The sequence below is a fragment of the Schistocerca americana genome, chromosome 1, assembly GCF_021461395.2.
Source record: "Schistocerca americana isolate TAMUIC-IGC-003095 chromosome 1, iqSchAmer2.1, whole genome shotgun sequence".
NCBI classification, from domain to species: domain Eukaryota; kingdom Metazoa; phylum Arthropoda; class Insecta; order Orthoptera; family Acrididae; genus Schistocerca; species Schistocerca americana.
This window is the reverse complement of record NC_060119.1, coordinates 384,103,196-384,247,374: the sequence shown is the minus strand read 5'-3', so window position 1 is coordinate 384,247,374 and position 144,179 is coordinate 384,103,196.

Sequence of the window (144,179 nt, the reverse complement as noted above, 5' to 3'; positions counted from 1 at the left end):
TGTAGAGATGCGATAGGAGGGCAAACAGAAGCTATCCTGTTTGGGTGTGACCACGACCATGCCGTTAATGAAGTTGCCTGATTTGATTTATCAACATGGGCCGTCCAGCGTGTCTACAAGGGATGATGTACGACCAGAAACCATGTAACACGGCGTGAGAACTGTCGTCATAAAAAGATCCCAACCGATTGCGACCGGAGACGCGTGTCACCACTTATCAAACAAAGTTGGCTTGAAATTTGACGAAAACTATTATTCTCAGTTAATGCAGAGACATCTCATGTTTGTAAGCTAACATTGCTAGGGTAACAGTACAATGGACATTTGGATTCGGTTACTTCGCAGAAGGCCATAGGTCACAACGACACATTAACTGAGCGTCTTCAATAAGTCAAATAGCACGGCAGATGGACAATAGCTAAGTGGAGGCGTTGGATGTGGTCCGCCAACTCAAAATTTTACCTGTTTTCAAATGATGCAAGGTGTCGAGGGCATCAAGGTGTTTGACCCGTAGCGTGTGTAGTTCTGGCCGGAGGTGGTTCTGTGGGCCCACTTATTCGCGTTACCGTGAACATGGGCCAGGATATTTGTCTCATCTTCTCTGTGAGCAAGAACTGCCGTTTCTTCAACATCTTGATGACGTCTTCCTAGGCGACAACAGCCATGTTCAGAAGACGGAATGCATACGTTCCTAGTTTGAAGAACATTCTGTTCCACATCGACTAAGGTGCTAAATCACTCGAACTTAAACACCTAGTATACTAGCTTATTGATATTCCCTTAGCCGATGCCTCGACGAGCTGCGCTTTGAAAACCGTCACCAATGAAGAACCTCCAAGCCACCGATCATTGAAGTCCACCGAGACAGTGTTACAATTGGCGGACACCTGAGCACCAGTCTGCTAGTCGAGATAATTCCTTGTCACTACTTGCTGTCGAATGTTACACTAAGTTGTTGACCGCTAGCTCTACCGGCAAACATTCAGTGTGCTTATACCCATGCCAGTGTCGGGATTCTGCTTATAGCACGACACGGCTGCCAAAAGTTGTCAATAGTGTAGCAGTTCTTTCACACAAGTTATATAAATTACATTTGTTTAAAATGCCCTTGTGTCAACTAATCTTTCGCTTTCCTTTCTAGACGCCCACGGCGACATTTGCTTTAGCCACCTTCCGCTCATTTATCATTAGCAGTGAAGGCGTAACATTTGGACCCTCGTAATATAACTGCTCCCGACTCGCATGATAACAAAACCAACAGAAAATGTCTGGATGTGTGTAGAACAGCGAGTGAAACATGGCTGCCGACATCACCGAAGTTCGGTAGTTCTGTGGGATCTAATCATCAGTGAGTGATTTAGGCTGGACGTGATACACTTATACAAACTTGTATACACTCTACTTCGTCGAGAAGAAGCCGTTATCAAGACTAGAGGTTTTTATAAACTCTACTTGCTGAGGTGATGTTGAGGATGATGATGTTGGTTGGTGGGGCGCTCAACATCGTGGTCATCAGAGCCTGTACAAGTTCCAATCTTTGCATTTCCAGTCTCACCACTACCCGAATGATCATGAGTTGATGATGAGATGATGCGGACATCTCAAACACCCAGACCCTTGGCGCAAAAAATCCCCGACCCGGGTGGGAATCGAACCCGGTACCCCGGGACCCAGAGGCAGCAACGCTATCCACTTTTTTTCTTTCATTTTGTTCGGTATTGTTCATTGCATTTGGTCTGGGCGGACGTAACAAGACATCCGTTCAAGTTGATCGTTGATTCCTTTACTCAGTTTCTTTTTTATTACAGAGGGCGAACAGCCCTCTGACCGAACACGCTGAGCTACCGTGTCGGCCGCCACTAGAACACGAGCTGCAGATACTTCGCCGCGGTGAAGCAGTTATCAGGGCTAGAGGCGGTGTTACATCAGCCTAATGTCTATTGTAATGACTAATTTTTTTAGGACTGTTTATCAAAGTATGTTTGATATCCGGTACACATACGAGCTTACTGATTTTAGGTTGCTATCATCACGACGCTACATAAAGCATCACGGTACCATGTTTACAGGAAAACAACAGGTATTCTTTGGGTAGGAGAACAACAGTTAGGTAATACATACCGGTAAAGTTGTCATGTATGTTTTAAATAACGAAAAACTGTACCAGTTACTTATTTTTTCATATTAGCACAATGCGTTTCAAATATTTATTCTTATTTTCAGGTGCATTGGTCTACATAAATGTTCTTCTGATCTTTGCATGCGTGATTATCTTCCTCTCTTGCACTACAGTTGTCTTTTTTGAGGTTATACTGCAATAGGAAAATGAGCAATTGAATCAGATGTTTTTTTTTATATGTGAAAGTTAGAGATAGTATTTTTGTTTTTCTACTTACAAGTATTGTGAAGCCATATTGTCGTAGTATCGCTGTAGCATGTTATGATTACAAAAACAAACAGTGCAAGTGATGATTCGTGTATAAGTGTGATTGGTACTCTTTGCAATGTATGAGGCACAATACTATACAAAGATTCATTTGTCCGATTTCTCGGTTGCAGTATAATCTCAAAAAGGCATCTACAATGCAAGAGAAGCCGAAGATCATACATATATACAACAAAAAAATATTTACGCCAGAAATGCATTTGAAAATGCGAATAATTCATCATAAATAACAAAATTGCAGACTTTTTGAAAATATACATTATGGTTCACAAAATTATGTCATGTAACGATTATTTCCAAGAATTCGACAGTGCGTGGAGATCTCAAATATGTAATCCGTGTGTGCCGGCCGCTGTGGTCGAGCGGTTCTAGGCGCTTCAGTCCGCGCGGCTGTTGCGGTCGCAGTTTCGAATCCTGACACGGGCATGGATGTGTGTGACGTTCTTAGGTTAGTTAGGTTTAAGTAGTTATAAATTCTAGGCGACTGATGACCTTAGAAGTTAAGTCCCATAGTGCTCAGAGCCATTTGAACCATTTTTTTAGTTATTATTGAAGGAATATATTACGTAACATTAACATTAAAGGTAGTTCTGTTGAACTTTTCCAGAGATTCTACATAAAGCACCCAAAAACAAAAGCAATCATTTGGTTTTTTCATGAATGGGCTCCAACATATTTTAGTCACATTGTATGAGGCGCAGCCCAACGTCTAGCACAGCAAACAGCGAGAGAAAAGATAGATCCACGGCCTAAACATTATCCCTGCAGAAGTTCTTTGGCCTTCTGTCTGAGTGCCCTATAAGAATACCTCATTCAATGGTAAATCTACACTCAGAAAATTTTTCATAGTGGAAACTTGCAAATTCTTCCGACACTGTTTAGAAATCTCTGAGCACCCGTGATCCGACGGGTTCATGAGTACGAAAGAGAGGTGGACATACTGAACACTGTTTATAAGATAATTTGTTTTAATGGCTCTGTAAATGATTCTTAAGAGCTAAGGATTGCAAAGCAGATAGCTTGCATCTTCTTTCCAGTACTAACTTAGAGGCGAATGATGTTCGATGTCATGTTTACATGACTTTTCCGTGTTTTGAGAACATTAGTCAGTGCGCACAATGTATCCCAATATTTTTGATGAAATATTTGAAAAGTGTCTATTATGTTGTAATAAATCAAACGCCCACCAGCTGCGACGTAACTCTTTCAGTTTAGTTATGATATGTTGATAATTTTTATTTTTGGACCATATAACTACAACTGAATAAAACACAATTTTCGTGCCAATCTCATTTTGCTTTTATTCTTTCCAAGGCATCTCCAGTGTACTGGAATATGTACATATTTTTCGTATTTAATTTACATTTTGGGACGATGTATATAAAGGTTACAAACAGTTCTGATGGCTGGCTTTTTTATTGCATAGTAATATTTTAAATTCTACTTACAGATTCCGTGGATGATGTTCTGCGTCACAGAAAAACCAACCACCAGAACTGTTTGTAACATATCAACTGTTTATAACATACATGGTCCCAAAATTTAAATTTAATAGTCATATTATGTGCATCTTCCATACTGTTTATAACATAACACCTCTTCACTAACGATCCCAAAATGTAAATTAAATACTAAAAGTATGTACATATTCCAGGTCACTGAAGATGTCTTGCAAAGAATGAAGGCGAAATGCGTGTGACACGAAAATTGTTTGATTCAGTTGTAGTTAGACGGTCCAAAAGTAAAAATTAACACCGTACCGTAATATTACAGGCAAATGAAGTCGACAGAACTACAAATGTTGAAGATGTTAATACAAGTATCCTTAATTATGGATTAGGCACTTTCTCGAACGATTTTCTCTTTGCTGCCGCCTCATTTTCAGCTGTATTGAAATAAGTGAAAACGGTAGGTGCGGATATAACTTCTTGTTTTGATGACAGTCGAACTGAGCGGACGCAATGAGAGGTGCGCTTACGTTTTAGCAACGTATTTGCACAAAAAACGCTGAGATTCAAACTGCCATTGTGTGCACTACGTTAATTACTAATCATTCAATGATTTTATCTTTGTGTGTTAGGAGAAGGACGCAGAAAGAGAGTTATTATAAAAGGAAAGAACAGATTTCTTCAGCCTGTCACTTTATGTTATATGGGCTGTGGAGCAGTTTTCGCACAGACATGGAGCTGTGTTTCATAGCTATCTCTAAATCTGTCTAGTGAGTTTCCAACAGTATTTTTGACGCCGTAGTGGGTAATACTCTTCGATGTAAAGAATAGACGTTTGTAGCCAGTCCCGAAGTGCTCCCGTTATCAAACACTGGATGAGTACGGTCTGGGTGACTTCCGCTTTGTTGTAAGCGAAAGTTAGTTTTCGAACGTCTCAATCATAATGACGCCTTATCTCCTGAACTATGTGTAGTACAAAGATATAATTTTGCTGGTACATTGAGTGGAATATGTGGTTACGGTTTGCAAAATGTCTTGCGAATAAAGAGTAAAGGAGTAATAAATTAGAACACAATACCAGCTGCTGAAGTTTTTCTGTTGTGTATAATGAACATGCAGTAAATGATAAGTATTTTTTTCCTCTCATTTTCTGGGATGAGGGGGGGGGGGGGTCAGCGTGAAAAAGCTTCGAAAAAAATTTTTTGCAGGTCGGGAACTGCTTCATTTTTCACACAAAAATGGTTCAAATGGCTCTGAGCACTATGCGACTTGACTTCTGAGGTCATCAGTCGCCTAGAACTTAGAACTAATAAAACCTAACTAACCTAAGGACGTCACACACATCCATGCCCGAGGCAGGATTCGAACCTGCGACCGTAGCGGTCGCTCGGTTCCAGACTGGAGCGCCTAGAACCGCACGGCCAATACGGCGGGCTTTTTCACATACTGGGTGAATATAGTGTTGATAATTTCGGCGCCGTGAGCTGCGCTCCACCACGACACATACAATATGATGCAGCTGCCCCCTACTGATGTTGTTTTATGCAGTCCTCAGCGTTATATCTGGCCTTCAAAAACCACGTGTGGGATTTTCATATACTCTCGCTCACTAAGCGCGTATTTTCAGTCCTATAGAAAAAATTAACTTGACCTATTTTGTAGGAATTTTAATGTGGTTGAATTTGGTGCTGGGATAGGTTTTACTAGAAGCCGTAGAGTTATTCGAGAACAGCATACAAAACTTACCTCCAAAGGCACCTCTACCCCGATATTCAACCCTCACTGATCAGTATTTCTGGTACGTCGTTCATGGCACTCCCTCCAACCACTATACAAAAATTTGCGACTGCACAAATTATTAACCATTGACTGGGCTTATTACGCCACCGGCATAGGCGATCAATTAAAAATTGTAAAATTGCCATTTGTGTAAATTTTAGCTAGCAATATTGTGGATTTTAGCAGCGTAAAATAAGTAATTACATCGTTGTATTCATCAGCTCTTCTGACTGTGAAACTACTGTGCTTGGAAAGGTTAAGATTTGATCTAATTGACGCAGTAATTAGTTTCAGTGCAACGTTTACGAAAGGCGTTTTACTTTCATTACTGTTACAGGCACGTTTATACCTCGAACGTTAACGAAATAGCCGAATATGCTGGTGGCGTATTAGCGGAATGAATAGAGGCGAAAAAAGGTCGAATATCGGAAATAGTGCGCGTAGACGGAAATTTTTGTTCAGTGGCAGGAGGGAGTGCCACAAACGACAAACTGGAAATTCTGTCTGGTGAGGGATGAGTGTGGAGGTGTGTCTGAAATCATTTTTGTACGTTTTTCTCGAATAACTAGAAAACAGTGGCTTCCAGTGAAAACATGTCCTAGCACAAAATTTTACTGCATTAGATTTCCTACGAAAAGGTCGTGTTCATTTTTTCTGTAAGACGAATAGTTAGCGAGTAGTGAGCGAGAGAATACGAAAACCTTGTGCGTGGTTTTTGAAGGCCGAATATAATATTGCACGTTGTAAAATGCAAACATTCATGGCCGGAAATGTCACAAATAATAAAATATTAATGTTGGTATGTCGTGGTTAGATGGATTTTTCATTAACGTTTCGTCCCCGCCTCCAGAGGACATTTTCAAGTGGGGTCGTAGCTTCTTTGGATGTCCAATTCACACCGTGGTTCGCTACTGACTGCACAGAAATTCCGTTTACGCTTGTTCCCTCGCAGTGGCATGACGTCATTGCGGGCTCAATTAAGCGACATCGATAGGGGCAGCTGAATCACTTTGTGTACTTGTTTCACTGTGTTAACCCATTAACATAAGATTACACCTTTTAATGAGTAGATTATTTCAGCATTTTAAAGTTGTAAATTCGTTCTCTCATTGAAATACTGAAAATCAAACTTCAGTTACCCTAGAAAGCCGTTAGATAACAGTCTGGAGCTGGAACTGCGCCCAAGTTAGTAACACAGATTCGTGACGCAATAGAATGTCATGGATCCCACATTAACCCAGCGAGGAAAATTGCGAGAGTTGTGTCGTCAAGTTAGTGCTTACAGATCGGTAATTAATGCAGTAATACGAGATTAATACAAAAGATATCATTACCGCTTTATCAGAAATTCACGGGCAGTCAGTAGCATGCCGTTCGGATTAAGGGCACAAAAGTATTTAGTGCAGGCTATGCGACGTAACGAGAGTATTTCGTGGGACGGGCGTTATAACAGCATGATTGGCTAGTGCTCCGTGCCATGACGCGAATTAAACCGTGCGAAATTATGTCGTTAATATCCATTAAGCTGCAGCGGACAGTTAAAAAGCGGATCAACCCGCTCTCCCACACACGCAGGTGGGCGGGACACGAGTGCTGGGCCCGCCTACACTGCACAGCGCGAAGCATAACGCCCTGCGCTGCCCTGCCCCGCTCTCCGCAACAGAATGTGTGCGCTCGCCGTTTAGATGCGTTGCCCTCACAGCACATCTCTGCCTCTCTCCGTCTCTTCTCTACCTCTTGCTTTTTCGCGGCCATTAGCAGTGGATATTAAAAAAAAAAATTAAAAAAAAAAAACAAATAAAAGTAAATTCGCTTTATTTTTATTAATCTCTCTAACATTTTTGATGTCCGGTATTTTTTGGACGATTCTTTATTTTTCTACTGAGTTCCTGGGAAATATGAACCGTACGGCCAGGAAGTCAAATATTTGGTCGCTGTTCGTTTGCCCTCGCACCGAATACTGTCCCCTGGCGGGCTTTAATGTATTTCAGCGTCCGCCAGGCGTTGCGAGGCAGGCGCCGTGGTCTGCTATCTGCAACGTCACGGGAAAATTCCCGCTCAGTGACCGATTCACCGACTGCACACTCTGAAAGTATGTATAACCGTAAAACCACAACAAAAACGCTTTTCTCAGGAGGCAAATGTAAAGCAAAGTCAGGAAAATGACGAAGAGGGTAAGACGAGGAATTGTACCTTGACAGTCCAAAAAGATTCGAGACTCGATTAATGAAAGATACTGAAACTCAAAATAATGGTTTAATGCTTCTGATGTTCTGCAGGGTCTCCGCACTTGAGTGCAGCGCACAGAACGTTCACACAACAGTGTTAAATTTGGAAATTCGTCGTAAGGTCTTATGGGACCAAGCTGCTGAGATCATCGGTCCCTAAGCTTATGAACTATTTAATCTAACTTAAACTAACTTACATTAAGGCCAACACACACACGGCCGGCCGGTGTGGCCGATCGCTTCTAGGCGCTTCAGTCTCGAACTGCACGACCTCTACGGTCGCAGGTTCTAATCCTGCCTCGGGCATGGATGTATGTGATGCCCTTACGTTAGTTAGGTTTAAGTAGTTCTAAGTTCTAGCGGACTGATGACCTCAGATGTTAAGTTCCATAGTGCTCAGAGCCATTTTGAACAACACACATACACCCATGCCCGGGGGAGGACTCGAACCTCCGACGGGGGAAGCCGCGCTGACAGTAACAAGGCGTCTGAGACCGCGCGGCTACCCCGCGTGGCAAACCGTGTTAAACAGTCGGCAAAATATTTCTTTGGGACAAAAAAAGTAAAACCAATCAGTCGCAAATCCAATATCTATCTTTTTATTGCAGATCTAGATTTCAGGTATTGAACATTAAGGTCTTTGAAATCGAGTCATACACACTGACGACTGGCAACATGTTATTATACGACCTTAGGACGTACATGGCCAGATTCTAAGATCGGAATCTATGTACGTCATAAGGTCGTGTAATAACATGTTGTCATATATGACTCGATTTAAATGGACTGAAGATAGCTATTTAATAGCTGAAATCTAGATGTGCAATACGAAGGATACAGATTGGATTTACGACTGATTGCTGAATCCCTTTCTCCTTGTTTAAAACGTAGTGTAGTGTCACCGTTCACAACGGTTCCAATGGAATCAAATTTACTTCTTTGGGAGGTTTTTCAACTCGGACATCACATTCAATTGAATGTCGGTTATGTCATCTAAACGTTGACCCTTCGTGCGAATTTCTGCACTTTTTTGTGTTCTGGCAGCTTCGAATTGATAACGCCAAATGTTGTCAACTGTGATGGTTTTTTCCAGTAAACACATATGCTCTTTCTGTAGTTGAATCAAGTCGCTGCAGGCGTCCACGGGCTTTTTCTTGTTCGGGAGCCAAGGTGTCAGGGACAAACTTCACACACACTTTTCTTTTCTTCAGAATATTTTGGAGAAGGTCTAGAACATTTAGCTTAGAGATGTTGCTCATTTGCGATTTGTGGCAACAACGGTGACGCAGTGCGATCGCACGCCCTCTACTTAACGCCGCCTGCTCACAACTGACTGGTTAACAGCACATCTGTTGTTTACGATTGTTAGTTCAAGCTGCCACCGTAGTTACTGTTCTGACGTCACTTGTACTCCAGGAATGCAGTCAGACTCGGATCTTGTGTATAGTACTCCAAATTAAGGATAGATGTGCGTATGCCAACATCATCTGGCAGCTATCTACGTATGTTAGGCGCGGATCTAATGGGAACCACAGCTGTATCTTTTCCCCACTGCCTCCCCATCCCTCAAACAATATTCTACTGAAAGCATTTTCACTTTTACATGTATTAATTTCCAAACTTTCCAAGTAACTTTCGGAGAGTACAGTATCGTGACAGCTAAGGGTTTTCAAAATAGCACGAAATCCTAAAAAAATACCAGCTTGACTCCACACAATTTTGAGTTGCATTCCTTGAGGGTAAGCCAACGTAGAGTGATTTGCGGCCTGATTGTTTGTTGTTAATATTCCATAAAGATAAAGGAGCACGAGTGCAACATCATCTTACCAGCTGAAAACAACAACTCTGGCACTCTTCGTGAGTCCACAGGTATAAGGTGAGGGGAGGCAAAGGAGGAGCGTACATATGCTCCACTCAGAAAAAATAAGAGGTATTCTGGCTTTCCCGAATTTAGGTGGGGACGACACAACGATACAGCATACGACTCATCAAGATGCTCGCATAGCTACAGTACGCGTACTTGTGTTCTTCGTACCTAGCAGAATGCTGATAATGATTAGCACATTGCTATTTTATACTGTACAGATTGTGACGCTGTCATACTTTGAAAGCGTGTTACTATTATAGTACTTAAAGAAAATGCGTAATGCAAATACTGTTCAATTGTTTGGACAAATGCTTTTCAGATGATATATTGATCTCAAATGCAACTTCTTGGATGTTATGCTTTAAACTATGTGGTAAACAATGATTTAAACCAATTATTAAGTTTATTTTATACAGTAATAATATATTTATGTTGTATTTAAAATCTTAGTCATCTGTGGTTCTTTGAAAGAGAGAATGAACGTCAGTTACACTTGGAGAAAGGCTGAATCAGTAGGAACCTGTGATCCCCCCCAGAAACTTTAAGCATAATATAATTATGCGCAGACATCCATCATTCTGATATCGCATTATTTGACACATTATAAGAGGTGAACCGGTTCAAGTAAGGTACACCTTAGGATGGGACCTTTAGGAGTGCCATCAATGAAATATAGGCTAGTGATGTGTTGTCATACAGTACCACACCATACACTAACACTTCACTGACGTAGTACGTCACTCACATCACGATTACCGGCAGCATGAGGTGCACGCTTGAGTCTCAGGGCGTGAGCTAACTGTGCGCTTCATTTATTTCAAGCGTCAACTTCGCTTCGCAATTTCTCGGGAAGTAATAGACGTATTGCGATGCAGCCAACCCCATTATTTTTGTGATTTTTCATGCTATTGATTGCATATGAAATAATAGCTGGTGTCCATTTAAAAATACACAAGTTTGTGTTGAAAATAGTATTTGTTTACGTTTTAAAATTTCGCATAGTATTTGGTTTCCTAAGCTCCTGCCGTACGTTCATGCTCGTGAAAACCGTTTTTGAATATCTATTGCAGGCCGCTGTGGCTGAGCGGTTCTAGGCGCTTCAGTCTGGAACCACGCGACCGCTACAGTCGCAGGTTCGAATCCTGCCCCGGGCATGGATGTGTGTGATGTCCTTAGGTTGGTTAGGTTTAAGTGGTTCTAGGTTCCCATAGTGCTTAGAGCCATTTTTGTTCCTGCTAATATATGCGGATGAAACAAATATAAGTAATCTAAGCTGGGTATGTAAAATTCCGGTTTAAAAATCTTATTCTTCGTAAAGGGAATCAAACCGACGCTTTCCGTCGACACTGGACAACGCATGAAAAACGTGACGAGCACTGTTTGTGTGGGCTGCCTCCAGCTACACAGTGCAAAAACGAACTTGAATTTATTCGCTGAAACACCAGAGAAGATGAGCCTGTATAATGCTTTGTTGCGGAATTTAAAAATTTTAGAAAAGAATGCCACTAAAGAAATACTATCAGCAGTTATCCCTATCTGGAAACTACAATATGAACAAAATAAATCGGTATTTCGCGTGACACGTAACCCCACAGCAATGGGCGAGAGTACGTGTCTGACGATGTGACCTCGTCAAGGCCCCAGAAGATAGATAAAGAAACGCTTCGCTGATCCCATCAGCCGCCGCCGAAAAGATGGCCCGCAAGATTACTAGCATGACCTGCATCTCAAATAAATTAGTACGTCCGACAAATCATAAACAATGAGCATAGTGTAATATGCTGGTACTGTTACGTAACATTTTTATAATGCTGTTTGTTTACATTTTGTGCCGAGATTGAAACTCTGTTATTACAAGTATGTCTTGTTTTCACAAATTTCGTTATTCGTAACAACCACGGAGAATAACTGATGCTCGCACGGATGGAAATTGAAATATATCACAAGAGGGAAAGTTATATTAGTAAGGGAGGCTTTATACGCTGAGAAATACCGAGACACAGTGCAACAGAATTAATACCATAGAGCTAATGTTTGTGACTGAATGGACATATATTTATGATATACGTAGCAAATAAATTCAGTAGTGAGTGATAGTGGTGCCAGGGGATCCTTCGAATTACATTTCGAGCGGTGATGACCTACTGTTTGAATAATGTGCTCCAGGTTCTACAAATACTCGTATCGAAGAATGAAGATTACGATATATTTTAAAAACGTAGTGGGAATTCTATCACTTTTCGTATTGTAGTATATTGGTAGATTCGTGCAAGTTTTTCGTTGTTTTGTTAGTAAAAATACCTGAAACATATATGTATAGTGTTTTTCATATCGGATATCTAATCTGTTCTCAACTGTCAAAAGGATTCGGTGTGTTTTGACAGTACCGGCGATTTTGTAACATTTGAAAATCCACTAATTTACGGAATAATGTAGGCAGAGAAGTAAATCTTGACACACGAGCCTGAAATGACATAGGGGTTTTATGGAAACCAAAAAAGAGTGCAAAAACCGACCAAAAGATTACACTAGACAGCAACACGTCTGTGACGCCGCTTAAGAATCGTGTATAAAATGAGGTGTGAGAGCGAGTCAATGCGCCAGCAATCGCGGCATTTTGACTTTATCAGAAAAGGTACTGTTAGTGAAACTCTTCTGTCAGAACGGAGAAGCTGTTAATGCAGCTTTACGATGCTATTGCCGTAAGAAGGGTTTCCAAATGGGTAAAGCACCCATGAAAAGTGCCGTTGTGACGAAAAAAGTCACGAGGTTCGAAGCTATGGATTGTTTAGACGATCGACCCCGTAATGGGCGACCAGACGCAATTGCTACTGCTGCTCGGGCAATTCAGGAAGAAAAGGAAACTTTAGCGGGTTCATCTCCGCATGATGAAGCCAGTACTCGTGAAGTCTCACGTGGAACCCGCCTTCCACGCACTGCTGTTTGGAGAGCACTAAGACCTTCCCTCCACTAATATCCCTACAAAATCCGGTGTCATCATGGACTGTTAGCCACCGATGTTGTGACACTAAGAGCGTTAGTGGTGTGAGTACTTCAGAAAATGGGGGAAGGCGACAACTGCTTGACTAACGTCTTAGTGCACCGACGAAGCCCATTTCAAACTCTGAGGGTCAATTAACACCCACAACTACAAAATTCGGCCTACCGAAAATCCTAGAACTGTCATGGAAACCTGACAACATGTTGGGAAAATCATGGTGTAGTATGGATTTACCACATCAAACGTGATCAGACCCTTTTTCTTCGAGGTAATATGGGGCATGCACTAGTCTTTATTTAAATCTGAGCCACTACCGCCATCCGCTGTGTTCGCCATGAGGTCCCGAGCCCAACTGACCTAGTACACAGTACTACCACCAGAGGGCACTGTCGTCCAAGATGATGGACATGACATCAGCTGATGACGCAAGTAATGTTATCCAAGATCGTGGGAAACAGTGTGTTCGCCATGAGGTATGGGCCTAGTACACAATACTGTCACCAGAGGGCGCTGTCATCCATTATGTGACATAACCCAAGATGACTGTCTGGAGGGAAAAATGACTCAGCCTGTGCTGGGCTGCTAGAGAGAGGAAGGAATGTACTTTATTTATTTTCGAACAATTTATTTAAGGATGGAGTACATTTACCACACTGAGACAAAACACTCACCCTGATGTGCTTGGGGTCACAATACACAGTCTGCAGACCTGCAAACTACTCGTAAATAACGCAACAGACACGCTTGCTAATTTAGACTGTCGAAGTAATGCATTCCACAGCCTACACATACGAAAACTACTACACTGAAATAATTTCAGTATAGACCTATAAACTGCTCATAAATAGTGCATCACACTGATGTGTAGACGCGCTCAGTACTGGTAAACTGTACAAATAGCGCATATAATGCAACAGATATGCAAACTACGTACGCAGACGCGGCACCGCCCCCCCCCTCCCCCCCAATCCACTGGACTGCAGAAGAGGCTAAAGGCAACCCTTGCGAAGTGATGCGGCCATCAACTGCCAAGCCACGCAGAGGTGCATGTTCGGGTCCTTCAACCATGAGGTGGTGGCATCCCCATCATACTTGACACATCTGAGAAATTCAAAAAATTGGTTCAAATGGCTCTGAGCACTATGGGACTTAACATCTGAGGTCATAAGTCATGTACACTTAGCACTACTTAAACCTAACTAACCTAAATACATCACACACATCGATGCCTGAGGCAGGAATCAAACCTGTGACTGTAGCAGCAGTGCGGTTCCGGACTGAAGCGCCTAGAACTGCTCAACCACAGCGGCCGGCCCTGAGAAATTCCTCTCGAAATACGTGATCACCTAGGCGCCGTTGATGATGCGATCGGATGGGAGCAAAGACCTATTTTCAAAGCGCAGATGCTCCAAGGTGGGCCACGCTCGCATGTGTGTTAGACACTGCTGCCATCAACCCTCCCCCTATCTGCAGTCTGGCAAAGAGCTAGTTGCCGAGCGATGCTGCAGAAATCCGTTCCAGAATAGCACAAGCTGCTTTCTCCCTAGCAAATCTAACGGATCATGTGTGACATGTCCAGCCACGCCTGCATACCCAGCGTGGCACACCTCTCAGAAACGTCAAACGTTCACACAGCTAAAAGCCTGCGCACGCTTGCGAAAACACCCTTAATCATAAGATCATTCTCCTTGTTCACTGCCTAAGCACAGACGGGGGCATTTCAGAACAATTACGCAAACAGAATTCGAAGCACTGCCATAAAGAACAGAAAAAAAGTTATGAATTTTCGGTATCCTAATGCCACAGTGGCGGATGAGTGACGGCATCCCCACCAGAGATGGGTGGTATGTTTCAACTTGTCTTTGAAAACCTGCTTTCTCAGAACTTTCTGTTCATACCTTGCCTCAAATCAGTTCGTAGACGCTCCTATGTCCTGGCACAAAGGCTGTCTTCTGAATGGATCTAGCGCTATGATTGGCTCTTATCGAATTTACCCGCCAAATGACTGATGCCGCTGGTGTCGAAGCACCGTCAGCCTTTTCTTCTTTCTGGAGACGCTTTCAGTGGCAAAAACTATTTTACACAGTCCACCATATTGCACCAACAATTAAACCCTGCAACGTGCCCTACATATCGTCAAATACGGAAAGACTCTTACTCAATTACAATGCTCGCCCTCTGAGGACAAGAGCTTGAATATTAGAATGTGAAATCGACCTGTGACCCATCAAATATCACCGCATATCCTATATATCATCAAATACTCCTACTCAATTACACTGCTCTCCCACCAAGGACAGAAGCTTGAATATTAGAACGTGAAACTGATCTCTGACCCAGCAATATATCACCACATACAGTGTTGATGTTGTGAGCATGCAATTTGTATCCTCCGCCATACAAAGTCAACCCTTTAAAAAAAATGGCTCTGAGCACTATGGGACTTAACATCTATGGTCATCAGTCAAAATCCCTGACCCCGCTGGGAATCGAACCCGGGAACCCGGGCGTGGGAAGCGAGAACCAACCCTTTTACATCATTTGTACATATACTGCGAAGACAGACAGCACAGTACATAAACTAGCAGCACTAGATATATACCGCGAGATCGGGCGGGCATCCACCCCAACATGTGACCACAGCACTTTCAGTGGGTCAAAGCCACGCCCAGAACTGTTCTGCAAATTCCGACTCGCTTCCACTCGTCACAAACGATTTACTGTTTCTGGTCCAGACCTGATTGCTTCCTAGCTTTTCTAAATCCATTTCCAGATCTGGGATTACTAGAACACATGTATTTCTGCATGGTTCGCCATAATATTTTACTATTTTCGCGGTGCTTCTCGATATCAAGCACACAGCAGTAGCCTACCGACCACTTACGCAACATAATTCCGAAGATGTAGACTGGAAATTATTTCTCTACAAACCCGAAACTTTTGCGCTTATCCCGTCTGCTGCGACCTTTACGTGAGAACTCGACACAAATAGACGAAACTGATATTTCCACTCTCGAATACTGATGTCGGTGATGTAACAGATTCCAAATCATCCCTATAATTTACAAGGTCAACTAAGGTGTTTCTCATGTCTAGAGAACCGGCAAACGAGTCTTCCACATGCTAAATGCAAACAACAGAATTGATGTTCTCTCAACTAAATAAAGACGCAACACGAAGATCCTGTTCGACAGTGTTGCCACACGGTACCTTAGCCCGGCCAGCCTCCGTATTGCCGGTGCACACCACCAACCGTTTTTCAGCATTGGACTCCAAGGACGGACAGCACAAGCAAGCCAGTGCTTCTGCGGACACCATGGAGCAGGATCCTCCTGCTTCTGTGCCCTGTAGTAGCCACTCTACATCGGCTGTCACTCGGCAGCCGCCGAGTTGACACCCCTACATCTCTTCCTGATCATGACTCTCCTCCAATGGAACATTTGTGGCCTTCAGTCCCACAAACAGGATTTACAGCTGCCTTTAGCATCGTAGCATCCCGTTACACCGTCTCAACACTATCCACCGTCTTGGCAACCGTTTCGTCATGGGCGTCTTTTACACTAGCCTGGTTGAGAGTCTGATTGCTGAAGCTGCTGAACTACCACTGTCCTACCGCGGTGACTTTCTCCTCAGCAGGTATGCATGCCATTTGTCTGCCACGCGTGGCCACACGCTCTACGCCTCCTTCTTTGATGATTCCTTTGGTCGTCAGTATGGGCCTTGTCGCTCTTCTCTGTTACCTCCTGGAATCCGCTTTCGGCACTTGCTACAGCGGCTTAACTTCACACTACCTGCATCTTTCCCAGTGGATGTGAACCCTTCACAACCTGGGCCTTCATTCGCTTCCTAAGGACACTACGCCAGCCTCGGTCTACCGCCTTCAGTTTCGCGACCTTGGCACTGAACGTCGCGATAGTACCTTTGTAGACACTGATGGCTCTCGGACTGATTGTGGGGTCGGGTGTGCCTTTGTCATTGGGACCCGCGTCTTTCGATATCGGCTTCCGGCACACTGCTCAGTATTTACAGCCGAGCTCTTTGCCTTGTGTCAGGCCACGGAGTACATACGGCGATGCTGCCTTTTCAGTTGTGTCCTCTGCTCAGACTCACTCAGCGCCCTTCAAAGTCTATGTGCGCTGTACACCGCCCATCCCTTATTACAGCTGGTCCAGGAAACTGTCACTTGCTCATGTTGGTGGAGTCAGTGTGATGCTTCTGTGGGTTCCTGGTCATGTCGGTCTGCCAGGAAACGAGGTTGCTAACGCTGCTGCCAGGGCTGCAGTCCTCGTACCTCCGCCAGCGAGTACCTATGTTCCCTCCGATGATCTCTGTGTTACCATGTGCCAGGAGGTGGTGTCCCTTTGGCATCTCCGATGGTTCTCCCTTCGCGGGAATGAGCTCTGGCTTATTAAGCCTCTCCCAGCGACTTGGACGACCCCCCTTCGGTCCTTCCGTATTGGGCACTGCCTTTTTAGCCACCGTCATTTGATAAGTGGCTCTACCCCACCACTTTGTACACACTGAGCCCAAGTTTTAGTTGTTCGCCACATCCTGATGGAATGCCAATTTTTGTAACCGTTTACTTTCCCGCTAGGGTGTTGTCTGAGTTGTCGGCCGTTTCAGCAAATGACGGTCGAGCTGACGACCGCGTTTTCCTTTTTGCCGCCAAAGCAATATGGGGATGGCCATTTATTTTTAGTTTTGGACCTCCGTTTCTGTATGGTGTCTTTTTTAGCCCTTTCTGCACGTGCGCCATCCGCTGTGGCCAAGCGCTTCTAGGCGCTTCAGTCCGGAACCACGCTGCTGCTACGGTCGCAGGTTCGAATCCTGCCCTGGGCATGGATGTGTGTAATGTCCTTAGGTTAGTTAGGTTGAAAGGTCTCTGTTGGATTCCTTTCATGTTAATTTCTTAAATCTGTTGTCATTTACGGCATAAATTCCTCTTCTAAATTTACTGTGGCGTTTCTGACTACCTAGGAGGAGACTGAGTAGTGGAACGTGTTACTTTTACACATAAACAAGAACGATCTGTCACGCTACTACACTTTAAAACACAGTTTATATGTAATTCATGTCACACAGTCTCATTCGGAACCTACATCCGCTTTCTTTTATATACTGTATATGATAAGATACTGTCATCCCCCTTCCCTTCTGTGTGAGAGGATGAATGAGCAAGTGTATTTCTAGTTGCATGCTTGAGGGTAGCAGACAAGCCTGTCTGCTAGAGAACAGTAGGACCAACGTCGGAACAGGTAGCTACGCTTTCTAAAAGCAGAGAGGTTTCTATTCTTAGTATGGTCCTGTCCGGCCCTTGTCATGTTGGTATAGGAAGCTGCCTCTCTGGCCAATTCCGTTTGTATTTGTGAGCCACCCTCACGAAGGGACCACGGCAGTCTGTCCGCGTCGAGCGTCTGAAGTGGTAAGATCTCTGGCTAAGCGCGTGTCTGCTAAGTCCGTAGGACAATGGATTTCTTAAGTTCAGCCTAACTGAAAATTTAATCACTTTTATTTCAGGTTTAGCTCTAAAATATCTAATGTTATCTTAAATTGCAGTGCAGTGTAATTCTCGTGTGAAGTTCAGAATATATTCCGGTAGTTGCTTTGTCACTACTTTGTGAGTAAAGTGGAACCACGTCTTGATCAGTAACTCTAACTAAGATCATCAATCTTAAATGCGAATGTGCGTGAGATTATAACGTCTCGTCTTGACAATATTTTTCAATATAGCAACTTTTCTTTATGTTCAACCCACGTGGGGTGTACTTTGTGAGACCAGTACCACGTGCTTACACAATTGTTTGACCCATCAGGTTAATAGTAAGACGATAGTAACCAGTTCGAGGTTTTTCTTTTGTAAATTGCTTTTCGGTTTAATTTATTTTAATTATCAAAATTATTGTGGAGTTACACTCTTTGTGTAAACCAAGTTGACCACGTGAAGCATGTGGTGTAATCATCAAAGTAGCCCTCAGCTACTCTTTTCGGGAAGATTTCACAGGGAGTTAGTATGAATTTAGTATACCAGTGTGTGGTAATTACATGACGGACAGGATTGTGCTACGAACGTAACTTCTTTGGGTGAAAGTTGAATCGGTTGGTTGTGGTTAATTTCTTCTTGCATATGTTTCAACGTTCTTCGTGTGCTATTTTATGAATGCAGTGTTGTATGCAGTCTCCCAATCTTGGCTCCATATTTGATGTGTTCCGTAAGATTACAATCTCACATTTTCACAATCCTAAATAAGGCACCAGCTTAGTTATGAATCGAGTTTAATATGCTGAAATTTCAATGATCAATGTTAAAATAAATTTCCAAATATAAACTGATTTATTTCTTTTCATTTAAATTCCCTTTTATATATATATATATATATCACCGGTTGTCGTATGACTATTAAAAGATTATAATTAATGTTATTCTGGTTGGGAATTTGGTAAGCTAGACTGGTTACCTAGTGAAACAGTTGCGCAGTAATGCAAGGTTAACTTCCCCAGACAGCTCACAGCTTTTAACCCGCTTTTATTGGCTATCAGCACCGTAATCAGAACAAATCAATGCAAGAACGTTACAAGATTTAAGTAGTTCTAAGTCTAGGGGACTGATGACCCCAGATGTTAAGTCCCATAGTGCTTAGAGCCATTCGAACCTTTTTTTTTTCACGTGCCTGTTTTTAGCTGTCTTCTATTATGTTAATTGGGACTGACATATAGTCGTTTTTTAACTCCCCTCTGTCGTCGTGTTCTATAGTTTTGACTTTGACATGTGTGGCCCCAGTTGTTTTTTGCCTAAAGCAAAACAAAACCAAACCCCAGATATCAATATGGGACGAACGAGGAACGTATTCATCAGGAGAGTGCTGTGAAATCTGCCGCTACTGGGTTAGACCAGGAGACGACCGACGCGAATGACTTTGCTAACATCACGACATCGCTTGTAGCGCCTCTCCTGGGCTCGTGACCATATAGGTTGGATCTTAGCCGACTCTAAAGCTGAGGCCTGGTGAGATGAATCCCGATTTCAGTTGGTAAGAGACGACAGTAGTGTTCGAGTGTTGCAGAGACCCCACGAAGCCACAGACCCAGGTTGTCAGCAAGGCACTGTGCAAAATAGTGGAAGCACTGTGACGGTGTGGGCTGTGTTTACACGGAATGGACTGGGTTCTCCGGTAAAAATGCAAATGGTTATGTTCGGTTACTATGGGATCATTTGTACCAAACAACGATAGTATTTTCATGGATTGACATGTGCCATGTTACTGGACAAAAATTGTCCGTGATTGGTTCGAAAAATATTCTGGACAATTCGAGTGAACTATTTGGCCACCGAGGTCGCTTGACGTGACTCCCATCGAACATTTATGGGAGATAATCGAGAGGACAGGTTGTGCACAATATCCCGCACCGGAAACATTTTCGTAATTATGGACTGCTCTAGAGGTAGCGTGGCTCAATATTTCTGTTGGGGGCTTCCAACGACTTGTTGAGTTCATGCAAAGGAGTGTTGTTGCACTATGCCGGGCAAAAGGAGCTACGACACGCTATTTGGATGTATCCCATGACTTTTGTCACCTCATTGTATTTACCGCATAGCTTGGCGAGGAGGAATCAAGTAAACAGTACATGCATACTGCGGAGATGTGGGGTACGATTAAAAACAGAGTAGATTCCTTTCAGTTCAGGAGCCGCCTCTCTCCATCGTCCAGAAGGCGGATGTGTTTAACAAGATGACGACGTGCTAAGCGGGCGAGCGAGGATGCAGCCGGCGGATGACCGCCGCCGCGTGGGTGCGCGCTGCCGGGTATCGATCACGGCAGCGACCAGCGCCGGCGGGCGGCGTCGACGTCGGCGTCGGCCGGGAAGACGCGCGCGGCGCAGCGCGGCCCGTACGTCATTATAGTAATTGGCCGACGTTCATTACGTCCGGCATTAGGCCTGCTTTTAACCGGATTACTGTCCGGCCGTTGTTCTAGCCGGATCCATTATGAAAGTAATCAATTTCATTATATGCACTGTGTTCGTATTAATTAAACGCGGGCTGTACGTATATTTTTTTTTTTTTTGTCGTACGGGTTCGCAGCATGAAATGGAAACTCGAATATGGTCCTCGCGTAAATTACACTGTTTTACTTTTATGATGCAATTTCAATTAACTCTAATGTCGGCATTATTAATATACTGTATTCGCTAATTAGACAGGGATTGAATGAAATAACATTTTTGTCGCGGTAAGCACACTATATATCGACGCCCTTGTGTAAAGCTCACCCCGAAAACGCTTGTATCGACCTGTGTCGCTCTTGTCACTAATCACTGTAATGACGGCGGTAGTGAACGTTTTCCTTTCTCATTACGATTATCTGTACTCTCTGAGAATATAGAATAACTTTGTAAATCTCGGACGAGGTACATCACGTTAGATTCGTTTCGGAAACACAGTTTGAACGTAAGTATTGACGAGAAGGAAGGATTGGAATAAATTACTGTTAGATCAATCTTTGCAGTTAAAGAGGTGAGCCTCATGAACTGATAAGAAGCTAACATCGCAGAAACTAACCTGCCTTGCTTTCTGATTTAGTAGTGTGCTGGCAGAAAATCTTGGCCTGAACTGCTTATTCACTGACTAATGATATTTGTCAGTTGTAGTCGGGTGTTGATTGAAACGTCCGTTTGTGAAATGTTAATCTCATGAAAAATTGCAATTCAAGCTCGTATCTCTGGTAGAGCTTAAACGAAGGGCCATTGTATGCGAGCATCAGATTCGGACTCCTTTCTCTGTTCAACACGTCAATAAACATCCTACAGACGTACTGAACTTATCTTACAAAATAATATGGAAGTAAATCTTAGAAAATATTCTGGAAGTAAACCTTTCATCACTCCAGAAAACTGTCTCAAGCTAGTGTAAAATTAGTTGTTTACTTAACGCATTGCCGGCCGAAGTGGCCGTGCGGTTAAAGGCGCTGCAGTCTGGAACCGCGACACCGCTACGGTCGCAGGTTCGAATCCTGCCTCGGGCATGGATGTTTGTGATGTCCTTAGGTTAGTTAGGTTTAACTAGTTCTAAGTTCTAGGGGACTAATGACCTCAGCAGTTGAGTCCCATAGTGCTCAGAGCCATTTTTTTGAACTTAACGCATTACGTATTACACGTAAACAACACTGTAGTAATTCTGTTGGATGTAATGCCACCGGCAAATAATTTATTAAATTATTCCATTCTACTTGAAATACACATATCGTGCTGTGATACATCATTCGTTACGTCAAACGAACAACATTTTGTTGTATCTACTACTGTTACAACAATATTCAATGTTGCAATGAACATTTTGTAAGTTTCTGGCACAAGAACGAGTAGAACAGCCAGATTTTTGCTAACGAACATTTTTCATGTGATGATTTTCGCCGTTAGCCTGTAAAAATTAAAATTATGCCTTTAATGCATTACACTGTCAGACTAACAAGTAATTTACATATACCCTGTTTTCAGTATTCTCATTCACTTTCATTCTTCATCTCTGGTAGAGGTTTGTTAATGTGAAAATTTTGATTTGCGTCTTGTGAGACATGTACGTGGTAATACATCCAATTTACAGACCCCATCTTTTTCATTTAAGGTCTGAATTTTTTTAATAATTCTTGTTTATTTACAATCAGAGGGCTGTACGTATATATATATATATATATATATATATATATATATATATATATATATTTGTCGTACGGGTTCGCAGCATGAAATGGAAACTCGAATATGGTCCTCGCGTAAATTACACATCCTAATAGCGTGTCGTAGCTCCTTTTGCCCGGCATAGTGCAACAACACTCCTTTGCATAAACTCAACAAGTCGTTGGAAGCCCCCTACAGAAATATTGAGCCACGCTACGTCTAGAGCAGTCCATAATTACGAAAATGTTTCCGGTGCGGGATATTGTGCGCAACAAATTATTGGTTACAGAAAATCAGTGGTTACGAATATACATCAGACAATGCGTATTTTGCTAGTGTATACGACTTCAGCTAGCGTATACGACTTCAGCTAGTAATAGCGAATACTCTGTTCAAGAATCAGAAGAGGAGGAGGTATACTTAGAAAAGGTCGGGTGATACTGGAAGATTTCAGTTAGATAACATCATGGTCAGACGGAGATTCCGAAATGAGATACTGGATTGTAAGGCATACCCAGGAGCCGATATAGACTCCGGTCACAATATAGTAGTGATGAAGAGTAGGCTGAAGTTTAAGACATTAGTCAGGAAGGCCGGCCGTTGTGGCAGAGCGGTTCTAGGCGCTTCAGTCCGGAACAGCGTGACTGCTACGGTTGCAGGTTCGAATCCTGCCTCGGGCATGGATGTGTAATATACATAAACAACACTGTAGTATTTCTGTTGGATGTAATGCCACCGGCAAATAATTTACTAAATTATTCCTTTCTACTTGAAGTACACATATCGTGCTGTGATATATCATGCCACGGGCATGGATGTGTGTGATGTCCTTAGGTTAGTTAGGTTTAAGTAGTTCTAAGTTCTAGGGGACTGATGACCTCAGAAGTTAAGTCCCATAGTGTTTAGAGCCATTTGAACCATTTGGTAGATTCTCATTATTAAAGATTTTCAGAAATAATTTCAACCAATAGCTTTTTAAATGATTAAATTTTTATTATATCATAATCGGCCTCAAGTCGCCCTGTGACTTATCGTCGTATGATTCAAACTTTTAGCGTTTGTTTGTAGTGTCGGGGGGATCGTTGTGTAGCTGTCGCAAGATATAAAACCTGTAACAAGTAAGCAGTGAACTTGGCGACGTACCAGGAAGCATTTACGTTATAAAGTTGACTTGAAGGCGTTATTTAAAGTTAGTAGTGTCCATAGAACTAATCCTGGTCTACATTGAAGTTTGAAGAACGTAACTTATTTTTTCCAGTTATGTTTTCACAGTAATGCACAAGCAGTGCCACAAGCAAGAAGTACGACGTGGTTTACGGTATGTAGACAAACCAAAGAGGCTGACTAAAGTCAATGTTCAAAAATGTTGTGTTGGAGTAGATATTTTCTTTGGTAACACTCACATTTTCGAAAGCTGCAGATTGATGACGAAAAATTTACAGTCTATATGGATTTAAATTATATTCGTTAGTACTGAAAAATGGATGTTAATAACTGTGTTTCGTTCAAGTCATCCTTGTGGTATGCATAATGCCTGATACATCGTCACATTCAGCGCATACCTGTACAGTTTTTTTCCATCTTTCCGAAGCTACACTATGATTTCCACAATACTACCATCACTAAAAGTGTGTACCACCTAATGATGAGTCACTAGGCAGCTTGAAACTGTTCTTGGCATAATAAAAATTGATCCGTCACGAAAGACAACTGATTGCAGCTATTTCTGAAACCGTTTGCTCATCACAGTCTCAGTGCTTCACACCCATAATGGATAAAAGTTTTATTCTCATTATTTGTAGAATGTTAAGAAAAGTGTGATTAATGGCTCATATTTCACTATCACTGGCGTTTGTTTGACGTATTTACTGCTTCAAAATAGGGCTGGCAGCTATCGCTGAAACAATCGGTTTTCTGTTAGCCCACTTCTTTTTGTCTCCTGTTAACTGTTAAAACCGCTCGGAATAACCAGTTCCTCAAATGATCAATTTTCGGTTTTGTATTGATATTACTTCTAGTTGTAAAAATAGATTTCTGCCAAAGAGTAAAAAATTGTAATGAAGGTGAAGCAGTAGGTCACGATCGTAATGGGGTTAAGGCTGTGGCAGGAATCGGTCTCGTTGTCCCCAGCAAAGATAGAGAAGTTTGAAGGTAGTGGATGGACTCAGAGGTGGCAAGATCGAAAGATCACAAGTTGATGACTTCCCCGCATCATCATTTTTTGCTGGTATCAATTTTTCACTCTGAAACAACCACAAAATTAAAGATCCTTTGTAGTTGCAAGTTTCTAGCGCCTTAATGAAGTTGTAGGAACATCAGTCAAATTTACCTTATTTTACAAAGAACATTGGGGATGTTGTCTCCTTATATGATGTCGTTCATTTGTTGTGCCTCCTCCCGTTTTTAATCTTTTAAAGCAAAAGCGGCATTGTACTTCATTGCTACCGCGATTTCCAAAATACTTCCAAACTAGGTACTGTGCCGTTCTGTAATACAGCCGAAGCCTGAAGACGACACCGAGAAACTGCGGTATGGGGTGACGGCAGGTCTTGCGCGTTTCACGTACACGAATAACAGCTAATAGACCACGTGACACAGCAACAGGCATATCATTATCCCTGCAATGTCTTGTGTTTGTTGCTAGTCTCTGACTTTAGTTTGAATTAAAATGTTTCTGATCGTTTTTCCCTACTTCTACAATAACGCAATATTTCAAGTCAATAAAAATTTGACAAAAAAAAAAGAAATTACTCGTTTAAAAAGAAGTTTGACTTAAAAACCAAAAATTGTAACACTGCCGCTATGGGGAATCGATATGCCGGTTTTTATCCGGTTAAAAGTAAAAATTGAAAAAAAATTATTAAAACTGAAACCAAACAAATACCGAAAAATAGTGGTTAATCATAACTAAACTACAGGTATCGGTTTTAGCTGGTCGGTTGTTCTCATCCTTGCTTCAGGACAGACTGCCCCGTATACTTAACATTTGATTTATAGCCGTACAGGAAAAATACCCGTTTTAGCCACATATCAAATGACAAGGAAGAAGTGCTGCTTTGTTCTCACTTGTGATACTTGTGAGATCGATGTCTTTTTATCGCCGTCAAGTGAGTTCAGTTTACATTGCGACGCTGCCTAGTAGAACATGTCGCGCACAGCCTGGGAAAAACATGGCGACCGCTTGAGGATTGGCCACTGTGTCTACATGGCACTAAACCTCAGGATGTGAACACCCAGCAGAGACTGTTATTGTTATTGCTATAAAGTTGTACAAGTCATGTGCTGTAGCGAGCAATGGCCGAGAGTAGCGAGAGATGCCGCGCAATCCAAACTACATCTACATCTACATGGATACTCAGAAAGTCACTTTTAAGTGCCTGGGAGAGGGTTCATCGAACCACCTTCACAAGTCTCTGTTATTCCAATCTCGTATAGCGTGCGGAAAGAACGAACACCTATATCTTTCCGTACGAGCTCTGATTTCCCTTAGTCTATTTTATAGTGGTGATCGTTCCTCCCTATGTAGGTCGGTGCCAACAAAATATTTTCGCATTTTGAGGAGAAAGTTGGTGACTGGAATTTCATGAGAAGATTCCGTCGCAACGAAAAACGCCTTTCTTTTAATTATTTCCAGCCCAAATCCTGTATCATTTCCGTGATACTCTCCCCCATATTTCGCGATAATACAAAACGTGCTGCCTTTCTTTCAAGTTTTTCGATGTACTCCGTCAGCCCTGCCTGGTAAGGGTACACAGCAGTATTCCAAAAGAGGACGGACAACCGTAGTGTAGGCAGTCTCCTTAGTAGGTCTATTACAATTTCAAAGTGTCCTACCAATAAAACATGGTCTTTGTTTAGCATTACCCACAACAATTTCTGTGTTGCTTCCAATGTAAGTTGTTCGTAATTGTAATACCTAGGTATTTAGTTGAATTTACGGCTTTTAGATTAGACTGATTTATCGTGTAACCGAAGTTTAACGAATTCCTTTTAGCACTCATGTGGATGACCTCACACTTTTCGCTATTTAGGGTCAAATGCCACTTTTCGCACTATTGAAATATCTTTTCTAAATCGTTTTGCAGTTTGTTTTGACCTTCTGATGACTTTATTAGTCGATAAACGACAGTGTCATCTGCAAACAACCGAAGACGGCTGCTCAGATTGTCTCTCAAATCGTTTATATAGATAAGGAACAGCAAAGAGCCTATAACACTACCTTGGGGATCGCCAGAAATCACTTCTGTTTTACTCGATGACGTTCCGTCAATTACTAGGAAGTGTGACCTCTCTGACAGGAAATCGCAAATCCAGTCACATAAATAAGACCATATTCCATAAGCACGCAATTTCACAACGAGCCGCTTGTGTGGAACAGTGTCAAAAGGCTTCCGGAAACCCAGAAATACGGAATCGATCTGAAATCCCTTGTCAATAGCACTCAACACTTCATGTGAATAAAGAGTTGGTTGTGTTGCACAGGAACGATGTTTTCTAAACCCATGTTGACCGTGTGTCAATAGATTGTTTCGTTCGAGGTAATTCATAAAGTTCGAACAAAATCGTTCCAAAATGCTGTTGCATATCGACGTTAACGATGTGGGCATGTAATTTAGTGGATTACTCCTACTACCTTTCCTGAATATTGGTGTGACCAATGCAACTTTCCAGTATTTGAGTACTGATCTTTCGTCGAGTGTGCGGTTGTATATGATTGTTAAGTATGGAGCTAATGCATCAGCTTACTCCGAAAGGAACCTAACTGGTATACGGTCTGGACCAGAAGACTTGCTTTTATTAAGTGATTTACTTCGAAGATATTTACTTCGAAGATATTTACTTCGACGTTACTCATGTTGGCAGCTGTTCTCGACTCGAATTCTGGAATATTTACTTCGTCTTCTTTTGTGAAGGCATTTCGGAAGGCTGTGTTTAATAACTCTGCTGTGGTAACACTGTCTTCGATAGTATATCCGTTGCTATCGCGCAGAGAAGGAACTGATTATTTCTTGCGGCCAACATACTTCACGTACGACTAGATAGCCAATCTTGAGGATTTCGCGTCTATTTAAATTTGGCATGTTTGTTTCGTTGTTTCTGCAAAGTGGGGTAGTTTAGGCAGGACAGGCACCCTACGTCTATTGTAGTTCTGAAGTTTGAGCTCGTGGCTGTGGATCAACGCTTGTCGAAATATTTGGTTTCCCAAATCTAGCTATCTGTAGAAATGTGTACTGAGTGGGTCGTGTTCAGAAAACAAAAGATGGCCGTGGAGCGCTGAGCCTGTGGGCTGTGCGGTGTCCACAGGCGGTCCACGTGCGCCCCGCGCGGCTGGTCGGCCAACGAAGCGCGTCCACCTGCCTGCCCTCTTATCGACGACCGCTGACAGCCTGGAGAGCCCCTCGTCCCTGTCCACCGGTCTTGCTGACAGCTCTTCGCCGTACACTTGTTCCCTACCTAGCGCCTCTCATCTCAAACTTCAACGATGACGCATGGAGTTTGCACGCAATTTCGGAACCTAGAGCGCATATTTCGAATGCTGAAGATGGTGACGAAATATCTAACACGCACTCGACTGGCAGCTTTAATTTTTTTCTTTTTTTCAAAACTACTGAAATCTTCAGTAGTAAATCACAATTTGGATGTCTTAAGGATTTCTTAAACGTGAATGGTGAGCTGGTGCGTTGCTGGCGCCAGTTTTCATCGATTGCCTTTTGATCGTTGAGTCGACTTCGATGCTTATTTGTCTTCTTCACATCTTTGGCGGCGGGGGATTTTAACTGCAGTGCACCCTCTCTGCTGGGGGCTGGTGTGCGGGTATCCGCGGTGTGAGGTGGAGTGACGTGGGACCGTGTTTGTATGCAGCACGGCGAGAAGCCGAGTCGGTACGACGAAGGAGAGTGGCCAGCCGCCATTGCGAGTTTAACCGTTACATAGAAATCTTCTGCCCATGGTGATTGGGATTTGCTCGAGGTTGGAAGGACAAGTTCCGTCGAGTTGGTTACAAGTTACACAGGCCGAATGAATTGGAGTCGTCGAGTTGCTTCGGTGGGTTAACTAAATATTCCAGTATACTAAAACCTATTTGGAATTGTTCCAGTTGCTTATCACTGAATCTGGTGTCGTCACTTGATACCTTGACGGCAATGAAGGAAGTGTAACGACGCCCACCTAATAGACACGAAGCATGGCTAAACACGCAGCTAGAAGTGTAAGTAAGTAGTGCGTAAGTCTGTGTTTGGTGTTCCAAGCTACTCTGAAATATTATTCCCATTATATCTGTTATCTCATTACTTTAATCTGGCCTTTAAATGTGCGTCGAGATTATTCTTGCTATTCTAACTTTTATGCCATTATTTTAGTGACTGTTTTAAGGGATTGGCTAACCAAATTTTAAGAGCCGTGACTGCCCAATTAAGTCACGGAGGTTAATTCTGTTTGTCTCATTTGTGGGGCATGCCACTGAAAGATATTGATAGCTAGTGATGCAGTTAGGATTGTGAATCTCATGCCTCAGAATACTGTCTGCCGCTGATGTGTTTTATGTTTCAGATAATTGACTGTGGTTGACGGGAGCAAACTGGGATCGGACTACCACGGTGACAAAGTGGTATTTAAGGCCATACCCCCCCCCCCCTCCCCCACGTCACAGGTTATGTCGTTACTGCACTGTAATGCCATCCTTTCGGTGGAGAGTCATAGTTTCTGAAGCTCAATCGCAGTTCAAAGTTGAGTACCTTTTATTTCATATCCTGTCCCGTGGATTTCTTGTATTGGTTAAAATCTTTTGGTGTCCTTGCGTCCATCACTAATTCTCATGTAGAGTGGAAGCGACCTGTGTTAAGTTTTTCTTGGGAATATCTTCTCGTTATAGTCAGGTAATGAAATCATACGAACATGGTATATGCAAATGATATTGTTCTTGGCCGAGTAAACTTTTGGGGCTTGTTGAACTCAGAACTTTGATGAGAGTTAGTCATGTTAGTGTTATTTTATGAATCAGGATTTTATGAACATTGTATTACTTAATGAGAAGTTGACCCAGTAAACTTAAAATTTTGGTTTTTGTAGAACTCAGAACTTTTATCTGAGATAGTTATGTTAACCATATTTTACGAGTATGCTTTTATGAATATTTTGTTTGAATTATGAAATGTTGGCCAAGGAAGCCTTAAAACATTAGTGTCTGTTGAGTACTGGGTTGGTTATGTCAACCATATTTATTTTAATAACGGTTTTATGAATAATGTTTCATTTAATGAAAAGTTGCTCGAGTAAAAATTAAAAATATTGGTGTTTTTTGAACTCAGAACTTTTATCTGAGCTAGTTAAGTCAGTCATATTTTACGAGGGATGCTTTTATGAATATTGTCTTTAAATTATGAGAAGTTGGCCAAAGAAGTCTTAAAACATTACTGTCTGTTGAACTCCGAACTTGGGTGTGATGAAAAGATAGATAAAAGGATTTCCATGTAAGTGATGAAATACTGATTTATTTGTCAGTCATACTGAATTAATTATGGGTCCTTGGACATGGTTTTAAATTGATGTAAGAAGTTGGAAGACATAAATATGTGCAAGATATCTTAAAAGATTTTTGTGTTCTATACGACAAGCTTTGTTGTAGTTATGGTTACTGTGTTTTTACGCATATTTAGAAATTTTTATCTTGAAAGGACACTGAGTTGCTTCTGGAATGCTGATGTTCAGTTCAGTGCCTGAGTTTTCAAACTAGATACGTATGCAGGGGCGGAAATAATCAGTGGTAGCGCCTGGGAATCTCGATCATAAATTGTGAGAACGGAGTCACTAGCAACATGTAACTGTGCTGCAGGGTGTGCGTGCCCGGTGTTGTAACAACGCGAACGTAGTGGGAAAAGCGCTAAGCGAAACGCGTAAGCTTTTTAAAAATTGTTTGAAACCTACGCCACGTGTGAAACAACTCTACCAGCTCCCTATAAACAACTGACTGATGCAATAGCAGCTAATGAAAGAAACTTCCCGAGGTCATAAAAACTAGGGAAAATGGCAAAAAAGGCAGACATCAAAGTCAAGAAATTCGGCTGAAGTCGACAGCAATTCAGAGGATGAGAATAATCGAGATGCCTCATAAATTTGCTGCAATGACTTGTTCTCTGACACAAAACCTCTGGAAGGACAGATAACTGCCTAAGTGTGACAGCTGGGCTCTTGAAGCTTCCAGTGGTGATGATCCAGGTGACTGAGAAGAAGTGGAATGTAATTTTTGTGACTGACGAGGTTGAATGTGGTTTTTGTTAATAGCTGCATATTATTGTATTATGTATGGCTTCACGTATCATGATTTCAAAGTTGCATGCTGCAGAAATCCATCACATCGAAAGATGAATCAAAAGAAAATTTCCAGGTTTCCTGTTTTATCCGACTAATCTGACAAAATGGTATACTTAACCACTTTACAGCAAGTTCCTATTAGGTTCATTACTACATCGCTTACTGCAACTTATTTTAATGCGAAATAGAATTTCGTGATAAGCATCTCGTGTTGCTCAATCCTCCCCTACGTTGAGTAGCACATTTCAAAGAATTATATTCTCTTCTATTGGCCACAGTGAAAACAAATACTTTCAACAAAGAAGTCATACCACTTAAAATTTAGAGTCGAACATATTTCTCTTTTTCAGGAAAGCATTCCTTCCTATTGTCAGTCTAAGTTTCATATCCTCTTCACTTCTGTCGTCGTCAGTTATTTTGCATTCCAAAATATTTTATAGCCTCTTTTCAAGACACTAATACTACGTTGATCTGATCTTTCAAGTCCTATGGCATATTGACAGAATTATGACGCTACTGGGAAATCTTAAAGTTTTATCTTCTCCCTAAAATTTAATTCAGTTTCCTTTACTCTTTAAACAATATCCTGATAACTTGGGGATAGTAAACCGTGACCGTTACGCATCGCTGGTTCTCTGGAACTTTCGAAGCTGAGCATTTTCTGTCGATTGGAAGGGCAACTATCTTAATTTTTAGTCCGTAGCATCCTTTGGCGAGGCATGTTATTCGAACAGTTATAACACATATAAGGGCTACTGTGTACTAGCATAGCGTGAAAGATTAATGTGGAAAAGTAATACAGCAACGACAAACATCTGTGTGAAAGAGGTGTACATTTAGTTACAAGGGTTGTCCAGAAAGTAAGTTCCAATCGGTCGCCAAATGGAAACCACAGTGAAAACCCGATGAATCGTTGCACAGATGTGTTGGTTAGTGTCTCTAGTATGACCATGTATCGCATCAAGATGCTCTTTTCAGTTGTGAGGGCACTGTGAACGAGTAGAGCTGCCTAGAACAACGATGTCTCCCGCCAAGTAGGAGGGCCCGCTGAGAGGCTTCGCCTTAATGAATGCAGCCCACCTAACACAACTGCCACGCACTTCCTTCTTCGTGGCAATTCTCAGACGCACTCTGCAGGGGCAGTGAAAACGCTCCTGCAGGCTTTTCGATAGGAATTGTTTGATCACCCACAACAGAGCCCCAATTGGCTCGTCCTGAGTATCATCTCTGTTCACACGAAACACTGGATACGGAGACAACACTTGGGCGCAGGCTACGCGCTATATACCAGCGTAGAGAATTATCGGAAAGCACAGGTGGCTGCCTTCTATGACGATGGTGTTGGAAATTTGGTATAACGCTCCGACAACTGTCTAAGTCGGAGCGGCGACTATGTAGAGAAGTATCTGGAAGGTGTAGCTAACTCTTGCAAATAAAATGTTTCTGATTTTAATTGTGGTTCCCACTTAGCTACCAATCGGAACTTACTTTCTAGACAACCCTCGTATTAATCCGCGCATGGTTGGAGTTAGACTTTGTTAGAAAGTGTGTTACTTACAAAAGCAATAACGGAAATAAAATGGTATGTACTATTATCCTTGAAAAGCAATGTTTTTCCACATAAATTTGAGGTACTTTGATATTCGCAAAGTAAAGTGACACTTTGTGGTACGGGCGATGCAACGAATCGTTTTCTGTCTTTTAAGCATCCCTTACCTATCACCGCAAATTAAACTGTGAGAATTTAGCAAGGAAAAATATATGGAAGGAAGGTTCCTGTTCCATTACTGCCTCCCTTTTATGTCATCGACTGTTAAAACTGCAATGTCGTCCATTTACAATCAGCAGGTAGTCTTCCGCTCCTTGCATGGTCATTAGCAAAAATTTTTCCAGAGCGGGGGGGAGAAGGGGAGCACAAGACTATAAAATTTCTGGTTTTTACGTAAATGATTCGGTGAGCTTAAATACGTGTCTGCCGCAAGAACGAAATTTGACGAATACATAAAACTCGTATCTTCAACAGTTGATATCCAGTTAGTATTTCAACGTAGATTACTTTGATATCTAAACAGTAAGAATATTTTACTACTATATACAAACTATTTTTCTTTGTGCTAATATTACATGATTATGGATGGCACCGTGCGTTTTGAAACCTACATTTTCTGGGTGGGTTAGGTGAAGCGTAACCTAGGGTCAGATCGGTATACGGCCAAATGAATGTGGAAAACTATCAAAATTACCCTCAGCTTGGTAGCTAGAATCGTTTTTCAAGAGCCTGCATCAGAGGCAAGGCATTTTTTGTCTCTCTATTTTGCCACATTAATTGGCAGCAAACTGGACTGCTAAATTTATGGCTCTGTGACCGCATGTAGCGTTGTTACACTCAATCGATTCCAATTCCTGTAGAGGACACCTATTCGCCCTTTTTTTCTCTCTTTTAGCGCAAAAAAGATTTTCTCTATTCTTTTATTGACTGGTGCATTTGTGCCGATAGATACACACACCAACAATGCCCGTCTTCGCAGAGTCTACAGTAGTTTTACCTTGCAAAACTGTGTGTAAAATTAGGAAATCATAGTCGATCTTCGTTATCCAGAGACAAATGATAAACCGTTGTTGTGGTTCCGTTCTGCAGTAGGGCGGGGGAGGGGGGGGGGGGGGGTGTGCTCGATGGAAGTAGAAACAGATGGCGAACAGGTACCTTTGCTGGCACGTTTGTAATGTGCTGGAAATCCGCGCGCACGCGCGTTGGATCTCTCCCTTTTGGGAGGTCGGTAAGAACTGTACGAGGTAATGACAGAGAAAATATCTGGGACTCTCTGCATCAGTCCTGAAGAAGATCTCCAAACCGCCGTCACACCAAGGAATCGGAAAAATTTGCCGTGGAATATCCGTGGACAGCTTGGGGGAAGAAAAGCCAAAGTCAGATTATTTCCCGTCGAAGACGACAATGGTAAAACTGCAATTTTTTAGAGTCGCAGACGATTATTGCCAGACGTCCGTAAGTATTTTGTAATGAGCAAAAATCAGCACAGGCGATTGATCCTTATTGGCTAGAGTTGTGCTCAACCAGACCTATGGTTCGGTAGTTAGGTACACTACATAAATGATGTAGTAAATGGTAGGCTTCCCGGTAGTATTACTAGCATTGACAGGAATTGGGAGCCGACAACTTTTCTTAGTTTTTCTATTTGTTTGTTTGTTTTGCGCTTAGTTAGAAACGTGCTTAATTAAGTGTTAGTCCATTGAGTATTATACATCCTTACAGAATATAAATGCATTTTTAAGTAACAGAAATTTGTTGATCGCGTGATTTCTGCACTTTTATGCGACCAAAGCAATTACTTTTGATGCAAGCACAGATTATACACAAAACATACGAAACATATATATTTATTTTTATTTTATAGTCAACAGAACGTTCTTCATCGTTATCAAAGGCATGAGTTTCCTATCATTATTTGTTGTTGTTGTGGTCTTCAGACCTGAGACTGGTTTGATGTAGCTCTCCATGCTACTCTATCATGTGCGAGCTTCTTCATCTCCCAGTACCTACTGCAACCTACATCCTTCTGAATCTGCTTAGTGTATTCATCTTTTGGTCTCCCTCTACGATTTTTACCCTCCACGCTGCCCTCCAATGCTAAATTGGTGATCCCCTGATGCCTCAGACCATGTCCTACCAACCGATCCCTTCTAGTCAAGTTGGGCCACAAACTCCTCTTTTCACCAGTTCTATTCAATACCTCATCATTAGTTATGTGATCTACCCATCTAATTTTCAGCATTCTTCTGTAGCACCACATTTCGAAAGCTTCTATTCTCTTCTTCTCCAAACTATTTTTCATCCATGTTTCACTTCCATACCTGGTTACACTCCATACAAATACTCGATGTTAACAAATTTCTCTTTTGAGAAACGCTTACCTTGCCTTTGCCAGTCTACATTTTATATCTTCTCTACTTCGATCATCATTAGTTATTTTGCTCCCCAAATAGCAAAACCCCTTTACTACTTTAAGTGCCTCATTTCCTAATCTAATTCCCTCAGCATCCCCCGACTTATTTCGACTACATTCCATTATCTTCATTTTGCTTTTGTTGATGTTCATCTTATATCCTCCTTTCAAGACACTGTCCATTCCGTTCAGCTGCTCTTCCAAGTCCTTTGCTATCTCTGACAGAATTACAATGTCATCGCCGAACCTCAAAGTTTTTATTTCTTCTCCATGGATTTTAATATCTACTCCGAATTTTTCTTTTGTTTCCTTTACTGCTTGCTCAATATACAGACTGAATAATATCGCGGATAGGCTACAAACCTGTCTCACTCCCTTCCCAACCACTGCTTCCCTTTCATGTCCCTCGACTCATCTAACTGCCATCTGGTTTCTGTACAAATTATAAATAGCCTTTCGCTCCCTGTATTTTACCCCTGCCACTTTCAGAATTTGAAAGAGAGTATTCCAGTCAACATTGTCAAAAGCTTTCTCTGAGTCTAAAAACGCTAGAAACGTAGGTTTGCCTTTCCTTAATCTGTTTTCTAAGATAAGTCGTAGGGTCAGTATTGCCTCCCGTGCTCCAGCATTTCTACGGAATCAAAACTGATCTTCCTCGAGGTCTGATTCTACCAGTTTTTCCATTTGTCTCTAAAGAATTCGCGTTAGTATTTTGCAGCTGTGACTTATTCAACTGATAGTTCGTTAATTTTCACATCTGTCAACATCTGTTTCTTTGGAATTCGAATTATTATATTCTTCTTGAAGTCTGAGGGTATTTCGCCTGTCTCAAACATCTTGCTCACCAGATGGTAGAGTTTCGTCAGGACTGGCTCTCCCAAGGCTATCAGTAGTTCTAATGGAATGTTGTCTACTCCCGGGGCCTTGTTTCGAGCCAGGTCTTTCAGTGCTCTATCAAACTCTTCACGCAGTATCATATCTCTCATTTCATCTTCACCTACATCCTCTTCCACTTGCACAATATTGTTCAAAAGTGGTTCAGATGGCTCTGAGCACTATGGGACTTAACTTCTGAGGTCATCAGTCCCCTAGAACTTAGAACTACTCAAACCTAACTACACACATCCATGCCCGAGGCAGGATTCGAACCTGCGACCGTAGCGGTCGCGCTGTTCTAGATTGTAGTGCCTAGAACAGCTCGGCCACCGCGGCCGGCTCACAATATTGTCCTCAAGTACATCGCACTTGTATAGACTCTCTATATACTCCTTCCACCTTTCTGCTTTCCCTTCTTTGCTTACAACTGGGTTTCCATCTGAGCTCCTGATATTCATACAAGTGGTTCTCTTTTCTCCAAAGGTCTCTTTAATTTTCCTGTAGGCAGTATCTATCTTACCCCCAGTGAGATAAGCCTCTACATCCTTACATTTGTCCTCAAGCCACCCCTGCTTAGCCATTTGGTACTTCCTGTCGATGTCATTTTTGAGATGTTTGTATTTCTTTTTGTCTGCTTCATTTACTGCATTTTTATATTTTCTCATTTCATTAATTAAATTCAATATTTCTTATGTTACGCAACGATTTCTACTAGCCCTCGTCTTTTTACCTACTTGAGCCTTTGCTGCCTTCACTTTTTCATCCCTCAAAGCTACCTATTCTTCTTCTACTGTATTTCTTTCCCCCATTCCTGTCAATTGTTCTCTTATGCTCTCCGTGAAACTCTGTACAACCTCTGGTTTAGTCAGATTATGCAGGTCCCATCTCCTTAAATTCCCACCTTTTCGCAGTTTCTTCAGTTTTAATCTACAGTTCATAACCAGTTCAGAGTCCATATCTGCCCTTGGAAATGTCTTGCAATTTAAAACCTGGTTCCTAAATGTCTGTCTTATCATTATATGATCTATCTGAATCCTGTCACTATCTCCAGGCTTCTTCCATGTATACAACTTTCTTTTATGATTCTTGAACCAAGTGTTAGCTATGATTAAGTTGTGCTCTGTGCAAAATTCTATCAGGCGGCTTCCTCTTTCATTTCTTAGCCCCAATCCATATTAACCTACTATGTTCCCTTCTCTCCCTTTTCCTACTCTCGAATTACAGTCACCCACGACTACTAAATTTTCGTCTCCCTTCACTACCTGAATAATTTCTTTTATCTCATCATACATTTCTTCAATTTCTTCATCGTCTGCAGAGCTGTTGGCATATAAACTTGTACCACTGTAGTAGGCGTGGGCTTCGTGTCTATCTTGGCCACAATAATACGTTCACTATGCTGTTTGTAGTAGCTTACCCGCACTACTATTTTTTTATTCATTATTAAACCTACTCCTGCATTACCGCTATTTGATTTTGTATTTATAACCCTGTATTCACCTGACCAAAGCACTTGTTTCTCCTGCCATCGAACTTCACTAACTTTAACCTATCTGTTTCGCTTTTTAAATTTTCTAACCTACTTGCCCAATTAAGGAATCTGACATTCCATGCTCCGATCCGTAGAACGCCAATTTTCTTTCTGCCCCCGCCCGGAGATCCGATTGGGGGACTATGCTTCCTCCGGAATATTTTACCCAAGAGGACGCCATCATGATACAGTAAAGCTGCATTCCATCGGGTAAAATTACGGCTGTAGTTTATTTATAAATTCGAAAGTCTTTATGAATAACAGAAACATGCTTTATAGAAGCTCGATTTTTTTAAATTGCGTTATCAAGTGCTATACTATAAATACGCAATTTTTAAATAATACATTTACTACTATGTGTCTCTGTTTCCCGTTACAAATGAACAGTTTTCGACTAAAACCTGAATTATACACTGACAATTTCAATTTTTATGTAAGTACTGTTTATTTTAGAGTAACAGATGAAAGGATAACTGTGTAGGACATAGATGTTCCGTACGCTACACAGCCCTTTATATATTTTCTCTCTCAGTTTCTAAACAGGTCACCACTTCCGATGTCTAGGGAATCTAGAAGACACTGATCGGATACGTAAACAAAGCGCTCGATACATGGTAAAGCCCAATAGGTATGCAACACACCTAACGTACACGTAGCGTGGGTACGATATTAGTTGACCAAGACTACTGGGAATTACCGTAGTCTACGCTTACTTATGTTAGTCTACCGTAGCCTGTAGTAGATTTACACTTCTACTCTTGGCCGCTTCCCCTCTCCTCTAGCTCCTGTTAATTCCAGAACGCTCCTAATGAAGCTGCTATGACAGCAGCAGTGACATGTTTCGTCGCCGGCCGGACTGACCGAACGGTTCAAGGCGCTACAGTCTAGAACCGCGCGGCCGCTACTGTCGCAGGTTCGAATCCTGCCTCGGGCATAGATATGTGTGATGTCCCTCGGTTATTCAGGCTTAAGTAGTTCTAAGTTCTAGGGGACTGATGACCTCAACAGTTAAGTCCCATAGTGCTCAGAGCCATTTGAACCATTTTGAACCATGTTTCGTCTGTAAGGAACTGACCATGCAAAGATCACTATCGATAGCATTTGCCTTGTACAGCCTCAGTTTTTCTTCCATTCCTACAGTGAGATCATTTTTAGGTGATGACGGCAGCTGTCTACCAGCAGGAGCGCCGACTTTAGCCCGGAGGAAGTCACCCACACACAACTGGGAGACAGACGCCAGCACACCTGCCCGGCGGTCCTCTCGGCCGGATACCACCAACGAAGGTGTGCGCAACCGGATACCTGCACAAATATTGTCTCTGGCCGGCGTTATTTGGGTCACGGCCCCGGAATAAAAGCCGCCAGCGAGTCTGGAAAACACTCGAGGCCGCACCTGCGGCCACTCGGCGAGACAAAGGCAGGCTGGGCGCGCCCAGTCCGCACTGCACGCTAATTGTCTCGCATCGCCTTACACACCCTCACCCTTCCCAGGTAGGCACTTCCGCTCGCGCACCTTAATCCAGCATACTGCAACACTTTCGTGTACGTGAAAACCTTTTTCAGCTGAACAAATACTCTGAAATTATAAACGAAGTGTCTCCCTATACGGCGCGGTGGGCTTTGTGATCCACCGCTGTCCCCCTCCCGATCGACGGGTAAAAAATATTATAAATCTTCAAAAATGGCTCTGAGCACTGTGGGACTTAACATCTATGGTCATCAGTCCCCTAGAACTACTTAAACCTAACTAACCTAAGGACATCACGCAACACCCAGTCATCACGAGGCAGAGAAAATCCCTGACCCCGCCGGGAATCGAACCCGGGAACCCGGGAGCGGGAAGCGAGAACGCTACCGCACGACCACGAGCTGCGGACTATAAATCTTCTAACACATACACTACTGGCCATTAAAATTGCTACACCAAGAAGAAATACAGATGATAAACGTGTATTCATGGGACAAATATATTATACTAGAACTGACATGTGATTACATTTCCACGCAATTTGGGTGCATAGATCCTGGAAATCAGTACCCAGGTCAACCACCCCTGGCCGTAATAACGGCATTGATAGGCCTAGTCAAACAGAGCTTGGATGACATGTGCAGGTACAGCTGCCCATGCAGCTTCATCACGATACCACAGTTCATCAAGAGTAGTGACTGGCGTATCGACGAGCCAGTTGCTTGGCCACCATTGACCAGACGTTTTCAGTTGGTGAGAAATCTGTAGAATGTGCTGGCCAGGGCAGCAGTCGAACATTTTCTATATCCAGAAAGGCCCGTACAGGACCTGCAACATGCGGTCGTGCATTATCCTGCTGAAATGTAGGGTTTCGCAGGGATGGAATGAAGGGTAGAGCCACGGGTCGAATCACATCTGAAATGTAACGTCCACTGTTCAAAGTGCCGTCAATGCGAACAAGAGGTGACCGAGACATGTAACCAGTGGCACCCCATACCATCACGCCGGGTGATACGCCAGTATGGCGATGACGAATACACGCTTCCAATGTGCGTTCATCGCGATGTCGCCAAACACGGATGCGACCATCATGATGCTGTAAACAGAACCTGGATTCATCCGAAAAAATGACGTTTTCCCATTCGTGCACCCAGGTTCGTTGTTGAGTACACCATCGCAGGCGCCCCTGCCTGTGATGCAGCGTCAAGGGTAACCGCAGCGATGGTCTCCGAGTTGATAGTCCATGCTGCTGCAAACGTCGTCGAACTGTTCACGCAGATAGTTGTTGTCTTGCAAACGTCCCCATCTGTTGACTCAAGGATCGAGACGTGGCTGCACGATCCGTTACAGCCATGCGGATAAGACGCCTGTCATCTCGACTGCTAGTGATACGAGGCCGTTGGGATCCAGCACGGCCTTCCGTATTACCCTCCTGTACCCACCGATTCCATATTCTGCTAACAGTCATTGGATCTCGACCAACGCGAGCAGCAATGTCGCGATACGATAAACCGCAATAGCGATAGGCTGCAATCCGACCTTTATTGAAGTCGGAAACGTGATGGTACGCATTTCTCCTCTTTACACGAGGCATCACAACAACGTTTCACCAGGCAACGCCGGTCAACTGCTGTTTGTGTATGAGAAATCGGTTGGAAACTTTCCTCGTGTCAGCACGTTGTAGGTGTCGCCACCAGCGTCAAACTTGTGTGATTGCTCTGAAAAGCTAATAATTTGCATATCACAGCATCTCCTACCTGTCGGTTAAATTTCGCGTCTGTAGCACGTCATCTTCGTGGTGTAGTATTTTAATGGCCAGTAGTGTATATACTGACGGGAAAAATCACAACACCATAAGATAATTAATGTAGACTAATGATACTTCGGCAATACATTTGTCTCGGTAAAACATTTAAGTGGTTAACATTGCAAGATCGCAGGTTAACGCAAGTGCGGGATAAGCAATTGCAAATTACAGATGTTGGTGCATTAACAACCGGTATAACCACCAGAATATTGAATGCAAGCATGTAAACGTGCTCACATTATGTTGAACAAGTGCCGGATGTCAGTTTGTGGAACGTCGGTCAATAAAGGGACGGTTAACACTGTTCTTGGATGACGCTGGATATGACATCCGATGAAGTCCGATGTATGAGCGACTGGAGACAGGTCTGCTGATCGAGCGGACGAAGGCAACATGCCGACACCCTGTAGAGCATGTCGATTTACGACAGTGGAAAGTGGGCGATGTTCGAAAATATCCCCTGGAATACTGTTTAGGAATGGCCGCGCAACAGTTCGAACCACCGACTGACGTAGAAATTTCTAGGCAGGGTGCGTAAGATAACGATAAGAAATCACACCCTAGGCAATAACTCCAGGTGCAGGTCCAGTACGTCTAGCTCAGAGACAGATGCGATGGCCGCGCGGGGTAGCCGTGCGGTCAGAGGCATCTTGACACGGTTCGCGCGGCTACCCCCGTCGGAGGTTCGAGTCCTCCCTCGGGCACGGGTGTGTGTGTTGTCCTTAGCCTAAGTTAGTTTAAGTTAGATTAAGTAATGTGTAAGCCTAGGGATCGATGACCTTAGCACTTTGGACCCATATGAAATTGCTACAAATTTCCAATTTCCAGGTGGGTTGCAGGCCCTCAACTGGTCTTCTTCTAACCAATATCGGCCATCACTGGCACCGAGGCAGAACCAGCTATGATCGGAAAACATAACAAACCTCCACCCTGTCTCCAATGAACTCTAGCTGACACCACTGAAGTCACATATGGTACTCGGTTTGAGTCAATGGAATTCACGCTAAGGGACGTCTGGCTCGGAACTGTCCTTGAAGTAACCGATTTGTCACAGTTATCTGTGTCATTGTGCCGCAACTAGCGCAACTCTTACCCGAATGGCGTGAAATTTTAATAGACACCAATTTTCAAATGTAGAAACACGCCCATCAACTCCCGTTTACTCCTTCGTGCTGCGACTCATTTTCCATCAGTGTAATTACCGTCGCATTAAGATTGCTCTCAATATCGGCAACTGTTTCAACCAATCTAGTTTACGTGATCCGTTGTTCATTCAGTTGCCGACTTCTGTTGTCACCACTGTACCAAAAAAACTCTTTCATTCTTCTCATGCTCATGAGTTACTGAGCTAGCTGCTAGCATTATGCTTTAACATACAGCAATGAATGATAAGTGATACTTGAATCCCTCTACTAATGCAGGCGTTTCTAAGCTGAATTCTGCTCGATACTTCTGCTATTTAACGAAGAAGAAAAGACTTTTGGTATATTTTCAGTTTTCGTCGATGGCAAATGAAAGCGACTCGGCGGAGAGATACGTCTGTTCAAGTGACTCACGTCGAAGCCAGGAGAGGTGTGACATAACTATTCCAAGATTTGTTAAGACTTATGCAGCATTTGATGGTGTACACAAGTAAAATTTCAATTATGTTAAAAATAGCCGGCCGATGTGTCCGAGCGGTTCTAGGCGCTTCAGTCTGGAATCGCGCGACCGCTACGGTCGCAGGTTCGAATCCTGGCTCGGGCATGGGTCTATGTGATGTCCTTAGGTTAGTTAGGTTTAAGTAGTTCTAAGTTCTAGGGGACTGATGACCTCAGATGTTAAGTCCCATAGTACTTACAGCCATTTGAACAATTTTTTAAAAAAATATATGTTTTGATAGAAGGCAGGAAAAACTGTGTGGTTGTGAAACTGTCGCGTTCATTTGTTGCAGCTCGTGTGACGAACTATTATGTCTTCATCATTTCTTTGTGAGTGATCACATTCACATTCATACGAACCCCTAAACTGGACAAGAAGGCATATTTCATCACTCACCAGGTGTACAACTTAGCTGCATCGATAAGAGATTCTTATCATATGACACACATATTGCCACTAATGTCGTATATGACTCACCAGGCGTGTTTTCCGGTGGAAGATTCGGTTGACTTGACTCCTCTTCATCAAACGTTCGCGGTTCCCATTGTGGAGCCACTTCCTTCCAGCTGCCGACAGAGTAGTTGTGCGGAATCAAATTTCATTACAGGTCTCTTCCGTACACCTCGCTGTTGCAAAGGGACGTTACACCACGACACAGACGCAAATTTGGATACAGCGAACAGACACATCAATGACCAGACGGGCAGTTCAAATTTTGTGAAAAGAAAAAATGGGGCACGGGAGAGGTTTGAAGACATACCTCTGGCTTTGCACTCCACATGGTGACCACTTACCACGATGCCGCGGCTCTGCCACTTCCCTCGATTTGCACATCTTGGGCTTGTACCGCATATTTTGCTTCTTTTTTCACAGTTCAATACACCTTCTCCGTGTTTTCGTGCTTGATCTGTGATCAGTTTTTTACGGGCTACAAACTGAGCCATCTTACCACTAAATCTGAGAATGGTGTGATGGTGAGTTTCCTGTGTTAGAACAGTTTCTGGGAACCTAAGTCGTTGCTGCTGCGGGATGTAAATTTTTCGAGGTATATATAAAGCCACCTCCATGCTCTAAAGAAGTGCTTTTATTTATATTGTCAATTGCGTTCGCTAAACAGCGTCAGATGATAAGTATCTTAGACCACAATGAGCGCAATTCTGCACAAGGAAAGAGTTTCAGCAGACTGGCAGGAAACCACATGCTATTAGAACTATTTTCATTAAGAGCAAAGTTCTTGATGAAGTCCGAGTACCTGATACTGTACAGCAAATGTACTTGGTAGTGTAAATAGCAGCTACAGTGGCGTGTTGCACATACTCTGAAGTGTACGTATATATAATTACTGTAACTTCTTTGTGTGACTAAAAACCTAAATATTAATTCCGAACCGTTAGGTTTCCAAAATCTTCAGTTTACGATCGTCTACACTCTGTATAATTTTGATCCTAAAGTTCTGGAATACATCGTGTAATTTCATTATAATCCTTCGGGTTGTAGAACGTTCCTCTTGAATAGCTTCGTTCAGATTTTTATTTATACATAACGCCTAGCTCTTCCTTTTCTGAGTTTCCTACATTGTATGTGTTCGTTCCACATTGCACCGCTTTGTACGCATAGTGCCAGATTATTTCATAGATGTGACGGCTTTCAGCGACATTTGTATGTGTTTAGTGCCAACAGCCAATTTCTGCACCAAGCGTCGATCCTCTTCAGATCTACTTACATTTCGCTACAGTTGTCCATCGTTACAACTTCTCTATAGGCATCATCACCCGCGAACTGATTCGTGGAGTTTCTGACGTTATTTAGTGCGTTATTTCGATGTATCGTGAACCGTAATGGTGCTAGAAGGTTTCTTTGGAGTGTGGATTAAGTTACTCCACTGTTGAAGACTTCTTTATGTTCAGAATGACAGTCGGTGTACTATTTGCAATCACAAATCTGCTGTTTTGTTCTGTATGCACGAATTTCGCTCACTGAACTATATCACGGAACTGTACGGAATGCTTTCTGGAAATGAAGGAACACGTCATCAACCTGCCCTCCAGTAGCTACTGCCTTCGGAGCACACTGAGTTTCAGACCACTGTTGTTTGGAGAATCTATGTTTATTCCAACAGAGGAGATTTTCGATCACCAGAAAGGTACGTAAGACGTGTTCCAAAATTCTCCAGCGGACTGACACAGTCGATGTTGGCTTTGTCCGCTGAGATGAAAAGCCAATGGGAGAGCAGGGACCAGCTGTACAGTATCTGCTCGTGTGACGAAGATAATGGACACTATTGGCGGCCACGTTATCACAGGCAGTGGCGGCGGCAGACATTTCGGGAACAAAGCGGCCGGCAGCCCGTGCGCCTGCGCTTACTGACGCCAAGCGCGGCCTTGGCCGTATTTGCGGCGCCGGCGTACAGCTCTTTATCTCATACCACTTCTCTCCCTCCTTTAGCGTGCACATACCCAGAACCGTGTACAGGAGATACTGCGCCTCTGGTAAAACTACCAAAACGGAGCCCCTTCCACTTTTTCCCTGTCCTTTATAAAACTAGCTTTCTTCAAACCTTTCCTACGCAGTACGCACTGTGGAGCAAAGCCGGACGGAACACGCTATCTGGAGAAATCGGCCGTTGCACAACACGCGTTATACGTCGAAATGTCTGTCGTTATGAGGACGAAAGGATTTTGGGTAGCGTTATAAAAGAAACCATGGAAATAATATCTGAATACGTAATCAATAAGGACAGTGGTTTGCAGCTGAGTACAGCCTGGGACCCGGCCATTGCGAGGCTGAAGCTGACGCTACGGTCGTGGGACAAAAACATTGCTACACTTGGTGAGGAAGAGCGCACCAGTGACGTCACAGTCACTAGCGCGGCTATGTAACTGCGAGGCCACGGCGGAGAGGCAGTCATTGACAATGGCCGAGCAGAACTCTGTGGAAAGTTGGTGGGATTTTAACAACGCGAAGCGGCTGGAAGCCTGAGAAGATTTTATTACCTCATATCGCTGCGAGACAATACGTTCATACATTTACTACGGGAATTTAGCAACTTTCATGACTTTATGACTTTTTAAGTGGGGTTGATTTACATAAAGCACAGTGAAACCGACAGTCAAGTGAGATTTGATACCAGAAGTACATGGATTAAACATTTAGCACAGTGATTAGCAAAGCAACGTAGGAGTTTCGATGCGTAACTATGGAGCAACGGAAGTAGTGGTTGGAGGGGCAACTAATCACGCATTCCCTTCATCTGTTTTGCTTGCTTCCTCCGCCGTCACCTCTCGCTCCAGTCCACAGTTGGACAAACCGGAATTCTTTGGTCAAATGGCATAAGTATTCGTTTCAGCACCGTACCGTAGCGAAGTACCGGCAACTCCATTGTTGAAGATTAGCACGCTGTGTAGATCATGTTAGTGATGCCTGTTCGGTCGTAGCCGTTTCTTTATCATGTTATTTGGACGAAATGACACTGTATAAATGACTCTGAGAACCACGTGGGTTTACAGTTTCGGAGCGAGGTTAACGCTTCTTCTCGCAAGCAGAACGCAGGAACTTGAGGGGTACCTCTCCCTGTTAATTCTTAAACTATAATTCTTTCTTGTTTTTCTCGGTTACAGATTTTTATTTTGTGGACATCCACAACTGTTTCAAAACATGTTCATGATAAAAAAGTACACCTGAGTTGTAAATTCTTTACTGACCGAAGTCTTGTTTGACAGAAGTCGCTATTCAGTACCACGGTTTCGCGGTCTTAGCTCCATCATCCGGTCTGCCTGAAATCTAGCAGTAGTAGTAATACGATAGATGCTTGCCCACCAGCAATTTGAGTATGTTGTTCTACTAATGCTAGATATCAAATATACTAGATACTCAGAAATCCTGGTAGTGTATAACGTCTTGCTCCTTGCTTCGTCCGCTCTGTGTTATTTTGCTTCCAAAGTACCAGACCTCTTTACTTCATGGTCACCAATTTTGATGTTAAATCAGTCTATTCGTGCTATTCGTCATTAGTTAAGTGTTCTCGTTTTCTCCTTAATTAGCATTCTGTACTCATTAGACTGTCCGTCGTTCAAGAGGCCCTGTAATTCTTCTTCTGTTTCACTGAGGATAGCAATGTTATCAACAAATGATATCATTCATATAATTCCACTCCTAATAGTAATCCCAGTCTTCAACTATTCTTTAAGTTTGGTAATTCCTTCTTGGAATATAGATTCAACAGTAGGAGCTAAAGAGTACATCCCTGTCTTCAATCGTTTCAATCAGAGCACTTAGAACTTGGTCTTCTATTGACATTATTTCCTCTTAATTTTCGAATATATATACTAGGAACTACGTAACAGGAATAAAAAAACATGGCTCTGAGCACTATGGGACTTAACTTCTGAGGTCATCAGCCCCCTAGAACTTAGAACTACTTAAACCTAGCTAACCTAAGGAAATCACACACATCCATGCCCGAGGCAGGATTCGAACCTGCGTTCGTAGCGGTAGCGCGGTTCCAGACTGTAGCGCCTAGAACCACTCGGACACACCGCCTGGCAGCAGGAAAATATGTGTCACAAGAATTGCCGTGCGGAAAACAAAATTCGGTAATTTGATGATGAGACCCACTGTGATTAGTCAACGTCAGAATGGGCCGACTTTTAACCACTGGTAGGAGATAGTGAATGCATAGGCTTGACTGGACTTTCATACAGCAGCGCGAGCCTATAGTGACAAAGTGACGTTGAAGGCGTTTTATCGCAATGCTAGGTCATGAGATACCAGTACTAACATATGGTGAAATTCCTGTCTTACGGAACTAGCAGCAAACGTAACACAACTTCACTCCTCCTCACAGCCCGCTTCCAACTTGTAGTTCGTTGTTTCCGTATGTAAAAACTTACGTAGCCGACATCCAAAAATGGTTCAAATGGCTCTGAGCACTATGGGACTCAACTGCTGTGGTCATAAGTCCCCTAGAACTTAGAACTACTTAAACCTAACTAACCTAAGGACATCACACACATCCATGCGCGAGGCAGGATTCGAACCTGCGACCGTAGCGGTCGTGCGGTTCCAGACTGAGCCGACATCCGCCGAACAATTTTTCATGATGTCATTGAATGAAATTCTAAGCAAATGGTACATATTTTTGTTATCTGAGTAGCATGAGAGCCAGTGGATAATACAGTATCCTGAGGATCGCAACAAAATGTGGCATTGTATAGTTATGAGAGTAATTATTAAGTTGTTTAAAGATAGCATTTCGGTTGAAAATACTGGTACATGAAACTAGCTAAATATACTGAGGAGTGCTGGTCGAGATGGTGTAGTAACATAAAAAGTCGACGAAAATTGGCGTATGCATTGAGATGTTTCTTACTAACGTTCAAAAACTTTCGAAGCGATGTAGATGACGCTGAGACATGCAACTTAATATAAGACACATGGAGTCGGAAAAGTCGAGAAATACCCCAAAAGTGATAGCAAATGTTGAACATTTGACGTCACTAGATGACGTAAGTACCTCGCCGCACGAAGCCCACGAGAAAGACAGGCCGAGGCACCTACGTCACAGCACGTCTTACGAATGTCAGCAATCGTCTACGGCGGGGAGCGAGTAACTGTTTCAGGCGAGTTTAATAATTCTTGATCGCGCGTTTATAGGCTGCAAGCTCTTGACAGCATACGAAAAAGTGAAGATATTTAGTGGGTACCTTTCCATTTACATATTGATTTCCCATGGGTCCTGCGCGGACAAGCCGACTAGAGCGACAAGTTCGTTGCAGGGCCCGTATTTCTCGTGGGCCACGCTAGCAGCACGTGCAGCGATTGAGCGCATCGGTCTGTCGCGCCTGATCGTCCCAAACCAAGTCAGGTATTCAGTCGGTGTGCGCGATTTTAGCGCGTGGGGCTCAGGATTCGAGTCTTGCGTCTGGCAGGCAGTGTGTTTTTTTTCATTGCCTTAGACAATTAGGTGTTTACATTGAGGTAAGATTTATTATTTTATTTCCGGTCTCACAGTCGCAACTGGTTTATTGTAAACTACAGTACAACAGAATCCTACTGTATTGCGCTAACAACTAAATCCGTATAAGCTTCCGAACTGCGTCGCTGCCAGTAAATGACCAATGTTTTCTTTACTCAATATTGTCTGTAAATTAAAGAAAAGAAGGGAGAAAAGGAAAGAAACACAAAATAAGAAGAGGTTTCATCTGATTACAGTGAGGACAATACTTTTGTAACTTCTACGTTTATAACAGGCCGCATTTACAAAAGGTGTTCGAAATTTGCACGGTTTGGTCGAAAGCAAGTATTTCATCACTCTATGGTTTCTTTGCGCCCAAGTTCAACAGCTACTTGTGCGGCGAGATATTCATCTGATGACGTCACATGTTCAATATTTGTCATCCACTTTTTGAGTATTTCCTGATATTTGCGACCCCTGCCTTACGTTTAACTACTTGTCTCACACTCATCTACCATTAATAAGAATCTCCCTGTATAATACAGCATAATAAAGCTGTTGTAAGTCAGTAGCCTTTACATGAGTTTGTGTCATCTTAAGGATAAATCAGGGAATTTGAACTGACAACCTAAATGTGCTACTGAACTCAAAGCCGCACCACTTACATGAAACTGAAAATAATGCTTTGTGTTTGAAAACCGATCTCATTCATAAGCAAATAACTAAGCAAATAAATAATTTCACGCTTGGTCAGTGCGAATTGTTTGAAAAACGTAACTGTATAAAAAGATTAAATGAAACAACAAGTTACGACTGTGAAAGGAACCTGTGACCACTGGAGGTACTTTAATTTACTTATTTTATGTTTACCGTTAGATACATGTTTAATTTTTTGTCAAAAGAACCCAAAACCATGTTATGAAATAGTGTTTTGTTTCTCCACTAGGCAGTGCCACAAGTTCCTCCAAAAAATCGTAACACAACAAACAGACAAATGTCATATTAACTAATGTAAATCCACCTAATGATGGAGGTTCAAACCTTTGAGACGCGTCGTAGAGATAAATAAACAGTGACGTAACAAGAAACTTGTTGTTTCATTTAATGTCAATACCAGTCACGGTATAGCCTAACCTAAAATTTTCGCATTTCAAGACTTTTATATCAACCTGTATAAAAAATTACCTGAAACACATGAAAATTTCTGCACTGACATATTACCCTGGTAAAATAAAGAAACTGACAGAACGTACACGACGCAAAGGAAACGAAACAGTCACGTATTGTGAATATCACCTGCAAAATGAAGTCTGGCAGAAACAGCAACACAGTAAGACTCCGCAACAACTAAAAAATACTGCTAAAACGTAACTACAGGTGGTCCAGGGAACTTGGGTTAAATAATATTGAATCAGAATGCCAATAAACGCAAAAGTTCCGAAAGTTCACTTAAGAAGGAACTTATAAAAGAAAACAATTATAGAGCTAACATTAAAAATTAATTTAATCTAATAACTTCCATACTAAAGTAAATTAACTCAGAAGATAAATCAATGGAATGATTATCAAAAGCTCCACTGTGACGAGGATAAGTGAACCAACAATAAAAGTCGACAAAAATAAACTTTTTACCTCATCAAATAATGCCTTGGTCTTCATTTCAAAACCTTTTTTATGTCCATATGCTATCCAAAAATTGTTCTGAGTCATCATTCCACCTCGTAATAATCAACTCACATAGTTCCAAAAATGCGTCCGTGCGTTACACTGTACACTAAACGGATAAATCCGAATGCTGCCCACCACAGCTATCCACTACTGGCTGTCAAAGATTCTACGACTTCCCAGTGCTCCCATCGCAGACACAGATACTGTTGTCCAACAACTGTTTCTCTGACCACAATTTTTCAAATGTATCATTTTCGTTTACGAATATTAACACATCTAGTAAAATCATCAAAAAATAGCCATCTTACATTGTTATCAATGCGCACTGATTTGAAAATGACAGTGTTTCAAGGGGCATGGTCCAAATGAATGCAGTATGCTGTCGCCTTCCTCAGAACTTCGAAATGACGTAACCATCCGAGAGGGTCCTACGGTGCAATGTGGACAGCAGATCACGGCGTAGTTTTGTACTGCAGACATGTACAAATCATTCCCAGATGAGAAAGATGCGCCAAGTGACAGAAAAATTACAAGGACTGATTGATGATCGAACCCATATGGTTTTGTTTGAGGTGGTCGATACTTGCAGTTCTTATTTTTTTTTCAATATGCCTGTATTATTTGCTTAACAACATCGACACGCAAAAAGTAGCGATTTAATCAGGAGCTTAATGTCACTGAGTACACACAATGAGAAATATCCATTATGACCAGAATTTACACGTAAGTGATCACCAGTTTTCCAGGAAGCTCGTTTAAGCTAGTCCCGTGACATTGCGGCTTAAGGAGAGGGCAGAGAGGTGCTCCAGCACAGGCCGCGCGCCTTCCGCCGCGTCACCTCTTATCGTGGCTGGGGCTGTGGGAAGATAAAGGCGGGCGGGCGGACGCCTTGTGTAAACACCTGCGGCCACGTGCCTCTCTCGGGCGTCTCGCATGTGTCCCAGGAAAACATCTTTACCCGCCTCATTTACGAACTCCAGGTGATACTCGAGATGCCTCCTCACTGCAGTATAAAGCTTCCATAAGTTAATGAAAAGTCATGAAAACAAGTCAAAACAATCAGTGAAACCCATGACAGAAAATGTGAATGCAGTATGTCAAAAGCACATATAGAAGACAAACCAGAGGACACTAAAGAATTTGGTCACTGCTCCAGATGGAAGGAAGGCAAAAGATTAATCCAGTTTCATAAAACTATACCTCCTTCATGAATGAAGTTAGAAACGATGGGCGAATTTCAAGTTACTATAATATAATAAAATAATGGAATAAATGATAAAGAAATGTTGAAAGGCGTGGCTTATTAAAATGTATTGAATTAATGGGAAATAAGTTCGTATTAGTTCATATTATTTTGCAGGGGGGAAGTGGTTTCTTCCTCCACTGTAGATTTGTGCTTACCCTTCTTTATTATGCTACGTTTGGTCGCCGTGTTCACCTTCGTAGTCTTGATCATGTTCCCTTTGAGCGTATCGGATCTTCGTAATTTTCCAAAGTACACAGGTGGGCTTCAGTTCTTGTAATTATTGTACTATTTGAAATAACAACTCACACGACCTTTCTATTAATAAAACAATACTCTTTTTTTCTAAACGATGCACGTATGAAATACATACTCCTCACTTATTCGTAGCGACCCCAAAATGACGGTGTACAATTACTCGCTAAAAAATGGCGTGCTTTCACTCGTTCACTAGCTGAGCGCGAATCATTCCTGCCTACTACTGGTACAGGAAAAACTCCTCTGTTTTTTAACAACTGAAAATCAAAAATACCTGACGGTAGGCATTAGCTCTACGCTGGGATACAGCTTCATCTTTTCTCTTTGCCTTCAAAGAAGACGAAAACATAAAAGAAATGCAAAAGGTTTATCACGTTACTTATTGGAGCTAAATGTGTACCTCGAGAGCAGTATTAAAATGTCGGTTCATGTGGTTGCCGTCAGAGGCCTGGCGCACACAGCTCGTTCATTAACCAGTGCCTGTCGAATAGAGGTGGTAAAAACACACCAACGAATGGTGTTTTGCGTTCTCCGTTTCAGCAGGGGACACTCAGTTACAATTACGCGACGTGATTTTGGTCCCGAGTACAGTGCTCCACCTCCTCCAGCGTACGAATCTCATATTGCACCATTGGCTTCCAGGATCACATGATCGCAAGGTATGTGATTTTGTTTATTGTGGAGGTTTGTAAAAAACTTCATCTATGAACCTTCCCTTACAGGAAATTTGGGTGAACTGCGAAACAACGTAGCGGCATCGGTGAGTTTAGCAACTCCATACAAGCTCGGAAATACGTGGGACGAGTTTGACTACAGTGTGGACGTTTGCCGTGTATCTGGTGCACGGCACATTGAACATTAGTGGAAGGTACATGAAAACCGGCTCTAAACGTAGTTGTAAAGAGCAACTCGACGTTCTGTGTACACGCATGTAAAATATACGGGGTGAGACAGCTGCCCCTACTGATGTCGTTAAATGCAACCCGCAATGTTATATCTGGCCCTCATAAACAACGAGTATGATTTTTCATATTCTTTCCCTCGTCATGCGCAAGCTATTAGTATTACATAAAAAATTAACAGCAGCTTATTAGAATAAATTTAATGTAGTTAAATTTTTTACTGTTATACGTTTCCACTAGAGGCCGTAGTTCTCGATTTATTCAAGAAAGCCGTACAAAAGTGATCTTCAATCGCACCGCCACCCAAACACTCAGCTCCCACCGGTCAGGATTTCTAGTATGCTGTTCACTGCTCTCCCTCCTACCACTGTATAAACGTTTGCGACTGCACGATTTATTTCCTACATTCCACCTTTTTTGGTCTTTATTGACTGAGCTTATTACGCCACCGGCTTAGTCGAGCACTTACAAATGGTAGAACTGACATTTGTGTAAATTGTACCCAACAATTTGGTGAATTTTAAAAGCATAAAATAAACAGTTACATCGTTGTACTCGTCGGGCCTTCTGACAGCGAAACTACTGTGCTTGTAAAGGTCAAATGAGGACAGAATTGTCTATGTAATTAGTTATTGTTAACCTTTACAAACTTCGTTTCTTTTCATTGCCCTTATGGGCACGTTTAAATTAATTATGTTAACGAAGCAGCAGACTATGATGGTGACGTAATATGAAATCAACAGACACCAAAAAATATTGAATATCGGGAATAGTTCGTGTAGCCGACAATTTTTGTTCAGTGGTAAGAGGGAATGCCACGGAAGAATGCCACGAACGACGTTATAGACATCCTCACTGGTGAGGGGTGAGCATGGGATAGAGGTGAATTTGAAAGTAATTTTTATACTTCTTTCTTGAGTAACTCGAAAAACATGACCTCCAGCGAAAACATATGACAGTACAAAATTTAACAACATTAAATGTCCTACAAAAAGGTTCTACTTATTTTTTTCCTGTAGGAATAATAGTTAGCGCCTAGCGAGCGAGAGAATTTGAAAATTTCACACGTGTTTTATGAATGCCATCTATAACATTTCGGGGTACATAAAACAGCTAAATCACCCTGTACTCTCTCGTAAATTCTGATGATTCTACATAAAATTAAAAAAAGTGCGCTCCAACACATAGGTGAAATTGTACGCCTAGTTTCTCTCTACGTTCATGTAGAAGATCTACGCGTTTGAAATGTCATGAAACGTTTTGAAAATTCTGAGATCAATCGGTCAGGACAAAATTGAGGCAATAAACCAGTTCACGCGTCTACGGTCCTTAGTCAAGAAGACCTCATGTATTCAAGAAAAAAAAAAAAACAAAAAAAACCACTTTTGCATTGTACGCAAACCTTTGACAGGAAGATACGACTAATATGTACGAATTTGAATCTTCAACTGAGAAAAGAATAGAATGAATTGAAAAATGTTATAGAAGAATTGAAGGTAGAGAGAAAAGACGGCAAGGACATCAGTACATCAGGGGGAATAACACACGGTGGTATAGTGAAAAATGATTATGTACTGATAAAAAAGTAATAACAAACGACAGAAGAAAATTTGAGAACCAGTATTATGTAGGGGCCTGTTTAAGCGATGGCAAAATGACTAATAATGTTGAAACGAGGTACGGAATGAGTAATACAAAGATACGAAAAATTATCTAATTAGTAGCTGTGGCACACCAACGTATCTCAGTTGACCGCACGCTATTTGCTGTTTGAGATTTCATTCATCGTCGTTATTCTATCTTCCACACTTCTCTTATCAAACGACAAACAAATCATCACAAAATGTGGAATTATCTTTTCCTCAATTTTCTGATACTGGATTCCTTGTCAGGGACAATGAGATAGAGGTATCTATATTGATTCACGTATGTGGTGGGAGTCGCCGATAAAAATCAAAAGTCATAGAAAAGTGAGTAGTAATTATCTGTGAAATCATGCAGTGAAGGCCAGTAACACTACTTGCTTGAGAATGAAAAAGGGAAAATCGGGTAGGAAACCCTACTCCGTAAACGAATGCTTCGAAATTTATAAGGGAAAATAAAATTTATAATTTGTTGCTATTTTGATGCTGATGATAAAAATGTTAAGTAGAAACATTTTTTGTGATGATTTTACTTATCTGCACAACTGAAACAAGTCTCTATATTCGCGACAGTTGTTCATAGAGGCGTCCCCAATTTTCTACGCAGGCATGACTTTGTCGCAGAACGTTACGTGTTTCGCGTCTGAACAGCTCAAGTGTGCGTGGAACAGTGTCAGAGGCGGCGAGAATTCTTGACAGGATATCCTTATCAGTCTCGGTATCTGTCCTGCGCGAAAGAATCTTCACACTGGCTGTATCGTCATACAGGGGAAAAATTTTTTTCACCTGATCCCATAAGCAAGAATTATATGAAGTTAGCTCAAGTAAACGAGCTAGGTTGGGAAAAGTAGAGCTCAGGCGATCGAATCTTCAGGGAACGTCTAACACACTTGAACGCGAGCAAGATGTGGAAGATGGGATGGAACTCTATTCTCACAGATCTATATAGGTGCACGAAGATGGTGTATGAGTACTGTAAATCCCTCTCTCCCTTATCTAGTTCTGTGGATGATTAAAGTTTACGGCAGTTGGACGATTGAAAGAGGTTTGTTACGTCAGATACAGATGCGTATTAAACTGAACCGCATGTCGAAAACAACCTGCACACTGTCTCCTATTTTTATAAGGAACTATTTTTAATGACTGTTATGAAATGATAAGAATCACTCAAATTAATCACAATGTATTTATTCACATGTATCAAGCTTACGGTCCCCCAACAGTCTCTGTCAGACCAACATCACTCCGCCCACTTACCCACATAAATCAGTTTATTTCAATTTATTTACGGTACAAACATTACAGTTCTTTAGACAAAGGGTTTTTGCTCAGACTAGTATAGGGTAATACAAATAGTAGCAGAAAATGGTGTAATGGGAGTAGGATTCGTTATGAATAGGTAGGTAGGGCAAAGAATAAGTTACTGCTGTTGTCGGAACCGACAGCAAACCATCACCGACATCGATAGTTCATGTATACATGCCGACGTTGCAAGCCGATAGATGAAGAGACAGAGAAAGTGTATGAGGATACTGAACGGGTAATTCAATACGTAAAAGATGATGAAAATCTAATAGTCACGAGGAACTGGAATGTGGTTGTAGGGGAAGGAGTAGAAGAAAGTGTTAGTACTTGGTACTAGGAATGAGAGAGGAGAAGGACAAATTGAGTTCTCCAATAAATTTCAGATATTAATAGCGAATGCTCTGATCAATAATCACAAGAGGAGGACGAATACAGGGAAAATGCCGGGAGATACGGGAAGATTTCAGTTAGATTACATCATGGTCAGTCAGAGATTCTAAAATCGGATAATGGATTTTAAGGCATACCCAGTAGCAGATATAGGCTCAGATCACAATTTAGTAGTGGTGAGGAGTACGCTGAAGTTTAAGAGATTAGTCAGGAAGAATCAGTGCGCAAAGAAGCGGGAGACGGAAGTAATAAGGAAAGAAGGTACACGCTTTAAGTTCTCTGAGACAACAGATACCGCGATAAGGAATAGCTCAGTAGGCAGTTCAGTTGAAAAGGAACGGATATGTCTCAAAAGGGCACTCACAGAAGCAGAAGGAAAAATATAGATACAAAGAAGGGAACTGCGAAGAAACTAGGGTAACAGAATAAATAATTCAATTGATTGACGAAAGAAAGAAGTGCAAAAGCGTTCAGGGAAATTCAGGAACACTTAGGAACGAATTAAATCGGAAGTGCAGGGAAATTAGGGTGAAATAGCTGCATGAAATATTTGAAGAAATCGAAAAGCAAACGATTGTCGGAAGGATGACTCAGCACGTAGAAAAGTTAAAGCAACCTTGGGTGAGCTTAAAAAGCAAGGGTTTAATATGACGAATGCAATGGGAATTACATTGTTGAATGCAGAGGAGAGAGTCGATAGGTGGTAAGAATACATCGAAGGCCTCACTAAGGGAAAAGACTTATCTGAGGGTGCGATTGAAGGAGAAACATGAGTCGATATAGAAGAGATAGGAGATCTAGTATTAGAATCAGAATTTAAAAGAGCTTTTGAAGACTTATGAGTTAATAAGGTAGAAGTGATAGATAACATTCCAATAGAATTTTTAAAATCAGTAGGGGAAGTGTAAACAAAATGAGGATTCACGTTGGTGTGTGGAATATATGAGACTGGCGAAACGCCACCAGACTTTGGGAAAAAACATCACTTTTACAATTCCGAAGATTGCAGGAGCCGATAATTGGGAGAATTATCGCGCAATCAGCTTAAGGGATCATGCACCCAAGTTGTTGACAAGAATAATATACAGAAGGACGGAAAAGAAAATTGAGCATGTCTTACAGGATGATCAGTTTGGCTTCAGGAAAGGTAATGTCAACAGAGAGGCGACTCTGACATGGCGGTTGATAATGGAAGAAAGACGAAAAGTCAAAACACGTTCATAGGATTCATCGACCTGAAAAAAGCGTTCGACAATGTCAAATGATGCGAGATGTTTGAAATTACTAGAAAAATAGGGGTAAGCTAAAGAGAAAAACGGGTGACATAAAAATTTGAACAAGAGCCAAGAAGGAACGATAAAGGTGGAAGACCAAGAACGAAGTACTAGGATTCAAAAGGATGTAAGTCGCGGATGTAGTCTTTCGCCCCTACTGTTCAATCTGTGCATCGAAGGAGCAATGAAGGAAATAAAAGAAAGGTTCAAGAGTGGAATTAAAATTCAAGGTGAAAGGATGTCACTGATAAGATTCGCTGATATTGCTATTCTCAGTAACAGTGAAGAAGAAATACATTATATGTTGAACGGAGTGGGCAGTCTAATGAGGACAGGATATGAATTGAGAGTAAATCAAAGAACAACGAAAGTAATTAGAAGCACCAGAAATGAGAACAGCGAGAAACATAACATCAGGATTGATGGTCACGAAGTAGACGTAGTTAAGAAATTCTGCTACCTAGGCAGCAAAATAAACTATGATGGATGGAGCAAGGAGAACATCAAAAGCAGACTAGCACTGGAAAAAAGGGCATTCGTAGCCAAGAGAAGTCTACTAATATGAAACATAGGCTTTAATTTGAGGAAGAAATTTCTGAGAATATCCGGTGGACTACTACATTTTATCGTAGTAAAACGTGGACTGTAGGAGAACCGGAAAAGAAGAAAATAGAAGTATTTGTGATGTCGTGCTGCATAAGAATGCTCAAAATTTGGTGGACTGATAAGGTACTGAATGAGGAGGTTCTGCGAGAATTGGCGAGGAAACGAATATACGGAAAACACTGACCAGAAGAAGGGACAGGATGTGGTAGGACATCTGTTAGGCATCACGGAATAATTTCTAGTGTACTAGAAGGAGCTGCAGAGAGTAAAACCTGTACATAAAAAAATTTAGGACATACGTTGCAAGTGCTGCTCTGAGATGAAGGAATTTGTGGTTGGCCGCATCAAACCAGTCAGAAGACTGATGAATAAAAGAGAAAAGGTTCTCTTATTCCCCTCAGAGAGAAATTCGACTTCATAGATTTAGACTCTCACGTTGTCGGCTCAGATCTGATTTCTAACTGATACTACTGCTCCGCTCCATCATCCTTGGAAGCTTGTACGATTGCTCACGCAAAATAACGTGGCACCGGCACAGAAAAGCCGAAGGGGCGGCCGCCTAACTATCGCCTCCTGCCGACTTGCGAGCATCGAACATTCTCGTCGAGCTCTTTACCAAATAACGTGGCACTGGAGTCGTCACACATCATTGGTGCGGGAAAAGTTCTTCATTATTAGGTATGTGTCACTGTATGGAACGCCATAAAATTTTGGTCAGAAGAACCAAACGAGGAAGCAAAATCTCATTACAACCTACGCACGAGAGGGTTGCAGAACCCGCTGGCTATTCCAATCGGTCAGTAAAGAAGACGGAGAAAAAAACATAGCTACAAGTGCTACCCGAGGTTTCACTACTTCAGAATATTGCGGAAGAAGGAGGAAAATTCATTTTTTGGTGATACTGTCGGACTGACAGAATTTCCCTGTGACACATTTTCTTTATTTTGCATTGCGTACTAGTAAGCGATGTAGTCCGCTATGCTACATTTATTTTTGTTGTCATTGTTTTTGTTTTGTTTCATGAGATTTCCTTCTGACAGCGTGCGGTTGATCTTGTTTTACTCACTGGTCCTTTGTTTACGCTACTACCTCTTTTTCAGCAATATGGTGAGAAATAATTGATTTTGGACGTCTGTATTTGTCGAACTATATAAAATATTAATAAGATCGTTTGCAGGTATGCAAGATACATGTTTGTGCATAGGCTCCTGCTGTCAAACTGTACTTCTTTTATCACATAGTGATTATTTACAATGGAGCTCCTATCACTACTTTTGTCCTCTTCTACACAGGTATCTCTGAGCAGTCGTGGGACAAGTTATTTTGTGCGAATTCTACTCTGTATATCAAAACTGAGTTTGTAATAAAGGTTTTAGAAATTACTGTACCACTGAACTAGCTGCTATATTTGCCGGGGAGTGTTGACCGCCGAGGTGACGGGAAGTGCTGCAGTAGGAATCAACGAAGCTTTAAGCGTTAATTAAAGTTAATTATGCGAATGAATAGAATTACAAAAACTAGAACAAAAGTTCGAAGTATCCTGTCGTTTTCTTTTTTAAAATGTGCAATGGAAATGGAAGTACCGTGTGGCTAGGGCCTCCCGTCGGATAGACAGTTCACCTGGTGCAAGTCTTTCGAGTTGAAGCCACTTCGGCGACTTGCGTGTCGATGGGGATAAAATGAGAATGATAAGGACAACACAACACCCGGTTCCTGAGCGGAGAAAACCTCCGACCCAGCAGGGAATCGAACCGGAGCCGTTAGCTACGACATTCCGTCGCGCTGAGAACTCAGCTACCAGGGGCGGAAAAAAGGTGCAATCGTAAGTATGGACGACATTACTATTGTTCACGTATCGTTCTTATTGCACGACGTTCTCATTTAATATTTGTCAATATGGGACAGGTCTTAAAAACTTTACCTGCAAGATAGAAAACTTGACATCTTCGTGTAGGCTGCTCATTCGCCAAATTTAAGGTTAGCGATGGCGAGATTGCAAGTTGGTGGTAATCTCGTAAAATGCCGACCGCAACTTAGACGTACCGTTACACCTCACTCGCTTCTTTCCGTAAGTCAAGTATCTGACGTGACGGGCGCTGGCGTCACATTTCTTCTAGAGGTTGCGATAAAGTCTGCCTTGCTTGTGTGGAGATAAGCGCCAGCCAGTAGTCTGAGGAGGCTTCTAATGGAACTTATCTCATAGCCGTACGATGGAGCGTGCCCACGAAACAACAGCGTTCTATAATACGGGCAAGTGGAACTTCCTGACTAGCTAATCGCACCTAATTCCATCACTTCTTTCTCCTAAACTGTTAGTGAGCTCGCAGTCGTGACATACGACTTTCAGTGTAACAGAAAAAACACACGCGTAACAAATGACTTGTATCAACCCGATATGTCGTGCAGGTGTGTTGCTATTGTGACTGTTCCAGTACCGATCGAAACACCCCTCGCGTTGTTTGCACTGTTACCTTCAGCGCTACCTATGGGTAGAACGCCTCACTCGAATGGAATTCAGTTGAACATAGAGCGCAAGTAGGTACGCATTCGAAACGTCTGTGGAACAGTAGAGCGAACGTCAATCATGCCACAAAGGATTCTCGCGACCACTGGTCGTGTCCCCATCATCACGTTACGCACAGAAGGCTTGTCAACCAGGGAAGTTGCTCGACGTGCGCACTGGAGTCAAAGTGATGTGGTGGGGGCATGGAATCTATTCCAATTGGCAATTAGGGTTGAGGACTTACACCGCAAAGGCCGTCCACGTTCGACAGGATGATCGATGACTCACAGGAATCATGGGCTGAGAGCTACGAAACTGAATTCGACATCAGAAGAGGCTACAGGACCTAACATCAAACTGTTAGGAGACGATTGCACGATGCGAACCTCCATTCCCAACGACCATGACGACAGTCATGGCGTACACCACAACACCTTGGACTCCGTTACAAACGGGCAAGAAATCAAGCAGAATGGACGTCCCAGGATCAGCGTCGGGTGATGTTTACAGATGAAAGTCAGACGTCTTTGACTCTAATAATAGCAGTTTGGAGATAACCCGCCAATATCGAACTCCACCAGCACTCTGTCTCACACTTGCAACATGGTGGTGGTGATTTGCGGGGGGCATTACACGTAGCCACCGTACATCTCTCCTAGTTGTTGAGGACAGCCACCGCTCTACAGTACAGCGACGAGATTCTGCAAGAAAACTGGGACTGTGCTGCCAAAACATTTATTACAGTTTCATCTTGAGGGATGGGAACTCACGTGTTCACTGTGCTGATCCCTTGAACCGGTTCCTTCAACACTGTGGGATCACCAGAAGTGATGTGCTTGTTCTCCGGTCCTAAATGCAAATGAACATGTGTGGGGCCGATTGAAACTAGCTGTCTGTGGAAGTCGGCAGCGGCCACGTAGTCTGCGTGACACGCGGAATCGCCATCGAAGAGCTGGACAATTTGAACGAGGTTTGACGATCTCATTAATGGTATGCCAAGACGAATTCGGGTGAAAAAGGGAACGAATGATATTTAATTGAAACCCTCAGCTGCCGCCAGATGTTGAAGATATACCGCAATGGCGACAGCTGAAAATGTGTGCCCGACCGGGACTCGAACCTAGGATCTCCTGCTTACAAGGCAGACGCTCTATCCATCTGAGCCGCCGAGGACGCAGATGAATATCGCGACTGCAGGGACTTATCCCTTGCACGCTTCCCGTGAGACCGACATTCCAAATTGTCCACAATCTACGTTTGTAATGCTCCGAATATTTGCCCATCCTGTCGGCAGCTGAGGGTTTCAATTAATTGTCATTTATTCTAGAGAAGCTGCACGGCCATCAATGGTATCTGTTCTTTCGAGAACAGTTACTATCTTCAGAAAAAGGGAACGTTCTGCGACGAATTGAAGTTGCTAAGGAGAGGTGTGAACCCCCCCACCCCCCTCCAAATACCGCCATGGGAAATAAACGATTTTGTCGGTACTAAAATATTTGTTTCATGAATTTGGTGAGCTAGACGCGTTGTAAAAGAATATATACTCAAGCCCCAGAGCCAGTTTTGTTTTCTGCACCATAGGTTTCGAAATCAAGGGGTGACGCAAAACTTTTGTTGATGTGCGTGCAAAAATCCGAAAGAAATAACTAGATTTGCGTTAATTGTTTCGGAGTTCTGCTTCGCAAATAAATTTTAAAATAGTAATTTCCTGCAACCAAGTGGCGTGGTTCCAGTAAGTGAAACTGATTAACACACACTTAATACATTACTCTTCTGTATAATGAGAGCTTCACATGTGATCAAAAAGTGTTGCTCTTTACGTTTTCTCTTTGCTTCAACAGCTCCGCAAGACGTCGCCCAGTTTCGACAAACGTTTATAATTTATCTGTTGGTCTGAAATTTTAGTTCAATATTACATCGCTCAGGCTAAAAATGATTAAGAAGTTCTTTCTGCCATCAGGGTTATTAAACGGGTGTTTCATGTGCCTTCCAGCGAGTAAGGTACAGTGCTGGTCAATATTGGCGCTTAACGAAATTTACGAGACAAAATGCAAAGTCTGTTCCTCATGAAATAACACAGCCGAATATTACCCGTACCCATGTCTTAAGAGAGGTTGTGCCATGGCTCTAACAGTGGTGACATTACGCTGTACACTTATTTGGACCTTGAAGAGCTAGAAAGAGTGCCAGACGCCAGGGTGAGGAAGCACTTGAAGCGATTTTCCAACTGTGGCAGGCTGCTCCATCGCTGTTGCAAACCGAGGCAGCGCACTAGAGAAAGACCGTTCTAATCCCTGTCCGGCAACCCGCATTTAGCTTTTCCGTGTCTTTTCTTAATTGATTAACGCCAACGAGATGACGGTCCGCTTGAAAAGGATAAAGGAAGAAAAGACGAGGGTTTAACATCGCGTCGATGGCGAGGTCGGGACGGAGACCAAGACAGGCCTTTTCAGAGGAACTACTGAGGCATTCGTCTTAAGGGGTTTTAGGCAAGTTAAGAAAAATAATCCTTTGAAAGGGAACTGAGTGATTTCCTTCCCAGCCGTCCTCAATCCTCGCTTGTGCTCCGTCTCTAATGACCTCATCGTCAACGGAACGTTCAGACCTCCTCTTCCTTCATTTCATTGCTGTTATCGCTGCTGAGGACTAGTATGGTCAGCGGTTTAGCAGTGCTCTGCGGAATATAGTGGATGCTTTTAAAGAACTGATGAGGTGTTACTCGGAATTATGAGCAGAGCTGTTGAGTTCAAATATTTTGCAGTGACTAATTATGCATATTTGGTCAATCAATAACGACGTCATAATTTTCATATGAATTGAAAACTGAAGTGGATCTAGATGTTATAAAAAAAATTTCTACAGCAAACACTTTCTCTCGATTGCAGCATTAATTATCAGGCGTGAATGAAAAATTACCCACTGATTATAGCACAAGTGTGCTGAAACGCGGTTGGACTGCAAAAAATTTTGTTTTGCCTATTCAAGGATATCAGAATTCCAATATTAGTTGTTTGCATAATCAAGGGGAACAGAATTCTTTGACTTAGTCTAAAAATAGGTAGCTGTTAGAGCAACAAAACCAATGTTGATAACCATTTATGTAAGCCCTAAGACGCCGATCCATGGCTGTGGACTCGTATAAACTTGACATTACTGATATTGTTTTACATCGACATGGTTACAAATTCAAAATTAGAATACCGATTCTCTTTTTTATTTTCTAGCCAAGACCGAAAGGGATGCGATACTTGTCACGGGTAAATGTAAACGTCGTGTGATTAGGGCCTCCCGCTTGGTAGACCGTTCGCCGCGTGCAAGTCTTTCGATTTGACGCCACTTCGCCGACTTGCTTGTGGATGGGGATGAAATGATGATGATTAGGACAACACAACACCCAGTCCCTGAGCGAAGAATATCTCCGACCCAGCCGGAAATCGAACCCGGGCCCTTAGGATTGACATTCTTTCGCGCTGACCACTCAGCTGCCGGCGGCGGACACGGGTAAATTGTGCGTTAAGCTGTTGACTGTGTCCAAAACGGGAGCGTGCTTTGAAGAAATCGTAGGTAAAGGGAGTCTCCGTGGAACACCAAGTCTGATGTAATAGTATTTTTAACAAACAAGAGGAGTCATCCCTAAGCCTTTTTGTATACTGTTTGCAGTTATACAGACGATTCATTAAAAAATGATGAGTGAATTTTATTACCAAGATTTTACCACCGAAACGTAAGCCTTTACAGTTGGAAATTTCGGAAGTAACCACACAATTACAGTACAGGTTGCAAGAAAAGCAGCAAGACGTTGAAGTTCAGTTTTTAATTTCCTTACTAATTAAGTTGTATTCTACAAGTAAAAGGTACTAATTAATAAAAATAATTACACGTAAAGGCCTACTTTTAAAGATGACTTAGACAAAACTAAATTTTTGTTTCAGATGTAGAAATAATTCATCAGGATACAACACACAGAATCAAAGCAGAGCCTTTGTATTGCAAACTCAGCAAACAGAGTGAACAGCGGCGTGCAGGAAATACAGCTTCCGAACAATGCGCTAGTCAAGTGTCGAGGATCTTCTTCGCCATCAGACTTATTCAGAAAATCGTTAGGAACTACAGAAAGAAAATTTGGTTTGGTATTGTACAGTATTTGTGAAGCATTTGCGCGACTCTGCAAGCAGCAAGCAGCACTGCCTGATTCGCGCGTACAATCGGACTGTATGCATTTGTATGTTATTTAAATAACATTTTGTCTTTAGCGTTTTTGAAAAAAGCGATATAATTCTTACTGAAGAACAATTCGCAGACGCTCAGTGCAGATGGTCTCTTGGTTTATCAGTTATTGACGTTCCGGCGAGAAACGTCGTCTTTCTCCCTTGGGCCGCCGATTGATGAAACATTTATGTTCGCTCGTGAATTCTTCAAAGGAACTGGTCACGGAAAGCAATGTCTTTCATTAAAGGAGTTTTGTCATTCGATACAAATTAGAGGATCCAGTACCGAAGGTATGTACCTGAAGTCTGGATCAGGCGGGTCCATAATAGGCACACATCACCTCATGTTTCATTACATCCATCATGGAACCAAATTTGTTCTGTACTACAAGGTTCTACAGTTTTATTTGTTGAAAGTAATCCCCCCTATTTTTTAATTATTTTTATCAGAATAGTGAATGTCATATACAAATGTTAACAGCATTCACGACTAATTTGTCACTTTTCAATATCACCTCATGAGCCAGCCCTGAGCCCTGCAGCTGGCGCTTGTCGCTGTTCCTAGTTTCCGATTTCTAGCGGCGGAGGCTATTCTCCAGCCTGAACGTGATGCACTGGCCTTCCAGTAATACGGTTATGTGGATGGACGTCTGGCCCGACCGTGCTGTTTTCAGTGGTGAGTGATTTCCACAGGGTTGATTTAATACAGATTTAATACAGACACAGGTCGGCAGGAAGCAGCACATTACAGCAAGTATTATGAGCGCTACCAGAAAAGGGACAAGCGACGTGGCTACAATCTGCTCTGGAGGCTGATTGACAGAAAGGTCTGCGTGTGAAAATACTTCCGTTCGGCGGTATTGTAGTTCGTAAAGTCGGGAGTCGCCAACAGGCTTCGTGAGGGTAGAGCGAGAGTCGTAAGCCCTATTCGGCGGAACTGCGGTTTTCAGTGTCCTGTGTATGGACTCGAGAACGACTGATCCTGAGTGATCGATAAAGTCGTTTCTGGGCTACAGGAAACTGAGAAAGTTGGAAGTGTGTTGTGTTTTCGTTTGCATGGGTGTGAAGGTCTGAGCCGTTTTCCATTTATGGTGACAAAGTGTGCGGCTTAGTGAGTAAGAACTTTTTAGGTGGATGGAAATCTCTCAGCAGAACGCGGATACACTAACTAGCTGAAGGTAGTGTTTGAATACAATGTGCTAGATCTGGTTATGTCTTTTAGAGGTCAATAAATTTCCTTTGTTCCAATGGAAACTTGTGATGTTTTTGTGTGTTTACCTTTCCGTTTTAGCCGTGGACTGTGATTCTATTTTGCTTAAGACAAGTTAGAAACCGGTTGGTGAGGGTGTACAGATTTTTGTCCTCGTGTACATTCTAGTGGTCAGATCTAATAGCCTTATGAAAGCAGTTAGGTTGCTACAGTGCACCCGTTCATGATTTAGGAGAAGTGACTATTTTAGCCTCATCCCGGGGCTGAAAATCTTGGGGCTGAAAATCTCGTGGCTCGAAGCGAGACTAGCGAACCTTATGTAGCTTGATATTATATGTGTAGTCGTGGATAAAAATAGTTTTGGTCCGCTAACGAACGTTTCGGAGGAGGTCTCAAATATGAGGTCTTCACGGTTTGTCAGCCGAGTAGCGTCGTCGTCTCTTAGCAACGTTTCGATGGAATGCGTCTCCATTATCTTCAGCCGAAGAGACGCATTCCATCGAAACGTTGCTACGAGACGACTACGCTACTCGGCTGACAACCAGTGAAGACTTCATATATGAAATTCGTCGAGGAAGATTGCACTCACAAATAGTCACATAATTTGTCCCGCGCACCGTACGGCACTAAGAGAGTGTGGACTCAAGCCGCGCCGCAATAGGCCTTCGCCAGATGCTACGCAAGCTCCGAGGCGGCAGACGAGACGAATGTTTCATGTGTGCAACCTTCCTATATGTTGCTGTACATATTTAGTGTTAGTTGTCCGGAGCAGGTGGGAAGAATAAGAGAGTCACGGTATTGCAGTGTCTGTTTCTATTCTGATGACGATGCACTGCGGCGGCCACAACCGTTACGAAATACATCAGATGAATTCGCCATTGCGAATAATGACTACCCTCAGCTGTAGAATGGAATGTCGACAGTGAAAATTTGTCCCGGACCGGGACTCGAACCCGGATTTCCCGCTTATCGCGAGCGGTGCCCTTACACCCGGTAGCTGAGTGCTCGGCGCGACACATTGTCAATCGTAAGGGCCCGGTTTCGATTCCCGGCTAGGTCGGAGATTTTCTCCGCTCATGGACTGGGTGTTGTGTTGTCCTAATCATCATCATTTCATCCCCATCGACGCCCAAGTCGCCGAAGTGGCGTCAAATCGAAAGACTTGCACCCGGCGAACGGTCTACCCGACGGAGGCCCTAGTCACACGACATTTATATTTTTACTATTTGGCTATCCGTGCACGACTCACGGCCAGACCGAAAGTTCCATATGCCGTCAAACATACGTCTACGATCTGTACTCGCACATGGTAAGGCGACCGTTCGCGATAAACGGGAAATTCGGGTTCAGAAATTCAAATGGCTCTGAGCACTATGGGCCTGAACATCTGGTCATCAGCCCCCTAGAACTTAGAACTAATTAAACCTAACTAACCTAAGGACATCACATACATCCATGCCCGAGGCAGGATTCGAACCTGCGACTGTAGCGGTCGCGCGGTTCCAGACTGAAGCGCCTAGAACAGCATGGCCACTGCGGCCGGCAATGCGGGTTCGAGTCCTGGTCTGGCGCAAATTTTCATACGTACGAATGCATACTTTCGCGGCGATATCCGTTAATAAAACATTCTCGGGTTTCAAGCCGCGTCATATGGTTTAGTGCCCATGAGCTTTCGGTAGAGATCTCCTCGGCCATTGTCAAATGGATGACTGTCGTGTGGTTCTCATTGCCGTGCTTATATAGCCGCACCGTCGCTCGTGACGTCACTGGTGCTCGGTCCCGGACCATATATGTTTCGGCCCGCTTCAACTCCCTCAACACCGGATCCCAAGCTGTACTCAACTTCAATCCACCGTCTCTATTGAAGGTGTCAGAAATTCTAATCTCTATGGCCACGTTTATCACGCTATCTCAGAAGCCGTTAGTTCGTTTAATAATAGACGTTTCATAGAGCATGTTCTGCTACAGCTGACTTTTACGGATAGCTCAGACGGTAACACCTTTCATGTTCTATGTGGCGCTCTTCAATAGTGCGAACAGTCTGGCCGACATAGAACTGCCCACATCCACACGGTATCTTGTAAATTCCTGGCGTTTTATTAACAAATTTCCGTTGTCGTCATTCCATTCTACAGCTGATGCTAGCCATTATTCGCAATGGCGAATTCATCTGGTGAATAGGAGAGATGTTGTAGGAGATGGCCAGTAGGCAGACGAGACGGCGGCTGTCGGCTGTAGCCACGGCTGCTGCTGGTGCTGCGTTCCCACGGAGGGGCCTCGGCTTCCTTATCTGGCCGCGCCCACACCGCCGCCCCTCTCTCTAAACCACAGCAACACCGAGACACCTCTCACACCGCTACGGTTAACTGCCTCCCATACCTCCTCTCAATGTCATTCTTATTTCACGACGTAAAGGGATTGCAGCCAGAAGATGTACAGTAAACATTGTGTTTACTTTCTCAATTGGGTATTGGTCGACATTTGGAACGCAGCACAGAAGAGATTCTGCGTGGCGTGTATTGGACAAATCCTTTGTTTGTTTCCTGAGGTATCTGCCACCAGACGTCTACGTACACCTCACACATTTTCCAGTAATTTAGGAGCGGCAGGCGATTTTGATAGCAAAGACACCAACGTGAGCTCACTATCAAGTTCCTCCATCTACCGCAATCTGATTCTAACATTGTAATACGGACAGTCATCCTGCAATCGCTGTAGTGGAAGGCAGCAAGCAAGAAAATTGCAGGTGGTCTGCAATAACGATCAGGTGAAAGGTGGCTATAATTTCGCACCTTACAAGCACTCATCCACATACTTATCCGTGATCTACAACCACATTAGATATTATTTGATAGGTAGTACATAGTATATATGAATATTTGAGGGAGACTGACATTGTCACATACGCCTTGTAAATAATAGTTTTGAAGCTTATTGAATGAAAGGTGGCGGAGTGTCTTTATTATCATACTAGTAGAGGTTGGAACGACAGTGAAAATGAAACGGCTAGACAGAATTCAAGCCCTGGGTGGAAGGCCCACACAGGTGTGTTGGTCCTGCTTAAACACGTGAAGTAGCAAGACGGACGTCGTAGCACCTAAGCGCTGGAGCACAATAGAGTCGCGACCGGAAGATATTGTAGCCGAACCGAAAGGATTACACTTCGGAAACTACGAAAATCTTGGTCGCAGGTGAGAGGAACAAAGGAGCGGCACTTCGGAAACCACGCAGGCTGGATTATTTCCAAGTATTTTTATTCAGAGTATAGGTTTTTCCTCGCAAACTTTCCGCGCTGGACGACAAAAGACAAAAATATGGTTGGTCGGCGTTCGGAAGAATCTGTAGAGAGCGGGAGTATTCCGTGAAATGTCAACAGACAATACCCTTCACCTCACACATTCTCACATAGGTGAGAAATTATATATGCAAGGAGAGAGAGTATTCCGTGGTTTCTGGAATATGATTCGTTTTCGGAATTACGATGGTGGGGAGCCAAGCCTTGCTGGGAGGCCAGCGGTGGAGAGAAGAGTGTCTACCGTTGCGAGCGCTCGTGTGTGACGGTCACTCGATATCAGCTTTTGTTGGTACAGACGGACTTGCTGTCTTTGCTCTCAGTAGAGTTTATATTTAGAACAGATAGGAACTGTACTGCTGCGAACCTATACGATTCTGAAATTCACCTCCGGGTTGGAATTCGTCGTTGAGTATCCAGCGTTCAGTAATTGAGAGCACTTCCTCTGCCTATACTTACGTTGAGACGTTATCTGAACTCCGTCCTCGTGGTTGGGTCCCGTTTCTCGTCTGTAAAGCACAGAGAGGAGAAGAAGAGTATATTAGTGAGAGGACCGCCTTCTGCCGTCCGAGTGTTTGAAAGAGTTTATTTGTGGCTGCAGTTCTTGCATCGTCGCAGACGAGTACGAGAACCATCACTTCGACGCACCGGACGCAGTACATACGGTGATATCGCAAATTGCTTCGGCTTATTAGGGCTATAAAAGCTAAACAGCTGTGATCAAGTTAGTTTATTTCCACTGAGGTCCCACACCACCGTAGATCATCTTTGAAAGTAGTGTCTTCTAGTGTTTGGTACGTAGATGATGTCAGTCATTTCGTGTTATTGATATTAGACCGCACAGTCATTACAAGGGGCAGAGTTGGGCAATTGATTAGGAATTTTACTTAGGAAATGTAAACTTTGTAATATAAACGTTTTTTAATCTACAATAAATATATAAGCAGGAACAACGTTTATCATTTACTAGGATTAGTTGCTTTCATCATTCATTTATGTTTGGATTATAATTTATGGAACTAAGAGATCGTGAGATCTGCTTCAGGGGGTAGTCAGACAGGGCCAACTCTTCATTTTTAGCGTTTATTATTTTCCGTTGCCCACATTCATTTTACACCCACTTGGAGTAGCAACTTGGACAAGTAGTCGTCATTGGTCACAGTGGTTTCGATCAATACCGCAGGTTCTTTAGAAGTCCAAGTGAATGTCTCCCATAGCGTAATACTGCCTCCAACGGCCTGTCACTGTGGTGCAGTGTATGCTTCGAGCAGACTTTCGTCTGGATGACAGAGTATTCGCATACGACAATCCGTGTGGTGTAACAAGGAACGTCATTCACCTGACCAGATGACAGGTTTCTATTAAATCAATTTCCAATCTCGATGTTGCTCACTGCAGACGTAATTGATGATGTTGTTGGTTTAACCCAGGAACACGTAGGGGCTGTTTGCTGCCGAGCTTCAGGTTCAACAATTTGATCTGAATAGTTGTACCAGCACCAATCTACCACAAATCGCCGATTATCCTGCTTCACATCGCGGGAAGTCGTTCCACCTCATAGTTGTGTGACGAGCTGTCGACGTCCAAAATCTTGTGGCCCATCGTTTGACCATCCATCAACTATTTTCCACAGATCCTCCAGAGAGTAGCCTCTTCACCGTTTCCAAATTGCTCGTTCCCAGGTGCCACCCCATCAATGTCTACTTTTTGTCAAAATCGTCTGGATCACTAGATTTGCCCATTTGTGGCCAGTTTCGTTGCTAAAATTACTCTCCATTCTTTTCTGTACTATTTATTTATAGTTATATAAACAAAGGAAAAAACGACGCGACACGAAGGAATTATTCGAATAGGAGAAAACAGAACGATGTGAGATACATGTACAGACAGACGTATGATCGCAGTTTCAGAAAAACTGGAAGGTTTATTCAAGAGAAAGAGCTTATCAAATTGTGCAAGTCAATAACGCATTAGTGAACCTCTGTACCTTGTGCAAGAAGTTATTCGGCTTTGTCTTGATTGATAGAATTGTTGGATGTCGTTCCTGAGAGATGTGCCAAATTCTGCCCAATAGATCAACAGTTACGGAATTAACTGGTGACACTCCGCCGTGGCAGGTATCAGACGATCGAGTTTATTTAACTTGATCCAGTACAATGATGCTTTTAGAGGCGCCAGACTGCGGGCCAACCTGGACATCGTGCGACGACAAAAGCGTCGCCGCATCAGAAAGAAAACACGTCTTTGCTCCGGGCACGGGAAACAAGAACGCGTCGGCCGCTGCCAAAACTGTCCTGCCAACACACATCAGAAGTGAATAGTAACCTACTCAAATGAAGCCACAAACGAGAATGTCTAGGATGTAGGCAATATTAACTTATTCCAGAAGTGACTACACATACAAGTTACAAGCTTAACACTACTTATATTTAATTACTTGAAAATTAACAAGGTAAAATATCAGCGCCTACTGATCAAATTACTAGGGCATACTCTTATATAAAAGGTGCCTTTCCCTCGGCACAGACTGTTACAATTTCAGTTTCCTCAAACTGACCGATGACCACTTACAGAATCACTCGGAGGCACGTTAATATGACAGGTCCAATTCCACTTTAACGCAGACGTGGCTTTACAACAACAAGAACCGATAAAAACAACCCTTAACTCCACTCAGGTGTGAAGGAGCCGTGACTCCCAGGGTTCCAACCAGGGGTTTATGGCCTCCAACCCATACAGGTAGCCTTCCAGGTGCCGTGAAATTTAAGCTTGCAGAATTAGCTCGGAACTTTCTGAACAGGTTGCACACGGCGTCCGCTGCTCTTCCCTCAACTCGCCGCTATCCATCCTTAATCCAGCCGGCAAAGCTTGCCTCCGACCGATCTAGCCACTCGTGGCTTTCCTTGAGGCCTGCACCGGACAACAAGGGTCGTCTCAAAAGCAGCAACTTACCAGCCACGTGCCTTCCAGCTGCCAGTGCCAGGGCTACCAACACCACACCTCTCGACCAAAGACCCTAACTTCTGACGTATGATAAGAATCGACATCGGCAGCCAAAGCAGTTAGTGGTTCCATATTCGCCGAAATTAAAGCCACCACGGATCACTACCTTTTTTGGAATGCTTTCCTTTTGTTTAGTCATCTATAATTTTTGCGTAACTTTTCGACCATATCTGATACACGTTACGGTCTCGTGATCCCATTACGTATAAGCCTGAATAGGTTGTAATAAATGATAAGTGCGTATAGTTCCCTCAGCAGCGCTCTTTACTAGTTATGATGGTGATTTCACATTTCTTTCTCCCAGAAAATACAACTAAAATAAAGTAAAAGATAGTATCTCGTTTGAAAGAAATCAAAAGAATGTACTTTCATACCCAAAAGTTTCCGAACGACCTGAATTGCGTTTCGCCTGATTTGCATACAGCCCACGCAACGTATCTGTTTTGCAGGTCATCAAATCTCTGTGCACTGTAGTCGTTCGGCTACACAAAATGGGTAAGACAAGATTTCACTACAAAATACTGTTCTTTAAGGTGATCAGTCTAGATGCAAATCAACACCACGATGTTGCAAATCTCGTTAGAGATGAGACAGTCCTTAACCACTGTCAACTCAGTGTCATTCCAGTAAATAACATTTCAAAACTAATAGAACATTCATTATAATCTGCATTAACTAACTCCATCACATAACTCATTCCAGCAATCTTTAGGCAAAATTAAATATTTTTATAAAAGAGATTTTGGAACAGTATCAGGACTCCCAAAATTCTATGACATTTCGAAGTATTTGTGCTCTTTAAAAGTTTTTTTTTCACACCTGTGAAACGTCGTTCCTGACACGAATGATTTGCTTTAAACTGTATGCGAACTTTTTATTATGGATCCGGACTGAAAAAAAGCACCTATAGCCATTGTACCTAAGCAAAGTTTCCGTGCCCTACCGAGACTCGATCACAGTAAGTGTAGATATTGGAGACTGGGCATAAAGAGTCGTGAAATATCGAAATTTTCATCAGCGTGTGTTAGCAAATTTGAAAGTGATAATTTTTGTGCTCTGCTAGGAATCCTGTCAAGACCCTTATCTTCCAATTAACTAACCACGAAAAAGGGAAAACGGTATAATATAATTTCAGGCAACAGAATATGCACGTGTTGAAAACCAAGTGCCATTGTGTAAAGTTTTATGAGGGAGACTCGGACGCAGAATGTCATCACCTTGTCACTAAGTAAAATCATATGTAAGATATAGAACGTTTTTACCAGCAGCGAGGTGACTAAATTTGAAATGAGGATACATTTTTTTCCCTGACCGGTAATCAGACCCGGCGCCTACTTTCGTTGTTTTCTATTCTCGAATTGTTTGCTCACCATTAGTGAGATGTGTGCATGTTTGACTAGAAATAACGGCATCTACCGTCGTTATTGACAATTCGTGACGAGACATTAAAAATGAAAATTATTTATCACTACTAGTTTGGTGTCCATATTGTGAGCGTGTGGGTGCTATTCTGTCATTCTGCGCAACGGATTAATCTGAGATGTACCCTTTACCCTGTGGCTCCTGCAAGATGCAATTTCCACCCCACTATAGAAGTCAGACAGACGCTCCTCACGTTCTAAAGAGAAATGCCTGAAAAACTTTCAGCAATAAATATCTTTTGGAGTAGTCCGCTGTAAGGAAATGACACATAAATTCACAAAATTTCTTACGTAACTAGTGGGATTATTGGGTACTGGAGTAGTGCTGGTTAGTGTAAGAAAAAAATGAAACTAACGAAAATTATTATTTATTTTGCAAAAATTCTGAGAAATCACCATGGCACTTTTAGTTATGAACTGAACAAGTTATTTCTGGGTTCTTTTCGGAATGTGAAGTTACCTCTTAAGGATAGGATTCGCTAATGAAATTTCTATACAAAGTTTAAGATTGTTATTGACTTGGCAGAATGGCTGAAAGCCGCACCTACTCAACTTGAATAATTATCCTTTAGAATGTTGCTAGGCACATTCGAGGCTGTCGTGTGTGAAATGCAGTGAAGTGTATTGTTGTGAAGGAAACATGGGGCTTGCAAGAGCTGTAGCGCACAATACCGTAAGCTGCAATGACTACTGTCTGCGCCGCTCGCTGCTGACAAATAAGATAACTCTCGTTCTATCTGGTTTGACCTTTGCCAATCAAACTCTTCCTACACCTTGATGAAGTCAAGGACTCCTCTTCGCCCCTAACCTAACTTGGTGTGGTACACCGGTCAGATAACCAGTCCACCACGATGCCACTCAAAAATTCGCTCGCAGGCGTTTAACTATAACTCTGTCCATTCACACTGCACAATAAATGTGGTGGCCAACACAGTGAACAACACTTAATTGCAAGGACTCAATATAGAGTCGCACTGCGATTCGCTCTCGACAGAGGTGCTCTCCCAGTGAAGTACTGAGGAGAGACTTGTTCCTCGCTCTTTGAGTACATGTACGAGCACACATGCTGTCGTTACGTGTTCTCGCTCCAAGAGCGACAACAGAACAGCCCCTCTCCACGCCAGACGTGAAGGGGTATATCTTTCAGTTCCTTCCATTACTTCTTCAGCTCAATGCATCTGGAATATCGTCTGCCAATCAGCATTGCTCTTCTACAATGGGAGGATGACGTTTCGTTTAAGGCGACCAATCCGGAAATCTGTAGCATCGGCGTTTGGCGTTTGCTGTCTCCCTGTGAAAATCTCTGAAACTGTGTGCTATGTTTGTAAAGAATGTGTAGGCTGGCCACTCTCACACAATGTAGCCGAATTTGCTTTTAAGCTGAACATGGGGTCGTTCTCCCCTTTCACTCGGGCAAACACTGTCCACTCCACGGGTGGTCGCCGTCCGACGTAGCTAGGCTGAATCATCCTCTGAAGGGACCGGCCTCTCGGCGTGCGGTCTGCCTCTCTCGAACTAAAAGCTTTTGTGACCGTCGTGTCTTGAATGTGTGTGTGTACGCCAGCCTCGAGTATCTCAACCCTGGTGCGCAGTTGTTATTTGCATAATGTTTACATGAATTCATACAACATTGACTTTATCTCATCGAGTTTGGGTTCGAATGAAGCGTCTTGATGTGCGGAATATGATTGTGAATATGTAAGCAATGAAGGTCAGGAGACCACGACATCTTACAATATGCTTGGGCTTGAGATAAAACCATGAATATTTTTGTCCTAGACCAGTATTCAAACCGATACATGTGCTTTCGTGGAACCTAGAGGTGTTTGTAGTCTTGGGGAAAACGACGAAATGATCGATCTATATCGTTCCGTGTGTGTCACACCACGAAGCAGGAGATCCGAATTCGACTCCCAGTTTAGCACCAAATTTCTCAACATCTCAAGTTCAAATAAAAGAAGAGCGTGTGACCTCAGATGACCACTGGCTGATAAAGTGTCCTGTGTATGGAAACTCTCTGGCGACAGAATTTTGTTTGCCCGGACTTTCGCCTATGCTATGACCAAACCTGAACCAGCTCTGCTCCCAGTTGATAGAGATGGGATATGATGTTTATAATACGGATTCTGATTTACGTTCAAACCTGACGGTCTTCACTTGGTATTACTATAGGAGAAGGATATCTGTTCGTGTTTGTTTAAAGTACGTACTGGAAGTGGGACTCCAACTAATAACTTCCAAGTGAGAAACTAGGATCACTCCAGCAGAGTACTGTAGCGGACATTTGATATTTTCATGATTGTGTCGTAACGTATGATGAGCTTAGTTTACAGTTTAGACACGGCGGAAAAACTCCAGTTCTCTGTAAACTGGCTAATTATCAGGAAGCTTCTAACACGAAAATTAAGCTACTCTCATGTCAGCAGCATGGAAAGACGCTTTTAGCCTCGTAGCCTCGATTCGAAGCCATTTTTGAATTTTCATATTTCTTAGACTGAGAAATACCACTGCAGAGCATGAAGCCACCTAGTAATTCGATTATTACTGCAATTATCGCTGTCTATTTCTTTATCCTGCTGTTGCTAAATGCGTGCTCGAAGGAAGCATTTAATGCTTCTCGGTCATTGCATGTTGTACCACCATAGAGCGAAACCTCCAGAGGTAGTGGTCTAGATTGCTGTACACACTGGTACCTCTAATACCTAGTAGCACGTCCTCTTGCATTGATGCATGTCTGTGTTCGTTGTGGCATATTATACACAAGCTCATCGAGGCACTGTTGGTCCAGATTGTCCCACTCCTCAACGGCGATTCGGCATAGATCTCTCAGAGTGGTTGGTGGGTCACGTCGTCCATAAACAGTCCTTTTCAATCTATCCCAGGCATGTTCGATAGGGTTCTACATCTACATCTACATCTACATTGATACTCCGCAAGCCACCCAACGGTGTGTGGCGGAGGGCACTTTACGTGCCACTGTCATTACCTCCCTTTCCTGTTCCAGTCGCGTATGGTTCGCGGGAAGAACGACTGTCTGAAAGCCTCCGTGCGCGCTCTAATCTCTCTAATTTTACATTCGTGATCTCCTCGGGAAGTATAAGTAGGGGGAAGCAATATATTCGATACCTCATCCAGAAACGCACCCTCTCGAAACCTGGCGAGCAAGCTACACCGCGATGCAGAGCGCCTCTCTTGCAGAGTCTGCCACTTTAGTTTATTAAACATCTCCGTAACGCTATCACGGTTACCAAATAATCCAGTGACGAAACGCGCCGCTCTTCTTTGGATCTTCTCTATCTCCTCCGTCAACCCGACCTGGTACGGATCCCACACTGATGAGCAATACTCAAGTATAGGTCGAACGAGTGTTTTGTAAGCCACCTCCTTTGTTGATGGACTACATTTTCTAAGCACTCTCCCAATGAATCTCAACCTGGTACCCGCCTTACCAACAATTAGTTTTATATGATCATTCCACTTCAAATCGTTCCGTACGCATACTCCCAGATATTTTACAGAAGTAACTGCTACCAGTGTTTGTTCCGCTATCATATAATCACACAATAAAGGATCCTTCTTTCTATGTATTCGCAATACATTACATTTGTCTATGTTAAGGGTCAGTTGCCACTCCCTGCACCAAGTGCCTATCCGCTGCAGATCTTCCTGTATTTCGCTACAATTTTCTAATGCAGCAACTTCTCTGTATACTACAGCATCATCCGCGAAAAGCCGCATGGAACTTCCGACACTATCTACTAAGTCATTTATATATATTGTGAAAAGCAATGGTCCCATAACACTCCCCTGTGGCACGCCAGAGGTTACTTTAACGTCTGTAGACGTCTCTCCATTGATAACAACATGCTGTGTTCTGTTTGCTAAAAACTCTTCAATCCAGCCACACAGCTGGTCTGATATTCCGTAGGCTCTTACTTTGTTTATCAGGCGACAGTGCGGAACTGTATCGAACGCCTTCCGGAAGTCAAGAAAAATAGCATCTACCTGGGAGGCTGTATCTAATATTTTCTGGGTCTCATGAACAAATAAGGCGAGTTGGGTCTCACACGATCGCTGTTTCCGGAATCCATGTTGATTCCTACATAGTAGATTCTGGGTTTCCAGAAATGACATGATACGCGAGCAAAAAACATGTTCTAAAATTCTACAAGAGATCGACGTAAGAGATATAGGTCTATAGTTTTGCGCATCTGCTCGACGACCCTTCTTGAAGACTGGGACTATCTGTGCTCTTTTCCAATCATTTGGAACCCTCCGTTCCTCTAGAGACTTGCGGTACACGGCTGTTAGAAGGGGGGCAAGTTCTTTCGCGTACTCTGTGTAGAATCGAATTGGTATCCCGTCAGGGCCAGTGGACTTTCCTCTATTGAGTGATTCCAGTTGCTTTTCTATTCCTTGGACACTTATTTCGATGTCAGCCATTTTTTCGTTTGTGCGAGGATTTAGAGAAGGAACTGCAGTGCGGTCTTCCTCTGTGAAACAACTTTGGAAAAAGGTGTTTAGTATTTCAGCTTTACGCGTGTCATCCTCTGTTTCAATGCCATCATCATCCCGTAGTGTCTGGATATGCTGTTTCGAGCCACTTACTGATTTAACGTAAGACCAGAACTTCCTAGGATTTTCTGCCAAGTCGGTACATAGAATTTTACTTTCGAATTCAATGAACGCTTCACGCATAGCCCTCCTTACGCTAACTTTGACATCGTTTAGCTTCTGTTTGTCTGAGAGGTTTTGGCTGCGTTTAAACTTGGAGTGGAGCTCTCTTTGCTTTCGCAGTAGTTTCCTAACTTTGCTGTTGTACCACGGTGGGTTTATCCCGTCCCTCACAGTTTTACTCGGCACGTACCTGTCTAAAACGCATTTTACGATTGCCTTGAACTTTTTCCATAAACACTCAACATTGTCAGTGTCGGAACAGAAATTTTCGTTTTGATCTGTTAGGTAGTCTGAAATCTGCCTTCTATTACTCTTGCTAAACAGATAAACCTTCCTCCCTTTTTTTATATTCCTATTAACTTCCATATTCAGGGATGCTGCAACGGCCTTATGATCACTGATTCCCTGTTCTGTACATACAGATTCGAAAAGTTCGGGTCTGTTTGTTATCAGTAGGTCCAATATGTTATCTCCACGAGTCGGTTCTCTGTTTAATTGCTCGAGGTAATTTTCGGATAGTGCACTCAGTATAATGTCACTCGATGCTCTGTCCCTACCACCCGTCCTAAACATCTGAGTGTCCCAGTCTATATCTGGTAAATTGAAATCTCCACCTAAGACTATAACATGCTGAGAAAATTTATGTGAAATGTATTCCAAATTTTCTCTCAGTTGTTCTGCCACTAATGCTGCTGAGTCGGGAGGTCGGTAAAAGGAGCCAATTATTAACCTAGTTCGGTTGTTTAGTGTAACCTCCACCCATAATAATTCACAGGAACTATCCACTTCTACTTCACTACAGGATAAACTACTACTAACAGCGATGAACACTCCACCACCGGTTGCATGCAATCTATCCTTTCTAAACACCGTCTGTACCTTTGTAAAAATTTCGGCAGAACTTATCTCTGGCTTAAGCCAGCTTTCTGTACCTATAACGATTTCAGCTTCGGTGCTTTCTATCAGCGCTTGAAGTTCCGGTACTTTACCAACGCAGCTTCGACAGTTGACAATTACAATACCGATTGCTGCTTGGTCCCCGCATGTCCTGACTTTGCCCCGCACCCGTTGAGGCTGTTGCCCTTTCTGTACTTGCCCAAGGCCATCTAACCTAAAAAACCGCCCAGCCCACGCCACACAACCCCTGCTACCCGTGTAGCCGCTTGTTGCGTGTAGTGGACTCCTGACCTATCCAGCGGAACCCGAAACCCCACCACCCTATGGCGCAAGTCGAGGAATCTGCAGCCCACACGGTCGCAGAACCGTCTCAGCCTCTGATTCAGACCCTCCACTCGGCTCTGTACCAAAGGTCCGCAGTCAGTCCTGTCGACTATGCTGCAGATGGTGAGCTCTGCTTTCATCCCGCTAGCGAGACTGGCAGTCTTCACCAAATCAGATAGCCGCCGGAAGCCAGAGAGGATTTCCTCCGACCCATAGCGACACACATCATTGGTGCCGACATGAGCGACCACCTGCAGATGGGTGCACCCTGTACCCTTCATGGCATCCGGAAGGACCCTTTCCACATCTGGAATGACTCCCCCCGGTATGCACACGGAGTGCACATTGGTTTTCTTCCCCTCTCTTGCTGCCATTTCCCTAAGGGGCCCCATTACGCGCCTGACGTTGGAGCTCCCAACTACCAGTAAGCCCACCCTCTGCGACTGCCCGGATCTTGCAGACTGAGGGGCAACCTCTGGAACAGGACAAGCAGCCATGTCAGGCCGAAGATCAGTATCAGCCTGAGACAGAGCCTGAAACCGGTTCGTCAGACAAACTGGAGAGGCTTTCCGTTCAGCCCTCCGGAATGTCTTTCGCCCCCTGCCACACCTTGAAACGACCTCCCACTCTACCACAGGTGAGGGATCAGCCTCAATGCGGGCAGTATCCCGGGCAACCACAGTCGTAGTCCGATCAGGGGATGCGTGGGACGAGCTGGCCGTCCCCGACAAACCCCCATCCCGACCCCCACAGTGATGCCCATTGGCAACAGCCTCAAGCTGTGTGACCGAAGCCAACACTGCCTGAAGTTGGGAGCGAATGGATGCCAACTCAGCCTGCATCCGAACACAGCAGTTGCAGTCCCTATCCATGCTAAAAACTGTTTTGCTAAGAACGTCTGAACTAATCTACAGAGAGCGCAAACAAATCGACAAAATTTAAACGGTTATTAAAATACAAGATTGCCTAGTAAATGCAGTAATGCTGCTACTTGCGCACTGCTGACACTGCTCGGCGGCGGAAGAAGACTAAGCGAAATTACACTATTCAGGTACTAAAACACGATGCTACACTCTCAAATACTATAATACGCCCGAAATTTATGAATTAAACAATGCAAGAACCAAAAACACGCAAAGAAATTAAGAATTAAACTATGTAACAAATGAGTGAGCTAGGAGTATACGACTTGCTGCTCAGCTGCTTATCCAACGGCGGCAGGGAGCACACTGACTGCGACCAACCGACACTGGCCGTTCAAAACAAAACAGTAGACAAACGACTACGCGAAATTACACTATTCAGGTACTAAAACACGATGCTACACTCTCAAATACTATAATACGCCCGAAATTTATGAATTAAACAATGCAAGAACCAAAAACACGCAAAGAAATTAAGAATTAAACTATGTAACAAATGAGTGAGCTAGGAGTATACGACTTGCTGCTCAGCTGCTTATCCAACGGCGGCAGGGAGCACACTGACTGCGACCAACCGACACTGGCCGTTCAAAACAAAACAGTAGACAAACGACTACGCGAAATTACACTATTCAGGTACTAAAACACGATGCTACACTCTCAAATACTATAATACGTCCGAAATTTATGAATTAAGCAATGCAAGAACCAAAAACACGCAAAGAAATTAAGAATTAAACTATGTAACAAATGAGTGAGCTAGGAGTATACGACTTGCTGCTCAGCTGCTTATCCAACGGCGGCAGGGAGCACACTGTCTGGAGAACATGCTGACCACTCTAGCACAAGATCTGAACGTCGGGGCCGCGAATTGTCATCCATGATGACGAATGACTCGCCAATATGCTGCCGATATGATTGTACTTGCTGTCGGAGGTTAGCATTCACTTATAGTACAGCCGTTGAGGCGCCTTCCATGACCACCAGCGGTGTACGACGACCCCACATAATGCCACCCCAAAACAGCAGGGAACCTCCACCTTGCTGCACTCGCTGGACAGTGTGTCTAACTCGTTCAGCCTGACCGGGTTGCCTACAAGCACGTCTCCGACGATTGTCTGGTTCAAGGCATATGTGACACTCCTCGGTGAAGAGAACGTGATGCCAACCCGCGTCCGGGTTCCCGGGTCCGATTCCCGGCGGGATCAGGGATTTTGTCTGCCTCGTGATGACTGGGTGTTGTGTGATGTCCTTAGGTTGGTTAGGTTTAAGTTCTAGGGGACTGATAACCATAGATGTTAAGTCCCATAGTGCTCAGAGCCATTTGAACCATTTTTGTTCACTCCGAGACCCCTGGACACTTCCCTTGTTGAGAGCCCTTCCTGGCACAAATTAACAATGCGGACGCGATCGAACCGCGGTATAGGCGTGGCTGAGCTACAAACAATACGATCCGTGTACCTCTTTCCCGGCGGAATGACTGGAACTGATCAGCTGTCGAACTCCCTTCGTCTGATGGGCGCTGCTCATGCATGGTTGTTTACATCTTTGGGCGGGTTTAGTGACATCTCTGAACAGTCAAAGGAATTGTTTTTGTAATACAATACCCACAGTCAACGTCTATCTTCAGGAGTTCTGGGAATCGGGGTGACGCAAAATTATTTCTAATGTGCGTATTTAATTCGCACCGAATGTTTGCGGCGTTCTGCGGCAGATGGACAGTAATAAGTAGCTATCTAGTCTCCTCATGTCTAGGGAATACTTTTCAAGATTCCATTAAAACTAAAGTAAATAATGAAGATGTTCATTCTGGAACGATGATGTTACTTCATAACAAACTGCGTTGCATTACTTCATTTACTTCTGCGTAGTAACAATGCTTGTAATGCAAAATCTGGCGCTAACCGCCATTTTCAAATGTTGTGTGCTTGTACTGCCAACTTCGTTGTTCGTTTCTCTAGATTTTGTAATCACTGAAATAGGTCACATGACCTCCCAACATGAGAGGTGTCATTTCGTTTCTCCTTTCCTGTGGGAGATCTGTTTTCTTGTCAGATAGCTTTTCCCTTCTAACCATCGAAATGTGGCAAAATGCGACCAGTTATCGCTTCACAATCCGCTTTTTAGTGTGGCTAAAATGTCTTTTAATGTTGGCGTAGATGAAGTAATTTAGTTTAATCTTCGATTCCCGGCGGGGTCAGGGATTTTCTCTGCCCCGTGATGACTCGGTTTTGTGTGCTGTTCTTAGGTTAGTTAGGTTTAAGTAGTTTTAAGTTCTAGGGGACTGATGACCATAGATGTTAAGTCCCATAGTGCTCAGAGCCATTTGAACCATTTTTTTAGTTTAATCTTAAAACATCTTCAGCAACAACGTTCTCAAATTTACTCAATAAGGCAAGCTTATTGCCCAGGTGGAAAACGTTAAAAGACGAAGTCTGCGCGGTCTGGGTCACATCGACAGTTTCGTCTGAGTGCACTGCATTATACTTTGCCTAAGCAGTACCACACGCTGTGTTTGTGCAGCTGTGCAAATCATTAATTGAAACCAAGTTTACCATCCAAGGTTGCAGTACAACTAAAAATACAACACGACTAACTATCGAAGGCTGAGTTCATCCCCAAACAGAGGTGTATTTGCAATACGGAAACCAGGGGAGACTATTTGTTCTAGCCTCATCCTATGAGCATTGGAAGCCACATATACAAATGTTTGCAACGCTACGGGTACTTTGAAAGTCACAGTTGACTTGTCGTCCTAAACTAACAATTAATTGTTTATGACGAATTAAAGTTTGTAGAAGCGGCAGGATTCCAACTCGATAACAAGGGGATACAAACAAACCGCTTTATCTACTCCAATTTCCTACCACTTTTATGAAACGCTGTTACAGACTTCTGTGGTGTAATATATGAGGTAACAGAGCTGACTGAAATACGATAGCCGGAGCAACATGACCTGCAACACAACGTGAATCTATATTTTACCTGTAATCTTTAAAAACGGTGTCATTGTTATACTGCGCATCATGTTTAAAGACAAAATACATTTACACGATACACTAAACGACACACACAAGGAACTAATTTATTAACTCTTTATTTCAAAGCATGCCATCAGGAATGAATTTGACTTCTGAGGCAAACGAAGCGGTCAACACCTTATACCGCGCATTCCGGTTCCTCCGGCCTTGTCAGTAGGTTGCTACTTGCGAAATGTCACAGCTCAAGGAATTTGATAAAGGTCGCATTCTTGCTCTTTATGAAGATGGATACTGTATCAGCGCCATTTCCCGTGTCCTAAGATACAGAAAATCTTCGATATACCTTTGGGTGAAGAGGATGGCGAATGACACTACGTGAATCGTCGTCGTCGCCCTGGACGTTCACAGATTGCCACAGAGGATCAGCTGCGTAGTAACTCCATTCTCCGTGCTGAAGATCCTTTCAGAACTGGCACAGAAATTAGGAACATCTTTCAGCCAAGTGTGAGCAGGACAGTCGTTCGTCATCGTCTCGACGTGAAAGGAAAATATGAACGAAAATCGGCGGTTAAGGAAATGTTGGAGGAGCAATATAGGGCTGCCAGATTAAACTTCGCGCTGGTGTACTGAAGAAAGGCGATTTCGTACTGGGAGCAATTTATACAGGGTTATTACAAATGATTGAAGCGATTTCACAGCTCTACAATAACTTTATTATTTAAGATATTTTCACAATGCTTTGCACACACATACAAAAACTCAAAAAGTTTTTTTAGGCATTCACAAATGTTCGATATGTGCCCCTTTAGTGATTCGGCAGACATCAAGCCGATAATCAAGTTCCTCCCACACTTGGCGCAGCATGTCCCCATCAATGAGTTCGAAAGCGTCGTTGATGCGAGCTCGCAGTTCTGGCACGTTTCTTTGTAGAGGAGGTTTAAACACTGAATCTTTCACATAACCCCACAGAAAGAAATCGCATGGGGTTAAGTCGGGAGAGCGTGGAGGCCATGACATGACTTGCTGATCATGATCTCCACCACGACCGATCCATCGGTTTTCCAATCTCCTGTTTAAGAAATGCCGAACATCATGATGGAAGTACGGTGGAGCACCATCCTGTTGAAAGATGAATTCGGCGCTGTCGGTCTCCAGTTGTGGCATGAGCCAATTTTCCAGCATGTCCAGATACACGTGTCCTGTAACGTTTTTTTCGCAGAAGAGAAAGGGGCCGTAAACTTAAACCGTGAGATTCCACAAAACACGTTAACTTTTGGTGAATTGCGAATTTGCTGTACGAATGCGTGAGGATTCTCTACCGCCCAGATTCACACATTGTGTCTGTTCACTTCACCATTAAGAAAAAAATGTCGCTTCATCACTGAAAACAAGTTTCGCACTGAACGCATCCTCTACCATGAGCTGTTGCAACCGCACCGAAAATTCAAAGCGTTTGACTTTGTCATCGGGTGTCAGGGCTTGTAGCAACTGTAAACGGTAAGGCTTCTGCTTTAGCCTTTTCCGTAAGATTTTCCAAACCGTCGGCTGTGGTACGTTTAGCTCCCTGCTTGCTTTATTCGTCGACTTCCGCGGGCTACGCGTGAAACTTGCCCGCACGCGTTCAACCGTTTCTTCGCTCACTACAGGCCGACCCGTTGATTTTCCCTTACAGAGGCATCCAGAAACTTTAAACTGCGCATACCATCGCCGAATGGAGTTAGCAGTTGGTGGATCTTTGTTGAACTTCGTCCTGAAGTGTCGTTGCACTGTTATGACTGACTGATGTGAGTGCATTTCAAGCACAACATACGCTTTCTCGGCTCCTGTCGCCATTTTGTCTCACTGCGCTCTCGAGCGCTCTGGCGGCAGAAACCTGAAGTGCGGCTTCAGCCGAACAAAACTTTATGAGTTTTTCTACGTATCTGTAGTGTGTCGTCAATGAATGGAGCTACAGTGAATTTATGAAATCGCTTCAATCATTTGTAATAGCCCTGTATTTACGGACGGGAAGGTGTTTTCTACTGCACCAAATACTTCAGTCCTCGCACATCGACCAAGTGGAGCGAGGTTTGATGACAAATATGTCCTTCAGTGGCAAACGTGTGGCCGAAGTACTGTCACAGTTTGGAATGGATATCAGCAAGTGGTTGTGGCGTTGTCTCCCAACTGGGCCGTCCGTTTGCCAGTCATTACTTCTGCAAAATACTGGAGAACGTAATGAGTCCTTCTGTTTGTTACCGCCGGCCGTTGTGGCCGGGCGGTTCTAGGCGCTTCAGTCCATAACCGCGCTGCTACTACGGTCGCAGGTTCGAATCCTGCCTCGGGCACGGATGTGTGTGATGTCCTTAGGTTAGTTGGGTTTAAGTAGTTCTATGTCTAGAGGACTGACGACCCCACATGTTAAGTCCCACAGTGCTCAGAGCCATTTGAACCATTTCTGCTCGTCACAGATTTTCAGCAGGTAGAATAATCTTCGAACATGACTGTTCCCGTCAACATAGCGAACTGTGTAAAACACTGATTGTAGATGAACAGAGACGTTGAGCTGTTGGACTGGCCTCCCAAAGGTACGACCTCGGTCCCATAGAGAACGTATGGGCAAGGACGGACAAAATTATTAAATGTAGAAGCCAGTGCTGTCCGAAACAGTTCATGACGCTTGGGTAGAGTTGTTGCATAATAACACCTTCATCCAGAAATATGTCACCTCTATTCCCCGGCAGCTAAATGCAGTTCTTCTGGACACAGTACTGAATTATTGTGTTGTTATGGAGAAAATTTTGTTTATGACAGTTGTGAAATGATTCAAGTATATCACACAGTAAACAAAATGTATATTTACAAGAAATTGTGTCTTTTTTGATGCAGATACAAAAAGAAAAATACGAAAAACATGCAATTCTGCTGTTCAGTACGTTTTTCGCCTTCAGATTTACATCATTATGTTCTTTGCTTCCGTAACATTTTTCTCGGGTATGATTCCATGACAAACTACACAAAAATTACTCTCGTTGATGGTCCCATGCAGCCTTTTCTGAGCCTTTCTCGTGAAGTAACTCAGTACAGTAGAGGCCCAGTAATTCGAGCTGACTGGAGGTTAGGCCACCTCGAATTACATAAAACTCAGGTAATGCGGAAACATCACTAAATCAATTGGTAATTCATGAAGAAATATTAAATGATTAAAAATAAATAAAAAAACAATATAGTAGACAACTGTGTTGTATGTACATACTCGTATATGGGAACACTTTTCCAAGTTGCAGAAATATAAGCTACATTTTAAACGAATTGTCCATAGTCCATTGTTGCAAACAAATCTCGTTTTCTTAGCAGCAAAGTCGCGTCATCTTCTAAGAAGCGTGGTGTCACTTGGAGAATCTTCCGCTTACTGCTCGATATAATGCAATTCCACGTCTAGCATTGCCGAACCCTCTCAGTGAGTGATCACTGGTACTATTTCTATAGCTAATTCCTCTTCGTCAGTCTTCAATAGGTTCCCTAACCATGTCAACAACTGCAAGATCGGTAACTGTTTATCATTGTTCAGCCACTCTGAACCATCATTGCAGCCGCATTTTCACATCCAGTAATATTTTTCATCAGTTCTGCCTACAGTAGGTCATCTTCGTCTGTACTGTAGATACCCGTTTTATTCTGTGAAATCTATTTCCAAGACTTTTTAGTGGTTCTGTCTTCATTTCAGACCATGAATCGGCTATCCAGTAAACTACGTCTCTTATCGTAGATTTTTTAAAGAAATTATTTGATGATTCCTTCACATTCTGTTGTTTTTAGAAGCGTCTGAAGCAAACGACGATACCTTTTCTTCAAGAGTTATACGAGGGCTATTCGGAAAGTGAGGAACGATTGGTCGCAAAGTAGAAACCACTGTAAAATCCGATGAGGCTTTTCACAGACGTTCTGAGCAGTGCCTCTAGTATGCCCGTTGATAACATCAAGACGATCTTTACAGTTGTGAGCGCACTGTGAGCGAGTGAAGGTGCCTAGAGCAACAATGTCTCCCACCAAGTAGCAGGGCCCGCTGAGAAGCTTCGCCTTAATGAATGCAGCCCACCTAACACAACTGCCACGCACTTCCTTCTTCATGGCAATTCTCAGCCGCACGCTGCAGAGGCAGTGAAGACGCTCCTGCAGCCTTTTCGATGGGAAGTGTTCGATCACCCACAACAAAGCCCTAAGTGGCTCGTCCTGAGTATCATCTCTGTTCACATGAAACGCTGGAGACGGAGACAACACTTGGGCGCAGTCTACGTTCTATAGACCAGAGAAAAGAATTATCGGAAAACACAGGCGGCTGCCTTCTATGACGATGGTGTTGGATATTTGGTATAACGCATCTACAAATGTCTAAGTCGGAGCGGCGACTATGTAGAGAAGTACCTGGAAAGTGTAGCTAAATGTGCAAAGAAAACAGTTTTGATTTTCACTGTGGTTTCCACTTCGCGATTGATCTTACCTTACCTTCTGAACAACCCCTGTAAAACTTCTTGGTCCTTAGCCTGTATTAAACTCGCCACATTATGGGGTAAGAACTATGGGTGAATACCGTCACATTGTAATTCTTTGTCACCAGGGGTGATTCAGCGTTGTCAAGCGTTAAAATTGCTTTTGAACGCGAGTAATTTTCTTTACGTATCTTTCGGACTCTGGAACAAAATCTTTGAAAAATCACTTCTTAAAAATATTTTTTTAACATCCAAGCAGATTTTGGTGGAGATATGTTTGAGGCAGTTAAGAAGCAGCGATATTTTTTAAAACTCTAGGCTTAGCAGACTTCCCTATGGCCAGCAGCTTCGGTTTATGGTCGTCACTTGCGTCCGATACAGTGAAAACTGTTAACCTCTCTTTACTTGTTTTTTAGCCTTGTGCAACCTTTTGTTCTTTTGAGGTATGGAGTTTTAGATGGAAGCATTTTATAAGTTAGCTCTGTTTCATCAGAGTTATACAGTTCATCTACATCTACATCTACATCATACTCCGCAAGCCACCTAATGGTGTGTGGTGGAGGTACCACTATCTGACCCGTCCAACCCTGTTCCACTCGCGAATTGATCATAAGTAAGATTTCCTTCTTGTATAATTTTTCTTAATTTCTCATAAATTAACAGCTTTTTGTTGCAGATAGGCCCTGAAATTGGATGTCGTTTTTGACTTTGTTGAGTAAACCAAAGGAACACAGCTCCATTCGTTTTCTCATAGACTTCTTCATTGAGTTCCGTTCAGTTGACGAAATAGAACATTTATTTGATTAACACTTCTCAGTTTTGTTTCTGATTATACACCAATTTCCAACTGACACTTCGCTGACTCCACACTCAGTAGCAGATGTTTCAATGTTTTTCCTTTGTCTAATCTTTCCAAAGCTTCCAGTTTCACATTCAACAGCACAAATTTTCTCTTACTCCTACCACTCATCGTAATGCATGAGTTAAAACATTAAGAAACACACATTTACATTTGTACAGTACACATACAACATTTAAAGGTGACACAGGTGGGCTCACTACAGTATATATGTCACTATGCAACCAACTGCAGTACATACAACAATGAACAGCCAATGTTGTAAAATGTGTACTGTATTGTTACTTAGGTGTACTGTATTTTAATGACCACTGTTGCTGAGTAGGCACAACAATAGTACTCCTTGGTAAACAGCCAGCTAGTCTTTATCTGGGTGAAGGAAGCCTCTGAACTGTCAAATTACTTAAGTGGTGCTCCGATATACCGATAATGTCAGAGTCAACATCTATAAGCAGTTCCCAAACTTTCTCTAATACTTCTTATATTTTGATGAAAAATGCAAATTCCTTCCCTAATTGGATACCTGACCTCCTTTGAATGAGTTTCCTTTGTTAGAGGGAGTTCCTATACGCAGGGATACCTATCATCTGACTCCAATGTAAGAAAGGTGCAGCTCTAACACTACTACAGGAATTTTTTATGAGTGATCCCACCACCACTCACTACACTGTCACCTATAAGCTTTGCCAGTCTCCCCTTCCGATACCTATTGAAGTGCAGTCCATGCCTAGAGAAACCCGATCTACTGATAGACTCAGCTGGCAGCTCTGCAATGTGAGCCATGCCCTCCGCCATCGGCGCCCTCTCCAGCACCATGTTAACAAGCCTAACAGCAGCATTAAGATGAGGCCGATCATGAATCTGAAACAGTTGCACGAAGTGCGCAATAGTGGCACCAGTTTGAGTAGCTATCTTTACCACGTCACCACATGCAAATACTTCCCGCCTCTATCAAGACTACTCCCAGCTCTACCCACAATCACTACCTGATTCTCGTTCGGAAAATTCCTACGTAACTCCCATATTTCAAGTCACCCGAGCCAAAACTGTACTAGGCCTCACAATGCTGGTGACCTGGTACTCACTCCCCAGGACTTCCTGCGACTGCTGGCCCACGCCTCTGTCATGCGAACTATCTAGCGGCGGAACCTTCTTCGTTCTGGCGAATTTAGTGAAAGTAAACTTCTAATTGTTGTTATTTGAAGGTCCCCTAGAAATGACTTTGGAGCATTTCTGCTCAAGCTAGAGAGGGTTTTTGGTTCATTTCAAAGGAAGTACCAAAAATTAGTTGTATGTAGTGACCGATATTAATTTTGTACGTGATTGTGCGTGAGAAAGTATGTTGGAAAATCTCCTAAATTCATATGATCTTATGTTGACTGTGTTTTTTTCCAGCCAGTTTGCAGGAGACCAGTACCACAGCCATAGACAATATTTTCGTTCATTCATTACTAGATGGTCCATCTGTTGTTAGTAACAGGGTGAATGGCCTTTCAGACCATGAGGCACAAATTTTAACGCTAAAAGGTTTTTGTAGTCAAGCAAATGTTACATTCAATTACAAACTATGTATAAAAGCTAATACAACGGCAAAAGAGAGTTTTTTAAACCTCATTAAGGACTAAGAGCGGCAGGATGTTTATAGTCCCGATAACATAGATAACAAATATAATGCTTTTATTAGTATATCTCTCATGCACTCTGACAGTTGCTTCCCATTAGAGCGTTCTAAGTAGGGTACTAGCAGTAAAAGGCAGCCTGTGGGGCTGACTAGTGGGATAAGGGTATCAGGTAGAACAAAGTGGGAGTTGCATCAAAATGTTAGAAGGAGGCACAATCGAGCAGCCCATTACAAATAGTATTGTAAGGAGCTTCAAAATGTTATTAGGAACTCAAAGGGTATGTAGTACGCAAATATACTAGTTAATTCACAGGATAAAATTAAAACCATACGGTCAATCCTGAAGGAAGTGTCTGGTCAGCAGCACAAGGTCGACGACATAAAATGGCTCTGAGCAGTATGCGACTTAACTTCTGAGGTCATCAGTCGCCTAGAACTTATAACTAATTAAACCTAACTAATCTAAAGACATCACACACATCCATGCCCGAGGCAGGATTCGAACCTGCGACCGTAGCGGTCGCTCGGTTCCAGACTGCAGCGCCTAGAACCGCACGGCCACTCCGGCCGGCGACGATATAAAGTCAGTGCGTAGTAAAACTATTTCTGTTACTGACAAATCAGATATATGTTCAGTATTTAACAATCACTATTTGAGCATTGTTGATGAATTAAATAAAAATTTAGTTTCTACACGGAATCATATAACTCTCTCGGAAAATGCCTTTCCGAGAGTGACGTCTAAAATAATCCTCTGTGATACTGACAAGTCGCAGATTCAGTCAACAATTAAATCACTGAGGACTAAGGACTCTCATGGACATGATGGAGTGCTTAGCAGAGTATTAAAGTACTATGCTGCACATGTTAGCCCCGTGCTTAGACATATTTTTAAGTTTTGCTTTAAGAATGGTCAGTTTCCCGAACGATTAATGTATTCAGCAGTGAAGCCGCTTTATACAAAGGGAGAAGGGATAATGTAGACAATTTTAGACCTCTTTGTATGGCATCAATGAATGTTAAAGTTATTGAAAAGGATGTGTATGTCATGATACTCGATCGTTTTATTTCACATAATTTGCTGTAAAATGTACAGTTCTCTTTTAGAAGTGGTTTAACAACTGAAAATGCTATATTCGTTTTTCTCTGTGAGGTAATGGATGGATTAAACAAAAGGTTTCGAATGCTAAGCATCTTTTTTTAAATTTAAGTGAGGTTTTAGATTGTGTTGATCACAAAATATTGCTCCAGTAGTTGGACCATTATGGAATACGGGGAATAGCTCACAGTTGGTTTACCTCTTACTTTAACCACAGATAGCAAAAGGTCATTATCCACAGTGTTGAGAATAGCTACGATGTGGGGTCCGCGTGGGATGTGGGACACGGTTAAATGGGTGGGAAAGGGGGGGGGGTGCCCCAGGGATCAGTACTGGGCCACTCCTGTTCCATATTTATGTAAATGATATGTCCTCTAATATTACAGGCGACTCTAAAATATTTCTGCTCGATGTTGACACTAGCATGGTAGTAAAGGATGTTGTTGCAACGTTGGTACTGTTTCAAATAGTGCAGTTCATGACGTAAGTTCATAGCGTGTAGAAAATAAACTAAAGCTAAATCACAGTAAACCTGTTTTTGCAGTTTCTAACACACAATTCAACAGAACTTCACGTTTTAGTGTCACAGAATGGGCATATGATTAGTGAAACTGAGCAGTTCAAATTTCTAGGTGTTCAGACAGATAGTAAACTGACGTAGAAATCCCGCATTCAGGATCTTGTTCAAAGACTTAATGCTGCCATTTTTAATATTCGAACGGTGTGTGTATTAAGTAATAGTTAGACACGAAAATTAGTCTACTTTGCTTATTTTCATTCGCTTATGTCATATGGTATTATATTTAGAGGTAACTCTTCCTATTCTTGAATGATGTTTTTGCCTGAGAAACTTGTGGTTCGGGCAATAAGTGGTGTAATTTTGCCAATCTCTTGTCGACCCCTGTTCATTAGTCTGGGTATTCTGACATTGGCCTCTTAATGTATAAATTCTTTATTGTCCTTTCTTGTTAACAATATGAGCTTATTCCCAAGAATCAGCAGCTTTCACTCAGTTAATATTAGGCAGAAATGCAATCTGCTTATGGATCGCACTTCTTTGTCTCTTGTGCAGAAAGGTGTGCAGTATACTGCTGCATTCATTTTCAGTAACCTACCACAAGAATTCAAAAACCTTAGCAGTAATCCACGCGCTTTCAAATCGAAACTGAATAATTTGCTCATGGGTCACTCCTTCTATTCTATCGAGGAGTTACTTGAAAAATTAAGCTGATTCCTGTCTTGTATTGTTGATTGCATTTACATAAAATTATGGCCTTTTTTAGGTTCATAAACATTTTATTTTATCTTTTATTACCTTTTTGTTGTAATTTAATGTACTGACAAGTTCCAATGTAAAACATAGACGCGGACAGCGTATGAATATGGGTTTATACTCTAGTTTTGGAAAATTTTAATTTTCTTCACTTCAAAATAATGGGACTTGAATTACCGAGGTTCTACTGTATTTCCAAAACAGACACTTCCAATCACTCCTACAATGTATTGAACGGAGGTTATGAGTTGGCTTGTGATGCAGAGTTTGTCTTACGATTTAGTCAGTTTGTTTCGTATTGGCCGTTTGGAGATCGAATGAAGATAACGAGAAAAAGACTTACAAACTACAACAGAATTGACTTGATCAACCAACACATTGGAAATAGGGAAATAGAGTGTGTTGTTGCTACGCCAAGATGACAGTGCTGCAGTATGCCCTTTTTTTTTATTTACATCCGTATTTCCTAATGTAGATTACTTGGAACATGACTTTAGAGAGGAATCGGAGCTTTGGTTCGAAACGTCACATCTGGATTCAAACAATAAATTTTGCTTACTCAGTATCACATCTTAAACGTCTACCATTAAGAATGCTTTATAGATATGACAAGAAGGTACAGTAATAGACACAAAACCTGGTTGCCGGCCGGCCGCTGCAGTCCCAGTCGTTCACTTAACGTGGGCAATATTCCCGTCCGACCGTTAGAGTTCTAATCCTGCTATACGAAGGATCTCCCAACATTGTAGGATGCGAAAATGTATGGAGCAAGTTCTTTCACTGTTCTCGATCTGTTATAGAGACGTATGTGCTCGTGGTCTTCTGTAAGATTAGTGAACTGTGAATATAAAGTCACTCCATTTCATAGTTTCTTTAAATCGAATACCGGATATCTGCTAAAGTTATCAGTCTGATGGGATCTCAAACACAATTACATTCATTTCTATCCACCTATAATAGCAAAAAGTTCCAGAAACATTTCCTTCAGACAGTTCGTGGTTGCATCAAAAGCAGAACAGTTTACGCTCAAGAACTTCCTCGCCCCGCCCCGCAGCAACTACCGGCTAACGGTCATTCGAAGTCCTGCCTCGACGAACCGGCCGCGGTGGTCTAGCGGTTCTAGGCGCTCAGTCCGGAACCGCGCGACTGCTACGGTCGCAGGTTCGAATCCTGCCTCGGGCATGGATGTGTGTGATGTTCTTAGGTTAGTTAGGTTTAAGTAGTTCTAAGTTCTAGGGGACTGATGGCCATAGATGTTAAGTCTCATAGTGCTTAGAGCCATTTTGAACCTGCCTCGACGTCAGACATTCCCGATCAGTTTATCGTGATGCGGTGTTATGAGTTCATTTATCAACGATAATTTTCTAATTTCAAATTCTCGTATTTATACCGCAGTGATGATTTGGATTTTACGTGCCGGAATCTTATGAACGTGCTTCAAGTGTGATAAAATGTAGAAATGAAAAATGGTCTAACATTTGGGACATGTTGTTCGCTTTGGGTTTAGTAGATGGATGAAGAGAGCATAGCCAGCTGCGAACTTTTGTATTGTGTTTGGGGCGAGTGCTTTTGGGCAAAATACGTCTGAAAAAGGGTTGTTTGCTTCAAGAAAGACCGTCCCGGTCTGAATGATTTTGCACATTCGTGAAGTCTCGATAACAGACATATGTGTTGATGAGCGACCATTTAAGCGTCGTGATATTTGCATTCAACAAACGAGGTTCAGAATTTGGGAGCAGCAGTACTGCATGCTCTAATTTTTAAAACAACAAAAATCAAATGGGTGACTATTGAAGCATTTTTTCTTGATCTTCTTCAGGTTGTTTATTGAGAATTCAAATGCAATATTCCTACCGGTGACTAATTATGTTTTCTATTTTTATGTTAACGTCCTAAGAAGAATTAATGGCTCAGCCCTAACAAAAGAGAAGTACTTGAGCAAAGGGCAGTGTGAACATTATTTTGCCTCTGGTGGCTCAAAACAGGTGTTGTGCTTTTCTGAAATACAATTGATGAGTATACTGCAGCTGGTATGTTTTGCCAAGAACTACAACACGTATTGCTCGTGACATAAAATGACCCACAAAGCTTCATCACGTGTTGATGCTACATGATACCACGCTCTGTCAATTTCACTAACAAAACTGTCCAGAAGTTAGAAAAGTCATACCTCACGCACTTATTCTTCTGACCTTTTGCCCTCAAATGTTCACCTTTCAAGCTCCTTATCGAAAACAGTGAAGAAAATTTCTCTCTGTAAGAAACTGCACTTCAAAAGTTGTTTGACGACATCGTTACTACAGGTATGTAAACGGTACACTACCTCAGTGTTGACAGATTGTTTTAGATAAGGCGAAAGAATGTACCATGGTTCATTAATTTATCTCTGATGTTTACTGTTGAGTTCAATACAATAATGGGCAACGCTATTGAAATATGCGTTGTACTCATTCAAATGAAATTCAAAATACCACAATATCCTGATGCCTATTTTAATAAAATCTGAAGTATCTAAAAGAGGTGCACAAATTAATAAGATATTACTCATTCAGCGCTTCGAAATGGGCTGTGTCTACTTGCTGTGCTATGTCACAATGACGTAGTATGGAAATTTGGAATTTCATTAAAAAAATTCCTTGTTGATTTTCGATCTGACTGCTTATAGCTCCACACGAAACGGTTAAACATATGTCCTTCAGCGAAACTGGAGCAGGAAATCAAAGCAGCCTGCACATTACAGGCGGCCGTGTTACCTCACAATTACTGAAATACTGCAGCATTGTACTCTGTATTATTGCTCCATTGCTGGACAGGACAGATTAGTTCACAATGTAAAAGACAAAATTAATTGCAATTTCCACATGGAATGATTTCCCTGTACTCAAAACAGTAAATTTATAACTTTATTTCACACCATACGTGAAAATCAGTTAGATTATTTAGTGAAAATGTTACGAATGCATGAATTGCATTTTTCAGGCTAATTCTGTGTCATCCAGAAAGTAAATCGACGGTCGCAGGATTGCCAAACATTTCCTGCGCTGTTGCCAAGATTCAGTTGTACTTCTAGCAGGTGGTATACCAGCCTTGACTGGTCGAGCAAGTGACTACACTTCAAGATGTGGCAGCTGAGCGCCGAAATACCTAAAGTACATGCCAATGAGTCTTATTTGCGTTTCTGTAACTGGGTTGAGGGACCAGAGTATCGTCACTAATAATACTAAGATCCACCAACTACAAACTAAATAACATAAACCATTAGCTAACACACTTATTTGTGGTTTTCTGTCTAAAGCGTATGGACTTGTTTCACATTTTAGAACATCTCCAGTAGTTATACTACAAGCGTTATGAGCAAGCAACATATCTTGTTTATAAAAATGTACATGGAAAATATTTTTCTTGAATTCGACGGCAATGGCATCATCCATGAAAGGCACACAAATAAGGAGATAACGAAACGTAATATCCGGAGGGTGACTTCATAAAGTACATGAAAACATGAAGTTCCAGATCAAAAAAAGGCTACAATGCAGGAATCCACAACAAATGAGAGAACATTAAGGCTAAAAATTCCGTTCAAAATTAAACTATCGAACGTATGCAGCGCAACTTCGATTCCAGCTTCTGCTAACGCGAAAGGAGAAGTAGTTGTTATAAGCAAGTGGAACAAGGAACGCAGAACGCTAACAGTAATGTCTAGAAAAAGTCACCCTTGAGTAAAACGGTCGTTCAGTCCATAAATATAAAAAGAAAGTGGATATCACCTATTCATTATGCTTGAAATGTATCGGCTGCTGGTGCTTTGTCAATAAAAGCGAAAAGCAGTTATGGTGATGTGCTTTTCAATATGCAGTATGGTTTAGACAGAGAGAACCCGAAATAACAACACGTTCACCAATCTGAGCGTAGTGTTGAGATTCTATGCATCGCTTGAGCAGAGTATTATTAATTTAATCACTTACGTTTTAACATTAACGATGCCTGTAGGTCACCAGAATAGTCATGAGAATTATCGAGTTCTATTGAGATGAGATAGGTGGGCAGACGGTTCTGGAATTTGCACAGACTGCCCATATAGTGCTGAATCATAACGCCTAGCTACCACTCCAATTATTTCCATGCCATACTTAATTTCTACCTGGGAAAGGAGTGCTCAACACTAGGTGAATAGCATCATCACCACTAATTCCTCACCCTAGACACAACACAGCCCCAGTATGTGTCAGTTAATCGCTGCGAAATGCTCTATACTCGCATGTTCCTGCCAAGGACTTAATTTCTTTCGCAGGACTTCCACCCCCTAATAGATGCGATGCGATAAACGAGATTATAAGTGACTGGGAAGAACCTGTGAAGTAATAAATAACAATCAGTGAATGTGACATACTCCATCAGTCATCTGACGATTATAAAAAATAGCTTTTTGACCTGCACGGCACTGCACTAAAAACTTAAGGGTTCCGTAGGAATCTGTTACTTAAATTCGTTGCAGTCTTTATCAATTAAGACAGAAGAGGAGGAAAAAGTCTGACTTTAAATAAGTTCCAGCAGGATTTGAGCCTATGGCTATAGTTTTAGTACAAGTAGTTCTCAGCTACTAATGATTAAAGAATGTGAAATTATCCCATTGGTGTAGTACAGACTAAGACAGAGAGAAGCAGTTCAATTATTTATTTTATTTTAATTTAACATATTTCAACGCATTTAAAGTATGTTTTGCTCGTCTTCAGGTTCTTATGCATAAAGGAAACTGCCCTGGAGGATTTTTTTTGTAACATTACGTTGCTGCACTGCTTAATCTGATACTGACATGGACGTAATTATTCCTCGGTATACTGGTTCCTAAACATAGCAATCGTAGCAACACATAATGAAGAAAGAAGCAGCTTTTCCACAAAGTAAATGACGAAAGACATTATAATTTTTCCGTTAAATAAGCTTCTTGCAGTCCAAAATCTGAAGTCCCTAACCATGTTAGGCATTATGCACGAATTGTTCAGAACATTTCATCAAATTACATGTAAATATCTAGTGAACTGAGTGGAATAATTTAGTGCCAGTCCTGGAAGTCCGTCCACTGACAATGTGCGGCCAAACATATTTAGGATGACATTTCATACGTAACTGTTCTCTGAGAAAATACAAGTGATTTGCGAATATTTATTTTGGTATCTGGGTAAGGGGACTTCAACGGATCCTCTCCTTAGTCTTTGTTTTATGATGGCGCTAAAACAGGTCAGATACATGTGGGTGTGTGTGAATTCCTAACAGACCAAACTGCCGAGGTCATCCGTCCCTAGACTTACACACTACTTGAACTAACTTATGCTAAGAACAACACACACACGCACACACACACCCATGCCCGACGGAGGACTCGATTGTCCGGCGGGAAGGGACGCGCAATCCGTTACATGGCGCCTCAAGCGGCGCTGCCACTCCGCGCAGCTGTCAGATACATATGTCTCAGACTGTAGCGTCTAATTCTTCAAATAACTAATGGTCAGTGTGTTTCAGAACATTAGAAACAACATTGCAGCAAGCTAGTTACGCAACTAACTGCGACATACAAAACCATAAAACCTGGATAGAGGCTGTAGATTCACTTGGTAGGAGACGGTCATCCTTTACGCAAATATCTGCAGAATTTATTTTTACTACTAGAATGAACTCTGTGCCTGCTTGGTTCAAATGAGATAACTGTTACGTATATTAGACTGACAAGACTAACGGATGTTTCGTTTCTGATGTTAGGTGTTTTGAGGGTAACATGAAGCGGCATTATCAGGGCTGATGTTCATAGTCACCCTTCAGTACATAGTGTATGCTAGTTTGCGGAACAGGATGATATAGGTACCTAGTAACATAACGTAAGGCTTATTCTGATGCAAAAATTGGTGTCCGCAAGTCCGTCAATAAGGATCCACGAGAGGCGGCAAGCATGACGGGGAAGAGATTGTTAATTTTTGTGAAATTTCCGGTGGAGGCTATGATAAGAATTGGTGTCACATTACACTTCGGAATCCTAAAAGGTTTATTTTCTCATATGCTATGATATGAAAAAATGAATTGTATGCCTCTTAGGAAAAGTATTTCCTTTTCTACTACAATCAAGTGCATTGGGTAAATGTTGATGTCTACTTATCTTACTTAACTGAGAAGGCTATTTTTTCTTGGTGTCATAAGAGAGTGGACGGTATTACTGGTTAATTTTCTGATGACTAATGACATGATACTGGTTCCACTTGCTCCGTCCGATATGCGAATAGAGTTTCACTTTTGTTACTCGAAGAATGTGCAGATAGTGATGTCAGCACACTGCATTCGGAACCACGTTGATATCATTCTGCTTATGTCTTTGCGCCTACCGCAGTGTACGGCAGCCGGCCAATGTAAACACACTGGGCAGTGTCTATCGCTGCATTTGTCGCGAGTCACGACCTCAAGAGCGGACTGTGTACGCTTACACACGTAATACATCTTCCAAGAATTTAATTAACGTAATATGCAGGAAGAAGGTTGAATGAAAATTAATTTTAAAACTGGCTGTCGCAATAATATACAGCACACTGATACTTAATACAATTTTTATTGATGTTTGACTTTTAAACACAAAGAACACACAAACACAAAAGCACACGCACACACAGCCATTGTGTTCAGTGATAGAGACGACCATGTCAGTTCAACAACATATGCAGCAATTCTGTGAGAGAATTATCTGTTTCGTGGCAATGCATGAACTGTGAGAAGGAGACTAGAAGACGCTTCACTTTTTATAAATTTTGCAGAAGATTGTACTTCTAGTAACTGACCCACGCACCAACATTAGTTAGGATTTGCCTAAGTCGTCGTGGCATTGATTCCGCTAAGTGCCTGGAGAGTTTTTAAAACTTTGTGTTGTGGGGTCCACAGCCTCCAGATGTTTAATAAACGTAAAAATGGTTCGCAGTAGATACTAAGTCCAGAATACGGCCTGAAAAGGTGTAATTGTAGTGTAGATCTTTACGTAAAATGACGGAATGTGGCAACTTTTTACTTGTAAAAAGGAGTGATTTGAAAATGACCTGAAATACAGATGTCACATATGTGCGTGCCAATGACGTTTAGACGAAATAAGGTAATCGCACGATGAAATAAACTTTTCACTACAACCTACTATGGACCATGCTTAGGTTTATTATGCCTCGATAGTGTAGCGTGATGGTTTATCTCGCAGCCCCCGTCTTCCACATTCGTCCACAGGCCACGTGCGTTTCTGGGTCCACATGACAAGAACCTCGATACCTCCGCCCACATATTCTCTGCTGTCCTGAGGTCCGATGGTGGAAAGAAAGTCAATAGTTTTATTCTATCTTGGCCCTGATACCGGTCCCGAACAGCCTGCTCTGATGGATGGGGCTGTGGTCTGGTAAACAAATAAATTGTTATCTAGAAATTTCATCTATTTATATTTAAATAAAGCATTTGTAATTGGTACACGTATTACTATTTTCATAGCACTTAAGAATTCATGTCCTGAACCATGGACCTTGCCGTTGGTGGGGAGGCTTGCGTGTCTCAGCGATACAGATGGCCGTACCGTAGGTGCAACCACAACAGAGGGGTATCTGTTGAGAGGCCAGACAATCGTGTGGTTCCTGAAGAGGTGCAGCAGCCTTTTCCGTAGATGCAGAGGCAACAGTCTGGATGATTGACTGATTTGGCATTGTAACACTTCTGGTCAGGTGACTAGAGGGTTATAAATACAAAATCAAATTAGGGTAATGCAAGAGTAGGTTTAATAATGAATAAAAAAATAGGAGTGCAGGTAAGCTACTACAAACAGCGTAGTGAACTCATTATTGTGGCCAAGTTAGATACGAAGCCCATGCCTACTACAGTAGTACAAGTTTATATGCCAACTAGCTCTGCAGATGATGAAGAAATTGATGAAATGTATGATGAGATGAAAGAAATTATACAGGTAGTGACGGGAGAAGAAAATTTAATGGTCATCGGTGACTGGGATTCGAGAGTAGGAAGAGGGAGATAAGGAAACATAGTAGGTGAATATGGATTGGGGGGAAGAAATGAAAGAGGAGGCCGTCTGGTAGAATTTTGCAAAGAGCGTAACTTAATCATAGCTACACTTGGTTCAAGAATCATAAAAGAGGTTGTATACATGGAAGAATCCTGGAGATACTAGAAGGTATCAGATAGATTATATAATGGTAAGACAGAGACTTAGGAACCAGGTTTTAAACTGTAAGACATTTCTAGGGGCAGATGTGGACTCTAACCACAATCTATTGGTTATGAACTGTAGATTAAAACTGAAGAAACTGCAAAAAGGTGGGAATTTAAGGAGATGGGACCTGGATAAACTGACTAAACCAGAGGTCGCACAAAGTTTCAGGGAGAACATAAGGGAACAATTGACAGGAATGGGGGAAAGAAATACCGTAGAAGAAGAATGGGTAGCTCTGAAGGATGAAGTAGTGAAGGCAGCAGAGAATCAAGTAGGTAAAAAGACGAGGGCTAGTAGAAATCCTTGCTTAACAGAACAAATATTGAATTTAATTGATGATAGGAGAAAATATAAAAACGCAGTAAATGAAGCAGGCAAAAAGGAATACAAACGTCTCAAAAATGAGATCGACAGGAAGTGCAAAATGGCTAAGCAGGGATGGCTAGAGGAAAAATATAAGGATGTAGAGGCTTATCTCACTAGGGGCAAGATAGATACTGCCTACAGGAGAATTAAAGAGACCTTTGAAGAAAAGAGAGCCACTTGTATGAATATCAAGAGCTCAGATGGAAACCCAGTTCTAAGCAAAGAAGGGCAAGCAGAAAGGTGTAAGGAGTATATAGAGGGTCTATACAAGGGCGATATACTTGAGGACAATATTATGGAAATGAAAGAGGATATAGATGAAGATGAAATGGGAGATACGAAACTGCATGAAGAGTTTGACCAGGCACTGAAAGACCTAAGTCGAAACAAGGCATCGGGAGTAGACAACATTCCATTAGAACTACTGACGGCCTTGGGAGAGCCAGTCCTGACAAAACTCTACCATCTGGTGAGTAAGATGTATGAGACAGGCGAAATACCCTCAGACTTCAAGAAGAATATAATAATTCCAATCCCAAAGAAAGCAGGTGTTGACAGATGTGAATATTTCCGAACTATCAGTTTAATAAGTCACAGCTCCAAAATACTAACGCGAATTCTTTACAGACGAAAGGAAAAACTGGTAGTAGCCGACCTCGGGGAAGATCAGTTTGGATTCTGTAGAAGTATTGGAACACGTGAGGCAATACTGACCCTACGACTTATCTTAGAAGAAAGATTAAGGAAAGGCAAACCTACGTTTCTAGCATTTGTAGACTTAGAGAAAGCTTTTGACAATGTTGACTGGAATACCCTCTTTAAAATTCTAAAGGTGACAGGGGTAAAATACAGGGAGCGAAAGGCTATTTACAATTTGTACTGAAACCGGATGGAAGTTATAAGAGTCGAGGGGCACGAAAGGGAAGCAGTGGTTGGGAAGGGAGTGAGACAGGGTTGTAGCCTCTCCCCGATGTTATTCAATCTTTATATTGAGCAAGCAGTAAAGGAAACAAAAGAAAAATTTGGAGTAGGTATTAAAATCCAGGGAGCAGAAATAAAAATTTTGAAGTTCGCCGATGACATTGTAATTCTGTCAGAGACAGAAAAGGACTTGGAAGAGCAGTTGAACTGAATGGGTAGTGTCTTGAAAGGAGGACATAAGATGAACATCAACAAAAGCAAAACGAGGATAATGGAATGTAGTCGAATTAAGTCGGGTGATGCTGAGGGAATTAGATTAGGAAATGAGACACTTAAAGTAGTAAAGGAGTGTTGCTATTTGGGGAGCAAAATAACTGATGATGGTCGAAGTAGAGAGGATATAAAATGTAGACTGGCAATGGCAAGGAAAGCGTTTCTGAAGAAGAGAAATTTGTTAATATCGATTATAGATTTAAGTATCAGGAAGTTGTTTCTGAAAGTATTTGTATGGAGTGTGGCCATGTATGGAAGTGAAACATGGACGATAAATAGTTTGGACAAGAAGAGAATAGAAGCTTTCGAAATGTGGTGATACAGAAGAATGCTGAAGATTTGATGGGTAGATCAAATAACTAATGAGGAGGTATTGAATAGAATTGGGGAGAAGAGGAGTTTGTGGCACAACTTGTCAAGAAGAAGGGATTGGTTGGTGGGACATGTTCTGAGGCATCAGGGATCACAAATTTAGCATTGGAGGGCAGGGTGGAGGGTAAAAATCGTAGAGGGAGACCAAGAGATAAATACACTAAACTGATTCAGAAGGATGTAGGTTGCAGTAAGTACTGGGAGATGAAGAAGCTTGCACAGGATAGAGTAGCATGGAGAGCTGCATCAAACCAGTCTCAGGACTGAAGACCACAACAACAACAATGTAGCTGATATATCTATCAGTCCGGTTAGGAACGTGGTTTTCTGGTGCATCATATGATGTAACCTTTGCCTGAAAGCCAAGTTAAGACCGAGTGGCTGAATCAGAGATAATCTACGTGTATCACACTGAAATACAGAAAACATTGGCCGGTTTGAACTCTTGCGTTCCAACAATGCTGCGGAAGTAAAATACCCTCTACGGAGTGACAGGCACAACCGCTCAAGGAAATTTAAGAAATAAGAATACTGTCGGCAATGTAATGTTATCATAAACTATTTTATGTGGTACTAATATAGGACTCTGTACAAATATAAATATGTGTATACATAGATCATCTATAGGTTTTGATGAGTAAGTTTTTAAATATGAAAATAAATGAAAGATACGGCTGTATCTTCTCATTACAGTGACTTTGAATCTTAAATTTTGTGCACTGCCAAGGGACCGCAGACCTTAGTTTTTGACATGAAATTTCACCTTGAAACGTCTAACCATTCCTGCGAAAAATAGATACTGACAGACGGACAATAAAGTTATCCGATTAGGGTTCCGTTTTTACAGACTGAATACGGAACCCTGAAAATGAGAATGCAGGTGCTGCCCAGTGCATTACGAAAGGGGAAATTCGAAGTGACTTTTAGGAAACTAGAGCATTAAATTAATTCCAGTGAAGGAAAATACGGAACCGAACAGCATAAATATATAAAAGTTGGGTACTAAAGTTAATCACGTCGAGCTGTTCAACAATCTCGGAGTTAGTTCTACAGCTAAACGTAACAGATGCTTAATACAAGTGAACAGAAGAATAGTTATGTCGAAGCAAGCACTCCTCGTTAAGACATTCCAGCAATGTATCAAATCAAAGAGTAAATACGTAAATTCAAACCAAAAAACAACTGTATGGGATTTTACATCTCTATGAACCGTGACGAATCAAGCAGAGAACTGTCGGGAAGCAGCAATAATTTACATTTACATGCAGTGGACAGATAATTCCCTGATATGAATAGAAACAATGGAATATCTGAATGTTTTACAAGAAGGAAAGGAATGCATATAGTCAAAACTAAAAGAATGAAGTTGCAATTCATTCAGTACGTTTTTAGACGCGGCACAGGCCAATAGGTACGAGGGCGACAGGAGAAACAACTTCAGAGTAACCATGACCAGAAGACAATGCAACAACAATGTTGGGCATATTAGGAGAATTCCAAACAATGGAGTAGAATGGCTGCTTTGGAGGGTTGTCATCTTTAGGAAATGAATGGATGAATATTTGAAAGCTAAAAAGATATTATTACCCTATTTGCCGTTGATACCACGAGAAACTTATGTCTCCTTGAGGCACAGCGTCTCAACGCTTAGTTTCATATTATATTCCAGAATATTAACATAGGCCTCTCAGTTCAGAGCACCCTGAGCTCTTCACAGCGGCCCTGTTCTCTGATCCGAGATATAAACCCAAACGCCAACATAACAGCTTCCACTTCTCTCTCTGTAGGGGCCATACTTCGGACTGAAGCGCTCTCCTCGTGGCTGTTATTACTAGTAATATCAAAACCGTTAAACTTTTAATAATGCCCTCTCTCAAATTCAGCAAAACCATTTATTAAAAAATGTGGTATCAAACCTGTGTAACTATAAAAAGGCAGAAAGTATATATAACGAGTGTACTGTGAAACAATAACGTTAAGTTAGAGTGAACAAAAACGCCTATATTTAAGATACGATATACGATCAGTTGATTGATAACTGATCTTAATTTGGGCATTGTTCACGGAAGAAAGTATTTTGTCATCAGAAAATACGACTCTGCTCCAGTCAAAGCCAATACATTCTTCTGCAAACCCCGAGTGGTCTGTGGTCTGACAGGGTCAAACGTTGCTTTATAGCAGCTCCTCGGTATTAAAGACCGTGATCTTTCCATCTCTTCCTGCCGGCAGCTGTGGCCGAGCGGTTCTAGGCGTTCAGTCTGGAACTGCACGACCGATACGGTCGCAGGTTCGACTCCTGCCTCGGGCATGGATGTGTGTGATGTCAAAATGGTTCAAATGGTTCAAATGGCTCTGAGCGCTATGGGACTTAACATCTGAGGTCATCAGTCCCCTAGAACTTAGAACTACTTAAACCTAACTAACCTAAGAACATCCCACACATCCATGCCCCAGGCAGGATTCGAACCTGCGACCGTAGTGGTCGCGCGGTTCCAGACTGAAGCGTCTAGAACCGCTCGGCCACACCGGCAGGCTGTGATGTCATTAAGTTAGTTAGGTTTAAGTAGTTCTAAGTTCTAGGGGACTGATGACATCAAATGTTAAGTCCCATGGTGCTCAGAGTTAATTGAACCATTTGGTCTCTTCCTCACAGTATTTGCACTACCAGGAAACAGAGAATTCTCTCCCAGTTGACAGCAACCGAAGAATGGATTGCTGCATATGCTGTCGAACAGTCATTGGTCATCTCTATCATTGGACATAACGATTGTGTGTCCGTGAGCTTTTGTGTTTGTGTGTTTTGGGATTTACAAGAAAAAAATGGCTCTGAGCACTATGGGACTTAACTTCTGAGGTCATCAGTCCATCAGTCCCCTAGAACTTAGAGCTACTTAAACCTAACTAACCTAAGGACAGCACACACATCCATACCCGAGGAAGGACTCAATCCTCTGGTGAGAGGGGCTGCGCAATTCGTGACGTGACGCCTCTAACCACGCGGCCACTTCGCGCGGCAGTTCGCAAGGAAATACTTTTTCTGCGAAGCATACAATTCCTTTCTTCTCATCGTATCATAGCATTTGTTTTAATATGAAATGAGAAAATAAACCTTTTAGGATACTGAAGCGTACTATTGGCCAGCCGGTGTGCCGAGCGGTTCTAGGCGGATCAGTCTGGAACCGCGCGACCGTTACGGTCGCAGGTTCGAATCCTGCCTCGGGAATGGATGTGTGTGATGTCCTTAGGTTAGGTTTAAGTAGTTCTAAGTCTAGGGGACTGTTGACCTCAGTTGGTGCGTCCCCTAGTGCTCAGAGCCATTTGAATCATTTTTGAAGCAACCGCACTATTCTTATCAACTATCTCTTTCCTTTCATGCATTACTGCCGCTAGCCACATTCTTACTCAGGACTTGCGGGCACCAAGTTCGGCAGCAGAATCTGCCTTACTATTTACGGCATTGGGAACATGTGGGAAAGGAGTGTGGCCCCTATAGCGGTAAAGCTCTTTGTGTATGTCTACATTCAGCACTGCCTCACAGCTGCCAAAACCCTTTACAGAAGTGACGCGGCAGGGGACATCATTATCAGAGCATTCCAGAAATCTTCAGTAAGTCGTCAGCAGAGGGACTGAAAGCAAAATAACTCCGCTTTTCAATTCATATTCAGCCCATAATGGAGTATTACTTAAGGTAGTTGCATGTTTCAGCAATAACACTTTCATAATTCCAATACGAATATTTTGATGGCCAAAAGGAACGATAAGTGTGTGGAACCGTCAGGCATTAATGAAGGTCAAACTGCTAGAACTAAAGGGGCACACTGCAAATGGAAATTCTCATTCAAAAAGTGCTTATCGCTTTTTTTGGCAAAGCATCAACAGCAATTATATCGTAAACATCACGATCAGATGATAGTAACAACTGTATGCTCAGAAAGCTATGGGCTCAGAGAATGTGGTGGTGGTACACCTGTTCTGAATTGCATTAGTGTTTGTGCGCTTAACCTAACGCTGCCTACCTAAGTAAAGATGGCGTGGTAGGGTTGTCGCTTCTTATGACCAACAACTCTGATTAAGCTCTTCCTAAATCAACTTGTTCCGAAAGGTAGCATGCCAACCTTGTTTAGGGCGTTAAAACAGGTAAAATTTTCAAATTGCCAGAGCGAAGATGTCTCGCTACATTAAGGCAATGTTGACACGAGGCGGCCACAACGAAAACATTTCAGCACAGAGACTGGGTCAGGGCAAAACGCATCGGCGTTTGTGGCGAGCCAGGCAGCAAACTTCAGCAGAACATAGTGGGTCAGAGCAACCAAACAGGGTCACGTCACCTCCGTTATGTGACGAAAGAAAGGCTAAGGCGAATGTAACAAACGGTACCAAGAGCAGATATGAGCCAGTCCTATACTATAGCAAACTCATTAAGCAAGCACTGCAGAAGGAAAACCGCTGGTACCTTCGTAATAGCAAGTCCTATGTGGTCATGACGAAAGACGCGGACTAAACACTAGCTAGTACTTCGTTCCGTAAATAACCCAGCAGATTACCTCACGAAGCAGTCAAATTCAAATGGCTCCAAGCACTAAGGGACTTAACATCTGACGTCATCAGTCCCCTAGTCTCCGAACTATTTAAACCTAACTAACCTAAGGACAGCACACACATCCATACCGGAGGCAGGATTTGAACCTGCGACTGTACCAGCAGTGCGGTTCCGGACTGAAGCGCCTTCAGCGACGAAGCGCCTAGAACTCCTCGGACCCAGCGGCCGGCACAAAGCAGTCGGTCAGACGAATAAATAGCATGTATGAGGTTCGCATTAGATTCACTGATTGCCAGGACACCAGCGTTCCCGACATTCCGGCGAACTGAATAAGGCCTACCTGGACGGCAGGCCAATATCGTATAACTTCATGGCTACACGGCAATCGTCATCGCGGTACGACGGATGACGAAGAAGGGTAGTGAGTGGGACGGAACAGAGCATCCCTCAAGTCTGCGTGTGTAACTTCAATATAAGCGTCACCGTCACTTACTAGCATGACGTCGCGGTACAATCGAAGCCACCACAAGCGGCGAACTGCTGTGCACCTGCTGGCTGGAACGAAGTATGTAGTGTCAGCTGGCTTGAGCGGGCTGAAGACCGCTTAAGACGCCATTCCTCAGTAGGTAATGATAGACGATACCAAACGTGAGTCAAGACGCTATCTGTATTTTTCTGGAAATAAATAACTAATTCTGAATCTTCTTTCATTGTGCCTAACAGCGATGAAGAGCGACACATTTCGTTAATGGCTCATTCAGTAAGCACGAAAGCATACAGAGATGATCAGCCAACTCCAGAGCAAACAGTGCAAGAGAGGCGTTCTACACCACGGTGTGGTTTACAGTTGAAGTTACGAGAGCATACGATCCTAGAAGGATCAAGAAGTACAGTGCTTCGTCGAACGTATATCTCGCGGAAAGATCATAAAGATAAAATCAGAGAGATTCGAGCCCACACGGAAGCTTACGGGCAACCGATTTTCGAGTGAACTATTCCGACTTGAAGAAGAAAGGGGGAAGTGAAGTGGTACACAAAGTAGTCTCCGCCCCACACTGCAAGGCAGCTTACGGAGTAGAGATGAAGGTGTAGATGGTAGCGACGCTCGGATTCTTTTGTACAGAACTGACGCCAAACCTCAACGACTGGTCCGAGAAGTAAGACATTTTGCATGATCATTTATTTCTTACGTAGGCTAACTAGTTTTTTTCATTGAACTCTCTAGGGGGTGATATGGATATTAATATAGTTTCAAAGGACGCGACATAGTAAAACACAGGGTGGTCCATTGATAGTGACCGGGCCAAATATCTCACGAAATAAGCATCAAACGAAAAAACTACGAAGAACGAAACTCGTCTAGCTTGAAGGGGGAAACCAGACGGCGCTATGGTTGACCCGCTAGATGGCGCTGTCATAGGTCAAACGGATATCAACTGCGTTTTTTTTTTAAATAGGAACCCCCATTTTTTATTACATATTCGTATAGTACGAAAAGAAATATGAATGTTTTAGCTGGACCACTTTTTTAGCTTTGTGATAGATGACGCTGTAATAGTCACAAACGTGTAAGTACGCGGTATCACGTAACACTCCGTCAGTGCGGACGGTATTTGCTTCGTGATACATTACCCGTGTTAAAATGGACAGTTTACCAATTGCGGAAAAGGTCAATATCGTGTTGATATATGGCTATTGTGATCAAAATGCCCAACGGGTTTGTGCCACATATACTGCTCGGTATCCTGGACGACATCATCCAAATGTCCTGACCGTTCGCTGAATAGTTACGTTATTTAAGGAAACAGGAAGTGCTCAGCCACATGTGAAATGTCAGCCACGACCTGCAACAAATGATGATGCCCAAGTAGGTGTTTTTGCTGCTGTCGCAGGTAATGCGCACATCATCAGCAGATAAATTGCGCGAGAATCGGGAATCTCAAAAACCTCGGTGTTCAGAATGCTACATCAACATCGATTGCACCCGTACCACAACTCTATGCACCAGGAATTGCATGGCGACGACTCTGAACTTCGTGTACAGTTCTGCCACTTGGCACAAGAGAAATTACGGGACGACGAAGCGTCATTCACCAACAGCGGTAGCGTAAACCGCCATAATATGCACTATTGGGCAACGGAAAATCCACGATGGCTGCGACAAGCGGAACGTCAGCGACCTTGGCGGGTTAATGTATGGTGCGGCATTATGGGAGGAAGGATAATTGGCCCCCATTTTATCGATGGCAATCTAAGTGGTGCAATGTCTGCTGATTTCCTACGTAATGTTCTAGCGATGTTACTACAAGATGTTTCACTGCATGACAGAATGGCGATGTACTTCCAACATGATGGATGTCCGGCACATAGTTCGCGTGCGGTTGAAGCGGTATTGAATAGTATATTTCATGACAGGTGGATTGGTCGTCGAAGCAACATACGGTGGCCCGCACGTTCACCGGATCTGACGTCCCCGTATTTCTTTCTGTGGGGAATGTTGAAGGATATTTGGTATCGTGATCCACCGACAACGCCTGACAACTTGCGTCAACGCATTGTCAATGCATGTGCGAACATTACGGAAGGCGAACTACTCGCTGTTGAGAGGAATGTCGTTACACGTATTGCCAAATGCATTGAGGTTGACGGACATCATTTTGTGCATTTATTCCATTAATGTGGTATTTACAGGTAATCATGCTGTAACAGCGCTCTCAGAAATGATACGTTCACAAAGATACATGTACCACATTGGAACAATCGAAATAAAATGTTCAAACGTACCTACGTTCTGTATTTTAATTTAAAAAAACCTACCTGTTACCAAGTGCTCGTCTGAAATTGTTAACCATATGTTTGTGACTATTACAGCGACATCTGTCACAAAACGAAAAAAGTAGTCCAACTAAAACATTCATATTTCTTTATGTACTACACGAATATGTAAAAAAATGGGGGTTCCTATTTAAAGAAACGCAGTTGATATCCGCTTGACCTATGGCAGCGCCTTTTAGCGGGCCAACCACAGCGCCATCTGGTTTCCCCCTTCAAGCTAGACAAGTTTCGTTCTTTGTAGGTTTTTCGTTTGACGCTTATTTCGTGAGATATTTGGCCCAGTCACGATCAATAGACCACCCTGTATATTAACCAATTGTCGCTTTAAACATTTTGTCCCATAAATATTAAAGTGTCAGGCAACACTCGTTATGTGACATAGGCACCCATTAAGAAAGAATTTTACATGTTTCTATTCCCAAGGCGTGAAATTGGTAGTGAATTTTCTTTTGTGCGGGTACGTACCGTATCTCCAATTTGGGAACTCTACGCCAGACTAAAACGTGGGTCACAGAAAAATGAAACTTTGATGCAACTTTCGTCGTACATCGTGATTCTTATTAACGTTTAAAAAGCGACGTAGATGACAGTGAAACCACTAATTTGACGTAAAACACACTGGGACACAAATATCGGGAAATACTGCAAATGTGGATGACAAATGTTGAACATATAACGTAAGCAGCCTTCGTGCAAGGGTTGAGCGTATCGGTCGGTCGCACCTGATCATCCGTCTGGCCCCGGTAGCTGAATGGTGTGCAAATTGATATATTGAGACTGAATTTTTGCGATGTGTGGATCTAGTGATCTGTGCCTCAGAAACAATTAGTGTGTTAGTATTTGTAGAAACTGAAATAAACGATCGAACTTAAAAAAAAAAAGTGGTCAGCGCGACAGAATGTCAATCCTAAGGGTCCGGGTTCCATTCCCGGCTGGGTCAGAGATTTCCTACGCTCAGGGAATGGGTGTTGTCTCGTCATCGCAATCATTTCATCTCCATCGAAGCGCAAGTCGCCGAAGTCGCGTCAAATCGAAAGAGTTGCACCCGACGGGAGGCCCTAGTCACACGACATTTACATTTATCGCAGCCCAAGTCAAGTCACGTCGCGGTGGCTCTTGGTCTACGTGCGCGACGTTAACGCATGGGGGCCCAGGGTCTAGCAGGCAGGGTTTTCTTTCTTTTTTCTTTTTTTTTTTTTTTGCTTCAATGCGTGAGACAATTATGTCCTTACATAGAGGTATTAATTTATTTACCAGTCTCGTGTCATCCACTTTAGGTGAATTTCGCGACATTTCGACCCCATGTCTTTTGCATTAAATTACTTATCTCAGCGTCATCTATGTCGCAGCGGGTTTCTTAAATGTTAATAAGTATCACCCTGTACAGCCTCTGATAAAGCATGTTTCAGTGTTAACACTTAAGATGTAAACTGGGTGCGAAGTCTTATTCTTCTTCATGGGCTTTATCCCATATCCTCATGGGGTCGGCGTGTTAATTTTCGAATTTGGCGGTGATAATGGCCGATGGTAGCCGGTTTTCTTCGTGACGCCGCTTCTTTCTCCCCCCTCCCCTACACCTTCATTTCCACCGGCACTGAATTTGTGCACCCCAGATGTATGTGTGTAGTGCTATTCGCTGTGGGAACGGTTTCTAAATGCTTGCTAACTTTGTAATTGAGGTGGTACTAGGATACCAAATCGGTATTCAACTTGTCAGGTGTTAGAAACCGCCTAAAAACCACATCCAGGATAGATGGCACGGCGGCACTCGTCGTCAGTCCGCCAGGCGGACTCAATCCGAACCAGGCGCTCCCTCTTCTTCTTCTTCTTTTTTTTATTTTAATTTTTTGCTCATCAGTGTTTGACTGGTTTGATACGGCCCGCCACGAATTCCTCTCCTGTGCCAAATTTTTCATCTCAGAGTAATAATTTGCAGCTTGCGTCCTCAATTATTTGTTGGATCTCTATGTTCGTCTACAGTTTTTGCCCTCTACAGCTCCCTCTAGTACCATGGAAGTCATAGATGTCCTATCATCCAACCCCTTGTCAATCTTTTCCACACATTCCTTTCATCTCCTACGCTGCACAGAATCCGCTCCTTCCTCCCGTTGTCAGTCCAGCTGATTTTCAACATTCGTCCGCAGCACCACGTCTCAAATGCTTCGATGCTCTTCTGTTCCGATTTCCCCACCGTCCATGTTTCAGTACCATACAACGTGGTGTTCCAAACGTACGTTCTGAGAAATTTCTGCCACAAATGAAGCGGTATATTTGATACTAGTAGGCTTCTCTTGGCCAGGGATCCCCTTTTTGCCAGTGCTAGTGTGTTTTTTATGTCGTCCATACTCCGTCCGTCATGGGTTATTTTGCCACCTAAGTAGCAGTATTCCTTGACTTTATCTACTTCGTGACCATCAATCCTAATGTTAAGTTTCTCGCTGTTCTCAATTCTGCTATTTCTCTTTACTTTCGTCTTCCTTCGCTTTATTCTCAATCCATCCTCTGACTCACTTGGCTGTTCATTCCATTCAGCAACTCCTGTGAATCTTCTTCACTTTCACTGTGGACAGTCTTATTATCATATACATCCTTTCACCTGGATATGAAATACACTATTGGCCATTAAAATTGATACACCAAGAAGAAATGCAGATGATAACTGGGTATTCATTGGACAATATATTATACTAGAGCTGACACGTGATTACAGTTTCACGCAATTTGGGTGCATAGATCCTGAAAAATCAGTATCCAGAACAACCACCTCTGTCCGTAATAACGGCCTTGATACGCCTGGGCATTGAGTCAAACAGAGCTTGGATGGTGTGTACAGCTGCCCATGCAGCTTCAACACGATACCACAGTTCATCAAGAGTAGTGACTGGCGTATTGTGACGAGCCAGTTGCTCGGCCTCCATTGACCAGACGTTTTCAGTTGATGAGAGATCTGGAGAGTGTGCTGGCCAGGGCAGCAGTCGAACATTTTCTGTATCCAGAAAGGCCCGTACAGGACCTGCAACATTCGGTCGTGCATTATCCTGCTGAAATGTAGGGTTTCGAAGGGATCGAATGTAGGGTAGAGCCACGGGTCGTAACACATCTGAAATGTAACGTCCACTGTTCAAAGTGCCGTCAATGCGAACAAGAGGTGACCGAGAAGTGTAACCAATGGCACCCCATACCATCACGCCGGGTAATACGCCAGTGTGGCGATGACGAATACACGCTTCCAATGTGCGTTCACCGCGATGTCGCCAAACACGGATGCGACCACCATGATGCTGCAAACATAACCTGGATTCATCCGAAAAATGGTGTTTTGCCATTCGTGCACCCAGGTTCGTCGTTGAGTACACCATCGCAGGCGCCCCTGCCTGTGATGCAGCGTCAAGGGTAACCGCAGCCATGGTCTCCGAGCTGATGGTCCATGCTGCCGCAAACGTCGTCTAACTGTTCGTGCAGATGGTTATTGTCTTGCAAACGTCCCCATCTGTTGGCTCAGGGATCGAGACGTGACTGCACGATCCGTTACAGCCATGCGGATAAAATGGCTGTCATCTCTACTGCTACCCTCCTGAACCCACCGATTCCATATTCTGCTAACAGTCATTGGATCTCGACCAACGCGAGCAGCAATGTCGCGATACGATAAACCGGAATCGCGGTAGGCCACAATCCGACCTTTATCGAAGTCGGAAACGTGATGGTACGCATTTCTCTTCCTTACACGAGGCATCTCAACTACGTTTCACCAGGCAACGCCGGTCAACTGCTGTTTGTGTATGAGAAATCGGTTGGAAACTTTTCTCATGTCAGCACGTTGTAGGTGTCGCTACCGGCGCCAACATTGTGTGAATGCTCTAAAGAGCTAACCATTTGCATATCACAGCATCTTTTCCCTGTCGGTTAAATTTCGCGTCTGAAGTACGACATCTTCGTGGTGTAACAATTTTAGTGGCCAGTTGTGTACGTTTTTAACGTTTCTGTTCCACAGCTCTTCTTGCTGGGGAGAATGAATCGACAATGATAACTGCAGTGATGAAAACGATGAAAGTAAAAAAAGCGACAGGCCCTTCTTTAACTACTGTTGCAAAGCACGGGCACACACGTGGTACCTGATACGGCAGAAGCAACGTACTACCGGCTGGAGCTTAGGTGCAAATTAGTGAGGGTAATGACGCGAAGCAGCGGTCTCCAGGCAGCGGCCGTCAGCGCGTGGCTCGCGGGCTCTCGGGGAACCCCCCGGGCTGCAGGGGCGGCAAGTGGCGGCCGCCGCTCTTCTGCCGCGCGGGCTGTCAGAAACAATGGCTGCGCGATACACCTGCTCCGCGCTGCGCCGCTCTGCGCCCATCTGGCGACCGGCGCCGCCATGAATAATTGAAGGGCGCGCCCACTCCAATTATCGACTGGGGCGGCGCCCGTTTGCCAGCTGTCCCCCTCGATAATTGATTTGTTGCGGTGATTCAGGAGCCGCCCAGTCCCGCGAGCTGTTTGTTTATGTTCCGCAACAGCTGATTGCCGGCGGCGCGTCCCCGCGATCCGGTTAAAAACCTGCCTATCCGCCGTCGCGTCGCGCTAACGATAATTGATGTCGTTGCCGTCGCGCGCTGACTGTCTCGACCTCAAACCCCTGATGCGCCCAGTCCTCGGACGGTACTTACTTAAAAGAAACCTCAGGCCGAATGCTAATACGGGTTCAGAAAATATCGCCCCTGTGAAACACAACTACCTCTTTATTCACACAAAAAAATGGTTCAAATGGCTCTAAGCACTACGGGACTTAAAATAATATGAGGTCACCAGTCCCCTGGACTTAGAACTTCTTAAACCTAACTAACCTAAGGACATCAGACTCATCCATGCCCGAGGCAGGATTCGAATCTGTGACTGTAGCAGAAGCGCGGATCCGCACGGAAGCGCCTAGAACCGCTTGGCCATAGCGGTCGACTATTCACACATAAAATCAAAGGGTGATATCGATAGCGTATCTGAAACTGATTCCCTATTTCTAGATTTGCAGGAGGCATTCACATGAGCGACTTTATCACATTGTGTGCCTATGGAATATCGTCTCAGTTGTGCGACTGGATTCGTGATTTCCTGTCAGAATACGTTTGGTACTAACTGACGGGAAGTCATCTAGTGAGCCGGCTGGAGTGGCCGTGCGGCTCTAGGCGCTACAGTCTGGAACCGAGCGACCGCTACAGTCGCAGGTTCGAATCCTGCCTCGGGCATGGATGTGTGTGATGTCCTTAGGCTAGTTAGGTTTAATTAGTTGTAAGTTCTAGGCGACTGATGACCTCAGAAGTTAAGTCGCATAGTGCTCAGAACCAGCCAAGTCATCTAGTGAAACGGAATCGGTACCTGCGGCTCCCCGAGGAAGGCCCTCTGCTGTTCTTAATCTGCTTAAACGTTTTATGAGACAGCCTGAGTGCCTTATAAGGTTGTTTAGAAATGGTGCTGTCGTTTACCGCCTAATAAAGACTTCAGAAGCTGAAAATGAATTGCATAATGATTCAGATAAGATATACCTATGGTGTGAAAGGCCCGCCCGGTTAGCCGTGTGGTCTAACGCACGGCTTTCCGGGTTTGGAAGGAGCGCCTGGTCCCCGGCACGAATCCGCCCGGCGGACTTTTGTCGAGATCCGGTGAGCCAGCCAGTCTGTGGATGGTTTTGAGGCGGTTTTCCATCTGCCTCGGCGAATGCGGGCTGGCTCCCCTTATTCCGCCTCAGCTACACTATGTCGTACGCGTACACCACCTTTACTCTAGCACGCAAACGTAGGGACTACACTCGTCTGGTGTGAGACGTTCCCGGAGGGGGGGGGGGGGGGGCCGAACTGGACAATAACGCTGAAAGAGTGGTTCGGTGTGGGGCGGCGGAGGGGTGAAGTGGACCGCGGTTGTCGTCGTGGGGTTGTGGACCACTAGGCTGCATACAATATAATGGTGTGAAAAGTCGAATACCACTTTAAAAAATAAAAAATGTAATTTTCTTAAAGAAAATTTCCTAAAGATAATTCATTGTATTTCAGTTGTTACACGATAAATTAACACAAATTTAAAGGTTGTCGACTCAGCCTAATAACCACGGGCTGCATATAAGAACCACTTAACTCGAGCCTATCAAACAGAACATATTGTGGGGAAGGCGAACCAAAGGCTGTGTTTTAATGGTGGAATACTTAGAAGATGCAAGAAATCTATTACAGAGACAGCCTATAGTATACCTGCCCATCCTCTTCTGCAGTATTTCTGCGCGGCATGGGATCGTTACCAGATAGGATGGTCGGAGGGCATCGAAAAAATTCAAAGAATGACAGCGTACATTCTACTACAAGGAAACAGGGGAGAAGGTGTCACGGATATGATATGTCAACTGGGGTGTCAATCATTAAAACAAACATATTTTTCTTTGTAGCGAGATCTGTTAACGCAGTTTCAAACTCCTATATCCCTTGATGCTTGATATCTCTCCGTACGGTGTTGACAAGATAAATAAGCCTGTTGCAAGAGCAGATTAGTGCTACATGATTTCAGAAACTTGATAGGGAATTCACGTTGAGGACTTGGTCGACAAATTCGTCCCATATGAACTGAATAGAACACGTCTGAGACGCTATCCCACCAGCTCTTCGTACACAATAAAGCACTCCGTCTTCAGGCCACAAGTGACCTATCGCAACCATCCGACCGCCGTGTCATCCTCAACTGAGGATGCAGATAGGAGGGGCGCGTGGTCAGCACACCGCTCGTCCGGTTGTTACGATTGTTTTATTTGACAGGAGCTGCTACTATTCGGTCGAGTAGCTCCTTAATTGGCATCACGAGGCTGAATGCATCCCTTCGTTCACAATAGTTCGGCCAATAATTCAAATTAACTGCGTGACCTGTATGTAGACATCTGGTCCCGCATACTTCCGGAAACCTTCCAAGGACTTGTCGAATCCATACCACGCAGAATTGCTGCTGTATTGCGTTCCAGCGTGGGCCAACACCCTGTTAAGGTGCTGGTCATAATGGTTTGGCTCATCAGCATATCTACTGAATATTCAAGCTGTATCGTGAATCTGTGTCCATACTGAGCTGTAGGGGCCATTATAAACAGCACTGTGTGGCAGTATCTGGGCTTGGGCTGGTATGTACCACTTACAGTGAGACCATGCCTAAAAAAGCAATTTCTTGTTCAGACGACTCTTCAGACTGATTATACTTATCTTTCAGCATTCTTCCGCCGAGTGAAGGATCTACTTGACTGTGTTGTTGACGGCGTGTCGTCCTTCCATGGACCCCTGTAAAAAATCCCATACAGCTCCAGAAATAAGAAATCTGGTTTTGGTATGTGATATCCCAGAAAGGGAGCAGTATTTTTCCTTGTTATTTACCGAGCTATTTATGTACACTCTAAGACAAAAAAGCGACGCAGCACTATGGAATTATCCGAATGGGACAGACGTCGGTAGGTGTGATTTAAGTTTACAGACAAACAAATGATTACAATTTCATAGAACATGGAACTTTTACAAGTAGAGCAAGTATAACGCGTTGGTCCATCTACGGTCCGTATGCAGGCAGTTCGGTTTGGCATTGATTAAAAAAGTTGTTGTATATCTTCCTGAGGGAAATCATGCCAAATTCTGTCCATTTGTCGTGTTAGATAGTCAAAATCCAGAGCTCCAGACGTTCTCAATTGGGAAGACACCCATCGACCTTGCTGATAAAAGTAGGGTTCGTCAAGCCCAGGATTACTTGCCATGTAGGGCAACAAAACGGGGCGTAGCATACCGTCGACGAACCGCTGTGCTGCAAGGGTGCCGCGGATGACATTCAAAGGGGCCCTGCTGTGAAATGAAATGACACCCCTGACACAGCATACCATGACTCCTGGTAGTGGGGCTTAAGGCCGGTGAAAGTCAGGCTGAGCGGTTCTAGGCACTACAGTCTGGGACCACGCGACCGCTACCGTCGCAGGTTCGAATCCTGCCTCGGGCATGGATGTGTGTGATGTCCTTAGGTTAGTTAGGTTTAAGTAGTTCTAAGTTCTAGGGGACTGATGACCACAGTAGTTAAGTCCCATAGTGCTCAGAGCCATTTGATCAATTTGAACAGTCAGGCTGGTACCCAAGCGTTTTCCTGGGGGTCTCCAGATACGTCTTCGCTGGTCAGTGGGGCTCATTTGGAAGCAGGACTCATCACTTAAAATTCTACTCCAGTCAAAGAGATTCCAGGCCGACAACATGTCTGGAGGCGGCCCGGACAGCGGTGAGACGCCACCGTAACTGCGGCGGTGTCGGACACATATCACTGACTGGAGTAGAATTATCTACAGTGATGAGCCCCGCTTCGAATTTAGCCCCATTGAGAGCGAAGGCGTGTAGTTTAGACGTCTCGGACAGTAGTACGATTCCAACCTGACTGTCGCTCTCCATACGGCCCGAGAAACGGGAATGATGGTCTGGGGTGGCAATTCATTTCATGCCAGGACCCCGCAGGTTGTCAACCGCTGCACTCTTACAGCATAGCGCTACGTCGACGATATTCTACACTCCATTTCGTTGCCCCTCATGACAGGCTATCCTGGGCTTAGACTTCAGTGAGATAACGTCCACCCGCACACGGCGAGAGTTTCCATTACTTGTCTTCGTGCTTGCCAAACCCTATTTTGACCAGCTAGGTCGCTGGATCTCCCCCCAGTTGGGAACGTTTGGAGCATTATGGACAGGACCCTCCAACCAGCTCTAAATTTTGGCCATCTAACGCACCAATTCGACAGAATTTGGTCTATATCGCTCAGGAGGACAGCCAGCAACATCAGTCAATGCCAAGCCGAATAACCGCTTACACACGAGCCAGAGTTGGACCAACGCATTTTTAACTTGTTCAGTTTGTGAATCATTGAATTATTCTGTAACAGTAATCACTCATTTATCTGTACATGTACATCAAATCTACCGATTTCCGTCCGATTCGAATAATTCCTTCGTGATACGTTTTTTTGTCTTAGAGTGGATATATTTTCTTCTAAAAAACTGTTCAATTTACTTATGAACTACACTGATTAGAAAATTGCACAAAAGCTTGATTTCACATTGATTCCCACGTAAAGAGAGCACAGCATACGGGAATCTCCAATAAATAGCAGTCTTCGTTCTCGCATTTACAGCATTTATCACATTTCTTGCTTCTTTTAGCCAAAAATACCTCATTTTCTCCACGACATCTCAATCGCTTTGGGATATTACTTTTATTTTATTAGGGAATTAAGTTATAAATTAAAATTCCTGTGTGTCTCCGAGAAGAGAATGAGAGGGGAGTTACTTGACATTTTTCCCTCTGTACAGGAGTGTTTTTGGACCTGTTTCATTATAAAGCTACGCCTTTCGAACTATAATTATTGGTGGTCACCAAGATGGTGACGCGCGTTAAAGAAGCTCCTTGGTTTGAAGAAGAAACTCGGAGTGTAGGTATAGATTCCTAGGAGGTAGTTAGCGGTTAGGACCAACCAGGTAATGGTAAATGAACTGTCGTGTGGCTAAGGCCCCCCGTCGGGTAGACCGTTCGCCTGGTGCAGGTCTTTCGATTTGACGCCACTTCGGCGATCTGCGCGTCGATGGGGATGAAATGATGATGATTAGGACAACACAACACCCAGTCCCTGAGCGGAGAAAATCTCCGACCCAGCCTGGAATCGAACCCGGGACCTTAGGATTGACATTCCGGCACGCTGACCACTCAGCTACCGGGGCCGCAACACCAGGTAATGGTGACCTTACAGGTCTGGAGAATGCCCTCAGATATCGCTAGTAACACACACAGCTTTCTGCAGGCACGGACGTTTACAGTGGCATCAGAAAATGATGTCTACTCTGATAATCTGCTGGTTTCTTGCTGAGACCGAGTTTTTAAAATAGGACCTGGGCTGGTCACTCACCCTTACTTTTGGCGGTTTCGTGGATTCCTCCCGACTTCAGTGCTTAATATTCGTTTTATATTGTCTTGAAAATCCGGAACGCAGAACATTTCACTTGTGGAGTCGAATATGAGCTCTTCCCACTGCTAAGATTGTGGTACTGCGCTTCTTGTTCGCCTACATCCCGATTATTATCTTCGATTAAGCAATGTTCGGAGTGACTGCTTGATTCACGCCTGTAAGCAGGATAGAGTCAGATACTTCCAAGGCCACTCGGTGCGGCATACGTGCCTTGGATGTCATTTGGCAGCGGAAGCGACGGGTAGACGAGTTGTAACACCACAGCATCCATTCTCTTCTGTTTCACTCAGTGCAGCATTAGACACAGGCCTTATGTGACAACACAGAACACATAACAGAAAATACACTACACAGATACATGGGCGCAACTGAGCACAGCCGCTAACAACAGCTCAACAGCAGAACATGATACACATAAGCTGACTCGTCAATACAGAAGGCGCAGACGGCAACGGCAGGGTGCCGCATAGTAGGCGGTTCGAGTAGCTCCAGGACTTACGATGAAACGAGTGACAGTAACAATAATGACACGACATTCACACAAATCACATACAATGTAACACACGTAAAACATGGACATTAGTCAAAGATCATAAATTATATCTCATTACGCTTGAATGTAATTGAAAGTAGAAGTAACTAGTGTTGTGGTTGGCAGGAGAGCCAACACCTTGTTACTAGAGGAGGCCGAAAGGCACGCGTTTTAGCTCACGCAGGCTGGCGTGAGGTTTGGAACAGGACAAAGAAATTAGAATTTAGAAAAACGGACGTAGCTGGTAGAATACTTAACTTTAATCCATTAATGATGAACGTCGCTCTTGACGGTACATGATTCACAATATCAATAGTAACTGAATATTGCGCCTTGCTAGGTCGTAGCAAATGACGAAGCTGAAGGCTATGCTAAACTATCGTCTCGGCAAGTGAGGGCATATTTTGTCAGTGAACCATCGCTAGCAAAGTCGGTTGTACAACTGGAGCGAGTGTTAGGAAGTCTCTCTAGACCTGCCGTGTGGCGGCGCTCGGTCTGCAATCACTGATAGTGGCGACACGCGGGTCCGACGTATACTACCGGACCGCGGCCGATTTAAAGGCTACCACCTAGCAAGTGTGGTGTCTGGCGGTGACACCACAATTAGAATAGTCCGTGGATCTATGTTTTTCTAGAATCCTTGTTAAACCTGCATATCATTGTAAAAAAGTACTATAAATGAACACGTTATTTTAAAAGTAATAATATAAATGTAATACAAATGCACTATAAAGAAACATAAAACACACAACAATATTTCAAACAGTGTTAATATACAACAGTGATACATCATGATAGTACTCAATAAAAAAATTAATAAGTACTCTACTCAAAGAAACTGTTATTATACAAGCTTGTATTTACAAAATTACTGATTAGATTAGCTGTGGCTTGTTCTTTTTTCTATAGCCACATAAGATCTGTACATAATTTAATCAGATTAGATCGTGGTAGTATATTTTTCCAAAACCACTGAAAATTTGTTTACTTACCACCCGCGTAGTACTAATTGTTTTATTATCTACGAAAATTAACATATACTGTACGCTAACAAACAACGACAATTATATTAGGTTGGATCCTCACTGACTGAAAAAATCGAACTTTTTTAGGAGTGTAGCTCAAGCAGTTAATACTAACACGGGTAGTACCACAACTCAGACGGCGCATTTGAAGTTCAGTACAAAGTCCTCTTCCCCCAACTTGTTGGTGAAGGGACATCTGTATCTACTCCTTCCTGTCTTCTTTTTGTTCTGTTCTTAATATGTGTCATAAATATATAATGCCCTACTTCCCAAGTCGTGTATCTTTGTTTAAAGAATATGTACCATTGCTGTAAGTAAATAAAATATGTATAAAAAGAGCAGACAAAATGACTCCTCACCCCACCTCCACGAGAAGCTCTATGGAACTTACCCACAGCCTCCGCAGCGTAGCACAGTTCCGCAGCTCGAAGAGGGCAGTGGGTTCTGACTAGGGAATTTGTGTGGAGCACTACAGCCTGCATAGAGCACAGGGTGATTCACAATGAATGGGACAAAAAGAAAGAATTCCTGTCACTACAGTAATTACTTTATTTCAGCAGTGCACACGTGGGCTGAAAGGTTAACTGTCGCAGTTTAGGTTGACAACACTGAAACAATGGAAAGTAGCCATTGTTAGTATTGCAAATGGTGGCATAAACGATATTAAAGGCTTATTGTGTCACAGAATATGGATAATTGTTGTTAAAAGACTTCTCAGACGAAGTTTGGTAAAGTGCTACCACAATGTCACACCATTGCCAGACGGGCAAAACAGTACGAGGAGACAAGATGCATATGCAAGAAGAAAACCACAGGGTGGCCATCTGTCGCGAATGAAGTGATGGAGAACAATCGTACAGTCTACGAAGAAGTCTCAACAAATCCGCGCGTCGCAATCAACAATTTGGCATATGTTGCACAGGCGCCTGCAGTTCAAGGCTCATAGAATTCAAATGTTTTTGGAGCTAAAACCAGCCGACAAACCGAAATGGAGCCAATTATACACTCCTGGAAATGGAAAAAAGAACACATTGACACCGGTGTGTCAGACCCACCATACTTGCTCCGGACACTGCGAGAGGGCTGTACAAGCAATGATCACACGCACGGCACAGCGGACACACCAGGAACCGCGGTGTTGGCCGTCGAATGGCGCTAGCTGCGCAGCATTTGTGCACCGCCACCGTCAGTGTCAGCCAGTTTGCCGTGGCATACGGAGCTCCATCGCAATCTTTAACACTGGTAGCATGCCGCGACAGCGTGGACGTGAACCGTATGTGCAGTTGACGGACTTTGAGCGAGGGCGTATAGTGGGCATGCGGGAGGCCGGGTGGACGTACCGCCGAATTGCTCAACACGTGGGGCGTGAGGTCTCCACAGTACATCGATGTTGTCGCCAGTGGTTGGCGGAAGGTGCACGTGCCCGTCGACCTGGGACCGGCCCGCAGCGACGCACGGATGCACGCCAAGACCGTAGGATCCTACGCAGTGCCGTAGGGGACCGCACCGCCACTTCCCAGCAAATTAGGGACACTGTTGCTCCTGGGGTATCGGCGAGGACCATTCGCAACCGTCTCCATGAAGCTGGGCTACGGTCCCGCACGCCATTAGGCCGTCTTCCGCTCACGCCCCAACATCGTGCAGCCCGCCTCCAGTGGTGTCGCGACAGGCGTGAATGGAGGGACGAATGGAGACGTGTCGTCTTCAGCGATGAGAGTCGCTTCTGCCTTGGTGCCAATGATGGTCGTATGCGTGTTTGGCGCCGTGCAGGTGAGCGCCACAATCAGGACTGCATACGACCGAGGCACACAGGGCCAACACCCGGCATCATGGTGTGGGGAGCGATCTCCTACACTGGCCGTACACCACTGGTGATCGTCGAGGGGACACTGAATAGTGCACGGTACATCCAAACCGTCATCGAACCCATCGTTCTACCATTCCTAGACCGGCAAGGGAACTTGCTGTTCCAACAGGACAATGCACGTCCGCATGTATCCCGTGCCACCCAACGTGCTCTAGAAGGTGTAAGTCAACTACTCTGGCCAGCAAGATCTCCGGATCTGTCCCCCATTGAGCATGTTTGGGACTGGATGAAGCGTCGTCTCACGCGGTCTACACGTCCAGCACGAACGCTGGTCCAACTGAGGCGCCAGGTGGAAATGGCATGGCAAGCCGTTCCACAGGACTACATCCAGCATCTCTACGATCGTCTCCATGGGAGAATAGCAGCCTGCATTGCTGCGAAAGGTGGATATACACTGTACTAGTGCCGACATTGTGCATGCTCTGTTGCCTGTGTCTATGTGCCTGTGGTTCTGTCAGTGTGATCATGTGATGTATCTGACCCCAGGAATGTGTCAATAAAGTTTCCCCTTCCTGGGACAATGAATTCACGGTGTTCTTATTTCAATTTCCAGGAGTGTATATTGAAAATGAAATGTTCGTATGGCACTGATGGCCGGGAGTCCACCTGGGCAAGTTCGGCCGCCGAGTTGGAAGTCTTTTCAGTTGATGCCAGATTGGGCGACTTGCGAGCCGATGTAATGAAACGGTGACAACTTATACACAGTCTAAGAGCGGAGAAAATGTCCGACGAGGTCGAGAATCGAACCAGTCTCCACGGCATGGCGCTCAGACGCGCTGATCACTCAGCTAGGTGGGCAGACAATTACGCATTCATTTGCAATCACAGATAGAGGTGGATGATTTTGCAGACGGATTTGTGTTCTCTGACGATGCCATATTTCACTCAAGGAGCAAAGTGAACATGTAAAATCTGAGAGTACGGGGTACACAAAAGCTGCATGGCTCTTTGGAACGTGAACTTGAGTCTCAGAAATTTAATGTTTTCTGCACCATAATCAATGGCATCGCCTTTTGTCTTTCCTTATTGGCAGAGTGTACATTTACTGGCATGAATTATCTCGATATGATTTCCCTCTGGTTATACCCTCAGCTGACAGTACAAGTATCAGATTTCATTTTGTAGGATGGCAGAGCTTCTCGCACGTAGTCGCCTGAACAAACGTCTTCCATAGTGCTGGATTGGTTATGCTACGTCAAATGATGTGTCGTTCATGTTGTGGCCCCCCCAGGTCGCCTGATCTTACACCAATGAGTTTTTGCATTTGGGGATGTATGAAGGACATGGTTTTGGCATGCCCATTCCTAAAGGACTTACAGCAGCTAAGGCACAGGCAATCGGCACGATTACCTGCCCAGATCCGAATACGTTGAAACGAATCTGGCGAGAAATGCCATACCGGGAAGATATCTGTTTTGTCACAAATAGAGCCCACGTCGCTTTCGATCTATATACTGAGGTGACGAAAGTCATGCGGTATCTCCTAATATTGTGGTGGATCTCCTTTTGCCCGATGCAGTGCGGCAACTCGACATGGTACCGACTCAACGAGCCACTGCTGCTGCTATAGCGATCCGTAATTGCGAAAGTGTTGCCGGTGCAGGATTTTGTTCAAAAAAATGGTTCAAATGGCTCTGAGCACTATGGGACTCAACTGCTGAGGTCATTAGTCCCCTAGAACAGAACTAGTTAAACCTAACTAACCTAAGGACATCACAAACACCCATGCCCGAGGCAGGATTCGAACCTGCGACCGTATCGGACTTGCGGTTCCAGACTGCAGCGCCTTTAACCGCACGGCCACTTCGGCCGGCCAGGATTTTGTGCACGGACTGACCTCTCTATTATGTCCGTTAAATGTTCGATGAGTGGCTAAATCACTCGTTCGAATTATTCAGAATGTTCTTCAAACGAGTCGCGAACAATTGTGGCTGGTTGCATGGTGCATTGTGATCAAGAAAAAAATTCATCGTTGTTTGAGAACATGAGGTCCATGAATTACTGGTCTCCAAGTACCCAGACATAACCATTTCAGGCCAATGATCGGTTCAGTTGGACCAGAGTAGACCGTCCATTCCACGTAAACGCAGCCAACACCACTATGGAGCCACCACGAGCTTGCACAGTCCTGGATCCATTGCTTCGTGGGGTCTGCGCCACACTCGAACCTTGTCGTCAGCTCTTACCAACTAAAGTCGGAACTCATCTGACCAGGCCACGGTTTTCCAGTCGTGAAGGATCCAACAGTTATGGTGACGACACCGAGGCGCTGCAAGCGATGTCGTGCTGTTGGCAAACGCATTCGCGTCGTTTGTTTGCTGCCATAGCGCATTAACGCCAAGTTTCGCCGCACTCTTCAAATGGTTCAAATGGCTCTGAGCACTATGGGACTTAAAATCTGAGGTCATCCGTCCCCTAGAACTTAGAACTACTTAAACATAACTAACCTAAGGACATCACACACATCCATGCCCGAGGCAGGATTCGAACCTGCGACCGTAGCAGTCTCGCGGTTCCGGACTGAAGCGCCTAGAACCGCTCGGTCACCGCAGCCGGCTCGCCGCACTCTCTTAACGGATACGTTCGTCGTACGCTCCACATTGACTTCTACTGTTTTTTTCACGTAGTATTGCTTGTTGCCGACCGCGGTGGCCGTGCGGCTCTGGCGCTGCAGTCCGGAACCGCGGGACTGCTACGGTCGCAGGTTCGTATCCTGCCTCGGGCATGGATGTGTGTGATGTCCTTAGGTTAGTTAGGTTTAAGTAGTTCTAAGTTCTAGGGGACTTATGACCTAAGATGTTGAGTCCCATAGTGCTCAGAGCCATTGCTTGTCTATTAGCACTGACAAATCTACTCAAACGCAGCTGCTTTTGTCCTTAAATGAAGGCCGTCGGCCACTGCTTTATCCGTGGCGAGAGATGGTGCCTGAAATTTGGTGTTCTCGGCACACTCTTGATACCGTGGATGTCAGAATATTGGATTTCCTACTGATTTCCGAGATGGAAAGTCCCATGCGTCTAGTTTGACCTAACACCTCCGGTTCAAAGTCTGTGAATCACGTCGGAAACGCTTTCAAATGAATCACCTGAGTGCAAAAGACAGCTCCACCAATGCACTGCTCTTTTGTACCTTGTATACGCGGTATTACCGTCGTCTGTATACTTGCATCTCAGTTTCCTATGACTTTTGTCACCTAATTGTGTATCTCGGAAATAAAGTGTTGTGTATGTACATAGTTCTGCGTAGTCAGTGCGTACACAACTTTCCCACTAGAGCGCGCCCCGCTAAGCACAACAGCGCAGGCGCAGCGCTCGTCAGTCTTCGCACTACGAGATGGCGCTGCCATAGAGACGGACCAAATTCTGCTTCCGCCGATCCGCGTATTAATATGTAACGCAGCCAATGAGATTGCTGCTAACGTAGAACCTTTTCTCCTCACGGATCACACTCACACAGTGATACATGAATGTGCGAGGTATTATAACGAGTGTACAGACCTCCGATTAGTCTGTCTGCATTTGTCTGCACCAGTCTGTACCAGTCTGCATTAGTGTGTACCAGTCTACATTTGTATGTACCAGTCTATAGTCAAGTTTCAGTCTGCGCCTCATACGATTACCATATTCCTGTACATAGCCATGAAGATAAATGTATAGACACTTTTGTGAAGTATCAGAGATATATGTGAGAATAAGATTAACGTACCAATACCAAAGGAACTTGAGATTGTCAATTGTAAAAGGCATCCAGAACCAAGTTAAGTAATTTTTATGCTTGTTATTATTTTAATAAATGTGTGTGAAAATTAATCAAGTTCTGTTTAAAGTTGGTCACTGTCAATCTGCTACTCTAAGCGTGCAAGTGGCATATTCTATCGTCTGACGTAACGGCAGAAGATAAACACGCCACGATAAGAGCACGAGACATATTGCTAACACTCGCCTACTTCGTTAGAGCGACAAGTCAAACAATCTGATGATGTGTGTACTGAAGGTCTTACAGTACGCACACCACATAAAGTCAGTTCAGTAGTCACAGAAATACTTTCTTTTTCTTCCATCTATCCTGAATCATCCAATAATAAGATGGCGTGCCCTGCTGATAATGCAGCTTTGGTGTAGTTAAAAAAAAATTCATGTTATATTGGCGAATGCTGAAGCTAGGAGTACCAGCTTCCGCTTGAAGCACGTGCTGCGAGCTATGGTGTGGGTGACGTTTGGTACGTCAGAGAGGAACAAACGGTTTCTGCCGCATTTGTCGGTCTGCAGCTGTCGTACCTCAAAAATGGTGAAGGCCAGCGAGCAAGCGTCAGGCGGCGAGCTTCCGGGAAGGGGCGCAATCCGGTTAGCAGCCCGAGGCCGGGGCCGGAGGCGGCTGTTTTATGCTGGTATTAATTGGATCCGATCGGCGGGAAACGTTTAATACAGAGCCGCAAGTGTTTAGCGCCTGGCGGGGGCCGGGAGCGGGCGGAGCCGCGCTGACAGCCGGCCTAATCCCGCCGGGCGGCCCCTTTGTGATGGTAAACCGGCGACTTCATTTGCCGGCTGCGCGCTGCAGGGCTGGCGGGCTAGACTGCTCGGCTAGCCAGCAGGCGCGCCGTAATCCGGCGTCGCGCACGCGCCCAGAGTCGCGTCACCGTCGCCGCGCAAACACGCGACGCGCGACAATTAATTCACTCCCCGCCCGCCGGGACACTTTGTCCCGCGTGTTCCGCCGCTGCCGGAGCGTTTAATGCGCTGTCGGATAGATATCTGCGTCCCGTCTCGCATTTGTGTTCCCGTTCCTCTCTTCTTCCCTCCCGTCAGGAAGCAGTGCGGGTGTTATGCTAATACGACGAACTGCTATATAGGCACTTGCTTTTGTGATACGGATCACTGCGAGCGGACGTGTGATTCTAAGAATTGTACATATGGTAATAACCCTCTCTATTAGTGGGGAAGGCAGCTTTCTACAAAAGGGTACCTGCTGAACTGGAAGAGAAAACCTATACCAGTGTTCTTAGCTGAAAAAGCTTGCATCCTTGCGGCTATAGATTTCCTTGGACCATTGCGAACCTTGTTTCCAATGGAAGCTCTTTGTTTTTTATATTTTTGGAGGACGTAGTATGCACCGAAACAATAAAAAGCATTTCCGGTAACCATGGGCTCTAAAATGCGTACCTTAAGAGATATCAGCACGTATTCAGTAAAAGAGATTTGTTTCACACTAACGAAGATGAACAAGTGCTCACAGCTCTTAGGGTATACATTTTAGATCACATGTTTACTAGGCCTCTTTTCCTTGTTTTGGTGAAGACTTCCTCCTCCCAAACTATGGAGAGCAAATACAGTAGAAGAGATCTGTTTCATAGCATCGAAGATGAGCAAGTGCTCATACCTATCGAGGTACGCACCTTAGAGCCCATGTTTACTACACTCCTTTTCCTTATTTTTGTGTGAGGAACCCGTCCCTGAACTTTTTCTGTGCTGCTTTTTTTTTGCGGGGAAAGGGGGGGGGGGAGTCTTCTTGCATGGGTCTACTGATATCCGGAACATTACTGGCTCTTCCAGCCATCATTATTATCAAGTAAAGCGTCTTATCTAGTACAACGGGCAGCTCACGTCATTGGAAATTATTGATCCATGTATGTGGCCTATTAACGCAACACATGTCGTTTGCACACGGCACAGTAGTTTGGGGTTGGGTTATTTATGGCAAGAGACCAAACTGCGAGGTCATCGGTCTCTTCGGATCAGGGAAGGACGAAGTCGGCTGTGCCCTTTCAGAGGAACCATCCCGGCCTGGAGCGATTTAGGGAAATCACGGAAACCCTAAATCAGGATGGCCGGACGCGGGATTGAACCGTCGTCTTCCCGAATGCGAGTCCAGTGTGCTAACACAGTAGTTTGCTGTGTGCCTTTCTTTGGCTGACATGAGTCCTGCGGGATGATTCTACACTCCGATTGTCCGCTGAGATTCCCATGTGCGTCAAAAGTTATAACTTCAGTCCTTCTGTTCATTAAATAAAACGTCAAATATGCATGTGTGTAAGTATAAAAGATCTTTCATCAATGTAGTCATTAGAAGGCAACAATGAAAATAGCCTATAGGTAACATTTAAACCTAAGAAAAGTTAAGAACAGCCTGAGTCACGTGATGATTGTTGTATTGTTAGAAACGATGCACCATGTTAGTAATTGCTACTGAAGGTGGTGGAGTCCTAACCTTGCTGGTAGGCAATAACGTTTAGTGTTGGTTCCAGGGCTAAGCAGCTCAATTTCAGACTTCGCCGGCAATTTGTGGAAGCATGCCGAAAGACTACGAATAACACAATAGTTACATACTAGAAAAGCTATTACCTATTGCTCATGAGTGTGTGAATAGCATATTTATTATATGCATGGATTATTTTACGTACAGCTGCTCCGGTCGCAGGTTCGAATCCTGCCTCAGGCATGGATGTGCGTGACGTCCTTAGGTTAGTTAGGTTTAAGTAGTTCTAAATGACTGATGACCTCAGATGTTAAGTCCCATTGTGCTTAGAGCCATTTGCGCCATTTTTTAATTTACATCCGGATTTGTAGATCGGCTGCTGATATGGGCACACAGCTTTGTAGTCCTTCTCTGACCCTCGCACATTAGGACCATTTGATTGAAGTCGCTATACTTCATTCCACTGACAACAGTTTTTGTTCTGGGCATCTCCATTTTTTACCAACAATTTTTCTTTCCATGGTGTTTTTTTATTGTGTCGCATTACCTGTACAATTAATTTAGTTTTGCTTGTACGGTGTTACTCAACATTGTTTACCCAGTAATGTCTTTTAGTATTTGTTCATTAGATTTTCAAAGCCAGGATTTTATTGGCTCTTCTCAACACTCACATCTCTCTTGCTTTTAATTCTTTTCTTCTCTTGTTTCCCCGGAGCTCTCTCATCACAGCCGGCCGCGGTGCCCGTGCGGTTCTGGCGCTGCAGTCCGGAACCGCGGGACTGCTACGGTCGCAGGTTCGAATCCTGTCTCGGGCATGGGTGTGTGTGATGTCCCTAGGTTAGTTAGGTTTAAGTAGTTCTAAGTTCTAGGGGACTTATGACCTAAGATGTTGAGTCCCATAGTGCTCAGAGCCATTTGAACCATTTTCTCTCATCAAAACCATAGCTTAAAATGCTCCAAAAATGTTTCCATGAATTTCTTTCTTGTCTCTATGTTAAAACAGTTTTTTATTAATAAATTACTGTGAACGCTGGTTTAGTCATTACAAGTCTTCTTTTAATATCCATTATATTTCTGTTGTCATCTATTATACTTCCGACATTTACTTGCAGTAGCATTTTATTTCCTGTGTTAATGCTTGCATTTCTTTGTCTGTCTGATTTATCATTCAACATTGCTTTAGTCTTATTGATGCTTATTTTCAGTTTGTGCTTGACCTAAGCGTTATCGACTATGTAGCGTAATTATTTGCCTGAGCCTGAAGATCCGAGACACATAAAGCAACAGTCTGTTTTAGCTTATTAGCTAGCGCATGCTGCGAGATAAATCATCGGCAACCCTATCGATAACGGTATTTTCATAACACAGTTTCTTCACAATTCACAACGTTCACAAGAATTAGGGGAAGAATCGTATCAACGTTTGATGCGTTAGACCTATTTTGATACGGGCGGTTCCTGTCATCTTGTTGCATGAGTTGAGATCTTCGCTTTCAGTGAAGGCAACAATTAAAATTATTCGCCGTCTGTTGGCTGTATTATGCATTACAGGGTCAGGTGATGACGTGAGTACCGGTCTCCCAGTCTTTTCTACTGAAGTTCACAGATGACAGTTGTGGACGCTATATTCAACTAAGCACCATGAGTGCGGCATCTTCACGCAGAGCAAGCTGCTAGGGTGGTCTGTTAGATCAAAGAAGGATGAACTTCCGGTAGCGATGCTTCAGATGCCAATACGTCTCCACGTGTCGTCCATAGGTTGTGGAAACTCTACAGAGAGGCAGGTCAGTACACGTGGCTAGTTGGACAAGGTCGCTGACGCATTACAACCCCACGTGAAGAACGATATCCGGCCACCTTTGCGTTGCGACCTCTTACGGATACCGCTGAAGCACTGCAAAACCATCTCATAAGGGCGACTGGAGCCGTTGTGTCCGATCAGACTGTAATGAACAGGTTGCTGTTCGATTACCCCACTTGACACGAAGATGTCTTTCAGCTCGGCCTCTGTTCTGCCTTTTCCACGTCAACTGACAATTCCGTCGCTGGTGAAACGTGCTACACACAGGCGAGTCCTGATATCCTCTGACGCAAGGTGGTGGCCGTGTTCGTGTGCGAAGACCCTTGGTGAGCGGTACCCGTCAAACGTTGTAACGTTCTGTGATGTTGTGGGGAGGCTTCAGTGTTAACAGCCAAACGGATCTTGTCGTTGCCCATGGTAGCCTTACCGCCAGGAAGTACATCGAACGGATGCTGTCGGAGCATGTAGTGGCTGTTGCATATGGCGGTGGGCCTGAATACCTTCTAACGCCATGCCCCATGTGGCGGGTGTTAGCAGAGATCTTGAGAGGGCTAGACATTGAAGTACTGGAATGGCTGGCGGTAGAGTACCGACCTAAACCTCATCGTGCAACAGACATACCTGAGAGACGTATTAATTGTTGTCCTGTTCCACGACATACTCTCCAACTCTCCAAGAACTTTCATGGTGAAGAATGAGAACGGATAGCATAGGATGACCTCTGTAGACCTATACGAAGCATCCCACGTAGGTATCAGGTAGTAATAAACGCTCACGGATGGTACATACGTTACTCAAGCTCTCAAAGTCTAATGAAAGGCAACCGGGATGAAGGGGACGAATGTTCGTTTTCACTCTGTTTTCGAAAACTGTCGGGCATTTCACTTCTTTTCATGTACACGATCGAGAATGTAATGACGTTTTGTTGTGTACTTAATTTGTGAAAGGTAAGGGTATAATTCGGTAACATAGCCAGTCCTCAATTATTGCTAAATGGAGTATGGTACACCCCAAGTCGTGTTCCCCTAATTCTTTTAAGCAGTGTATTTATCCGTAGGGATGCAGCGAAATGATTAGGCCAATTGATATGCACACTACTGGCCATTAAAATTGCTACACCACGAAGATGACGTGCTACAGACGCGAAATTTAACCGACAGGAAGAAGATGCTGTGATATGCAAATGATTAGCTTTTCAGAGCATTCACAGAAGGCTGGCGCCGGTGGCGACACCTACAACGTGCTGACATGAGAAAAGTTTCCAACCGATTTCTCATACACAAACAGCAGTTGACCGGTGTTGCCTGGTAAAACATTGTTTAGATGCCTCGTGTAAGGAGGAGAAATGCGTACCATCACGTTTCCGACTTTGATAAAGGTCAGATTGTAGCCTACCGCGATTGCGGTTTATCATATGGCGACATTGCTGCTCGCGTTGATCGAGATCCAATGACTGTTAGCAGAATGTGGAATCGATGGATTCAGGAGGGTAATATGGAACGCCGTGCTGGATCCCAACGGCCTCGTATCACTAGCAGTCGAGATGACAGGCATCTTATCCGCATGGCTGTAACGGATCGTGCAGCCACGTCTCGGTCCCTGAGTCAACAGATGGGGACGCCTGCAAGACAACAACGATCTGCACGAACAGTTAGACGACGTTTGCAGCAGCGTAGACTATCAGCTCGGAGACCATGGCTGCGGTTAACCTTGACGCTGCATGACAGGCAGGAGTGCCTGCGATGGTGTACTCAACGACTAACCTGGATGCACGAGTGGCAAAACGTCATTTTTTCGAATGAATCCAGGTTCTGTTTACAGCATTGTGATGGTCGCTTCCGTGTTTGGCGACATCGCGGTGAACACACACTGGAAGCGTGTATTCGTCATCGCCATACTGGCGTATCACCCGGCGCGACGGTATGGGGTGCCATTGGTTACACGTCTCGGTCACCTCTTGTTCGCATTGACGGCACTTTGAACACTAGACTTTACATTTCAGATGTGTTACGACCCATGGCTCTACCCTACATTCGATCCCTGCGAAACCCTACATTTCAGCAGGATAATGCACGACCGCATGTGGCAGGTCCTGTACGGGCCTTTCTGGATACAGAAAATGTTCGACTGCTGCCGCGACCAGCACATTCTCCAGATCTCTCACCAATTGAAAACGTCTGGTCAATGGTGGCCGAGCAACTGGCTCGTCACAATACGCCAGTGACTACTCTTGATGAACTGTTGTATCGTGTTGAAGCTGCATGGGCAGCCGTACCTGTACAAGCCATCCAAGCTCTATTTGACTCAATGCCTAGGCTTATCAAGGCTCTTTTTACGGCTAGAGGTGGTTGTTTTGGGTACTGATTTCTCAGGATCTATGCACACAAATTGCGTGAAAATGTAATCACATGTCAGTTCTAGTATAATATATTTGTCCAATGAATACCCGTTTATCATCTGCATTTCTTCTTGGTGTAGCAATTTTAATGGCCAGTAGTGTATTTGGAAGGACGTCACTTCAAATCTCCATCGGGCCATCCAGATTTAGGTTTTCCGTGATTTCCCTGAACTGCGTAAGGTGAATGACGGGATGGTTCTTTTGCGATTTTCTTTTCCGTCCTTTCCAGTCCGAGCTTGCTCTCTGCCTCCAATGATGACCTAGCCGACGTGAACCTGAACACCTATCTCCCTGCCTTCCTTTGCAGTATCTGTCCAAACAAGAACGATTTTCTTATTCGTATCATTTCTGCTAATGGTTCAAAAATGGTTCAAATGGCTCTGAGCACTATGGGACTTAACAGCTGAGGTCATCAGTCCCCTAGAACTTAGAACTACTTAAACCTAACTAACCTAAGGACATCACACACATCCATGCCCGAGACAGGATTCGAACCTGCGACCGTAGCGGTCTCGCGGTTCCAGACTGACGCGCCTAGAACCGCACGGCCACACCGGCCGAGTTCTGCTAATATCCACTGCTCTATTACCCGTAGAAAAACTCATTCGGTCCTAATTTTGTCAGGCCATTTCACTTCAAGCACTTTTCCTATAACAACATTTCAAAATATTTTTCTTCTTACTTTGTAACAGTCTCTGATTCGCCGCTCTGTGATACGAGTATTACTCTCCAGACCAAAATATTTGGTGAACCTGTTTCTCAATTCCATTGGAATTTCTTTTGCTGTCCACAATCCTATCATTTTCAGAACCTCTATTTCCTGTAGATATTCTACTTCTTATTTCCTCCTCATAGCTTTCATTTTCTGTCACCAAACTTCCTAAGTACCTACAAAAATTTTGCTGGTTCCTACGTCTATCCTTATAATTATAATTTGACTGAACGTTTCGCTCTGAGCTTTCCCAGTTGCACCCATTTGGCTTAAATGCATGTATTGTTGGAGTATTTAACTTGTCACCTTTCATAGTAGTCAGGATTGTTTGCTCGTATAAACGGAAGTGACCTGGTGAGAATTATGTTGAACTCGCGAAAGTTGATCTAGTATATGGTCACCCACACACTTTGAGAAACTGAGACGTTGACTGCCACTTCGAGGGACATATTCGATATTACAGGCATTGCTCCATCGTCTATGAGAATAAAAAGGGCGGGAGATCACTTTAACCCCTTCCTGCCTAAACTATGAAAAAGTGTACAAAAGGATTTAATATTTGGAGAGAATGTTACCAAAGCAAGTAATAAAAGAATAGCGCATTGTAGTACATATATTTCTTTTAATTTATGTGCAAAACACAAGTAGAACTTCTGAGCCCAGTCGGGACTTTTGTGTATCGCATTATTAATACCACTTTACATCAACTAAAACGATGCGAAACCAGATTATAAAGATCAGAACAGTCATAATAATGCTCTTTCACGCCATCAGTGCCTGTAAAGTCTATGACGAAATGAACAACACAGTAGCTGGACAGCCTCTCATCCTTTTCTGTCCTCTGTGGGCAGAGATATTGAACTGTCACAACCGAAGGCTTTCCTATGCTACAGTAGAGGTACACAGACGTCCCGAAAGGATGTCAGTGCATGAATTCAACTCCATGCTGTGGTATGACTAGAAAACCACGGGACTTGTAAGTCCTGTCGTGGAGGAAAAGATTAAGAAGTCATGTCATACAGCCAAATAATAAGAACACTGATTCTCAGTTGGCCCTTCTGTCATCCTGGGACTTGGTCTCCGTTACACCACTCCTACGTTATCTGTGGTCACTGCCTTAGTATGGCGTATTGGCCTTCGATTGAGCTAACAGACTACTTTGTTATAATTACTTCAACGGGAATTGTCTGATCACATTAATAGGCTGCACGGAACAGAAATTATTTTCATCAATGTTTTTTGTCGCATTCGTTGTCTATGTTGTGCATGCATTTCTATATGAGCTTAGTTTGTATTTAATTCATGTAAACTGAATGAAATATTTTTATCTATTTTGCACTGTACAATTAGAGTTTGACGATATCGATCTCTTAAAAAGGAAATCTAACATTTTAAACACCAGCTGGTTCACAGGAAATATGTAGACTCACCTGGCAATATAAGCCTACAGAGAAGAACTCTAAACAACGTCGGCAATAATTTAAATGTTGTTTTGGGCAACATTTGCAAGATGATTATTAAACGTTGAGGTTTTTCAACCACTCAGTCCTGAGGTGCAAATTAATAGCTTTAGAATCAAATGCAAGAATAATCATTGGCATTCGCCATTTTTCCGCTAATTGCACTTATATGCCTCCTGACTGTATGTCTCGCATTATTATTTCCTATCTCATGTTCACCCTGAGGCCTCTGACACTTCAACGAACTTTAGGGAACAGCAGCCATTATCTCCTAGCTGTATTCAGAAAAGTGCATCAAAGTCCACGTTGAATAAAATGTTCTCGCGCTTCGATTCGCGTCAAGTGGTTAAAATTCCACGATATACGGGACATAAAATCCCGTCTGAAGCCTGCGATCATTTTTATGGTAATAATTGGCAGCCAATGCTGTTCAACTGAACATCTCATGACTTTATTGCGATTTTACAGCATTGGTTGCCAATTATTAAAATTCCACGAGCTCTAGACCAAGCATTCCTTGGTCACTGTCAAATAAAATGACTACTGATTCGCAGCTGGTACGCCCTCGTATACTGTAACTGCCGACTGTGACGTCATCTGTGCGCACGACATCCCCACTCGTGCTTATATGGATATGGTGTCTGTTCTTTCGGACATGTTCGAAAGAATACAGGCACGCAAGAGGACGTGCTACTGGGTATTAGAGGTGCCAGTGTGTACAGCAGTCTGGGCCACCACCTCTAAAGGTCTTGTGGTACGGTGGTACAACACACAATGTCTCGTTTTCATGGGCAATAAAAATGGCGGAAATGATGTTTATGTTTATGTCCATTCCAATTTTCGGTGGAGGTCCCGGAACTCTGGGAACCAAATGATGCAAAACTTTTTTTGATTATGTGTATGTCATTCTCAGCCATTTTTCATCCCACCAACTAATAACTCTGTACCTGAACAGCGAGTCGAGGCCTGCCGGGGACGGCACACTGAACTGAGCATCGATACGTTCTGCTTCTGCTCTTCACCTAAATGGGCACCTCACTCACAGGCGCTAAAGCAGGTGTAGCGTGTGACGACGATCGATTTGTAAGGGCGCTGCTGCAGTGTATGCCACTGCTGTCTCCCTCCATGTTTCTCCGGTGTAACACGGTAGTGCTATTACTGCGTCTGTATTACCAATTTGGTTTGTCGGGTAATAGTTGAGTGGATCTGACTAGCGCTATCGTTTCTATTTTTGTAGGCAAGAAACGAAACTTACGCAAAGTTATTCTTCATTATTTACAAAGTTAGAAAACACCTCAGTTAGCATACAGTACCGGAAAAAATGGAATACTTTCAGGGACTGTGTTCAGTGACATTTGAGTGTAATGCGTCCATGCTGAGGAGTTGTCGTGAAAGTGATTTATTTGGCAGGGCCATCGCTGATCAGGTGGCGCTCAAGGAGCCTGTCTGTGCACACTGTGTTTTGACTTTGCAAGCAGTAACTGTCCCGAATTTAGAAGTGAATAGTGTCTGCAAAATTCGTGCTAGTGTACAACCATGCCCCACCAACTCCGGTTGAAGAGCTTCAGCTATTTGCATGGAGTCGCATTGTTGGCCTGCGGGAAGCTGGACGTACGTACCGACGGATTGCTGCACATGTTGGGGGAACATCAGCACGCCTGTAGACCACATTATGGAAGTCCACGTTGTGCAAACGCACGTCTGCGAACGGTGGCGTCTGGCCGATCATCATCCAGGGCGCACGTTGCACACGCTGTGCCAGCAGGATCATTCGGAAAAGTCTGTCTGCAGCAGGATTAAAATCACTTGCGCTTCTGGCCAGGCTACCATTGACACCGTCAAGAGCGGCTACTCTGGCGTCTTGAAAGAACCGACTGGGGAGTGGAACGTCCCTCTGCTGTCTGCAGTGACGAGAGCAGGTTCTGTCTGTATGTGAGTAATGGACGTACACTTGTACGGTGTAGGCCTGGTGAGCTGCCTATTCCAGGGTAGATACACCCAGAACATAGCTCCCATTCGAGGCTTGGTGGTGTGAGGGGACATCAGTTACAATTAGCGGTCACATCTCGTGTTCCTGCAGGGTGCCCGCCACATTACACAGTCTGTTATGTCCGTGCTACTGCCGTATCTTCCTGTCATCTTCAGCAGGACGGTGCACGTCCACCTACTGCCGCTGCGATGTAACGTGCTCTTCCTGGTGTAAAACAGCTGCTCCGACCAGTGAGATAACCAGATCTCCCTCCAGCTGAACATAAATGGGACATGATGAAGCAGGAACTTACTCATTATACACAGCCTGCAAGAACCATTGCCGATGTTACGCCCAGCTTAACACGCAGGGCAGGACAGGTAGTTTGAATTGTGGAAAGGGGCCAAAATAAGGGGCTGTCACTTACACTCGTAATACATCTTTATTATTTGATCAAACTTTAGAAGATTCCCAAAAACCATTTTTTTAAACACACGGCTTGAGACTTAATTACCGGCTGAAAGCCACTTTAATTTAAAAACGGCTGAAGGCCAATAACTTAAAACGCAAGCATAATCAGAAATTTAAAAGGCAAGCCTTATCTTACAACAGTTCTTTATTTAGGCTGAAGGCCCAAAGAATCAGAGATGCCCGCATCTCGTGGTCGTGCGGTAGCGTTCTCGCTTCCCACGCCCGGGTTCCCGGGTTCGATTCCCGGCGGGGTCAGGGATTTTCTCTGCCTCGTGATGGCTGGGTGTTGTGTGCTGTCCTTAGGTTAGTTAGGTTTAAGTAGTTCTAAGTTCTAGGGGACTTATGACCACAGCAGTTGAGTCCCATAGTGCTCAGAGCCATTTTTTTGAATCAGAGATTTTCATAGCAAACAATTTGAATTCAAAATCGGCTGAAAGCCCAACACTTAAGGCTGAACAACATTTTTTTAAAAAAAAAAATGCCTTTCGTAAAACAGTTCTTACTTAGGCAAAACTCAACCAAAACAGAATTTTAAAAGGCAAGGCCTTATCTTAAAACAGTTTTTTAGTTAGGCTGAAAGCCCAAAGAATCAGACACTTCAAGAGCAAACAAGTTAAATTCAAATCGACTGAAGGCCTAACACTTAAAACTCCATAACATTATTTTGTTTTAAATACAAAGGCCTTACGTGAAACAGTTCTTGAATTTAGGCTGAAGGCCTTAAGAACAAAACAGCTCAAATTCAAAATCCGCAGCCGGCCCGTTTGGCCGAGTGGTTCTAGGCGCTTCAGTCTGGAACCGCGCGACCACTACGGTTGCAGGTTCGAATCCTGCCTCGAGCATGGATGTGTGTGATGTCCTTAGGTTAGTTAGATTTAAGTAGCTCTAGGGGTCTGGTGACCTCAGATGTTAAGTCCCATAGTGCTCAGAGCCATTTTTTTTTTCCAAAATCGGCTGAAGGCCCGACACTTATAATTAAACAACATTAAAATTTTTAAAATGCCAAAGGCCTTAAGTGAAACAGTTCTTTGAATTAGGCTGAAGGCCTTAAGAGCAAAACAACTCAAACTAAACATCGGCTGAAGGCCCAACACTTAAAATTCAACAACATTAAAATCTTTATATTGCCAAACGTCTTACGTGAAACTGTTCTTTAAATTAGGCTGAAGGCCTAAAGAATCTTATGCCTTAAGGGCAAAACAACCTTAATTTTAAAAAAATCGGCTAAGAGCCATACAGGTACAAAGAACAAGAACAAATAAAAAAAGCAGTACACCCAAGGGCGCTCAGATGTTCGAGGGTTGGCCTGGAACTGAAACACTAACGCTCGCTTAGGTGAGACACGCAGTCGGGCCAACCATCCACGATCGGACGACAACCCAACCGACCGACAGTCAACGGAACCACCAACAAGATAACTTCCACTTCACCCGACCAGAGCACAACAGGGAGTTCAACGGAACAACGTAGAAGGTATTGGCGCCCACAACCAATCATACATGGAGCTGTCAAACTACACACCATGCTGGACAGCAACAACACGATGAGGAAACTACACTGCCTGAAGTTTATGTCAACGGCCAGGGCAGGTAACCGGAACGTTAACGGCCACAAATCAGAAGATTCCGCTGGTGCACTTCAATGCAAGTAACTAAATACAGTGAAACTACACCAGAGGGTGGCTAGAATTTTCCAGCTTCAAAACCACGTTCTTGTTTGCGGGAATATCCCAAAAGCCAACAACGAACTCCAAACGACACAATGTGAATAGTCTTGACTTTCTGGTAGATTAAATCAAAACTCAACTTTCGTGTCCAGGGTCGGTGAGCCACGGACCTCGTAGTAATGGGAACAGCCCCACACACTCCGACACCGCGTAGAGACCGCCGGCGGCCCCGACCAAACTACGTCCCGCGGAGAATTCCTCCCTGCTCCACGCCAACCGACCGACTGGTCGCACACCGCCCAGCTGGAAACTATAAGCGCCAGGTCAAAGATAGTCCAAGTTGCGAATATCGATACACACTGCTGCTGCCACCTGCGGAAGGAGAGGATAACAGCATAATCACGATAACCGCGGGAAATTAAACACAGAATCGCAACAAAGGTTTAATCCAGCGTATAGCATGAGCCAACCACGGCTCAGCCGAATTGTAAGGAAAGGTGCAAGTTGCTTGGGAGAGTCTATCGCAGGTGCAAGACGACTCATTTATGATTATCTGCATGTGAGAATACACGCATGCGTTGCCGCCAGAGGATGGCGTACTACGTACTGATACGATTATTTGGACCCCATTACCGTGACGTGTATGATTCATTTGGTCTGAATTTATTATCATCTACACTCACAATGATGAGTTACCGTCTTAGGAGAAGAAAAACTTCTTGGCCAAGATCGCAATAAAGCTCCATATCGTGGACGACCGGTTTCGGTAAACTATGTTACCATCACTATATCTTCGTAACATAGTTTACCGAAACCGGTCGTTCACAATACGGAGCTTTATTGAGATCTTGGCTAAGAAGTTTTTCTTCTCCTAAGAAAGTTAATACAGATCGCCCCTTCACACTCAGTATGAGTAAACTGATGGGCTACCTGTCACATCGCTTGTCAAGAAAGTGACCTTGTCCTCAAGGGTGCTGCATTTTTTTCCCGTCAGTCTATGGAGCCATGGACAAGCAACCCTGGACAGTGAGCAACCACAACTATATCCACTGGAATTGTCGGTTTTCGAATCTCTATTATTAGTTGGAGCTCACATTAAGAGGACTGGTTCGTGAACACAAGGGGAAACCTTGAAAAATTTGTCAGTTTTCTAAAAAGTGTAGCTCAAAGAATAAGAGTTATAAGCCCATTTAATTCTTACCATTTGTAACACATCTTTTGGGAACAGTCTAATTTACGAAACACAGTTTTTGGTCTCACACATTTTTCTGAATTGTATTTTTTTTTTTTTGTTGCAAGAAACAAACCGCGTAAATTATTTATGTACAGCGTAGATACAAATGACTCGAAGTAAAGAGAAAGTAGGAGCTTGACATTTTTCTGGAAGTTTTTTGCACTTTAACGTTTATAGCAGACGTTTAAAAAAATTTCGCTGTTGTAAATTACGGTTCAAAAATTGTTTTAATAATGAGTATGCAAAATTTCAGCAATTAACTCATACCTTTTCATAAGAGCAGTCTACTTTTTGGTTAAGTATGTTTGAAGACACTATATAAAATTTTAGCCCTCTATCTTTAATAGTTTCTAACCAACATTTACAAAAACAAAAAAGTAAAATTCCATGAAATTCAAATTAAAGTTAAACCTTACTCTGGCGTTTTTCTCCCTCCCTTTTCCTTTTCAGATTTGTTCTTATTGCACCAGAACAGTTTTTGGTGTTCGTTCCGATTCAAAGTTGTTAAAACTCGTGTTTGACTTTGGAGTCCTAACCTGTCGTTACTTCTCTAACAATCTTGTTTCATTAAGACATTGGAGGTTAAAAGTCATAAAACCAAACAATTGAGAATAAAATACTTTTGATAACAGTGTTGCCTGTGTGACATGCGTCATTAAATTCCGCTAATTTTGGAACTTTCTTCGGTCCAATTTCCTCGAGACAAATCCTTTCTTGATTGGAAAACAACAGGGAATTTTATAAGAGAAAATTTATAAAAAGTACATTGTTTTGCACTTATTCACGTGAAATGTATTCGCAGTTACGAACGTGGACAAGCATCAGGTATACAATGGAAAAGCGACAGTAAAACTGTCGAACCCGGATTTCCCACCTATCGCGAGCGGTCACCTTACCATTTTTTTTTATCTAATAGGTATCAAATAATATGACTAGTGCTGAAAAAAAATACTAAATTAAAAATAGAGATGAGCGGGACTCTATCAGCGATCCACTGATTATGTTGCATTTCCCATATACAGGGTGTTACAAAAAGGTACGGCCAAACTTTCAGGAAACATTCCTCACACACAAAGAAAGAAAATATGTTATGTTGACATGTGACCGGAAACGCTTACTTTCCATGTTAGAGCTCATTCTATTACTTCTCTTCAAATCACGCTAATCATGGAATGGAAAAACACAGCAACAGAACGTACCAGCGTGACTTGAAACACTTTGTTACAGGAAATGTTCAAAATGTCCTCCGTTAGCGAGGATACATGGATCCACCATCCGTCGCATGGAATCCCTGATGCACTGATGCAGCCCTGGAGAATGGCGTATTGTATCACAGCCGTCCACAATACGAGCACGAAGAGTCTCTACATTTGGTACCGGGGTTGCGTAGACAAGAGCTTTCAAATGCCCCCATAAATGAAAGTAAAGAGGGTTGAGGTCAGGAGAGCGTGGAGGCCATGGAATTGGTCCACCTCTACCAATCCATCGGTCACCGAATCTGTTGTTGAGAAGGGTACAAACACTTAGACTGAAATGTGCAGGAGCTCCATCGTGCACATGTTTTGTCGTACTTGTAAAGGCACATGTTCTAGCAGCACAGGTAGAGTATCCCGTATGGAATCATGATAACGTGCTCCATTGAGCGTAGGTGGACGAACATGGGACCCAATCAAGACATCACCAACAATCCTGCCCAAACGTTCACAGAAAATCTGTGTTGATGACGTGATTGCACAATTGTGTGTGGATTCTCGTCAGATCACACATGTTGATTGTGAAAATTTACAATTTGATCACGTTGGAATGAAGCCTCATCCGTAAAGAGAACATATGCACTGAAATGAGGATTGACACATTGTTAGATGAACCGTTCGCAGGCCAATCAGCTGCTGGTAGTGCCTGCACACGCTGTACATGGTACGGAAACAAGTGGTTCTCCCGTAGCACTCTCCATACAGTGACGTGGCGAACGTTACCTTGTACAGCGGCAACTTCTCTCACGCAGACATTAGGGTTGTCAACTGTACGAAGAATTGCCTCGTCCATTGCAGGTGTCCTCGTCGTTCTAGGTCTTCCCCAGTCGCGAGTCATAGGCTGGAATGTTCCGTGCTCCCTAAGACGCCGATCAATTGCTTCGAACGTCTTCCTGCCGGGACACCTTCGTCTGGAAATCTATCTCGATACAAACGTACCGCGCCACTGCTATTGCCCCGTGCTAATCCATACATCAAATGAGCATCTGCCAACTCGGCATTTGTAAACACTGCACTGACTGCGAAACCACGTTCGTGATGAACACTAACCTGTTGATGCTACGTACTGACGTGCTTGATGGTAGTACTGTCGAGCAATGAGTCGCATGTCAACACAAGCACCGAAGTCAACATTACCTTCCTTGAATTGGACCAACTGGCGGTGAATCGAGGAAGTACAGTACATACTGACGAAACTAAAATGTGCTCTAACATGGAAATTAAGCGTTTCCGGACACATGTCCATATAACATCTTTTCTTTATTTGTGTGTGAGGAATGTTTTCTGAAAGTTTGGCCGTACCTTTTTGTAGCACCCTGTATATTCTAAATATTTTTTTTAAATGCTTAGCAGTCTGGGTTATACAGAAGGGGGTAAGGGGAAAAGTGGGCGGCCGGCCGCGGTGGCCGAGCGGCACTAGACGCTTCAGTCTGGAACCACGGGGCTGCTACGGTCGCAGGTTCGAATCCTGCCTCGGGCATGGATGTGTGTGAAGTCCTTAGGTTAGTTAGATTTAAGTAGTTCTAAGTCTAGGGGACTGATGACTTCAGATGTTAAGTCCCATTGTACTTAGAGCCATTTGAACCTTTTTTTTTTTTTAAGTGGGCAGAGGTCTGTCCACAGTGGCCCCGTCACACCTGTCCCCGTTACACCTTGAGGAAAAGGGAGAGAAGGTGAAGGATGGAGTAAATCACAATGAAAGGTAAATATCGTAGCCTATAACTAGAAAATTTTTTATTTTATTTATGTACTTTTTTCTTCATGACTAACCAATGGGGAAGACCTGTAGTATTCTGCGCTAAGTCGGAGGAGGAGCATTAAATGACGCTTCTAACATGTGATGGATATTGAGGAGGAAAATGAAAAACAGAACAGTAACAGAAACCACGGACGTGACGCACCATCAGACTTGGCGCTGGGTCGCCCGGCATGTCTTCTCGTTTCAGTCCGTGTCGTAACACGTTCGTTCGTTAAAGTGTATGATCAGTCATCTCAACTTCTTTTGACCAGGACGTTCCAGCTCTACCATTA